Source organism: Pelobates fuscus, chromosome 12 (assembly GCF_036172605.1).
Source record: "Pelobates fuscus isolate aPelFus1 chromosome 12, aPelFus1.pri, whole genome shotgun sequence".
NCBI lineage: Eukaryota > Metazoa > Chordata > Amphibia > Anura > Pelobatidae > Pelobates > Pelobates fuscus.
In genome coordinates this window covers 61,098,085-61,224,062 of record NC_086328.1, presented here as the reverse complement: position 1 = coordinate 61,224,062, position 125,978 = coordinate 61,098,085, and the positions used below count along the sequence as shown (strand labels likewise).

General features: G+C 41.3%; 1 protein-coding gene across 1 annotated transcript; it reads right to left on the bottom strand.

Moving 5' to 3' along the window:
* Nucleotides 1-6,582: 6,582 nt before the first annotated feature.
* On the bottom strand, nt 6,583-122,155 carry ACTN3 (actinin alpha 3). Its single transcript, XM_063437425.1, has 21 exons — nt 121,790-122,155; nt 55,913-56,027; nt 47,708-47,827; nt 44,595-44,681; nt 42,563-42,650; nt 42,237-42,315; nt 41,599-41,680; nt 33,154-33,239; nt 32,864-32,956; nt 32,263-32,493; nt 32,010-32,157; nt 28,631-28,781; nt 28,057-28,165; nt 16,719-16,859; nt 16,316-16,498; nt 15,100-15,234; nt 14,831-15,010; nt 8,998-9,144; nt 8,825-8,890; nt 8,179-8,337; nt 6,583-7,694 (listed from the first exon to the last, which is right to left on the bottom strand). The coding sequence occupies exons 1-21, from the start codon at nt 121,919-121,921 to the stop codon at nt 7,536-7,538; spliced, it is 2,691 nt and encodes an 896-aa protein (XP_063293495.1). The 5' UTR covers nt 121,922-122,155; the 3' UTR covers nt 6,583-7,535.
* Between the last annotated feature and the right edge of the window lie 3,823 nt (nt 122,156-125,978).

Below are 125,978 nucleotides of genomic sequence, written 5' to 3'. Positions count from 1 at the left end.
ATCAGCGGTTAATTGCTTTCCCGGGTGGCCGTCGTTCGGCTACCGACCACGCGACGGTCGGCCATCTTGGATCCTTTGTTAGCCCAGCGGTGTTTGGTCGTCGACTGCCTGGAACTAAAATCGGCTACTCAACGGCGCAAACACCGCTGGACTTCCAGGCCGTTCGGGAGCACCGGTCGTTCGGTATTTTATTTTCAATTATGTATTCGGTACTTTTAAGATGAATGTATAATAAAGTGTGTTTCGTGCGGCGTTCGGTTATTTATGCTGGTATCTGAGCGGTTCTTTCACAAAGTGTGCGCTCAGACCCCAGCTATCTACCGAACGGTCATTCGGTATAATCATACGAATAATGTTAAAGTTGTAGATTTTTGTGTAAAAAGTCGGTTCTGCTGTACGGGGGGATAATCCACTTAACAGGATATTCTAGTGGGAGTATCCGTCTCGTACAGCAGTGCATGGCGGGAGAAATGTCCTGCATATTCAGTTCCCCATGTAGTCCTCTACTGTAAACCCCTGTAAAGTGATTAAGGAAACCCCTTGCATGGGGAACCACATAAATACTGGAGCTGTGAATAAAATCGTCAGTTGACTCCCACAACTGTGTTTCGTCCGGTTACTGGGGGATTTGGGATATTGCCTTAATTTCCAGCGCTTCACTTGGATTACTTTCTGTACCAGCGGAGATATTGGGATTTAACTGGTGGCAAGCGAATTGGTGGCAAGCGACGGGATCCAACCTTACAGCCGAAAAGCGGTGTTCGGGTAATTGAAACTGCCGAACAGGAAAGTGAATGGCAATTCGTATACAACAAAGAACCGAACACAGAGGTGAATGGAGACAGATTACACTGCATTGAAACGGCAGACGTTGAAGGAACTATTGGAAGCCAGGGGTAAGATAGCCAGCAATAAGTCAAAAGCTGTGCTTATTGCCGAACTGATGGAGGGAGACAGAGCTCGCAGCGTTACACTCCCATCAGCCATGGAAGAGACCCCCTTCCAAAAAGAAATGAGAACCAGGATGGAATTCCTACCCCAGCCAGTACCACTGGAAATACTGACGGTACTGATGGCGGATGTGCAGGAGCATGTGATGGCACACAGACCGCAAGATTCACCCTCCAGAGCAGAATCTACTGCTGCTTCAATCATCAGCCAGGTAAAGTCCAAGATACAACTTCATGCTTTTAAAATGTTTATCGAAGACAAAGATGAGATTGATGGGTATCTACAAGACTTTGAGAGGCTATGTGACCTGCATGATCTGGAGCAGGCAGTGTGGGTACCTTTACTGGCAGGCAAACTGTCAGGTCGGGCAGCAAAAGCATATCAGGCCGTGCCCAGAGAGGACAGCAAAAATTATTTCAGTGAAAACAGGCTATACTAGAGAGATATGCCATTACCCCGGAGGCATACCGGCGTAAGTTTCGAGGGTTGCGCAAACTGGAGAAAGACTCCCACGCAGAGTGGACACACAAACTTGATCAAGCCTCCCAGGGGTGGATACAAGCTAGCCAAGCCACCACCATGGAGGAGTTACGTCAATTGCTATTGTTAGAGCAATTTTACAATGGCCTGTCACCAGAGGCACAAGAATGGGTGAGAGACAGAAAACCCCTCACCCTAACAGAAGCTGCACGACTGGCGGACCAGTACTATGACGCCAGAAGACATTATGGTAACCTCAATCGAGGGTATCCTCGACCTGCCACCCAACCTCCTACCGCTACCACTACCGCACCCACAGCAGCCCCATTCCGGCCAGCCACTGGGGGGCAAACTCCACCCTACCAATACAATAGACAATCTAACATCCAGTGCCATGCCTGCAAGCAATGGGGCCACGTGGCGAGAGAGTGTACATAGAACCGGAGCCGTCAAGCATGGAGCCAAGTACGACCGAACCCAGCACCACGAGCAGCCGCACACCACTACCAAGCAGAGCCAGCAACCCAGGAGATATTGTTTAATCACACAGAAGAGCCCCTGGGAACACTACATGATGTGATGTCTGTGCAAGCCACAGACAATAGGCAACACCATCGCCAGATGGTAACCTTGGAGGGGAAAGAAGTCCAAGGGCTCCGAGATTCGGCGGCCACTCTGACTCTGGTAGCACCTCATTTGGTTCCGGGCTCGGCGCACACCGGCGGATCCGTGGCAGTACGAGTAGCAGGGGGAGCGGTATACCGATTACCGACCACAAAAGTACACTTGAATTGGGGTGTGGGGGAAGGGATATTGGAGATGGGCCTGATGCAAAAACTGCCAGCAGATGTCGTATTGGGAAACGACCTGGGCAGAATGACTTCCGCTTTTGTACTTCAAGCTCTACTCCAAGAGGCACACCCGGTAACCACAAGGCAACAGGCTCGCACCACGGCTTCATCCACACACTCTGAGGCTCAGGTAAGAGACAATGTAACTCCTATGACTCGTGTTCCCTGGGATACCCCGACTGAATTTGAGGCAGAGGTTAAGGTAGTCCCTACGTTGAAAGTGTATAGAGATAGGATGACCTCAGATCAGGCAGGATTAGAGGGGGAGCGGTATGCTTGGGAAAAAGGGTATTGCTGAAAGGGTGGTGGGGTGATCTGTAAATGTGACTACTAGACAGCTAGTAGTACCCCAGAAATATCGAACTCCTTAGGATCGCTCATGACATTCCGTTGTCTGGGCATCTGGGTATGACCCGAACTAGATACCGACTGACCCATGCATTCTTCTGGCCAGGTATATCCAAAGATGTGAGGCAGTACTGCCAGACGTGCGACATCTATCAGAGAGTAGGCAAGAGGGGTGACCGACACAAGGTCAAATTATGCCCGCTGCCCATCATAGAAGAACCGTTTAGTAGGGTGGCCGCAGACATAGAAGGACCCTTAGCCAAACCCAGTCCCTCCAGCAAGAGATATATCTTGACCGTGGTAGATTACGCCACCAGGTACCCCGAGGCAGTAACCCTCTCTAATATCCATGCCGAGACAGTGGCCGAAGCATTAATGAAAGTCTTCTCCCGGGTAGGGTTCCTACAGGAGATCATATCAGATAGGGGTACGCAATTCACGTCCGAAGTAACTCACCAACTATGGAAAATATGTGGCATTAAGCCTATTGTGAATTCTCCGTACCACCCTCAGTCTAATGGGTTATGTGAAAGGTTCAATGGAACTTTAAAGCAGATGCTCTGTACATTTGGAGAGGCCCATAAGGACTGGGAGCGATTCTTACCCCATTTGCTGTTTGCCTACAGAGAGGTACCCCAAGAGTCTACCGGGTTTACCCCCTTTGAATTACTGTTTGGGAGAAGGGTGCGAGGACCCCTAGATTTAATTAGAGAGCATTGGGAAGGGGAAAGCAGTGCAGTACACCCATTACCCATTGTGCCATATGTGCTGGAGTTCAGAGACCGTCTGGAGGCACTAACCCAGACCGTACGGGTAAACCTCCAGGCGGCTCAACAACGCCAGTGCCGATGGTATGATAGGGGAGACAAGGAACACAGCTTTCAAGTGGGACAGAAAGTTTTGATTTTAAAACCTCTTCGCAATGACAAGCTGCAGGCCATCTGGAAAGGCCCATACCAGGTGGTGGAACAGAGATGTGACACCACCTATGTAATTGGCCGCTGCTCAGGGGCAGGGAAGAGATGCATGGTCCACGTGAATATGCTCAAACCCTACCATGAGAGGATAGAGGACGTGGCAGCTATATGCGCATCAGCCTCTGAGGATCAGGAGAATCTTCCGCTACCTGATTTATTAGAGTGAGAAGATCAGGCAGAGCCCTCCACGGGTGTTCAGCTGGGGGAGTGGCTAAGCCCCCAGGAGCGTGCCCAGGTACAGGAGTTAATCACGGCTAAGGGAGCCACTTTCTCCAATTTACCTGGGTACACCCCGCTAGCCACTCACCGGGTAGAGACCCCAGGACAGCTACCTATGCGGCAGACCCCATATCGTATCCCTGAAGCAGGGTTATTGAACATTCTGATAGCCCCTGGGCATCGCCACTAGTGCTGGTACCCAAGAAGGATAGCACAACACGATTCTGTGTTGACTACCAGAGGCTAAATGACAAAACAGTGTCTGATGCCTACCCGATGCCCCGGATAGACGAGCTGCTAGATAAGATGGCACGAGGCCAGTACCTCACTACGACAGACTTATGCAAAGGGTACTGGTAGATTCCTTTACCCGAAGATGAAATCCCCAAGTCGGCGTTTGTCACCCCGTTTGGCCTGTACCAGTTTCGAGTCATGCCATTCGGGATGAAAAACGCTCCGGCTACCATCAAAGGATGGTAGATCGGCTACTGGACGGGTTCCAGGAGTATGCATGTGGACGATATCGCCATATACAGCCAGACGTGGTCCGACCAACTGCGACATATTGGAGCGGTCATTGACCGTATTGGAGAGGCAGGGTTGACGCTAAAACCCAGCAAGTGTCATATAGGGATGGCAGAGGTGCAGTACCTTAGGCACAGAGTAGGGAGTGGGCAGCAAAAACTGGAACCAGCCAAAATAGAGGCGGTAGCTAAGTGGCCAACCCCCCCGGACAAAAACCCAAATGTTAGCCTTCCTGGGTACCGCAGGGTACTACCGGAAGTTCGTACCCAATTACAGTGCCCTGGCCAAACCCCTGACTGACTTGACCCGCAAAAATCTTCCTCGACAGGTCATCTGGGCCCCAGAGTGTGATCAGGCATTTCAGCAACTCAGGACTGCTTTAACCAATGCACCTGTACTTGCTGCTCCTGATCCAAATAAACGATTTCTTGTCCACACAGACACTTCAATGTTTGGATTGGGAGCAGTGCTGGGCCAAGTTGGAGCAGATGGCGGAGAACATCCCGTAGCTTACTTAAGTCGAAAGTTATTGCCCCGTGAAGTAAGCTACGCCGCCATTGAGATAGAATGCCTGGCCGTGGTGTGGGCCCTCAAAAAGCTACAGCCTTATTTATGTGGACAACCTTTCTCCTTACTCAGAGATCACAACCCGTTGGTGTGGCTGAACCGTGTGGCTGGGGACAATGCTAGTCTGCTGCGCTGGAGTTTGGCGCTGCAGCCTTTTGACTTTACTATTCATTACCGCCCAGAGAAGCAAAATGGTAACGCCGACGGGTTATCCAGACAAACTGAACTTGAAAAGTGATCTATGAGTACTCCACCGGACATCCCCAAGCCGATCCGTTGGGATCAGACTGTGTATGCCGGCTTGATTCTGGGGGAGCATTGTGGCAAACCTAGCCACTTTAGGTTGTACTGTTTAAAGTCTGAAGGTTGTCTTAGAAATGCTGCCTTAATTCTGTTTATGTATGTATTCGTATATATATATCTGTAATAGAGAGCATTCGTATGCTAGCGGCCGAAAGCCGCTAGCATTCATATGGTAGTTTCACGAAAGTGACTTTACACACTGTTCGTGAAACGAATAAAGTACCGAATGGGAGCCCACACACAGAGGGTCGTGTGGCTCCCATTAACCGATTGCAACATTGTAGCAATCGGCGGTTAATTGCTTTCCCGGGTGGCCGTCGTTCGGCTACCGACCACGCAGCGGTTGGCCATCTTGGATCCTTTGTTAGCCCAGCGGTGTTTGGTCATCGACTGCCTGGAACTAAAATCGGCTACTCGACGGCGCGAACACCACTAGACTTCCAGGCCGTTTGGGAGCACCGGTCTTTCGGTATTTTATTTTCAATTATTCGGTACTTTTAAGATGAATGTATAATAAAGTGTGTTTTGTGCGCGTTCGGTTATTTATGCTGGGATCTGAGCGGTACTTTCACAAAGTGTGCATTCAGACCCCAGCTATCTACCGAACGGTCATTCGGTATAATCATACGAATAATGTTAAAGTTATAGATTTTTGTGTAAAAAGCCGGTTCTGCTATACGGAGGGATAATCCACTTAACAGGATATTCTAGTGGGAGTATCCCTCTCGTACAGCAGTGCATGGTGGGAGAAATGCCCTGTATATTCAGTTCCCCATGGGGAACCACATAAATACTGGAGCTGTTAATAAAATCGTCAGTTGACTCCCAGAACTGTGTTTCGTCCGGTTACTGGGGGATTTGGGATATTTCCTTCATTTCCAGCGCTTCACTTGGATTACTTTCTGTACCAGCGGAGATATTGGGATTTAACATTGCAGCTCCACTACAGTAGGTAAACCCAAATGTATTAATTACTCATGGGTCTTTGTTGTTTACCTTGCCCTACCTGTGATAAGTTATTTCTGTGCAGCTGTTAGAACAGGTAATATGTGAAACTAATCCATCTAAAATATAAACTTAATAAAGATATATTCATATAATGTATTTGTTTTATTTTGATTTTAAATTTAAAATCACACCTACCTCATAACTTTATACACATGTATTTTTGCAGCTCACTTTGAGATGATATTCTCACAGATTAATATAACTATTACATTAACTAGTATTAACTAATTCACATAATTTCATAATTACACTTATCTTAATATAAACTTTCCTAAGAGTAGCTCAGAGAATAAAATTCAGTTCACAAGCTTGTACATAACAAAGCAGCATCTGAGCCATAATATGACATCTAGTGGCATTAAGAGAAATATTTTATTGTCAATTAGTTGATGTTAACAAAGCAGATGGTTCAATGACAATGTCACTTGATTGCAATCCCATTTTCCACTTGTGCCTTTGTATGAAGGAGAATACGTTAAAAAGATTATTATATTTTACTGGTGTGGGTAATGTGAAATGATAAACCAGTCTTTATTTAAATATGGCAATATCCACAAAATGTATATATACACTTGAATGAATGTAATTCAGACATGGAGCCTCTGATGCATACTTTACATGAAATGTTTCTGTGAGAATCAAATAGATTTATTGATCCAGAATTAATTTCTTACAACCACTTGTAAACTGTAATACAGCTATCTTGGCAGAGCACAGGGAAATCAAGGACTGAAGTTGCTTAGTTCCAGAGAAAAGACAATAATGTCAAATGGCTATTTTGTCATTAAACATTGATAGCACCTGGAATCAAGGGAGGCCAATGCCACAAATCTAATGTGAATGCCTCTTTATGTGTCATTAGAATAATGCTGAATGAGCAACATTTCATTACTTTAAAAAAATCAAGCAATTCACAATGCATTCATAATGTGTTAATAATAAAAAGGCATTACACATGAGTTTTTCTATGTTTCAGAATTCCAATATGACCTTGTCCTAACCTCCAGAAACATTCCATCTTATTGACTTTAATTCAGAGTCATCACCACCAAATCACTTCCACGAGATGTCTTTCCCTGATTTATCATTTGTTTGAGAATAGTGCCTCCATAACAGCCCACTGAGATGAATAAACAAAGTGTATATATACATTTGACACATAATTCTACATTTCGAAAAAAAAAATGTTTTTCCTTTGAAGGGATACAATTTCTAGGTACAGGGAAAGGTAGCTGCGAACTAGGCAATAGTAGAGCTTGGGGATAGTAATGAGTTACAGGTAAAGATGCTTTTTTTTTAATTTTAATTACAGGTCGCTCTCCCCATAGAGAGCACTAGAGAATGAAATGTAATCCAAGGCACCCGACACTGCATCTGCACCCATATATTTTGTCATGCGACTGATGCAATATTCAGCCTGTTCAGGAGGCAGTTCTCTGCGGAGTTCATCAATTGTGATGTAGCCCTAAAAACAGAAAAGTGAAAATAGATCAATATTGTTGTCAAAACTTTCAAAATGTACTTGGACATATATTACACACCTGTACAGATATTACAGATTTTTTATTGTGGTGTTCTACATTAATTAACATGCATTTTAGCTTTATGAACTAACCCACCATATTATAAATTATAGCACCAAATGCAGTGTGAGCATTTCTGAACCAGTCCGCTGCCATTATTTCATCCAGGTCAGGTTCAAAGTAGAAGAAATACTTGTCTCTTTAGAGTTAATCCTGGACTAAATTATATTTCTATTTTAATATATTGTTTTAGATTTAATTGAGAAACATTTACAAATCTAGTTACTGGTTCATACATAATTCTAGAGAGATGTATTTGTACTATAGTATTATATATTAATATTTAACATGAATTTGGGATGTTGCTAAGGACATTGAAATTTTCATATTTTCAGAAATGTTCTAATTTACTGTAGAGTCTCTGACCTTGTCTGAAGCCAGTATTTTAAATGAAGCCATGACCTGCTCAGCTGTGTCAGTTTCTGCTGTCTCTCGGGTCATAAAGTCAATAAAGGCCTGGAAGGTCACAACACCTGTATTGTTGGCATCAACCAAAGTCATAATCCTGGCAAATTCCACTTCACCCTAAAGAAATAGAGAAAGAGTTTGTAAATTAAATAGTGTGTGTGTGTGTATGTATATATATGTGTATGTGTGTGTGTGTGTGTATATATATATATATATATACATATATATATTATTTGAATATGTATAGATTCAAATGATATTAAAGAACCACATAAACACAGCTAAAGTGAAGATATAAAGTATAAGATAATTAGAGTCAAAAGAGGAATATAAAGTAAAACATAGGAGTGCAAGCAAAACATTCATGAAAAGGCTGTAATAAATATGAATGGGCAGAATTAACCCAATTTATACTGTATTTTCAGTTAAATCTGTTCCTAAATTCAAATAAAATGTTTACCCACCATTTATCTATTTTGTTCTTAAATGACATGCACTAAGTGTTTTTAGAATCTTACTTAATGACATCATTTTATAACACTCTATATAAGGATTTGTAATAGTTTTTTATTTTACATTATTATGTGAACATACGGTGTCTTACCAGATCATATCCCATGGAGATAAGGCAAGCTCTGAAGTCATCTGGGTCCATCATGCCATTCCTCTTCTGTAAGTTGTTATAATAAAATGATACAAACATTTTAATATGTTATCTGATTGTTTCTATAAATGGTGACAGTTGTGTTTTTTGTTTTTTTTCAGGACTTTTCTCACCCTATCAAAGTGGTTAAACGATGCACGGAACTCATTCATCTGTTCTTGGCTGATGCCCTTGGCATCACGAGTCAAAATCTGGTTCTCCACTTCATTGATGGTTCTAGCAATAGTAGTGAGGAGTTGCTCCCATCCTACACGAACATGCTGAGGGACAAAATAAGTGGTTCTTGAAGGACGTGCAAGTAATGATGATCATGCAAACAATGATATGGATGGAATATTTTAACATTCCATATGGTTACAAACTAACATAATCAATAACACGTTAAATTACATCTCATCTACTGAATGATTACTGCACACATGTTGCAAGCAAAGTTATGTGAATAAAACACCACCAGTCCGGGGTTATACAGGTGCATTTAATACTATCTGTCCCATCCACTCCTTCAATGCTGCCTGACATTTTTACTAAAGAATGGGTATCAACATAAGTTACTATACGCTTATTGCAATAATTTGAAACCTTAACATATATATGTAAATATTTAAACAGTGTTTCTGTATAATTTCAAACCTCAATCAAGTTGCTTGTCTAAATATTACTTTATCAATTCATGGGAGATGTGTACAGATCACATTTTTGAATATATAATAAGGATCTATTCTACAGGCTCTTAATACTCAGGGCTCCTTTCCAGTGTTGTAAATCATGTTTAACCACCAGCTGTTACTCACTAAAGTAACTTTTGCTAACCTTAGTGAGTAACATCTGTGTCCCAATTGCAAAATTTCACCATAGCAAAAGAGAATTACAGGCATTCTTTTTAATCCCCCCTATAGAGTGTAATGGGAACCTTTAAAGGTCACACTCCAGACATTTCAGATTGTGTGTCTGAAGGCTGCAGTTTATTTTTTTATTTTTAATTCTTTATTTTATCGGTGCATAGGTCAAACAAGCAGGTTTGCACTGCCTCAACAGCTGGTGCAAACTGATCCGTAGACATAGTATTACAGTTATGTGGCATCGAAAACATTGCACATTTTTTTGTTAATGAGATAAATTGAGCTAAACTAAGTGTTGGTATTGCTTTGTGAACTAGGCAATAGTAGACAAGCTAGGGATTAACAATCTGCTTAAAGTACCACAAAAGGAGGCCCTAGATATATAAGGTAGGTGTTTAACAATAAACATTGTGTTGACATCGGAGGCTTGCCAGTGTGGTATAATAAAAGTAAAAGAAACAACAGGGTCAAACTTAACCTGGTCAACATTAAGAATGACAAACAAATATGTACGGGGATGTATGACATAGCTCACGTTGACGTGGGAGGCGGGGCTATGAGGTGGCGAGGCTTATGATCATCGTGGTGGTACACGAGGAACGCCGTCAATTTAGGTAATGGAAGAAATTCTCGGAGAGAAAAAAACAATCAGCCCAGACACCGTAAGAATCTTGGAGAGGATCAAGCTAGCGGTCCTTGGATCGGTTCCTGGGTATCGTAAGCTACTGTGGAGAAAGAACTGAAGTCTAATCCTGTGAACACTTACACTTACTAAAAATGCGAGGGGGATACGTGGAGGAGCTGGGAAGGAAAAAGACTGGTTGGAAAGGTAATTTTGCAAACAGGAAAAGATAAGTACAACCTATTACTGCAATAAGTCTATGATATCTGTATTTAGCCTCTGGCACTGGCTTTAACAAAGTAGAGGGCTCAGTAAAGAAAAAGAGAAAAAAAAAAAGGAAAAGGAAAATTAAGGAGCATCGGCAGACCAGCAATAACCAATACTAATTATAAATAAAAGGAGGCAAACTCCATAAGAATACTGGTAATTTTTTTTCTGGAATACTAGTAATCATTTTTTGTTTTGTTGCTAATGAGCAAGGAGTATTAACAGCTCCGCAGACAGCTGAATAGCTTGCATATCCTACTCTCTTAAACACGCAGGACTCAGTATTAACTCCTAGGGGGGTGCTAAGGAATATAAGCTCTCTATAGACCTACAAGATTTACATACATTTATATAAATTTCCTAACTAAACGGAGGCCATCCATTAAAGATCAGTGTATTAAGGCAACTAATTAATGCTTCGTTAAGCAATAACAGGAAAAAAAGGAAAGAAACAGACAGATTTGCAGTAACTATATACAAATAAATATAAATATCTAGTGCTGTGCTGCTTAAAAAGAAAAGATGGCCTCAAAAAAAGTACAGGAGGACAAGAGGAAAAGAGACAAAAAAGAACTACAACCAGAGAAAAGAGTATCTGGCTTTTTTTTCTCCTTTCCAAAATAAATCTCAAATGTATTCAGAAAATGGTGATGTAGTAACTCCCCAAAAACTTAATCCCCCCTCGGGAAGCCCAGGGATATAACACTCTAACAGAAGAGATATTGACCAACTACTTGGAAACAATTTCTAGAAATATAAAAGAAGATATTACGATCAGTACTTTGCAATTAAAACAAGAAATTAAAACCCCCCAAAAAATCGCTTCTTACCCTGGAACAGGGTCTTGGATTCATATTCTAGTGAATAAAGCTCTCCTGCAGAGAGTATAGCTGTTTAGATGGCACACCTAAACACTAGTCGAGACTGAGTGAACGGTGTGAAGGAACTGGTTTATTATGGCCAAGTTGCCTGCTATTATACACAGCCCCCAGAATGGGGTCTCCATCCAATGCAAGACAAGGTCCTCCCATAAATCTCTGTACTTGGGATAATTGCGTTAAAGACTTGTAAGCTAATTATCTCCCAGGAACAGGGAGGCAAACATAAAAATACCCCAAAACATCATAAAAACATCAAATAACTGAATACATACATTAATACATTCCCAATAGATCCATGCAGGGTAGGGGAAATGCCACCATGTTAAAGTTCTGACCGGCCGCACACGAGGTCTATTGTCCAAAACCGTTCCAGGGCGTTTAGTGCTTTGTCCGGTCAAGTTTCGGAAGCTCCTGCATCCAAAATATAAGGTGCTCTGGCTGGCTTTTAGATAACGTTTGTGCCCCTTAATCTCAGGCAGTCTCAGCCTCCATTTAAATGAAGGGAAAGTGCCGAACCAGGGGCACACAGGTGAAAGTTGCTAATGGTGGTTGGGGAGCTTTAACTCCCGAACAGGCTCTTTAAATACGGCCCATAGTCCTCTAGGAGCTCGTGGCATAGGCACGTTTGCCACAATACACAAAATAATTTTTTCTCAATAACATGAACCTGAACAACCTGAACTTGCTTCTTCCATCTGTGGACAACACAAATTAGGAATGCATTACAAATTTTGTGGCATAACATTAACGCTGGGATGGAGAGTCATGCAGTTTATTGTACACCAAATAGATAGGTCAATCAACAAATAGGCCTCAAGGAGAGATCTGAAAGTCAGTTCAAAAGTGCTTTCATACAAACCACAGCCTCCACACATGTGTGCCTCTATGACCACAAGTCTCACATGATTTAGGTACCATCCCAAAATAACGTTGTATCCATTTTCTTTAATAACTGTTTAAACTGATAATCTGTGACAATTTTCAAAGATTTCCCTCTAGGAATCATCTCCAAGAATTGCTCTGACCAGGTCTGAAAAGACAACTTTCCATCCCTATTTGGATTTTGTAGCAGAACATATACTCTTCACCTGGCTATTATATTTAATAGCCAGACTTCACTTGGCTATTATATTTATAAGTACAAACAAAGTGAGTTAAAGATGATTCCCGATTTACATTACAGCAGCTTCCCCAGTACTCCATATATACCATAATTAAGGTTCTCTGATTCTCCAGTTTGCATGCCTAATTTCTCTTCATTGAAGTTGTATTTTCATTGAAGTTGTATTTTATCACCGGTCATTGACAGAGATTGAGTGTCTGGTTCATAGTTTAGTAGACGGAGCCCAAGATGCAGAGTAGTGCGGAAAGCAATGGACCAGGTGCACAGTACAAAGGGGATCAGACAAAGAGAGTAGTTGGGGAAGCCAGAGATCAGGACAGGCGGCACAGGTTTAGAAGCGATGATACAGGCAAGGGTCAAAATCAGGATCAGAATCAGGATGCACAGGACATGCTCTGAATGTCTTTACACAATCAGGAGCACAGTACAACTGAGCGAAGAGTAAAGGGTGTGTGTGACTTAAATTAGGGAAGTGGGTGGTCTTGTTATTTGAGGTTCCACCCTGGTCTCCACCTCCTGTACCTTTAACCCCTTAAGGACACATGACATGTGTGACATGTCATGATTCCCTTTTATTCCAGAAGTTTGGTCCTTAAGGGGTTAAAAGACTCTGTGTCGGTTCTTCATACTGTGTGATCGCACATGGTAGCAGCAGCGTTCTCATGAACATACTTCTGTTCTTGCTGTGTTTGGGAGCCGGCGTTCGTATGAACGGAGTTCTGTTTGCAGTATAGGTGAGTAGCACTCGCAAGAACAAAGGTGGCGTTCGTACGCATGGAGTTCTGCCTTCTGTTTCGGGTAATTGGCGTTCGTGCGAACAGAGGTGCTGCTCGCATGAATGTGAGCGGTCGCGTGGGTGATTGAACCGACCGCACTGCCTGGGGGATCAAGCTCCAACACGGCATCCTTGTGGAGTGAGAGAGACGCGGTGTGGGAGGGTGAGGTGGTTGAATGTGGGAGCGAGGTCCTGATATTGAGAAAATCACCTTACAAAAGCATTTTTTCTATTCATTGCTTATTAAAATTAGGATTGCCTACTACTTGTGTCATCAAGAAGTTGTGAATCGTCAGTCCATCTCTGTAGGCAAATCTGCACTAATGACCGTAAGTATATGCAGTACATGGTTCTCTAAATCTTTTTACTCAAAGTTGAGTAGTGCAGATATCAAAGGTGTACAAAATGCATTTTTAAATTTCTACCCAACATACAGATAACCTTTGTGAATTCCATGTCATTGCCTGTGCAAACTGGGCTGACTTGTAGTAAAGTATTAACCCTGATGCAACCAAACCACAGTAAAGTTGTTCTGCAAATGATTTCTGCACGAGCATTATACCTTCATAGGAAAGCATTGAATCAAATCGAGTTGAGGTGTGGTGATCGAATAGCACCAGAAGATGAGCAATCCCAGTGAAAATATAAAATTATATTAAAATCTCCACCCACTAACAGAAAGCAGCGTAGGCCTGTTTAAAACAATGAATCAAATCTAACTGGGTCCATAGGCATTCAAGATTCGAACACATGTACTGTTCAGTACATCATCTAGTAAAGGGAACCTCCCCTCCTTTATCATTATATTTTTATACATATCTTCCTTCTCCTTTTACCTTGCACCCTCACACCTCCTCTGCAAAAAAAAAAAGCAAAAGAGTAGAAAGAAAAAATGGAAATAAGCAGAAAAAGAAAAAAAACTTAGACACACCAATAGATCACAGAAGATAGCACTTGGCGCGAAACACAATCACAGAAACACTAACGAACTACACCTTGGCTATCCACATATAATTTGTGGATGCTAAAATATAAGATTGTGTGCTCATTCCGAGAGAGATGTTGATAACTAAGTGCAGGGAAGAAAACAAGATCTAAAACCACAAGAAGTGGAAGAGTCCCCTCTGCTGTAGCATAGATAGGGTTAACTTTGTCCTGGTTAAAGTTACTATGTTAATTGATTTTTCTTTTAACTTTTTTAAATTTTTCACAAAGATAATCTCTATGTGGTGATTGCAAGCCGTTGTGAAAGACATTGCTAGTGGTAGGCTGGTAAATAGTGACAGGGATGAAAAATTCATGGCAATATGAATATAGATGCCAATATCTACAGCTTATGGCAGGTAATTACCAGCAAATTTGGAAACAAGCCCCCAGTTATTATTAATTTCTGGAAGTATGATTAACAATAATCCATTAGTTAATAAGAAGGATACCTCCATGCTGTAGCTGGTGTGCTTGTTGTCAAAAATCAAAGATTCTTGAATGAGTTGGTGGTCTCCTTCCAGTTTATCAATGTTGGATTTGTAGGAAATAATGTTCTGCTCATACTGTTTGAGATGGTTCATTTGATCTTCCAGTGAACTGCTAATGTCTACAGAAATACGGCCAATTTCCTGAAAAAATGAAATATTGTTTATTAAACATGATTTGGTAAACACTAATCTTTTTAATACATATTTCACTAAATTAGTTTCAGAAATACCTCCATCTTTGTCTGGATCCAGGGTCCAATAACATTGGCTTGTGCAGCAAACTGGCGGCGCAGGCGCTCATTAGCCTGCTGGCGAGCAAGTTCCTCTTGCAATGTTTGGTCTCTGTGGGGAACCAGTTGCTTCACCTGATGGAGTAGATAATGCAAAACTGTTTCATAATGCAAGGGACAACAAGTTCCCAGAGAATGTTAGCATCCAATAAGAATTCTTAATATATCACTGTGTCTATCAAGTATCAAGTATATCCTATTTCAACAGCTATTACTATAGCTAGTTTTTCCATCTATTTCACACTGCTTCTTAATACAAACTATTGGAAATTTGCATGTGTACTCTTATTTTTATTATTATTATTATTATTATTATTATTAATATAATAATTCATGAAAAAGCAGTGTAATAACACAGAGGGGCTAGTATAGGACATCACGTGTCTGTAAGCAAAAAATCATCTTTGTACAAGAAGCATATAAAATAAAATAGAAATAACCACTAATGTTAGACAATATTTTTTGCATATGAAACAAGGGAATCATATGAAAATGATATGGTTTTATGTTAAATCATTCTACTTTAAACTTAGATAATATAGAAGTAGATATTCAAATATGAAAACATTAATCACAATCCTAGGACACTCATAAAAGATAAAGGTTTATGCCTAGTTTGAATTGCTTACATCTCTTAGTGTACAATATTGTTTTGTTGCAATAATTGTCCGTCAATTTAAATTAGTGTTACCTTCTTTTAAATAAACCAAAATTAAGTTAAATAAAGAAAACCTTAGCTGTTAGACATTTTCTAGTATGCATAAAAAAACACTTATCTGAAGAATAATTTGTCAGCTAATCAAAAGGAGTGTGAATGAGTTGCAGGAAATAATGTGACCAAAGAACCATTCTGTGCATGCTGCTATAATTCAGTGCATGCTGCTATAATTCCTTATGATCTCCGTCTGTTATCTAGAAAGGGACCACATTAATAGGGGTTCCTATGTCTAATACAAACATGATGTTTTTATTTTTCGTAAAGATTTGGGCATCACAGTAGTATCATTCTAGTAGTGAACATGCATCTTGAACTTCTACAGCCATGGTAACTTTCCTTCTGTGTTTCAGATACAATATGAGGGTGATACTAGTAACTTGTAATTAATGTTAGTTCACAAAACCCATGTGTACCTATTGATGATTTGAATTTACTTACAGTCTCCCACTTATTAGCAATATCAAGGTGGGTGAGATTGGTGTATGGATTGATACCGGAAAGTTTAATTCCATAAGTCTGGGCAATTTTCTGGATCTCAGCCTGGATTCCCAAAATGGACATCTTCTCTTTGTCAGCTTCTGGAAGAGTGGCTTTAAATTGCTCATGTGCTGTAATGAGACTCTGTAAAACAAGTGAGATAGCAAGATGACTAAATGGGCAGCAGAGTCAATATTTAGTATATAATAAGTGACCAAGATAAAGTAATGAATTTGCTGACAAAAAACACTTTCTTTTGTCTTCTGTATGAGTGAATCCCATTATAAAACTTTAGTAAGATGTCCTACCAAAATACAGAGTAATAATCTGTTTTTTCCGTTTTTCTGTGTTTGTGTCTGTGTACCTGGATCTCCTCAATGCTATGTACAATGAACATATCCTGCAGATCCTCAGTGGCCCCATCCATCCAGTTATTGAAAGGAGCTGCTCTCTTCGCAAACTCAAGATACAACTGGTCAATGGTCTCCAGGAGCTTTTCTACGCGCTGAAAGAGCACAAAATAACATACAATGACTCTTATTATATTGTTACAAATTATTTAGCATTGTAAATACTGCTCTTATTTTTACTTTTAATAATTGCAAATATAGATTTGACAACGAAAGAGATTTTTTGCATGGTTTTTTTTAATTTGTACAACAGTCAGTGTTTAATAACACACTATTTTATTCATATTTTATTGAGAAAATGTATAACAAACATAGTATAAAATACATAATAAAAATATATAAGAACAAATATAACACTAATTTATGACAACACGAGTAGAACAGACCAAGACAACCCATAATTTATGTCAGATACAATTGGGCAGACTAGATGGGCCGAATGGTTCTTATCTGCCGTCACATTCTATGTTTCTATGTCGAATTATTCTGCTGATATATATAGAATCTAAATCTCATAAGAACATATTATCACTGGAATGTTGAATGTGAAGGAACTTATTAAAGTAAAGTATTGATCTTATTTATGAGTCTAGTGTATATAGCCAGAGTTCTGAAGTTGCTACTAAGGTTAATGCCATTTTCCATACCCAACTGAAATAATAGTTGATTCTTAAAGGGATACTCCAGGCACCCAGACTACTTCTACCCATTGGAGTGGTCTGGGTGCCAACTCCCACTACCCTTAACCCTGCAAGTGTAATTATTGCAGTTTTCATAAACTGCAATATTTACCTTGCAGGGTTAAGTCCTCCTTTAGTGGCTCTCTATCAGACAGCCAGCAGTGGGACTTCCGTGTTCATAGAACACGAAAAGTGTTTTAAGCAATGCTGGATGTCCTTACGCTATGTGAGGACCTCCAGCATCGGCGAAATCCCCATAGGAAAGCATTAAATAATGCTTTTCTATGTGGAGGTCTAATGCGCGTGCGCGGCTGAGTAGACGGAGAGTAGGCGGAGCCTGACCAGCACCGAGGGACATCGGCGTTGCACTCCAGTAAGTCAATGAAGGGGTTTTAACCCCTTCAGCAACTTGGGATGGGTGGTGGGAGGGAAAGGGACACTACAGGTTCTTGCAGTGCCAGGAAAACTAATATGTTTTCCTGGCACTGGAGAATCCCTTTAAACTGATCTTTTTTATTATCTTTTGTTTGTAGTTAAGCTGTTTTGGTCGTGGTAGCTTGAGCCTGTATTTTCCCTGCCCTATTTCCATTGGCAAATAATTTGTGTTTAACTCGATTGAGGAGATATGTAGTTTTCATCCATTCTAGGTCTCTCAAACTAGACTGTAAACAAGTTATTTCTTGTTTGTTCGCTGGGGAAGGATTTAGTCTGTTAGTGTGTGTTATGTCTTTCAACCGGTTTAGGATATTTGCATATTCCAGAATTCTTAGTTTTTTTTTTTGTAGCTGGCATGTTTAATGGAAAGACCCTTTACGACTGCTTTTTATGCCTGCCATTGGCACTCCCTGATTGTGTCACCAGTCTTGTTGGTTGAAAAGTATGATTTTATGTCTTCTCTAATTTGGGCTACAATTACAGAGTCTGTTAAGAGCAAACCATTGAGTCTCCAAGACCCCTTCCCTTTGTTGGGGAAGTCTTCTTGTATAGTCAGTGTGATGGGTACATGGTCAGACCACGAGATATCTCCTATGTGCATATTTTTGGATTTAATGCATTAAAGTGTTGTGAACTCAAAAACAGTCTATTCTCGAGTACGAGCAATGCACTGGTGACTAGAACATAAAATCCCGCTATGTAGGGTTGGTGACCTGCCGATGTCGCGAACATAACATTTTCCGTTCGCTAATAGCGAACACGAATTTCCGCAAATGTTCGCGAATGGGGGAACCGGCGAACCGCCATAGACTTCAATAGGCAGGTGAATTTTAAAACCCACAGGGACTCTTTCTGGCCACAATAGTGATGGAAAAGTTGTTTCAAGGGGACTAACACCTGGACTGCGGCATGCCGGAGGGGGATCCATGGCAAAACTCCCATGGAAAATTACATAGTTGATGCAGAGTCTGGTTTTAATCCATAAAGGGCATAAATCACCTAACATTCCTAAATTGTTTGGAATAACGTGCTTTAAAACATCAGGTATGATCTTGTATCGATCAGGTAGTGTAAGGGTTACGCCCGCTTCACAGTGACAGACCAAACTCCCCGTTTAACGCACCGCAAACAACCGCAAACAATCCATTTGCACAACCGCAAACTCCCCATTTGCACAAGGTTGGATACCAAGCTATCCATGTCCCGTTCCTTGTCCTCACTGATGTCATTGAAGGTATCTTGCTCCACCCAGCCACGTACAACACCAAGGGTCCCCGAAAGGTGACAACAAGCCCCCTGGGACGCCTGCTGTGTTTGGTCATCCACCTCCTCAATGCCACCTTCCTCCTCGGACTCCTCTTCTTCAGACTCCTCTCTCTGCATTGCCTCTCTCTGCGTTATTATAAGGTGTGTTAAGTAGTACTATTCTTATCAGTTTAATCCCTGTTATGTCCCCTATCAGGGGACGTGTATATGGCATCAATTTTAGGAACCGGGAGATGGAAAAAGATGCTTGGTCGGTCCTCCTACTTCAAATTTGGGGCACTGCGCGTGCAACCAGATAGGAGTGGTGTGTTAAGTAGTACTATTTTTATCAGTTTAATCCCTGTTACGTCCCCCTCATCAGGCCTTTTTTAGTCGAATGTATCGCCCACTGTCAGTCCCTTTGGGATCTATCCCTCATTCATCTTAATAAAGGTGAGGTAATCTAGACTTTTTTGACCTAGGCGACTTCTCTTCTCAGTGACAATACCTCCTGCTGCACTGAAGGTCCTTTCTGACAGGACACTTGAAGCGGGGCAGGCCAGAAGTTCTATTGCAAATTGGGATAGCTCAGGCCACAAGTCAAGCCTGCACACCCAGTACTCAAGGGATTCATCGCTCCTCAGAGTGTCGATATCTGCAGATAAGGCGAGGTAGTCTGCTACCTGTCGGTCAAGTCGTTCTCTGAGGGTGGACCCCGAATGGGCTGTGGCGATGCGTAGGACTTAAAAAGCTCTGCATGTCCTCCATCAACAACACGTCTGTAAAGCGTCCTGTCTTTGCCGGCGTGGTCGTGGGAGGAGGAGGATTACTTTCACCTCTTCCCCTGTTAGATTCCCGTTGTGCTGTGACATCACCCTTATATGCTATGTAAAGCATACTTTTTAATTTATGTTGGAACTGCTGCATCCTTTCCGACTTGCGGTAATTCAGTAACATTTCAGGCACTTTCTGCTTATACCGGGGGTCTAGTAGCGTGGACACCCAGTACAGGTCGTTCTCCTTCAGCCTTTTTATACGAGGGTCCCTCAACAGGCACGACAGCATGAAAGATCCCATTTGCACAAGGTTGGATGCCGAGCTACTCATGTCCCGTTCCTCATCCTCAGTGATCTCACTGAAGGTATGTTCTTCCCCCCAGCCACGTACAACACCACGGGTACCAGATAGGTGACAACGAGCACCCTGGGATACCTGTTGTGGTTGGTCTTCCTCCTCCTCCTCAAAGCCACATTCCTCCTCTGACTCCTCTTCCTCACAATCCTTTTCCAGCGTTACCGCAGGTCCAGATGGTGACCACAACTCTTCCTCTTCCTCTTCACGCTCATCTACAGCCTGATCCAGCACTCTTCGCAGGGCACGCTCCAGGAAGAAAACAAATGGTATGATGTCGCTGATGGTGCCTTCGGTGCGACTGACTAGGTTTGTCACCTCCTCAAAAGGACGCATGAGCCTACAGGCATTGTGCATGATCGTCCAGTAACGTGGCAAAAAAATTCCCAGCTCCGCAGAGGCTGCCCTAGCACCCCGGTCATACAAATAGTCGTTAACGGCTTTTTCTTGTTGGAGCAGGCGGTCGAACATTAGGAGTGTTGAATTCCAACCTGTCGGGCTGTCGCAAATCAAGCACCTCACTGGCATGTTGTTTCGCCGCTGGATATCTGAAAAGTGCGCCATGGCCGTGTAGGAACGCCTGAAATGGCCACACACCTTCCTGGCCTGCTTCAGGACGTCCTGTAAGCCTGGGTACTTATGCACAAAGCATTGCACGATCAAATTACACACATGTGCCATGCACGGCACATGTGTCAACTTGCCCAAATTCAATGCCGCCAACAAATTTCTTCCGTTGTCACAAACCACTTTGCCGATCTCCAGTTGGTGCGGAGTCAGACACTGATCCACCTATGCGTTCAGGGCGGACAGGAGTGCTGGTCCGGTGTGACTCTCACCTTTCAGGCAAGTCAACCCCAGGACGGCGTGACACTGCCGTATCCAGGATGTGGAATAGTACCTGGGGAGCTGGGGGGGTTCCGTTGATATGGAGCAAGACGCAGAAGCAGAAGAGGACTCAGCCGAGGAGGTTATGGAAGAAGATGGAGTAGGAGGAGTAGAGGAGGTGGCAGCAGGCCTGCCTGCAAGTCGTGGCGGTGTCACCAACTCCTCTGCAGAGCCACGCATTCCATGCTTGGCAGCCGTCAGCAGGTTTACCCAATGCGCAGTGTAGGTGATATACCTGCCCTGACCATGCTTTGCAGACCAGGTATCAGTGGTCAGATGGACCCTTGCCCCAACACTGTGTGCCAGACATGCCATTACTTCCTTTTGCACAATCGAGTACAGGTTGGGGATTGCCTTTTGTGCAAAGAAATTTCGGCTGGGTACCTTCCACTGCGGTGTCCCAATAGCTAAAATTTGTTGGAACACCTCAGACTCCACCAGCTCGTATGGTAAAAGCTGGCGGGCTAAGAGTTCAGACAAGCCAGCTGTCAGATGCCAGGCAAGGGGGTGACTTTGTGACATGGGCTTCTTATGCTCAAACATGTCCTTGACAGACACCTGACTGTGGACAGATGAGCAGGAACTGCTCAAGGCAAGAGACGGAGTGGCGGATGGTTGAGAGGGGGCAAGGAGGACAGCAGTGGTTGACGTGGCTGAAGATGCTGGACCAGGAGGAGGATGGCGGCTTTGAGTTTGTGTGCTGCTTGTACTCATGTGTTGATCCCATAGGCGTTTGTGATGTGCGATCATGTGCCTTCGCAAAGCAGTTGTACCTAGGTGGGTGTTGGACTTCCCACGACTCAGTTTCTTTTGGCACAGGTTGCAAATGGCATCGCTGTTGTCAGAGGCAGACACACAAAAAATGCCACACTGCTGAGCTCTGCAATGACGGCATTCTGGTGGTGGCAACAGCATGCGTTGATTGGCGTGCTGTCTGGCTGACCCCGGGTGCCGATGCATGCTGTCTGACTGTGCCACTAGCTGCGCATCACTCATTTCTTCCAACTGATGTGTAAATAACTCCTCTGACAGATCAAGTAAAGCGGCTGTGGTGCTAGTGTTGGTGGTGGCGGCAGGCGGGCGAGTGGTAACTTGAGAGGTGCCCGAAGCTAAGCTGGAGGAGGATGGTGCGTCAAGGTTCCGAGCGGAAGCTCTAGAGGATTGGGTGTCCTGTGTTAGCCAGTCAACTATGTCCTCAGAACTTTTCGAGTTCAGGGTACGTGACCTCTGAACACTTGGCATTATTCTAGGGCCAAATGGAATCACAGCACCACGACCACGACGGCCCCTGCGGGGTGGCCTGCCTCTGCCTGTCATTTTTTTTCCGATTAGTGGTACTATGCGTGCAAGCTACTGTGACAACAGATATGAGTGGCACTGTGCACTGGCAGAAGTTGGCAGAGTAGACGCTGTAGGCCTGACACACACGCTTGCAGACAACTAACTGCTATTCAATCTATTACAGTCAACATTGTATTTTTTTTTAAATGTACACTACTGTTACACCAGATATGAGTTGCACTGGTGTGACACTGTGCCCTGGCAGGCCCTGAAACGCACACGTGTGAAGGAAACTGGCTGCTATTATTTCCCAGTCAAATTTCTAGTTTTTGTTTTAATATACACTACTGTTACACCAGATATGAGTTGCACTGGTGTGACACTGTGCCCTGACAGGCCCTGAAACGCACACGTGTGAAGGAAACTGACTGCTATTATTTCACAGTCAAATTTCTAGTTTTTTTTTAAATGTACACTACTGTTACACCAGATATGAGTTGCACTGGTGTGACACTGTGCCCTGGCAGGCCCTGAAACGCACACGTGTGAAGGAAACTGACTGCTATTATTTCACTGTCAAATTTCTAGTTTTTTTTTAAATGTACACTACTGTTACACCAGATATGAGTTGCACTGGAGTGACACTGTGCCCTGGCAAGCCCTGAAACGCACACGCGTGAAGGAAACTGACTGCTATTATTTCACAGTCAAAAAAGTGTTTTTTTTTTTAAATGTACACTACTGTTACACCAGATATGACTTGCACTGGCAGGCCCTGAAACGCACACGTGTGAAGTAAACTGACTGCTATTATTTCACAGTCAAGCGGAAGCTGTAGAAGATTGGGTGTCCTGTGTTAGCCAGTCAACTATGTCCTCAGAACTTTTCGAGTTCAGGGTACGTGTCTTCTGAACACTGGACATTATTCTAGGGCCAAAGGGAATCACAGCACCACGACCACGACGGCCCCTGCGGGGTGGCCTGCCTCTGCCTGTCATTTTTTTTTCGATTAGTGGTACTATGCGTGCAAGTTACTGTGACAACAGATATGAGTGGCACTGTGCACTGGCAGAAGTTGGCAGAGTAGACGCTGTAGGCCTGACACACACGCTTGAAGTCACGCTATTACAGTCAAAAGTGTATTTTTTTTTTAAATGTACACTACTGTTACACCAGATATGAGTTGCACTGGTGTGACACTGTGCCCTGGCAGGCCCTGAAACGCACACGTGTGAATTGTATTTTTGTTTTTAATGTACACTACTGTTACACCAGATATGAGTTGCACTGGTGTGACACTGTGTCCTGGCAGGCCCTGAAACGCACACGTGTGAAGGAAACAGACTGCTATTATTTCACAGTCAAATTTCTAGTTTTTGTTTTAGTGTACACTACTGTTACACCAGATATGAGTTGCACTGGTGTGACACTGTGCCCTGGCAGGCCCTGAAACGCACACGTGTGAAGGAAACTAACTGCTATTATATTACGTCAAAATTTTTTTTTTTTTTTAAATGCAAGCTATTGTGACACCAGATATGAGTGGTGGCACTGGGCAAGTGGGCACAGTATACGCTGTGAGCCTGACACACACGCTGGCAGGCAGGCAACTGTAATTAGATTACACAGAAAAAAAAATAAAGCAGACTGATGTTCTAGCCCTAAAAAGGGCTTTTTGGGGTGCTGTCCTTACAGCAGAGATCAGATGAGTCCTTCAGGACTGTAGTGAACACTGAATACACTGGCCTAGCTATCGATTGTCCCTCCTCTCACTAAGAATGCAGCTTCCAAATGAATCTAAAATGGATGCTGTCCAGGAGGTGGGAGGGTCTGGCAGGGAGGGTCTGCTGCTGATTGGCTGGAATGTGTCTGCTGACTGTGAGGTAGAGGGTCAAAGTTTACTCAATGATGACGAATAGGGGGCGGACCGAACATTGCATATGTTCGCCTGCCGTGGCGAAAGCGAACAAGCTATGTTTGCCAGGAACTATTCGCCGGCTAACTATTCGGGACATCTCTACCTGCCACATGTCAACAAAGTCATATTGTAGTAGGGTGCACCTCAGTTTTCGTGTTGCACTGTGTCTTTTGGTGAGGGATTTTTGTGAGATTTCTGTGGAGGATGTTGTGTCCTCCTGGTAGTGGGCCACTGTACCTAGACGTTCTTCTGTAACCTTTACATCAACATATAAGTACTTATCACTCTTAGTACTGTAGATAAACAAGATTATCAAAAACATAAACCAACAAAGATCAACTCAATCAATAAAGCATATAACCAGTTAGCAGTAACCTTTATGTGTGGGAGCAATGAAGCTGCTAACCTTTGGCCAAGTGGCCTGTGATAGAGATTTTGTGCACTTTCAATATAGTCCCTTAGCTGTTGCTGTCGTTTTCCAATTATGAAGAAGCCGGTTGGGAGATTGTGACTAAAGTCTGGCGGTCCCCGATTCTATGCTGCGGTTCCGTCCGGATGTTCCACTCTGCGAGAAGTTGTCTCCATGTTCTGGGGTGAATATGAGCTTTTATGTGCCGTTCCTCCTAACGATGAGTTTGTCTGGGAATCCTCATTTGTAGAGCAACCCTTCTTTCCTGAGAGCATTCCTGATATGCCCAAAAGCCTTACGTTTGGCCAGAGTTGCAGAGGATAAGTCTGCATATAGTTGGATGCCTTTGAACTTATCTGGCAGCAATGGAGTGGACCTCTTCATGGGTTCTTGCAAGGGCATACTTGCCAGCTTTTTGCCCTGTGGCTATGGCCCTTGTAAGGAACTTTGGGTTAAAGACTCTGATTGTGCATTTGGGACTATAATGGTTCATTTACCGAACAGCCGCACGAACTGGAGACCACCCTGGAGCTTGTTAAGCTTAATTGATACCTTGTTGCAATTTCCACTGCAATGGTCTAAGTGTTCGTCTGGGTGGCCGTAATTCCTATCAACAACCATGAGGTGGCGGCCATCTTTTTCGCATGGACGAAAACCGCGAATAGACTTAAGGGGGACTTAAGGGGTCCGAGAATGCCCTGGAACTATTTTCGGCATGAAAACCTTGCGGTTCCCGGTCGGTCCTCCAGCGGCACTTAGCCACGATTCTATGGAACTATTTTCGGCTATAGGACCATGTCTGCGGTCGGTAAAACCTATGACTTCCACAAAATTTGAACCCCTGAACTGATATGGGTGATTTTTGGATATGTTGGTCACCCAGATCAGGGCTATCAGGGTGCCAGGTGATCCGTTACAGTATGTCTGTGTCAGCATATATGTCACTGTGTGTGTGTATAAGTGTCTGTCAGAATATGTGTGTGTAAATGAGAAACTTAAAACTTATCAAGCTTGATAAAGACATGGTTTTCAGGTCGACACGTTGCATTAAACTGCCTTGAAAAAATATCACAGTGAGTGCCTGAGTTTTTTTTTTTCAATGTATACAGATTATATGGGGTTTGCTGATCCATGCTCAGTGCACTCTGTGTTAAATCATGTGATTGAGTGCAACCCTCCTTTTCCTCCTAATATATATGTGTGTGTGTGTGTGTGTGTGTCCGTATGTCTGTTGGTGCATGTGTCAGTTTGTCTGTCAGTGTATGTTTGTGTAAGTATGTAAAAGGTGTGATTGCTTGCCAGTGAGGGGGAGGGGGTGGGGATGGGGGAGATAGGCAGGACTTTTCCTGTGACCGCTCCAGTCTCTCAGTCCACCTGAAGCATATGCCTAATCAGCCTGGTATAAAGTTGATTGACTCTGACTCTGGTGCCTGTGTTGGTGTTTGTGATCCAGTGTTCTCAAGTCAGCTCCTGACCTTGGCTTTTTCTTATTGTGTGTCTTGACCTCTGGCATCCTCTGACTTTGGCTTACCCTCGTTTATCCTGACTTCTGGCACCCTCTGACTTTTGGCTTACACTCAACGATTCTCCTGCTTGTGTCCTTGCCTGTACTGCTACTTGGAGCAATATCCTGCACAGCCCCTGTGTACAGACTCAGAGGCCAGGTGAATTCTTACCTGACCTCCTTGGCCTGTGTTTATTTGCAAGGGTGAGCATATATCTCTGCATACCGGACTCCACATCAGATAAGATCCAGACAGAACCAGCCAGTCCTTAGGCCCCCAAGACACAAGGGTAACAGTGCATCTGCCAGGGCATTTGGGGGTGACATTTTTTAAACACCCTTTGCCCCCGGAAAGTGCTGCCCAAGGCAAATGCCTTGTTAGCCTTGCAAAGCAAGTTAGCCTTGGGAGCAAATACCATCTTACCATCTTTGATCTTAACTTGAGTCTTGAGGATATTAAAACAGTGGATAATCTTTATTTTATTTAATAAAAGAAAGACACAAATCCTTATCAGAAATATATGTTAAGTCCTTCTCCCATTTCTTCACTGCAGGAGGAATAACTGAACAAAATTTTGTTCTCATTATAGAAGATACTGCTTTTACAATTTTGCCACTGAACATTTTTCTCATTATCTTTCCTTTTCGTTATCCAAAACTATATTTAATAACATTGGTATTTATACAGCGCCAACTTATTCCGCAGCGCTTTACGGTAAATATTCTTTCAAGAAGCTTATGGCACACACATATTTGAATATCTCTCTGTTAGGGATATCCCATTTCTGTACTAAATTATTCTACAATATTACATTAGAATTATCATATGTCTCTTATAGAATGAACATCTTGTTTACTCCAATATTAGAGGTTAATATCAGGCATAATTAGTTTTAATATTTTGATATTTAAGCCATGAAAAATATGGTACCTTCACCATCTTCAGCAGGGGTCCTCAAACTGTGGCCCTCCAGATGTTGCTGAACTACAACTCCAATGATTCTTTAAATTACATAGATCGCAAGAGAATCATGGGAGTTGTAGTTCAGCAACATCTGGGGGGCCGGAGTTTGAGGACCCCTGATCTACAGGGACACTCGACTACCCAAAAAAAAGAATACAAATCACTGTTTAGTAGATATATCACCAATGTAAACATGCATGCATCTGATTTAACAGTTTTTTTTTCCATTACAATAAGCTTGTAAAAGTTGCAATTCTCTTGTCTGAAGCCTTTACAAGCTTTTTCCGTCTAAGTCATCTCAGACTTTATGTGGCTGTCCAATTACAGTCTTCCCAATGGGCACAATGAAGTCTTTGAAAGGCAGTTGTTCTGAGCATTTGCCTGCCTCTTGAGTTTAGCTCCAATGAGCTAAACTACAGGAAGTAACATGACCAGTAGTCTGACTGACAGCCAAGGGTGGGTGTACCAAGGTTAATTTGAAAAAAGTGCCAATTTCTAAATTTATAGGGATATACACTAAAGTGAAGTTCAAATAGCCAAACTTAAAGTCAGAGAATTTTCCATTTTGGCTTCCCTGGCCTAAAATTTTAAATTAACGTTGAATCCTCACTCTAGTGAATAACCCCATTGATTTTATTTTTCACACTTTGCAAATGCAGATTACTTAAATATGGGAGATAAGTAAACATACTATAAAAATTCATGGGAACTGATGTATCTCCTTTAGATATCTAAATCTGTCCTTCTTTTAGTACTGTACTGAATTATTTTCTTTTCAGACTATTAGCATCTATCTTTTACAATTTCTTTGTCTTCAATTATTTTTATTTTTTTTACCTCAAGGGCATCCCTCCTCTTCTGTGTAAGGGTACCAAGAGTGTCCCACTGGTCACAGATAGCCTGGCAACGGCTGTTAACAGCGGCAGCATCATGATAGTCTAGCTCACTGTAAACATAATAAATTAAGACAACCTGTTACATGGAGATTAATGATTTAAAGGAAGTGGTTGATATATGGAAAATCATCACATAAACAGGGATATTTCATGAATATTAAAGAGGATTCATAGCACTTCTCCTATGCAAGATCAATGATTTGTGAACAAATTATTCAGTGGCAACACCCAAATAACTGCATAAGTCGAGTGCTTGCAATAAATAAAAAGGTCTTTTTATATGGTTGCTATGAAATCCCAATAAAATAAGTGCTTCACCCACACATTATTTGGGTGTTGTAACTGGATAATTGCATTCACTTTTTTGGTTGGGATTATGGGGGGAGTATCCATGCACGTGTGGTAGCTGCTCTTTCAGAAAATATCTATTTAAAGCACCAGTTCACATTTGTTTGAAACAAGATCAATGATTTATTTCTGATAATCTTTTTCTTGAGAATTATGCTCAGACTCACTTTAACTCCTGAGCAATAGCAGCGATCTGCTCCACGCGATCTTGGTGAGCTGCCAGATCACTCTCAAAAGCCTCATGCTTACGCACCAAAGCACGGATCTCCATGAGGGATGCTGATTCATAGTCTCGCTGAGATAGTAGTTCTTCCTTTCCTGTATAACACAATACAGTTACGTAGACTGAAAAGAGACTTGTGTCCATCAAGTTAAGACTCTATGACCTCTATTTTCAAACCCCAGTTTGAAGCACTTTGCAATTTTGCAACTAACTAGGAAAAAAATGACTTCTCAACACCAGAATGCCTGTCACATCTCTTCTTGGATCAAGAAGTTGTTACCCCACATATTAAAAAGTCTATCCCTGAATATTTTGCTAAACTAACAGATTCACATTTGTTAACCTTCATAACTAAAAACTTTCATTAATTTATTAAAGGGGCACTCAAAACAATTTTAGCTTAATTAAGTAGTTTTGGTGTATAGACTGTGCCCCTGCAGTCTCACTGCTCAATTCTCTGAAATGAACAAGTTTGTTTACTTTGTTTATACTGTTCTTGACACACTACATATATCTTGCACAGTCTTCCTAAATACTTCCTGTACATTTTGTTTCATTTAGAATTTCTAACCTCCTGCTATATTAATAGCCTTGTAGACTAGGGGTCGGCAACCTGGGGCACGTGGGGTACATTTGAGCGGCACGCTAGACTGCTGACCACTCTTCACAAAGGGAAATTTGCGCACCAGCGGAACTTCCAAAATTACCAGATTGCAAGTGCGACATGGAGTATCGCGTATTAGCCTGCTCTCACCTCGGCTCCAGTGAGCTCCGCCACTGTCTGCCATGCCTCCAGCCCTCCCACTCTGTCAACAGCATGCTCTGCCTGGAGGATTTATTAACAGGTCACAACTTGCTCCAAGCAAATCTGTGTGGGGCTACTTGTTTGTGAGCCATTCAGCAGCAGTAGTCCCTGCATAGGAGTCACTTCTGCTGCTGACTGTCTCACAAAATTGCCTTGACCCTTGTGTCTGTCACTAATACTACCCTTGTGTCTGCTACTACCACTTCACTTAAGTCTGCATGTCAGTCCCTGACCCTAAATACTGTCAGATAAATTGGTTTAATTTACCTGGTGCCAGTGCCACATTATTTTTGTTACATACAAATGCTCACCAGGGCATTTGTCCCCAAGAGCTTGCAATCTAACTATAGTTAACTTTACTGTGATATGAAGAACTGTCTATATCAGATAGTTTTATTTATATATGTATATAAATAAAACTATCAGATAGTCGGATATAAGCAAAGGCCGTCTTATCTCCTGAACTGTTTCTTTGCCTCTGACAGTCCCATAACCCCTAACTGCATAGGTTCAGGTTCAGACTGCACAGAAGGGCCAGGGACAACAGGATTGGAGAAGCGAGCTTCCAGTGACATGTTCCTAAGTCGGTTATGGATATGCATCACATAAGTGATGTATTAATTTAACCTCCCTGGTAGTTCTTTGGCTGCAATTTCATCAATGATAGCTTCAGATAATCCCCCTGCAAATGCGTTATTAATCCGTTATTAGTCCAGTCTACCCAGAAACCAGAGTGCGGAATTCTATGGCATAATCTGAGACAGAACAGCGTTGTTTTCCCTTCCCAATGGTTTAAACGTTAATTTGATTCCGCAAGGAATTCCTGGTAATTATAGGCAATAGTCCTATTACTCTCCCATGATGGATTGGCCCAAGCTAAGGCTTTACCTTTCAGTTGGTTCATTAAGTACCCAATTTTAGCTCTATCCATGGTGAAGGACCCAGATGAGGCTTCAAAATGGTACTCAATTTGATTAAGGAATCCCCAACATTCTTGAGTATAAACCTTCAAAATGCGGGGTCAGGGACACAGAATGAGACAATGATGAGGAAAGCCAGAAGTCAAGGATACCAGAAACAAGGGAAGTCAAAATGAAGCCAAAGTCAAATACCAGAAAAACGCAATCAGGAACACACTCTCGGATAACCAGCTAGTGGAAACCACGACAGGGCATTGACAAAGGTAATTTGGGTTTAAATAACCCTCCTTAGGCTGTAATTGGCTGTCTCTGACCTCTGACCCCAAGACGTACGTGCGTGTCTATGACGTGACGTCGCATGCACGTTGGCACAATCTTGATAAAAATCCGAACTGCAGCAGCCGGCATTCCTAAGAACGTCGCACCCGCTGGGGACCGGAATGGAGGTAGACCAGGCAGCTGCCAGCTGGGACCAAAGTAGGTCAGAAATATCTCTGTCGGTGTGGCTGCTTCGTTTCTGTGCAGCCACGCCGGCAGAGGAGCCGGGAGCCGTGACACTCTGTGAGGCATTCATATGCTCCGTAAACAAGCATGAGCCCTGTGATAAACTTAAATTCTGTAAATTACTATGCGGGTTCATGGTTAGAAGGCAGTGAAAGGCTCTCAGTCAGTCACTGTCCTAATCTCTGGTATGCACTGGTATGGTGTGAGGTGGAAGCATAGTTCTGTCTCCCCCACATCATCATTGGAGGCCAGGCCCCTGGGGACAAAGATTGTCTGCTAAATGGTGAGTAAACTATTAAGAAGTGATGTAGATCCTGGCACCTATGGACTCCAGACAACATAACCAATTAAATAAGTTGAAGTGGTTATGGTGCCAACAGTGTTCCTTTAATTATTGTGTACATATGAATATAGTTAAAATGGGAAAATTATTTTTGTACCTTTTCTTGAAGCCTGTTTTGTAATTGTGTCCAGGGCCAGATTAAAAGCCCAGTGGGCCTGGTGCTGACAATTATGATGGGGCCTAATTACAGAATCTTATCGACCAAAAACACTAAAACAGTCATACCTTTCAAGCGTCATGTATCTGACGTAGATGGTTTTGGAGGGAAACTGCAACACCATCACTCATCAATGCATAAAGGGAGGTCTGAGATCCTATTGGTGTCTCTTAATGGACAACATAATTTGCTAAATGATATCAGCCTGCATCTCCTGTTCATCACATATGAGCAGAACAGGAAGCAAATGGGAGGTGTCAAAATGATATGATCTTTAAATAAGTAAATACATAATATTTGCTTCTACTTTAATAGTTCCATGGTATTAATAATACTGGAGTATACATAAAACTATTCTGAAAAACAAATATATTTCTCAGTGTAAAATTTCATGCTGAAAAGCCAAATACTGTTTATCTACAATTGCAATATGTTTTTCCCTCTACTGAGGTACAGTTGGATGTGCGGATTCACTTATAAGTTATGCTTTGGCAATTTTTACTATATAATACATGGTTTACCACCCAAGGTATTATGTCTTTCTTAGAGCTTTGACATTTCTAAGTGAGTGATACCTCACCTAGCCTTACTTACCTCTAGTCCAAGACTCATGCAGGGAAGCTTTTTGCTTAAACTTTTCAGCCAGATGTTCTAGACGTTCCAGTCTCCTAATTTCTAGTAAAAGCCACTCCTCGTAACCCTTTTCTACTTGCTCCAGTCCTTTCCATGCGTTTGCAATGTCCTGTGACAAAAATGGACAATGTCAGACGATATATGGGCTGTGTCAAAAAAGTGTGTGAATCTTGCTTGGTTACAAGCAACAGACCTGCAGCTTTGTTATACTCACGGACACCATCTTGCCCTCTGAGGGCATGAATGCAGGCCGGTTGCTAAGTCTTAGCTTGGTCTGCAGAGTGTTGAAATTAATTTCCAGCTGGCACTTCTCCTGCACACGGGGTGGCTTGTGAACTCTCCTATAGTCCCTAAAGTCCTCCAGCTTCTTCTGCATTGCACTCATGGATTTCTCTGGGGACCTGTTCTCCAGCCAGGGGATGGTACGGCGGATCCATTCCAAGAGCTGAAAATTAGGATTGATTATTAATTTGAGATCTAATACATTATTAAGTGAACAGTGGGTGAGAAGTTATTGTACAGTAAACCATCCACTAGTTAAAGCTACAGATAAATATGTAACGTATATTGGTGAAAATGCACAGCTGATGGCATGCATAGAAATATGACATAATGAATAGGTTAAAACTTGTGCCATTAGAAAAGGAACCTGTAACACTGTGTTTAATGTAATGTAATACAAACCTTAATTCCAAACAAAGTTATTTTAAATTAGTTACTAAGTAACAAAAGAACATGACTATAGAAAACAGCTCACTCATAAAAGCATGTTAAAATAAATGGATGGAAATAAGAACCTATTTAAACATACTAACCTCGCTTGCTAACTTCTCATATTCTTCCATCAGCTTCTCATTTTCTTGGTTAACAGCTAGAACCTTACAGATTCTGTTTGCAGCAGTTTCAGCCTGTGTAAGAACAAGTTTACTTTAGTAACATTTTGCATTTTATGTTCCTTTCTTTCACCTTGCATAAATACATATGCAACAAATAAACAGTTTTGTTATGGTCACTTTGTTAACTTGATCAAAAGGCCTGCTTAGTTAAACTAATTTTTTAACAATATTTTGTAAATGTAACGTATGCACATAAATCACTTTCTCACCTGCTCAGCACCAGCAAATGCATGGTAGAAGCAGGATACGTATGTCATGATGGCCTTCTCATCTGGTTTGGGTGTATTCACAATATCTAACCGGAAGAAGACATATTTAATATATTACACTAATTATTAATACACTACATGTTACAAATGCCACTATATATATAAACAAATGTACCTTGCACTCAGGCTTCAGTTATGTGACCGGGTGCATCACCGAGGCTCCAATATCCAAAAAGTAGTGATGGTAGGCTGCACTCACGGATTCTTTAAAACGTAACTTTTATTTTTAGTGTTAAGAGCAGATCAACGTTTCAGTCCCTCTTGTGGACTTTCATCAGGACCATCAGGACCCTAATGAAAGTCCACAAGAGGGACTGAAACATTGATCTGCTCTTAATACTAAAAATAAAAGTTACGTTTTAAAGAATCGGTGAGTGCAGCCTACCCTCACTACCTTATATATATATATATATATATATATATATATATATATATATATATATATATATATATATATATATATTTTGTATTGACCCCGAACATATTTGTATAATGCTATAATATCCCCTATGAGGCCCCATTTTTCTAAAGTAACATATTTAAATTTGTTAAACTTTCTTCATAACAAAAATCCTCCTTTTCATTTATTAAGGGTATATGCTAGGCACCAAAATTTTTTAGCTTAATGAATAATTTTGCTCAGGGCAAATCCTGGGTGGGTGCACGGGGTGCCAGGAGGATGACCTGTCGTAGGGAGCCCAGCAAAGTTGTCAGCTGGCCACTTAAGGGCGCCCCCGGAGCGCCACTTATTTAGTAAGGCAAAGTAGGTACCTGCTTATCATAGAGGGCAGGTGCCTACTCTGCAACAATATACTGGTGTTATGTCCGATTTAGTCACCCATAAGATTCTGTGCCGCACCCTTATTTGGTGATGCTGGGAGCCGAAATATGAAATAATTCTGGACCCACATGACTAAACAGCGTGAGGGAGGAGAGAGGAGCAGGAAGAGCATCAAAGACACTGGACCCCAGGGAAAGGACCCAGAGGACTCCTAAAGGTAGGAGTAGCAAGCAATAAAATTAATTTGTGAATGTTTGTAAGACTGTGTAAGTGTGTGTATGTCTGTCAGTGTGTTACTGTCAGTAAGTGTGTGTCTGTCAGTGTGGCTGTCAGTGTATGTGTCTGTCAATAAGTGTTTCTGTTATTGAGTGTGTGTCTGTCAGTGTGTGTGTCTCTGATAGTGGGTCTGTCAGTAGGTGTGACTCTCAGTAAGTGTGACTTTCTGTGTGTCTGAAAGTGTGTGTGTGTATGTGTCTTTCAATTAGTGTGTCTGTCATTGGGTGTGTGTCTGTCAGTGTGTGTTTTTTCAGTGAATGTGTCTGTCAGTAAGTGTGTGTGACTGTCAGTGTGTGTGTCTCTGTCAATGTGTGTGTCTCTGACAGTGTTTGTGTCTGTCAGTGTGTGTCCTGTCAGTAGGTGTGACTGTCTGTGTCTGTCAGTAAGTGTTTGTGAGTATGTGTCTGTCAATAAGTGTCTGTCATTGAGTGTGTCTGTCAGTGTGTGTGTTTTTCAGCTAGTGTCTGTCAGTGTGTGTGTGTCATTGAGTGAGTGACAGTGTGTCTGTCAGCAGGGCCAGCCTTTGGGGTGTGCAAACTGTGCGATCACACATTGCGCCATAACAACAGAGACGCCCTGCGGCCAACACAGCTTGCAAGTTGGGGACACCAGCATATTAAATGTAAACTATTCCCTGGTGGTCCACTGGTGTGAACCAACAGTAGGTGTAGTCAGATCATATCCTCTCCCTCGTAGTTCCGGCGCTCAGTTAGTGAGTCAGAGCACAGGCTCAAGGATTCTCTGACTGTGCTCTGACTCAACATTGATCGGGTATTATGATCTAAAACAGGACATGCGATTCTTTTAACCACGGGACTGCTGGGGGAACTGATATAGGATACCACTGGACCACCAAGGTCATTTGAGGGGGTATTTGTGACCAAGCACTAGAATGAGGGGGTGCTTCAGGGAAGATTTTCACAACTTGGAACAAGGTATGAGTCAAAAGAGTGAGTGGCTACTTTAGAATGCAGTCTTGAAAAGCTCCCAGCCCTAGAAACCCCCTCAGTATGTGGCTGACAAAGGAACTGCTGAGTGTAGGTGGTGTTATACCAGCAATACTCTGCTGAGTGTAATTACCTACCTACCCTGTCACCACACCTGAACATCAATTTAATTAACCCACCCATCAACCTGCTGCTCTACATAATTCATTTTCTGCACTTTCAGAGTGTAATGGTGTTATGGAGACAGGCACTGAGGGTAGTGGTGTTGTGGAGAGAGGCACTGAGGGTAGTGGTGTTGTGGAGAGAGGTACAGGCACTGAGGCTAGTGGTGTTGTGGAGAGAGGCACAGGCACTGAGGCTACTGGTGTTGTGGAGACAGGCTCAGGCACTGAGGCTAGTGGTGTTGTGGAAACAGGCTCAGGCACTGAGGCTAGTGGTGTTGTGGATACAGGCTCAGGCACTGAGGCTAGTGGTGTTGTGGAGACAGGCTCAGGTACTGAGGGTAGTGGTGTTGTGGAGACAGGCTTGGAGACTATGGTGAGGCCTAATAGAAAGCAGTTGTTGTTGGGGGATTCCATCATAAGAGGTGTGGAGATGGACAATAGTGGTCTTGTGAAGTGTCTTCCCGGAGCTACTGCTCACAGAGACAGGAGACGTAATACGAGACGATTTGTAATATTGTTAAGCGAAGGAAAACAGGAAGGGGAACTGGATGTACTTGTCCATCTAGGGACAAATTACTTGGCTTGCAATGAGGTTTCAGAGGTTAAGGAAGTTTTTAGTGTTTTTGCCGATGATATACGGCAGGTTGCTTCCACACTGTCATTCTCTAAAGTTCTGCCTGTGCAACACTCAAAACGACAGGCAGATGCGTATTAGGGACTTTAACTTGTGGCTTGGTGAATGGTGTCGGGAGCAAGGATTTGGCTTTATTTCTCATGGTAGCTCTGTTTGGAATGGAAATAAACTGTACAAAAAAGATGGTTTGCATCTTTCTCAAAAGGGAACAAATGTTCTCAGTGAGCAGTTCAGAAGTTTTGCTAGGATGTATTTAAACTAGGAGGGGGGGGGGGGCAAACGGGTAATAAAACATCAATTGTCCCCCAAAACAAGGGCAGAAGGTGCCTGTAGTAAGTGTGTTAAAAAATGATAAGCTTAGAGTCATGCCTACAAATGCTCGCAGTTTAGGGAATAATATCCATGAATTTGTGGCAATAATGGCAACTGATAGTGTAGATTTAGCAATACCAGGGTACTCTTTGCACTACTGAAGGCAACAGAAAATTGCATTAGGCTTGTCAGTAAAAGCAAAACATTTAAGAAACCACTGTGGTACTCCGCAGATGTGGCCAAAATAGTAAAAAACAAAAAGTTAGCATTTAGTAATTATAAAAAAACCCAGAGTGAGGAAGACAGAATGATCTATAAGATTAGGCAGAAAGAGGCTAAGCAAATCACACACAGAAGAGAAAATAGCACAGTCAGTAAAAAAAAGGGGGACAAAACATTTTTTAGATACATAAATGAGAAAAGAAAAGTAAAACAAGGATTAGTTAGATTAAAAACAAAAGAAGGAAGGTATGTAGAAGAGGATAAAGGTCTAGCTGACTGCCTCAATTAATATTTTTGTTCGGTATTTACAGATGAAAGTGAAGGAAAGGGGCCTCAGTTAAGAAAAAGGATAAATGAGTCATTTACTACACGTGAGTTTACAGAGGAAGAGGTTCTATTTCAACTGTCAAAAGTAAAGACAAATAAGTCATAGGGAGGAGTCAGGCAACTATAGGCCAGAAAGCCTTACTTCAGTAGTGGGGAAAGTGATGGAAACCATGCTAAAGGATAGGATTGTTGTACATCTAGAAACACGTGGATTTCAAGATCAGAGACAACATGGGTTTACTTCAGGGAGATCATGACAAATTAATCTTATTGATTTTTTTTGATTGGGTAACTAAAATTATAGATCAGGGTGGTGCAGTAGACATTGTAAACTGCAATCTTTAAGTTTGGATTCCAATATTGTTGAATGGGTAAGGCAGTGGCTGTGTGACAGGCAACAAAGGGTTGTAGTCAATGGAGTATATTTGAAGCTTGGGCTTGTCACCAGTGGGGTACCTCAAGGAGCTGTACTTGGACCCATTCTCTTTAATATTTTTATTAGTGATATTGCAGAAGGTCTTGATGGTAAGGTATGTCTTTTTGCTGATGATACTAAGATATGTAACAGGGTTGATGTTCCAGGAGGGATAAGCCAAATGGCAAATGATATAGGTAAACTAGAAAAATGGTCAGAGTTGTGGCAACTGACATTTAATGTGAATAAGTGCAAGATAATGCATCTTGGACGTAAAAACCCAAGGGCAGAGTACAGAATATTTGATAGAGTCCTAACCTCAACATCTGAGGAAAAGGATTTAGGGGTGATTATTTCTGATGACTTAAAGGTAGGCAGACAACCAAGCATTCTGCTAGCAGGAAATGCTAGCAGAATGCTTGGTTGTATAGGGAGAGGTATTAGCAGTAGAAAGAGGGAAGTGCTCATGCCATTATACAGAACACTGGTGAGACCTCACTTGGAGTATTGTACGCAGTACTGGAGACCGTATCTTCAGAAGGATATTGATACCTTAGAGAGAGTTCAGGGAAGGGCTACTAAACTAGTTCATGGATTGCAGGATAAAACGTACCAGGAAAGGTTAAAGGATCTCAACATGTATAGCTTGGAGGAAAGACGAGACAGGGGAGATATGATAGAAACATTTAAATACATAAAGGGAATCAACACAGTAAAGGAGGAGACAATATTTAAAAGAAGAAAAACTACCACAACAAGAGGACATAGTCTTAAATTAGAGGGACAAAGGTTTAAAACTAATATTAGGAAGTATTACTTTACTGAGAGGGTAGTGGATGCATGCAATAGCCTTCCAGCTGAAGTGGTAGAGGTTAACACAGTAAAGGAGTTTTAGTTTGGAGAACCACCTTTTTTTTTGCTTTTGGTTTGTCTTTTATATTATTCAAAAGAAATGGAATTCTGTAACTGGAGTGCAGTCCCTTTTATTTGATATTGATGTGTTCAGTTTGCGATTATGGTTATGTTCATATGTATATGGGATTGCATGTCTAGGCATCTATGCGTGTGTGTATGCCAGTGAGTGTTTTTAAATCAGTGAGAGTGTGTCTGTCCTTGAGAGTGTCTGTCAGTGTGTGTGCCTGTCAGTAAGTGTGTAAGTGGGTGTCTGTCAGCAATTGTGTCTGTCAGTGAGTGTTTCAAATCAGTGAGTGTGTGTGTCTCTCAATGAAAGTGTGTGGCTGTCAGTGAGTATGTGTCTATATGGAGAGTTACAGTTGTTGCAAAGGGGAGGAGTTAGTAAAAAATGTCCATGCCCACCTGGGGGCGCCCAAAATTTCTTTGCACCAAGGCGCCTGTGACCCTAGGATCGACCCTGGTTTGACTGTATCGATCGTGCCTATAAATCTTCTTGATAAAAGTCTCTTACTTAGACTGAAACGTTGATTGTATTATGCACTAACTGAATAAATAGCAAATACCTTAATTTCAACATAAATCCTTGAGTGTGCCTTTTCTCGGTAGATGGATGTGTGGCTTAACAAAACGCAACAGTTTTGTTTTTGTCCCCATTTTTCATGAGCTGACCTTAAAGATCTAAGACTTTTTCTTTGTGCAGAAAAGGCCTTTTTCTCTCAAATATTGTTCACAAATCTGTCTAAATCTGTGTTAGTGAGCAATTCTCCTTTGCCAAGATAATCCATCCACCTCACAGCATGATTATTGCACAGGTGTGCATTAGGCTGGCCACAATAAAAGGCCACTCTTAAATTATTATTATTATTATTATTATTATCGCCATTTATATAGCGCCAACAGATTCCGTAGCGCTTTACAATATTTTGAGAGGGGGGGGATGTAACAATAAATAAGACAATTACAAGAAAAGGAATAATAGGTTGAAGAGGACCCTGCTCAAATGAGCTTACAGTCTATAGGAAGTGGGGTATTAGAAACATTAGGATAGGAAATATCAAGTAGGAGTGAAGCAGAGCTGGAGGAGAGAGCAAAGCACTATCCCATAGGAGAGCAAGCGACAGGTATGTAAGGGAGAGATTACTCTGGGAGGCCATACGCTTTCCTGAAGAGATGGGTTTTAAGGCCCTTCTTAAATGATTGAAGACTAGGGGAGAGTCTGATGGCAGTAGGCAAGTTATTCCATAGGAGAGGAGCCGCCCGTGAGAGGTCCTGCAAGCGTGAGTTGGCCGTACGGGTGCGAGCAGCGGTCAGGAGGTGGTCGCGGGCAGAGCGGAGGGTACGAGGAGGGGCATACCTCTGGATCAGTGAAGAGATATAAGAGGGGCTGGAATTGTTCAGTGCCTTAAATGTATGGGTTAGCACTTTGAATTGACTCCTATAGGATACAGGGAGCCAATGTAAGGACTGGCAGAGGGGCGAGGTGTGAGAGGACCGACTGGATAGGAAAATCAGTCTAGCTGCAGCATTCATTACAGACTGTAGCGGGGCAGTACGGCTTTTGGGGAGACCAATCAGGAGAGGGTTACAGTAATCCATGCGGGAAATTACTAGAGCATGGACAAGCTCCTTGGTAGCATCTTGCGTAAGAAAGGGGCGGGTGCGGGCTATGTTTTTGAGTTGGAACCTACAGGACTTGGCAACAAACTGGATGTGAGACTCAAAGGTGAGACCAGAGTCAAGTATGACGCCAAGACAGCGCGCTTGTAGGGATGGACTTATGTGGATATCACTGACTTGAAGGGAGAGTGAGAGAGGAGGATCAGTATTAGGAGGAGGAAAGACAAGGAGTTCAGTTTTAGAGAGGTTAAGTTTGAGAAAGCGTGACGACATCCAGTCAGAGATGTCTCATCAACTTAAATGTGCAGTTTTACCACACAGCAAAATGCCACAGATGCTGCAAGTTTTGAGGGAGTCTGCAATTGGCCTGCTGACTGCAGGAATGTCCACCAGAGCTGTTGCCCAATTGAATGTTAATTTCTCTACCATAAGCCATTTCCAAAGGCGTTTCAGAGAATTTGGCAGCACATCCAAGCAGCCTCACAACCGCAGACCATGTGTAATCACACCAGGCCAGGACCTCCACATCCAGCATCTTCACCTCCAAGATCGTCTGAGACCAGCCACCTTGACAGCTGCTGCAACAATCGGTTTGCAAAACGAGTGGCCCATGGTGGCGATGGGGTTATAGTATAGGCAGGTGTATGTTATGGACAACGAAGACAGGTGCATTTTATTGATGGCATTTTGAATGCACATAGATACCGTGATGAGATCCTGAGGTCCATTGTTGTGTCATTCATCCACCACCATCACCTCATGTTGCAGCATAATAATGCACGGCCCAATGTTGAAAGGATTTGTACACAATTCCTGGAAGCTGAACACATCCTAGTTCCTGCATGGCCAGCATACTTACCGGACATGTCACTCATTGAGCATGTTTGGGATGCTCTGCATCGCCGTATACGACAGCGTGTCCCAGGACCTGCCAAAATCCAGCAACTTCACACAGCCATTGAAGAGGAGTGGACCAACATTCCACAGGCCACAATCAACAACCTGATCAACCTCTATGTGAAGGAGATGTGTTGCACTGCGTGAGGCAAATAGTGGTCACACCAGATACTGACTGGTTTTCGCATCCCCCGGATCTCCCAATAGAGTGGCCTTTTTTTGTGGCCAGCCTAAGGCACACCTGTGCAATATTCATGCTGTCTAATCAGCATCTTGATATGCCATACCTATGAGGTGGATGGATTATCTCGGCAAAGGAGAAGTGCTAACTAATACAGATTTAGACAGATTTGTGAACAATAGTTGCGAGAAATAGGCCTTTTGTGTACATAGAAAAGTCTTAGATCTTTGAGTTCAGCTCATGAAAAATGGGGGCAAAAACAAAAGTGTTGCGTTTGTAATTTTGTTCAGTGTGTGTATGTATATTACATAGTTACATAGCTGTGTATGTGTGTGTATGTATGTATGTATGTATATATGTGTGTGTATATACACTGAACTATATATTACTTAAAAAGGAGTGCTTGGCTTTTGAATTGTATATTTTATATATATATATATATATATATATATATATATATATACTGCTTCAAAGGCTTAAGAAATTATTTTAAAAAATGCTGTAAATGTATATTATCAAATTTTTATATTTGTTATTCGTTATTCTTGAATGGCAATCTACATACTTGAATTTTTGCTTTGTCCTATTTTGAGGTGTCATTTATGCAATTCCTGCTTAAAAATATATGCAATTAAACAATTCATCCTATTTCAATCTACATCTCCTTATTTTAACCTTTTGATGCTGTAAATTTTACCTTCTGCGTCCAACATTTTGGGAATATCCAGATATTTTTCTGCCACATCAAAAGCAGTGTTGAGATTACCGATGGGGTCATCCTAACAAATATTACAGTTTATTATAAATTTGCTGCTAATAAATAGAAAAACATAAGTACAAAATAATATAGTTGTGAACACATTAGCAATATGGGCCACTCTAAGCATCAGAGTGGCCATGTTTCCTAGAGCGCCTAGAGCTTTACTAAGTTTAATAGAAAATAATTTAGAAACAGTTTGACATAAACCCAGGCTCTTCTAATCAACGCCACCTCATCTCCTCCATTGAAGTCTACATATTAACATTAATGATCCATTGCTTCTGCACCGCATATTTTTAATTTCCATTGATTATTATAATTTGCAAGTATATTTGAACATTCTAAAATCCCACTTCGCAATAATTCAAAATTTAAAAAAAACTGATTTAAAAGCATATTTTACATTACAATCTACAATAAAAGATGTCCATAAAAGCATAAAATAAAAAAGAAAGGATAGAAAAAAGAATAGAAATAGAAATTAAACAAATATGTACCAGAGTCAGAATAAGATAATTAACACAAATAGACAGATGAAGGATGGAAAATGACAGCTTGTCAAATGGAGGAGGTACCTTTCTGAGTTTGGAGTAGTCAATAAGGTCAGGTCTGTGTCTATGAATGAGAGCACACAGTGCAAGGCCATCCTTCCAACTTCATATATCAGGAGAATATGTGATTTGAGAAAAGAGTAAAGGAAATAATGAAGACCCATCCAGACATAACACATAATATCTATGTGTATCACAGAAGTAATATTTATCTGACAGATATAGTGTGTAGAGAGATTGGGTAACTTTAAAATAGTAAATGTAGATTGCTATGACAATATTGATTCAAACATCTTCACTAAACATTTTCCAGAAAGGTAGCAATTTTACTTTTACACATCTGACATTACCTGATGTGGAAATTCTGCACATTGACATTTCTGTAGGGGGCGGTTTTCCTTTGACACCAGAGCAGCAAACCTTCCTTTGCAGACGTTTCTAAGTACATATAAAAAAAAAACTATGAGGTTCATCATGTGCCACCTATTTTCCAGTTGAAGGAACACTTCAATGTTAACAATGATATCTGGTTTTAAGATTTGGAGTGCAGAATTAACTTTTTTTTCATCCACACAACCATCCGCACAACCATTTTAAAACTGCCTTCACTGACTTGACTGTCAGTTCCTGTCTCTTACTATCCTGGCAGAATTACTTACTATCCGTGCTGCCATTATCACACATGTGCAAATCAAATAAAAAGTTCACCGGATGGAATGCTTCCCATAGGGAATCCTTGCACTAAAGCTTCCCTATGGAAACTCTCACTTCCGCTAGAACAATCGTTCAAAGAATTGGTTAATCACTTCTGGTTGTCAGTTTCACTGTTAGGGGGTACCACCAAATTTATTCATAAACATACTAGTTTATCTTGAGATTAGCACTTTTATGAATTGAGACAAGAGGGGCTTGAAGATAACCTCAAGAGCACCTCAAGCCACTAGCGGGACTTCCGGGTTGTTAGGCAACTTTGACATCGTCAGGTGAGGAGCAGAGGTGGAGCCTGAACCAGTCATAAAATCTCAACTGAAGCGATCTTAATACTTCACCTTTATCGATGTGAATCACAAATGCAACCGCGATTAACCTTGATGACTTGAAATACTAAAATAAGGTTATATGCCAGTCTAACTTGTACCATAATCGCATTTTCAACTGCAAATGTACGCATTTTACAGAAAAAACAGAAAAAACATTGGCCATGAAAGGGACAGAATGGATCCATAGATTAAAAACTATAGCGCGTGTGGGTTTAAATGTAGATCTGGATATATTAGTTTTTATGGATTAAGCCCATGTGTGATTTTACATCATTTTAAATGGTATACATCTTCTATGCGATTTGCACAATTTCTTCACAATATATATATTTTTTAACAATTTGTATTTTTTTTTATAATACATTTTCTAAACTGTATGTTTTTCTTGTGTGTTGGCCTAACTCTTTTATCCATATCTTTTTTTTTTATCCATTCATCTATTTATTTATGTATTTACTTATTTATTTTTCATTATAGATCTTGAATTATATCATAGTATATATTGTTTGTCTTATTTGCTTCCAATACAGGATTATATGTAGCTATTCCTATTAAATACTTGTTTTTAGATTACAAGATTGTAAAAAAGCAGAAGTATTTATTAACAGCTGTTTTACTACTATTCTTCAATTGAGTATATTGACACTTCTATTAGTATTCGAGGTTGTATATGGTCACTGTTCATCTCTGTTGTTCACCTTTTCATCTTCTCTACAACACTTATTAAAATATGCATTTATGATATATACATTTTTATGTGCATTATAGTATATTTTGAAGTTTTTATATATTTACAATGTTATTGAATTGATTTGATCCCCATCAATAATTACTTACATTCAAACAGAACACTACATTTATTATTTAATTATTAATATATCATCTATTAGATTATTTTTAGAGTATTATTCATATTTGTTCCTTCATACACTGAATCAATGTTTGTGGGGTTATACATTTTCTCATATATGTAACGAATCGCTATTGCATTTTGTTCCACATGATTTCATAGTATCTGTCTGGAACTTGTGTCAACATGCACATACTATTAATACTATCAAAAGTATTATACTTTTGATTTTAAATCAGAATTCTAAAACAATATTATGATATGGTAGCTTTTATGTTTTTTACAGAAAATATGTAATATATAACAATTGGTTTTACTCACTACTCTTCCTTGTAAATTTGCACCGCCTGTTTTTATTTTATTATTTGTTTTATAGATTTTTGGGAGTGATCCTTTTTGTTAGTGGCTTGCCTGCACTTATTCCCTGCACTTTTTTCCACTTACCTGATTTTACTAAATAACAAATTCAAGCAACATGAAATTGGCACTTACCTTCAACAGAAATGTCCTGTATTGCAAAACGAAGAATGATAGTCCAGATCATACCCAAAGTCATCTTCAAATTTCCATCAACAATTTCTATGGAAGAAATTAGGGGAACATTGTGAATTTGTTTGCAAGACACAGTGCTGTTTGTATTATGTAAAAAGTATATCACTGAGGAACTCCAGAGACATATTAACCCCTTAAGGACCAAACTTCTGAAATAAAAGGGAATCATGACATGTCCCACATGTCATGTGTCCTTAAGGGGTTAAGGTTACGTGGATTTTATAAATGTCAACAGAGCCCAGAAATTGTATTAATAAAAATTGTAATTATAGTAGCAAAAAGTTACATTTTTGCTGTTTGTAGCTTAAAAACGTATCCCTTGTGCCATATTTGCCCAGTGCGTTGTGCAAACTCCATTCTTATAATGAAAAAAGACACATACAATTAAAGTGGTGATTTATACCAGATGTCAGATGTTATTTTTTTCTGCTGGCCCCCCTGAGCGGTGGGTGGGGGCCCTAAATACTAATTGCGGGGGACCTAATGTCCTCCCCCTTGGCCCCCACCCTTGAGCGGTGGATGGGGGCCCTAAACACTAATTGGGGAGGGACCTAATGTACTCCCCCCTGGCCCCCACCCCTGAGCGTTGGTTGGTTTGAAATCCACCAATCAGAGTGCTCTGTGTCATTTTACACAGCGTGGGAAAGTTCTTTGGAATTTTCCCACGCTGTGTAATTTGACTCATAACTCTCTGATTGGTTACTTAATCCACCAATCAGAGAGTTATGAGTCAAATTACACAGCGTGGGAAAATTCCAAAGAACTTGGTGGATTTCAAACCAACCAATCATAGTGCTGTGACAGGTAAATGTAGAGACTTACCTGTCAGTCTCTTTATTTATGTGTCAGAGCACTCTGATTGGATGGCTTAAAACCACCAATCAGAGAGCTCTGATCCTAATTGCAGGGCAGGGCAAGGCTTTATAAGCTTTCCCCCACCCTGCAGAGCTCAGTCTGCGCGGAGCCCTCGTCGGGTGAAGATGGATTATTATTTTTTTGCGCTTGTTTTTTTTAAGTGCGTCGGTTATTATGGCTTTTTATTTGCCCTTTTTTGGGGCTGAAAAAAGAAGATTTTAGAAGAAAGAAAACATCAAATGGAAAGTTTTTTTTTTTTTCAGGTACTTAGTTAAATGGTCCCCTCTCATTATCTTTAGGGTGAGGGGGGTAGGTAGGGGTTCATTTTTGCAGGGAGGGAGGCGACTAGGGGTTTGGAGACCCCTAGTCACCCGGGGGAGGGGGGATTAATATTTTTATTTAGGGCCCCCACCCGCTGCTCACGGGTGGGGTCCAGGGGGGAGGACATTAGGTCCACCCCCTAATTAGTATTTAGGGCCCCCACCCACCGCGCAAGGTCCCCCCCCTAATTAATATTTTAGGGCCCCCACCCAACGCTCAGGGGTGGGGGCCAGGGTGTAGGACATTAGGTCCTCGCCCCTCATTCTAATTTAGGGCTCCCACCCACCGCTCAGGGGTGAAGGCCAGGGGGGAGGACATTAGGTCCCCCCCTAATTAGTATTTAGGGCCCCCACCCACCGCTCAGGGGTGGGGGCCAGGGGGTATATATACCCAGACATATACTGTGTCTGAGGCGCAAAACCAAACAGTGTTATAATGTGCACTTTAGCTCAGCAGTTATTTAACCCATAATATAAGGTCTGCCTCTTTGGCATTAATGTTGCACGTTATTGCTTAGGTAGTAGCATGTTTAGTACACAAATCCCTGTAAGCAATTTCTCTAATATAATGTATAATTCCTCATTTTAGCAACTCATAGTAAAATATTGGTATATTTTATTATGAATTAATAAAATTAGAATATGGTATGTGAGCTTGTTTGATTAACTTTTTTAAATTAATTAACAAAATCATGAGCTTCATTTATTTATTAGTTAATTCATGTATTAAAGTAGAGATTGCAGCCATATAAGTCCGGTGATGCAGATGTAAAATAACAGATGAAATTCGTATCGTGTAATACATTTTTTATTAGACTAAAATAATTTTGGAATTACAATTTTTGGAGAGAAGCTCTCTTTGTCAAGGCTAAAGCTTAATTTGCTCAGAAATGCTTTAGACTCGAGAAAGAGAGGTTCTCCCAAAAGCTTTTACTTCTGAAATTCTGCTAGTCCAATAAAATAAGGTATTACAAGATACACATTTCATCTGTTAATTGATGTATGATATTATGAACTTCATTGCAGGAACTCCTTTCATTAGTTAAGCTTATGAGTGGTATATGTGTTTTAAAGTCTCCTCTATCTATGTGAATGTTTGTGGACTCTGTCCTTTGCCCCATTTCCGCTGTATATTTTTGGCTGCGAAGTTGATTCACTTGCTTGCTAACACACATGCCCCATTTTGAGCTTACTTTGTTACATGTAACGTCACCCCATCTTGTATTTTACAGCTTGGTTTCTGTTCTTTTTATGACGGTGACTGGCATCCTAACAGACAGAGCAAATTATTGGGTATGTCATTTAATGTATAATTATTTCACCTGTGTTATTTGATCTTAATAATTTGTGCTATTGAAGTGTGGATTTGTTTTTGCATATGTATATATACGCAATTATGTGTGTGATTCATGACTTGAGAAAGGTCACAGTCAGTGACCAAAACATCGCAGGTGTGACATTTTAGAAAGTCTGTCAAGATTACCAACACTGATTGCCTTGACCTTTATCTCAACATATGATTATTGCATATGCAGGCAACCAAGCAGTTCAGATTTTGTCAGGACAGACATAATTTGGGGATTTTGCTCCATGGTGTCCTGCATTTGGAGACATCAGGGACCTGTTTTTGGGCAGCACAGCATGAGCACATCATTAAACATGCTCACAATGTGCAGTGGGTACACACACCATGCAGAGAGTGCTTCAGCAGCACTCTGTGCATGGTCCGGCATGGAGACCGTCATACTGGTGTGCTTAGAGCATGGCCTATTCTTTTTTGGGCAGGATCAACCCTTTTCCAGAGAGACCCTGCCACTCCCTCCTGATCTGATACCTCCGAAAGTTGGGGGTATGTTTATCCATAAGTTCCCCACTCACCCTCAGCACCAATAGACACAAGTTTCACTCCTTTGCTGGCAATAAAGTCCAGAGCTTTGTTCACATTTGCAATCTTGTGGAAACGCATCTTTCCTTTGTCTGGTTTAGGCAATCTCTCCCCTGTAAAAAATAAAGTCATGGCATTAAGTTTACTGCAATAAAATATTCAAATATGCAATACCAATATTAAAGAAACAAATAAAAGTTATATTCAAATATACATACACTGTACATTCAATATGCATATCACAATTAAATAATGATCCACAAATGAGGTGTTTTGAAGGTTAAGATGTTTAACCCCTTAAGGACACATGATATCTGTGACATGTCATGATTCCCTTTTAGTCCAAAAGTTTGGTCCTTAAAGGACCACTCTAGTGCCAGGAAAACATACTCGTTTTCCTGGCACTAGAGTGCCTCGAGGGTGCCTCCACCCTCAGGGTCCCCCTCCCGCCCGGCTCTGGAAAGGGGAAAAGGGGTAAAACGTACCTTTTTCCAGCGCTGGGCGGGGAGCTCTCCTCCTCCTCTCCGCCTCCTCTCCGCCCCGTCAGCTGAATGCGCACGCGCGGCAAGAGCTGCGCGCGCATTCAGCCAGTCGCATAGGAAAGCATTATCAGTGCTTTCCTATGGACGCTTGCTTGCTCTCACTGTGATTTTCACATTGAGAATCACACAAGCGCCTCTAGCGGCTGTCAGTGAGACAGCCACTAGAGGATTAGGGGGAAGGCTTAACCAATTTATAAACATAGCAGTTTCTCTGAAACTGCTATGTTTATAAAAAAAAATGGGTTAACCCTAGCTGGACCTGGCACCCAGACCACTTCATTAAGTTGAAGTGGTCTGGGTGCCTAGAGTGGTCCTTTAAAACATATGAGTGTACAATAACATAAGTGCTGGTAATATGAATATGATATGTTCACAAAGGTCAGTGATTACTCTGAAATATTAAAAGAATTACTATGTAGTTTACGAATAAATAGTTTTGAGAACATTTTGGTGACTGATTAGCAATACATAATGCAACTACTAGTGCAACATAGTGCAACTACTAGTTATTTAGCCTTCTGTCTGGTAGGATACAAGTTTGAGTCATATCAGAATTTAATAATCCATTATGCTGTTTATTACAATTGATGAATATGATACACTTTTGATCCAAATTAATTAAGACTGTATTTCTGTGATTAAATTGTGTGTTGTGTGATGAAGATAAATCGAGTAAGGAGCTGGAGCTTGCAGGCTCACCGGAGCGGCTGCGATTTCCCAAAGCTCCGTGCAGTCATCATCTAATATGGCTTATATCAGCCGCATCAAGCCTCTACAGACAGCGGCACTTGTGGAATTACAGTGCCTTGCAAAAGTATTCACCCCCTTGACCCCATTTTGAAACATTACAGCCTTAAGTTCAATGTTTTATTAATCTGAATTTCATGTGATGGATCAGAAGTGAAATAAAAAAATATATACATAAAACTATTTTTTAGAAATAGAAAACAGAAAATTGGCCTGTGAGTATATATTCACCCCCATTTGTTATGAAGCCCATAAAAAGCTCTGGTGCAACCAATTACCTTCAGAAGTCACATAATTAGTGAAATGATGTCCCCCTGTGTGCAATCTAAGTATCACATGATCTGTCATTACATATACACACCTTTTTTGAAAGGCCCCAGAGGCTGCAACACCTAAGCAAGAGGCACCACTAACCAAACACACTCCATAGAGTTGGGCATTATGGCAGAGTGGCCAGAAGAAAGCCATTACTTTCAGCAAAAAACAAAAGGGCACAATTTGAGTTTGCGAAAAGGCATGTGGGTGACTCCCAAAATGTATGGAGGAAGGTGGTCTGGTCTGATGAGACTAAAATTTAACTTTTCAGCCATCAAAGAAATCGCTATGTCTGGCACAAACCCAACACATCACATCACCCAAAGAACACCATCCCCACAGTGAAACATGGTGGTGGCAGCATCATGCTGTGGGGATGTTTTTCAGCAGCTGGGACTGGGAAACTGGTCAGAGTTGAAGGAAAGATGTATGGTGCTAAATACAGGGATATTCTTGAGCAAAACCTGTACCACTCTGTGTGTGATTTGAGGCTAGGACGGAGGTTCACCTTCCAGCAGGACAATGACCCCAAACACTGCTAAAGCAACACTTGAGTGGTTTAAGGGGAAAAACATGTAAATGTGTTGGAATGGCCTAGTCAAAGCCCAGACCTCAATCCAATAGATAATCTGTGGTCAGACTTAAAGATTGCTGTTCACAAGCGCAAACCTGCGCTCACTTGACTCACCTCCCATAAAATCATATGTTCATATTATATTGTTTTTATGGTTTTATATCTTTCCTCAGTTTTTGCTACATTTGTTGAGTTCAGCTCTCGCTGGTGAGAAGAACTCTCCCTACCCGGTGTCCATAAGACATGTGTAAGGCCTCCTCGGGCCCTCAGATTTTGTTCTGGTGGCTTGTCCTTTACTCCCCATCATCCCATGGTTTAGGGTCACTACCCGCTTCGGTACATCCCTCTAAGATAAAGCTAACAATTGTATCCCACATTGCACCTCTTGACGTGTAAAATCAGTTATATGTGTGGGCCCAATAAGACGTTACCTTTAGTCTTAAGTGTGATATAATTCTGCGTGCTGGATCTACTAATAATCCTGACATTACAACAGGGCCATAGATCTTGCAGAATTGTGTCAGAGAATGTCAGGACTAAACGTACCAGAGAATAGTCAGAATACTTGCCGAAGTCAGGGACACAGAAGGAGACACAACAATAAGGGAAAGCCAAAAGTCAAAGATACCAGAATACAGGGAATTTAAAACGAAGTTAGTAACCAGAAATAAACGCTCAGGAACACACTCTTGGATAACCTACTAAGGGAATCCAAAACAGGGCAATGAGAAGAAGTAAAAATTTGTTTAAATAAGCCTCCTACGGATCTGATTGGCCGTAACCGGCCTTTGACCCCAGAACGTGTGTGTGCGTCTTTTGCGTGACGTCACATGCATGTTTAAGGATCACTATAGTGTCAGGAAAACAAAACGGTTTTCCTGACACTATAGTTCCCTGAGGGTGCCCCCATATTCAAAAATGCCTCCTGTGGCACTGAAGGTGTTAAAACCCCTTCAGCAGCTTAACTTATTCCAGCACTGGGCTCCCTCGCGCTGATGACCTTTCCTTAACCCGCTGACGTCAGCTACCCCGTCAGACATCAACGGAGCCGAAAGCACATGTGCGGCAAGTGCCGCGCGCGCATTCAAAGGGTCCATAGGAAAGCATTTCTCAATGCTTTCCTATGGACGCTCTGTGCGATGGAGGCAAAATGTGCCTCCAGCGTTGCAGATGCGCCTCTAGTGGCTGTCCGCAAGAAAACCACTAGATGCTGGATTAACCCCAAATGTAAACATAGCAGTTTCTCTGAAACTGCTATGTTTGCATCTGAAGGGTTAAAACCTGAGGGACCTGGAATTTGATTCTTTGACCTACCTGAAAAGCATTTGCGCACAAGTCTACTTATTTTTATTGAAGACCACTGGGTGGCCGTCATTCGTATAACCAAACACACATGCTCTAGTAAATGGGGCCCATTTTGTCTCCCTAATGCAGGCAGCGGTATTTGGTTGTCGAGTTCGTGGAACTGTATTTCTGATGCTTGGCTTCGCAAACCCTGGGCTCCGTTCCCAGACAAGCCAGGGGAGCGCTTTTCATGGAAAAGATACTCCAGAACAGGGAAAACATTAGCTTCCTACGAGCCAGGGGGAGCCTTCGTTTATATTCATATAGGAACTCCTGAAAGTTGACTGGCCACTACCTCTTTTCCTATAGAACTATTTTGGGCAACAGCCACATGGGCGGTCAAGCACTATTAGATCTGAGCACTATTCGGACAACTTGGCCTGGGAGATAATTAGTTTAAGCAAAAGCAAACTCACTTGTCTCCCAGACACAGAGACGCCTGGGTGGGATTACCTTTATTTTTGCTGGAGTATATAAACAGGCAACTTGACCATAATAAACCAGTTGATTTACCCTTCATCAAGTCTTGGCTGATGCTTGGGGATACAAAAGCTATATCACACTTTCACTCTGCAGGACTAGGGAGACTCTTCAGCTGATAATCAGCCAGAATATTGTATAATGCTTTCCTACGGCTTTTCTAATGCGAGTAAGGCCTGCATTGCCGTGCATGCGCATTAGGTCTCCCCCGCCAGCTGACATTGGCTCTGGAAAAATGTAGCTGACAGTAGGCGACAGACTGGGGCACAATAGGGAGCTGTAGTGCCAGGAAAACAACTTTGTTTCCTAGCACTATAGTTTCCCTGTAAATATACACTGGAATAAATTGATCCATTCAGGAGGATTTACCTGAGGAGTCTTATTCATTGAATAAGACTCCACAGGTAAATCCCATTGTACAGCGCTACGGAATTTTGCTGGCGCTATATAAATAATAAAATAACAAATAAAATAATAATGGATCAATTCGTTTGGGCACAGATTAATGTAATTTGATTTGTTCAACCCACCTGAAACACATATAGAAATCATAATTTTATAAATAAACAATGCTACACCCCTGAACTGTCAGTCAGAAAGCAGGAAGGTCTTTCTTCCTCCTACTTTAGCTCTGTAAAGAAAAATTCAACTGCCTTCGAAAGTCTTCTAAATTATATGTAATACAGTTTATTGAGAAGTCTGTGATTGGATAACCATTCACACACACAGCTGATCTGCAAGACTTCTCAATGAGAAGCCACTGATTGGTCATTCCTCAGCAAAGATCCATTTTGCCGCCCTTTTATAAAAACATATACAATCTCACAGAGGTTGATTCACTAAACTCTGAATTGCAGTAAGTTGAAAATCAAATTGCAAAGTTTAAGCAAAAACAGTGACTGTAGCCGAACTGGAGAATTCTTCTAGATGAGCTCTTTTAGCCTAAATGTTGCCATATGGTTTCCAATTAGTTCTGCCTAATACACACATACTGCTTAATGCATACATCCATAAGCACACAGTGCCTAATACGTACATCCATAAACACACACTGCCTAATACCTACATTCATACACACATACTGCCTAATACATGCATCCATACACAAATACTGCCTAATACCTACATCCATAAACACACACTGCCTAATACATACATTGCACATTGCTGTGATAAATTATGTATTCAATGCATTTGGTGAATTTCATTTATAATAAGACTAGTATAGACGAGCACCCACACTGACAGACACACTCACTGACAGACACTTACAAATACTGGCAGACACACTCACTGACAGACACACACAGTCACTTACAGACACACACAAACATACACTCACTTATAGACAGACACTCAATTACAGATGCACACAAACACATACTCACTGTCAGACACATACTCAGTCACTGACAGATACAAACACTCAGACTCTCACTCACTGACAGACATACACTCATTCACTGACACACACACACACACACACAGACACTCATTGACACTCACACACTCACTGACACACACACTCACACAATTTTATTTTTTGAGGCCTATCCAGCCTCCCTACCTTCCTGGGGTTGCGTGTGTGACAACTTCAGAATTACGTCATATTCAGGCTCCTGGCATTACAAAGCATGAGGGAGGAGCGGGAAGCTGCCATAACAGCCTCCCTCGACACCCACACTGCTGCCGTCTGCCTCCTGTCACCTCCTGGGCCTCCTGTGACAGGGCTCCTCTAGGCACCCCCACCTTCGGGCGCCTGGACGATCGCCTGAAATATCCTGGTGGATGCCCCCCACAAATGCCTAGTTCGCCTAATGCTTGCGCCGGCCCTGGTGCAATGTCCTATGTCCCTTAACCCTACAGTGGTAATTATTGCAGTTTCTGAGAAACTGCAAAAATCACCTCTGAGGGGTAACTCTTCCTTGGTCCGTTATCTGATGCTGGATGAGGGAGGGTCCGAGGGAGGGGGGCATGCAGGAGCCTATAGGGCCAGGAAACTAGATTTGTTTTCCTGTCACTATAGAATTCCTTTAACAATTCTGGGGTATATCTACTAAATGTTCTTTTTTATTTTTTTAAATAGAGTGTTCTTTTACATTTGTATTTGCTCAAATTAAACTATTGACATTGGTGTGGTGATACATAGTTAACCCATTTGTCTTGTGGTCTGTTAGCCATATTATAGTATATTTTTAAATAACTGTACAATTACAAATGTTTCTAATATAACTCTTTAAAAGCAGTGCAGTGATAAACTGTTAAGGCCCTGGGAAGATAGCGCAGCTAAGCGGACAAGGGCACATGCATGAGTATGGATATGGATGCTTGTGATTGGTTGTATGTGTGTATGGGATTGGTTATGGGTTTCAGGAGTGGTGTGTGGGATCATCTTGAGATCTATCATTTCATGCCTTGCATATTTATTTTTACAATTGCTAGTTTTCAGCATTGTATTTTAATGCAGCTGTTGCACCCTTTTTGCTTCCATTTGACACACCACCCCTCAGCCTATTTAAGTCCTAGTCTTCCTTTGGTGCAGGGCTCAAGTCCTGTAGGAACGCGTGGGAACGGTGTTCCTGCACTTTTTCCCACAGCAAGAACGCCGTTCCCGTTAGTAGTCAGGGCTGACTTTGGGGGTGTGCGAGCTGTGTAGTCTCACAGGGCGCCACGGCAGCAGGGGGCGCCAGGCTGCCGACCCAGCTCCTACACACAGGAGCCGGTCTGCATTTGCCCCTGCTGTATGGTGGACGCTGGGGCTGGCCATACAGCATTACATTGGTGGTGCAGGGTAGTGCCTGCACGGGAAGGAGAGTAACTCAAGTGATAGTTCTCCTTCTAGTGCAGGCCAGCGGCGCAGTGGCAGAGCTTCTAAAGCTCGGAGCCACTGCGCCAATCAGAGGATAGTGTGAGGGGCTTATGACATAATGGCAGTGGGGGGCAGAGCTAAAGCCGTAACCTTCCGCCTGAATACTGCAGCATACTGAGGCAAATAATGGGATAAGACATTGTAATTCCCCTAAGTGTGATTATCCTTTTGCTTATCTTTTCTGAAATGCTGATGTATTCTTGCATAGTTATCTAAATAATGCAAATTTAAACCATTATAATTTGTATTCATTTATTGATCTCTACAGAGATAATAGGTAGTAAGGTATGAAACAATCTAAAGATTATTCTATATCCCTTGTTTACATATTTAGACAGGGTCTGACATGTTAGCATAGTAAGAGAAATACAATTTGATCATAAACAGTGAGTTTGACAAAAACAAGCATAAAAATCGCCAAGCAGCTATACTACACCGCCCATAGCATGCTGCAATTGCAGCCTGCAAGCAGTCCTTGTAACATACTGTGTGCTCAGAGTTCACCGTTTACCCTCCCTCTACAAGGCTAGAATGCAGTCCACAGTAGACCTGCAGTGCCTACACTCCTCCCCTAGTGCCCAGGTAGGTGTGTGTGTGTGTGTCTGTCTGTAACTGTGTGTATCTGTGTGTCTGCCTGTAACTGTGTGTGAGACTGTCTTCCTGTAACTGTGTGTGTGACTGTTTGCCTGTAACTGTGTCTGTGACTGCCTGCCTGTAACTGTGTGTGTGACTGCTTGCTTGTAGCAGTGTGTATGTGACTGACTGCATTTTAACGGTGTGTGTGTGACTTTCTGCCTGTAACTGTGTGTAATTGTATGGCTTTGACTGTCTGTGATATGCTAATAAGCACGTTACAACTGTTTATTTATTTGTTTATTGGATGTGAATTTTGGAGATGTTTTTGTAAACCGTCACTTTACAATAAATGTTACACTGGATGTTCTGAGAAATATATATATACATACGAGCATATAATTATTTAAAAAAACATTTTAGGTGGGGTTTGGGGGGGAATCTTGGGTGAGTTCCCACACTTTTTTTCCCAGGACTTGACCCCTGCTTTGGTGCACTGCCAGTTTGTGGTCCTTGTTTGATTTAAGTGTGTGTTGCTGAACCAGTTTTTGGGACAATCCTGCAGATCAGCAATGTTTTTAGTTGCAGGGTTAAAATGACAGTGGCATTGCACCCAGACCTCTTCATTGAGATGAACTGTCTGGGTGCCTAAAGTGTGTCTTTAATTGTATGTGAGCATTTTACACATATATAGGCACTTTAAATTTTTACACATTGCACATAATATATATTTTTTCTTTTATAGTTTACTTACCAGAGATAACCTCAAGCAAAAGCATCAATTTTAATCCATTTCTGAAGTCTTCTTCAATATTTTCAATCTGTGTGCCAGCTTTTCTAAGATGGGAGTTACACCAGGCTGTGAATGTCTAAAGAGAAAACATAATGAAAAAGAGATAAGACCCTTTTATTAAGAGGGTACACACTGCCCAGTGTCTACAGTGACATGGATTTCATGTTTTTTTTTAAGTTAATGGGACACATTGGTCACCATAACAACTTCATTTAAATGTAGTTGTTATGGTGCCAGGAGGCCTCTGGGCGCACTCTTACCTTAAACTGCATTTTAGTACCACAGGTGGTATCTCAGTTTAGGGAAGAACAGAGTGCCGCTGTGCAGGGGCTTTTGAATCTCAGTTTCGGGAAGCGCAGAGTGCGCCATGCAGGGGCTCTACTGATTGGCTTAGAGTGGTCAGCTGAAACTTTCAGGCAATCAGCGACTCCCCATTTATAAAACTGGCTTGAAAAGGGTATGTTTCTTTCAAGACAGTTTTATAAATGGGGAGTCACTGATTTACTGAGGGTGTCAGCTGACTACATGGAGGCGCTAAAAGTTCCCCATAGAGATGCATTGATTCAATGCATCTCTATGAGCAGATGCTGATTGGTGCAGCGCTGCATTTTACTGGGCCTGTGGAGTAGCCTTCCAATGCCTATCTGATCTCAGCAAAGGAGGTGATGCAGGGACAGAGCCAGCTTTGAGGAGACCCACTGGGCGTTTGAAAAAGGTAAGTAAATCAACGTTTAACGGAGATGAGGAGGGCGGCCACCTAAAATGTGTTTTCATACGTATAGTGTCAGGAATACAAACTATACTGTTCCTTTAAGACAAGCTGAAAGGAGCTATGAGACTATTAGGAGACATTACAAATAGCAATTTTTTCAGTAAGAATATATAGTCCAACTGTTTAATACTGAATCTAAAACTATAAATGTGTAGTTAAAATCATTAATAAACACTTGTCAATTTTACAACTGGACCTAGTTTATGATCACATTTTAGCACAAAGTGTTAATTACATTGCTAGAAAAATTAAAACTGTAGGAACACAATTTTGTAGTATACCTTATCACATGTAAGGAAGGTTGCTTGCAATATGTAGGACGAACCTCTCATATTATTAAAGGGGAACTAACACTTCCCAGGATTTTTTAAATATTATGTTTACATTTCCTCTATACCTCACACACATAATTTGGATGGTGTAAAAAATACCATTAAAGGGTTACTCCAAGCACCATTTTCATTTCAGTGATTTGAAGTGGTCATGTTGCCTGTGGTCTGTATGTGCAGTGGTTAGCTATGAAAATGTTTTGCTGCCGGAGACGTAACTCCAACTCCAGCAGCGTTGTTGGGTGTCATTAAAAAAAAAAATTCATGCAAGCTAATGTCAATGGCAGCATGGTGACTCCCCCCTCTGGGTTCCCCTTCACCCGTGTCTCCTAATTCCCTCATTTAGCCCGTCCTTCCTGACATTCCTCCTCTTCGAGCGAGGGGGAGTGACTTCTGCAGAGGATTGGGCTTCCAGCATGTCTCGACCTCAATGCTTTATTTATTTGTTTCCTGCAACTCTGTTATTTCCCTGCCAGTCAAACTCTGTCATTTGCCCCAAGCAGTCAGCCTAGAGAAAGCATACAGGTCAGAGCAAAAATTAAACCATATTTCCCACTCTCCAGCTCATTTACAATGTGCGCCCTGGTAGTGCTTAACTGAACTGGATTGTGCTAAATATTTATTATAAATGTAAATGCAAATTGAGCAATGTATGGAAAAGAAAGTTAACACAATTCATAGGTGTGACGAACAACCTTGCACCCCTGACTGGTGCTTCTGACAATCGCTGCTTCCTAGCTGTCGCCGAGTACCATAAGCACCACACCGGATACCATAAGCACCGTAGCCCCTTAGCCGCCGCAGCTTGGCTAGGGTCTCGCCGTCCCTTCTCACCCAAGACCAAACTTCTGGATCCAGCTCCCAGTGAGAAGACCTCTCCTCCAAGAGAGTATATCAGGTATAGCAGTGTGGCTCTTACAAGAGCTAGTGATTATAGCAATCCAAAGAACAATCCAAGAGCACGGATTATAGCTGGTATAGCTTTCCCCTACAAGCACGAAGCAAGACTCTGTGTTGAGGGTAAACTGGAACTGGTTTATTGGTAGCCACAACTGGCCTTATATGCAGGTCCCCATGCAAGGGGTTTACTTTAACATATTCCAGGGGCATTCCCCACTGGACCTGAGAGTAGACCATGATAAAGTACATACTGTATTTATGTTGGCTCTTAGGTCCAGGACACTCCCACACAAAACAGGATAATCCCCCCCTGTGCCTGAGAGATAATTGAGTCAAGTACTGTATTAAACTCAATTATCCCCAGGCACAGAAAACATACAGTTTTATAAAACCTTAAAAACACCTTTTAACACACAAAACCCTCACAAACGTTACATCCTTTGATAGCCCCGATCTGGGTGACCAGCATATCCAAAAATCACCCAGATCGGTTCAGGAAGTCATAATTTGACCGATGGCACGCATGATCCCATGCCCCAAACAGTTCCAGACAATCAGGGCTTGCGGTCGGTCTAGTTCGGTAGTTTAAAAAACAAACAAACTACTGAGCATAGTCAATGTTCTTACCCTGGAGCTTGTTCACCTTATTCGTGGGAACGTTTCCACCGAACAGTGTCCTTCTAAGTTGTGTAGAACCCGAATGCAGGCGATCCTGAAAGTCCAGCGGTGTTCGGGAGTTTCAGTGTCCGAACAGTTCCATAAACTCGCTGTCTGCGTTCGCTGGAACAAGATGGCCGCCACATGGTGGCCATTCATGCGAACAGCGGCCACCCAGACGAACACTTAGAACACTGTGGTGGAAAGTGTTACAAACTGTCATTTAGGTTTAACAAGCTCCCGGGTGGTTTTTGCGGCTGTTCGGGAACCAAACCATATAATCCCAATTGCAGGAACAGAGCCTTTTAAAAGTATTTTAGCCAGGTCTATGGGGTCATAGTCCTGAGGCAGGAGGCTGGCAAGCAGGCCCCTCAAAGAACACATGGCAGAGGCATTTCTGCCACAATAGGTAATTTCATTCAATGATGTAATATCCAAGATACAAAAGAAGGTATTTTCTGGATCTCTTCTCATAAAGCTCATACTTACACAGTACATAGTAATGCAGGCTGATAATAGGTGGTGCATTGAGGGGATGATAACAGAAAAACAAGATAGAAAACCAAAATATAGTGTATAATTGTGTGACACTTAATATTGGTAAACAATTCTAATTGCCAACTCACGCTTGTTCAATCAAGATAGGCACACCTTACATTTTGACCAATGTGGAACATGGACAAAAGAGAAAAAGCTAATGGATTTTTTACAAACAGTGGTTTGTAAAATAATCAAAAACATTTATTCACTTACATGTAGGTTTAAAGAGCAGCAAACTTAATAAAACAAGTCACCATGAGCAGCCCTCCAAAGAACATTAGTGACTTGTATTATTGCACTTGCTTATGTTTTGGTCTTCTATCTTGTTTTGTAGTATCATCTCCCATTGTGTATATATTTATGTTTGGGGACAAGAGGAAAAATCTCTTGGTATATCCCTTTATACTATGGAAAGTTATTTTAAATATTTTTTCACATTTATATAGCCCATTTGTACAGCACTGTACTTAGCGCTAGGCTGACAAGGCATTTGCCTCTGGCGGCACTTTCAGGGAGATGTCAAAAAAAGTTATAGCAGATGACTTGCCAGCCTCTTGACCTGTGGGCCCAGGAGGCTGGAATCTGCACATGATGGAGGCGGGCGGCGAGGGAGCACCCTCCTCTGAGCTCTTCCTGTGTCTGACACTGAGTGAGTGTGCATCTGTCAGTGAGTGTGTATGCATTTCTGTCAGTGTGTGTGTTTGTCAGTGAGTGTGTATGCATTTCTGTCAGTGTGCATGTGTGTCTGTCGGTGTGTATGTGTGTCTGTTGGTGAATGTGCTTGTCTGTCGGTGAATGATTGAGAGTGTGTGTGTAACTGTGAGTGAGGGCAACTGTGAATGAGTGTGTATTTCTGTGAATGTGTATGTTTCAGTGAAAGTATGTATTGCTTAAGCAGTGTGTGTGACAATGACTGTGTATCTGTCAGTGAGTGTATTTCAGTGCATGCATCAGTGAGGGGGTGTGTCTGTCAGGAAGAGAAATTTGGAAAAGGGGGCGGTGCCCGGGTTTTGTCATGCCTAGCGCAGCACAAAACCAGAATACACTACTGCATTTGTACTTTGAATTTTGATTGTCACATTGTACATATATATATCAAGTCCATCAAGTTTGGTCATTCACAGCCCTTGGTCCTTCACAGCAACTGCGGTACCTACCAAAAACATCATTCCTGGAACTAAATATGAGAAACATACAAGGATTACAATTACCCACGTATATACGGTAGCTCCCCACTGGGGACTTAGGGGTTCCCCCCTTTGGCTAATAGAGTCTCTTAATGCCTTCCCATAATTTACAAAGGTTTCACCCATGTGACAAACTCCCCTTTTCCAGTGAGTTTGCCACGAGCTCCTGGAGGAGCCTGCTTGACTGCCTCCTGCCCACAGACTATGGACCCTGTGAAATATAATGTAAAAGTCTCGGTTTGTGCAATTGGGATTATATGGTTCAGGTACCAAACAACCGCACGAACTGGAGACTACCCTGGAGCTTGTTAACACCTTGGAATGGTTCTCACTCCATTGTTTGTCTGGGTGGCTGCAATTCCTATGGACAACCATGAGGTGGCGGCCATGTTGTTTGCATGAACGCAGGCAGCAGTGTTTGGGCATTAATCTCATGGAACTAAAATTGGACACAGAAACTCCGGAACACCGCTGGACTTCCATCATCGCCTGCATTCGGTTCTACACAAGTTAGAAGGGCACTGTTCGGTGGAATTGTTCTTCTGAACAAGGGGAACAAGTTCCAGGGTAAAACCATTGACTATGTTCAGGAGTTTGTTCGTTTTTAAACTACTGAACTAGACCGACTGCTAGCCCTGATTCTATGGAACTGTTTTGGACATGGGGCCATACTTGCGGTCTGTCAAAATAAGACTTCCAGGAAATTCCTGAACCCCTGAACTAATCTGGTGGATTTTGAATATGCTGGTCACCCAGATCAGGGCTACCAGGGGATGTAACTTTGTGGGGTTCTATGTATTTTTAGGGTACTTTTGGGGTGTTTTGAAAAAGTATGTTTTTTCTGTGCTTGGAGATAATTGGATTAGATTAGTACAGTTCCTGATCCAATTATCTCCCAGGTACAGAGGAGGGATTAACTGATTTTGTATGGGAGTGTCCTGGACCTGAGAGCCAATGCACTTGTGTATTTGTTCCTACTGTGGTTTACTCTCAGGTCCAGGGGGGAGGGCCCCTTGCATGCGGACATGCATATAAGGCCAGTTGTGGCTTGCACTCCAAAACTGTTATTGGAGGGAAGGAAGATTCAACCCCTGTGTCTGCTGTTCCAGCTTGCAGGGGATTCAACAGTGGAAGTCCTTGTAAGGACTAGAGCTCCCAGGACTGAGTGTCGTCCAGTGCGTGGGGTTGTATAGAGCGAATTCCCCATTCGGTTCAAGGAGAGAGATGTTCCAGGGCCCCAGTCAAGCCAGCTAGGAAGCGGTTCTTGGTGGAGGTACCCAGCCAGGGAGTAACGTCACAACCCCCTTTTTTTAATAAGCCGCTCAATACGACCTTAGAGGTGTCTGAGCCCTCATGTCACAGCATACCTAGCGGTGTTTGTATACACCCATATACCAGGCAAACTCCAAATTGCAACGAGCAAGGGGTCTACCCACCAGGCCTTGACTAGGCAAGGGGACTAACACGTATGTCCTCTATCCTACAGAACAACTACATATACCATGGCGGACTCCCTGCAATAAACCCAGGATTTTCAGGCAACGATAAATGCTGCAAGGACAGCTTCCATGGAAAAGGCATTGTAAAATGCTTTTACAAGTTCCGTCTGACATATCCACTCAAGCTATGGGGCCAACACCGCAAGATGCTATCGGCTCTGAGGTTCCCTTCCAAAACATCAACAAGCTGGCCTCAAACTCCCCAATGGGACAAGACAGGGATGCCCCCTCTCCCCCCTGTTATATGTGTTGGCACTGGAGCCCCTAGCGATTAAAATCAGAGAGAACACTACCATTCACAGCGTGCGGGTGGGTGGAAAAGAATATAAAGCAAATCTTTTTGCGGACGGCATTCTGCTCACACTTGCACAACCCCAAGTGTCACTGCCAAACCTCTTGACCGAAATACGCTTGTATGGGGACCAGTCATATTATAAGCTGAATGTTGCAAAGACGCAGGCAATGGGAGTAGGAGTGACAGGTCACACAATAGCCCAACTGCCCATTCCCCCTGGATTGGAGGGATGACTACCTTACCTTCCTGGGCCTGTGGATAACTAAGACCATAGCCGGTCTCCATGAACACAATTCCGAAAGACTAATGAGAGACATAGCTGACACTTTACAAATACCTGTCCTGGGTCAAAATGATAGTGATGCCCAAACTCCAATACCTATTACGCACCTTACAGATCCATATACCCAGAATATTCCTACAAAAACTCCAACAAACCCTGAACAGATTCATATGGGCGAATCGCAAAATACGAGTAGCAACGAAAATACTGAGCAGACCGGTGACAGAAGGGGGACTAGGACTACCTGATGTGGGCACATATTACAAAGCGACCCTTTTGGCCACGGGGGTGCTGGCTCATAAAGGGGAGGACAGACCGCAATAGGTAGACACCATCTATTCCGGATACCTCACAAATTACGCCCTAAAAGAATAGGAATGCCTGACACCACGTCTCTATTGTTGAGAACGTGGGACGCAGCCAAACCCCAACTGGGCTACACTAAATCAAGGGACCATGATTTAGTGTAGCCCAGTTGGGGTTTGGCTGCGTCCCACGACCCCAATACAGAGCATACACATTGCCAACACCACATTCGACTATAGGCCATGGGAAAGAGGAGGCTGCACACTGATCAAACACCTATACCATAACGACACCCTAATGCAATTTCCGGACTTCCAGAGCCGGTATAGTCTGCCACCTCACTCAATATTCTCGTATCTACAACTCAAATCACTCCTAGAGAATGACACAGGAGCAGTTACACCCAGGAAAGCAAGTAACATAGAACGAATATGCGTAGCCAGAACAATACCAAAAAAAATTATCTCAAGCCTATACAGATTACTGATTGACCCAATCGACAAGGAACCGGAGAGGTGTCAGGAGGCATGGCAAGTAGATATAGGTAAGACATTGCAAACAGAACAATGGCAAAATGCATTCATAGCACACAAGGGCAGATCCAGATGTGCTTCCCACTTGGAGCTGATGTGCAAAATACAGTACAGGTAGTACATGGTACCAGCTAGGCTAGCGACTATCTATCCGCAAACATCTACGAGCTGTTGGAGATGTGGGGAGGGGAAGGGCACGGTGTACCACATATGGTGGACATGCCCCCGCATCACCACTTACTGGGTGGGAGTAGGCAACATCATCTCAAATACTATACACCATACAGTGAAGCTTGAACCCGAGTGCGGACTCCTTTTCATGACCCTAGAGCAATTCACCAAAACCCAAGCATTCTTTTTTATAATAATCTTTATATGCAATCTAAAATTGTTTTCACATAATATACCAAGTATATCTATTTTTTATCAAGATATATCAAGCCTAAGTCCAGCCTTACAAACGATATACATAACACACATACTAACATACATACTTTCAGAGTGAGAGATTGATAAGACCAGACAACATAACAAGACAGGTAAGCATATGGATATATATATATATATATATATATATATATATATATTCTTTCATAAGTATAAAACGAATAGGTACACAGACCAATAACCAACTCATTATCATTTAGACATTATTAAGTCATCACTCTTCTATAATATCGGTAAGTCATGTCTAAGATGGACGTATTACCAAACATATAACAATATGTACCTAGTCATTTCTACAACAAAATATATACATCTTATATATTATATAAATATTATAAAATATTATTGTGCAGAATACCAACATGGACAATAGGAAACAGAAAAGGGGAAATGCTTAAATACTAAAATGCATCAATGAGCTATTTCATAATCCTCATAAATTTGGACACTAAAGTGTGATCCGATCTCCCATATTTCCCATACATTAATTGATAATTCTCTGTAAACAAATTATCATAAGACCATTAACATTCAACAAATTTTTATCCATATATTAATATAAATTTGTCTAACCACATTTTGTAAATGCCTTTCTTATACAATGAACTTGCAGTATTGTCTGTAAGGCTATTTTCCATAGAAAGTTGGAATTTAATTTGATTAATAAGATGTTTTTTTGAAAGGGGGTGGATGTTTTCCACTTTCTAGCAATTATAATTTTGGCAGCCACAAAACAGTGGGATGCTATACATTTAATTTTTGCTGTATTAAAATTCCAATTATGATGTAATAGCGCTGAGGCCGGGTTTTCTTCTAGTTTGCGGTTGGAAAGTTTAATGAGAATTTCAAAGGCCCATGACCACAATAATTTTACAATCGGACACTTCCACCAAATATGTATATATGACCCAACAGATGAGCCGCATCTCCAACAAGTGTCCTGTAGATGTGGGAACATCTTGGACAATCTTGAAGGGCTATAGTACCATTTATATACTAATTTAAAATGACATTCAACCAGATTAAGACTGTGTACGTATTTTGTCAGATGAAACATTGAGGTACACCATTCCCTTTCCGATATTACTATATCCAGTTCTTTTTCCCAGAACTGTATAATTTTAATAGGTGTATAGCATAATTCATTTAATAGAGAATTCGCTATTGATGTAACTTTATTTACCGATCTATAACAAAATATAGTTTCTAAATGTTTAGCAATTGGAGATATAATATTACTAATAGAAGATTGCACATAATTTTTAATCCGTAAATAGGTAAAAAATTCTCTGGATGGTAATTGAAAAGTGTCTACAATCTGTTGAAATGAAATCAATCTATTGTCTACCATAATATCTGATATGTTGTATATACCATGATTAATCCAACTATTTAACGAGAGGTCAACTACATTCTGTTCAATTACAGCCAGAGAACAAGTCTTTGGTATCTTATTTACATAACCCAACAATGTTTTAATTTCTTGCCATATATCTAATAATTGACTAAGTATATTAGATTAAATATGAGCAAGGAATTGAGATTTACCCTGTACTTCTTTCCAAATAAGTTATTGCAGTTTATTAGGCAAAACAGCCTGTGATTCTAGTATATACCAGGGTTCATCAACAAGTTGTGGGTCTTGTAGATAGTAAATATGTCTTATGATGTTTGCATAGTATATAGAGGTAATATTAGGAAAATTTAGTCCCCCCTTCGTCAATTTTTTAGACAATATTTTAAGGCCAAGTCTCGGTTTTTTATTTTTCCATATGAACTTAGAAAAAGACGATTGAATCATATTTAACCAAATCTTTGGTATTTTAAGGGGTACCATAGAGAAAAAATAGGACCACTGCGGTGATATATATGAGTTGATAATGTTAATTCTACCTATCCAGGTTGTCTCCAAATTTTTCCATTTTTGTAGTTTATAATTCATATCTTTCATCAGTCTCAGAATATTTTTCTCCATTATATCGTCTATGCATGCCGGTATAACAATCCCAAGATATACTATTTCCTTGTTGGTCCAAATAAAATTATATGTATCAGATAGCCTCTTAACCACAGTATTTTGTATATTAATATGCATGGCCACAGATTTCAAAATATTCAGCTTGAAATTGGAGACCAAGCTATAGGTTTCAATTTCTCGAATGAGAAAGGGCAAGGATATCTCAGGGGAGGTAAGTGAGATCAAAGCATCATCCGCATAAAGTGATATTTTGATTATGGTATGTCTAGTAGGAAATCCCTTTGTATTTGAGTTATTCCTTATGCTAATAGCAAGAGGCTCTAGCGTAAGAATATATAGGATTGGGGATAATGGACACCCCTGTCTGGTGCCATTTCCAAGAGAAAACCATCCAGCTGAAATATTAGGGCCCACTGTTCTAGCAGAAGGTTTGGAATACAATGCCATAATTGCGTTGCAAATCTTACCCTGAAAACCAAAAGCTCGTAACACCCCCCCCCCCCCCCGAGATATCTCCACCCGACCCTGTCAAAAGCTTTCTCGGCGTCTAAAGACAGGGTCGGGAGGGGAATATCATGTCTATGAGCCATATCCAGTATATCTATCAGTCTTCTAGTATTATTAGAAGATATGCGACCAGGGACGAACCCAATTTGATCTGGGTGTATCAATTTATCAAGTAGAGAAGGGAGATAGCCCTATATAAATCACTGATAAATAAGGTAGGGAACAGATAAGGGGATAACCCTAATAATGAATGAATAGAGAGAGAAAAACAAAAGAAATCTGTCCCAATGTAATACTGAAAGGGATCAATTAAATACTTTATTGATAAACTAAAACACTCACACAAACAAATGGTAAGTCACTAAGCTCTAATGTCTCAAGAAACAATAACTGAGGCAGAAGGTGTAGCTGATACAATGTACTATGTAAGGAATATTTACAAACGGGAGGGGAGTGCACAAAACATACAAAAAATATAGAAAAAAGCGGGCATTAACTTAGCTTAACTTCCTTACTCCCCCCAGTTTGGGTTTAATGCCCGCTTTTTTCTATATTTTTTGTATGGTTTGTGCACTCCCCTCCCGTTCGTAAATATTCCTCACATAGTACATTGTATCAGCTACACCTTCTGCCTCAGTTATTGTTTCTTGAGACATTAGAGCTTAGTGACTTACCATTTGTTTGTGTGAGTTTTTTAGTTTATCAATAAAGTATTTAATTGATCCCTTTCAGTATTACATTGGGACAGATTTCTTTCGTTTTTCTCTCTCTATTTATCAATTTATCAATAACGATTTTTAATCTAGCAGCAATGACTGCAGAATAGATCTTCATATCCACATTTATTAAAGCTATGGGTCTATAATTTTTTGGATCACTAGGGTCCTTGTTAATTTTTAAGATAGGAATTATATTAGACTGGAGAAGTTCTTTGGGGAATGAATTATTTTCCATAATCTCGTTAAACATGACCTTTAGAGGGGTTACCAATACAGATTTCATATATTTATAAAATGCATTTGTAAAGCCGTCAGGGCCGGGGGTTTATTCCAAGGTAATTTTTCAATTTGTTGTTGTACTTCTTCACAGGTAAATGGCATATTCAAAGACACTAAATCTTGTGAGGAAATTTTTGGAATCTGAATATTTTCTAAGTATTTTTGAAAACCCAAGCATTCTTAATGTTCCACATATTGATAGCAGTGAACCTACACATTGCAAAGGCGTGGAAACAGACCGAAACCCCAGGTATAGAGACAGTGATCAGACAAGTCACTACGAATCTAGAATATGAGACAAGAATACACACAGGGCATAAGCTACAGGATCATAAAATTGTAGGCAAACAAGGGTGGGAAATATTCCTAGAAGGAAGAGGAGGGGAACAGGGAAGTAGCGAAGCACTGTAAGTCACATAAGTAGGCTACCAAACTAACACAGGGTGAGAGAGGTGCAACTGGACCAAGTTCGAAAGCTCACGACAATAGCCCCAATGGGAGAGGGACAGAGGAGTGGACACCCACACTGTACATAGTTGTGTCGTTTGACACCCATCGCTACCACGGGAAGACAATCACAAGCCACTCAGACATGGCTACAAAAGTTCAAACAACACGAAATAAGAAATATAGCAGGAACGAGCAAGGCCGAACAACAGGGGAGGCCTGTTAGAAAGCACTCTCTGTGGTTTAGCGTGAAACTTGTTAAACACCCCCCCTCCTTTCTTTTCATTCTGTAACCCCACCCCATATCCCCCTCGAATTTAGTACTAACCCAATCAGGAGAAAGAAGACTTCCATAAAAGAGTCACAGGTAGACCGAGTGGGTACGAACATGGTCGCAACTGTACGAAAGGTGGTGTACGTAATATGCCCTCTCCAGATGCAGAACATATTGGCAAATTGACATGTATCATAATGCAATGTAATAATCAAAGTTATGATGTAATAAATGCAACCCCCAACCCTCCCTCTCTACCTTCTGTACCCCATGGTTGATCAAGAAAATAAAAATTGTCAAATTGAAAAAACAAACCCCCCCCCCAAAAAAAACAAGCTGGCCTCACCATATCACATGCTTGGACGAAAGGGATGGCACTTGTTAAACGTAGCAAGCATACGGCTAGGCAAGAACTACCCCCACCGGTGGTTTCCTCGGAGGAGGATGAAGCCTACCCTCAGAATCTTTTTTTTTTTAATTCTTTATTTTTGAGTGCAGAGTTAAGTACAGGGGTAAACAGTGACTTGTTCAGTATTACATATCACATTAAACATTTGGCGCAGGTAGTCAAGAGGTTCTGCACTTTTTTTTTTTAACAAGATAGGAACACGAGTAAAACAGGTTATGGCATAGTAGCGATGTACAAGGTTTATACAGTCGAGTGTCATACTAGGCTGGTTTATCGAGGCTCTAGGCGATTTAGCAATGCTAAGTTGCGAGGAGGCGTTTAGCAAAAAACATACATGCTTAGGCTAAAGAATTGACATTAACACTTAAATGGTTGGTGAGATGCCTTAACAATATATGGGAAGTTGAGTAGGTAAATGGTATACATGCTTAAACAGAAAGATTTAAAACTAAGATGATGTAAAACTCAACTTTTGTGCATCAGGGAAATCAAGAGTGAACAGAGAAATGCATAGTAAATTAAAATAAACTGACAGGCTATACATGCTGCCTAAAACACTTTAGATTTGAGATAATATTGCAGGGTTATTCAAAGTACAAGTAATGGGTTATAGGCTAGGCGTCACATGTAAACTGAGTGTAACTTGTAGCTAGATGAACAATAAGCATATTATGCATTACAACAAGATGTGGTACCATTGTATCCCTACCCTCTGTGTGCAGTTGCCCAGTTTAGGATTTCTTTTTCGATGGCACAGAGAAATGTGGTTGCAATAAATGCTATTCCTAAACATATGGTGAGTAAGTTATAGCAAGGGGCTATGAGATGGTAGTCTGAGCCAAGCATCAAGTTGCAGGGCATAGTCCTTGAGACCCGCCCGGTAAGCTCATCCTCAGCCAATGCCTATGCTCAGAGGTCGTGGGGGCAGTTCTGGAGTGTTGCAATAATGGTGTGAAGAGAGGCTCCCCTTCTGTTCCAGGCTGTGGTGAGAGCCCGCAACGTTGTTTCACGGTGTTGGGCACTCACAGTGGGGTCCTTCCCAGCATGGGTATAGCCGCGGTGTTGGAGCCTCGGTCTCCATGGGCGACGCCGTGGGAGTGCGTCTCTTGGTGCTTTCGATATGGGTGGTCTTTTGTAGATTGGTGCTTGCTTCTGATGTTTCGCTGTGCCCGGGGGGCCCTACTCCCTTCCTGTTCTTTCCCTCTTTGCACAGTTCTCTAGCTTTGAGTTTTCTCAGCCGGTGAGCCTCTAATCAGGCCCAGAAGTGGTCGAATGACGCATCAATTCGTAGCTGGAGGTCATTGATAGTCGGCAGGTAAGCGGGTGCCTGCTGCTAGATCTCATGCCCCGTGAGCCTGCTCGCCATTTTGAGAGTTTGTGTAGCGTTAAGCAAGCTAGTTAAGGAGGTGCACATGACGGGTACCCCCGGATGCAGCATCGACCCGTGATCAAGAGGGTTGCCAGCAGCAGGTCATATGAGTGGGTGAACCGGGATTAGTCCCCCAAATTCAGGACCAGACGTGGGAGCTCTTGCTGAGCACGTACTATCCGCATGCCAGTCAAGCTCCGCCCCCCTACCCTCAGAATCTTGCATTATCAATGCATGGCAGATGGACGCCTCCAATTCAGATGATGAAGGTAGTTGGCAAGACATTCCCTACTCGGAAGCAACATATGTTAAGGAATCTTTCGTGGCGGATGCCCACAAAGATACACAGGGATCGCTCACAATGGAAGGCGAAGGGCTGCTCAAGGTTGCCCTTTCTTTGACCCATTGACCATCCGCCATCCATGGTCCTCGGAATGGAACCTGCCGACCCATCTTGCCAAGTTTGTCCACTTCTGGATGCACAGGCAATTAGACCGGGTGGTACGTGCACATCTTAAAGGACCACTATAGGCACCCAGACCACTTCAGCTTAATGAAGTGGTCTGGGTGCCAGGTCCAGCTAGGTCTAACCCTTTATTTTATAAACATAGCAGCCGCTGACGGAAGAAGAGGGAGGAGAGGAGGAGGAGAGCTCCCCACTCGGCGCTGGAGAAAGAGGTAAGTTGAACCCCTTTCTCACCCCAGAGCCTGGCGGGAGGGGGTCCCTGAGGGTAGGGGGCACCCTCAGGGCACTATAGTGCCAGGAAAACGAGTATGGTTTTCCTGGCACTATAATCGAATGCCCACGACCCATGCTACCAGATAAAATTGCATTTACCCTAGGTTCGACCAGACGGTGGTCGTTTTCATGTACCAGGCGGGACGTGACCCCCGGAAAGGGATCGAGAAGGATCTCAAAGCCTCTCAGGACAAGTTACTGGATCTACTTGGCCCCATTGCCAAGATCCTGTATTTCAGACCTGGCACTGTCACAGGGCACACAACTAGACCCCAATGCCATCAGGGAAAGGGCCCAACGATGTATCTGCATGCTGGGAAATGCCAACACAGCGTTATGCACTGAAGGACGCAGGACTGCACTGTTAAGAACCAACTCGAAAATTATAAATATGGCCCATAAAGACCTGGTCTCTCCAGCCAACGGCCTGCTATTTGGGGACTCATTTATAGCAGAGCTCATGAAACATGTTTCATATAAAAAAAATATATATATATATAAAAAAAAAAGAGAGCACAATCACTGAATAAAAGACAGTATAGAAAACAATATATAAATGATAAAGAAGCAGCTAAAAACACACTGGAAACTTTCCAACAATTTCTACACATACAATATATTTTTAGTCATGTTAGCGCTATATCGGAGAAGCCCACAATTATATGCTGGGCACCTTAGAGGTAATCTTAAGGAAGAAAAAAATAATAACCACTTATTGCATAAAAATATTGGTTAGTTGTATGCCAAACCTAAATAATCTCCACAATTATTTGGTCAAAATGTATTCCTCCTCAAACAAATATATGATATTGTCCTAGAGTCTTTATTGGAGGGGTTAATCTCGTCACATCAGTAAAATCCACGGTCTTGGTATACAGTGTATACTGCTACGGATGGGACCTTAAAAAGATATACAGAAGATCCTCATAATGCAACACTGTTTTAATTGTTAAAAAAGTAAAAAAAAACTCTCCCCCAAAGGAAACCCTTACATGGACAAATGGTGGTACTTGTTGCCAAGACACCACAAACAAGCATGAGTATAAACAAATGGATGAGATGTTACCGCCTGTCCTTATGATATCCTGGGTCAGACTTCAATCTCCCTGCCCTGCAGCTGACAGTTGCTTTTGGAGAGACGCCAAGTATCCAGACCGGTATCAGCAATCCCTACATGTTCACCCTTTGCAAACAGAATCCGTTAGCACTTCAATACGTTTCGCCCCAATAACCCGGGCTTTTTCAAGACCATTCTTCCTTAAGATTACCTCTAGGGTGCCCAGGATATAAATGAGGGCTTCTCCGATATAGCATTAACACGATTAAAAAAAGTTTCATTGTTTACCACTCTCACCAAGGCCCAGTCATTTATGAAACAGGTGTTTAGCTCATCTCCAGGACGTGGTATTTTTGGCAGAGGGGCCAAGCCACCAGCCAAATTTTTTAATACAGGCTCCAAACCTATCCCACCATCTTCTGCCTTTTACCCTATATCCACCTACCGTACCTAATTTCTCTACACGGGCATGAACAGAACCAGAGGCTACCGAAGCAGAGGTTGAGGACGTCTTAACACAGGTGAACCCACCGTTCCAATCAAATGTCTCTACACTAAAAGCAGGCAGGTTATCCCTTCATTTACAGAACTGGGAAGAGCTATCATCAGACGCATGGATCGTGCAAACCATTCAAGGGTGCGTCATCGAGTTCCACACCCTACCACATCAGATGCAGGCACCACCATTGTTACAGACCTCTACAGAACAAGGGGCCCTTATCGACGAAGAAATCCGAACTCTGTTTACCAAGGACGCAGTTCAATATGCACAAGACGAGGATGGTTTCTTCAGAAACATTTTCTGGTGCAAAAGAAAACAGGAAACTTCCGTCCGGTCATCAACCTATGACAACTCAACTCATTTGTAGTATACCACCATTACAAGATCCACCTACTTCGAGATCTGCTCCTCAAAGGACCTCAGGGATGCCTACCTCTAAGTACCAGTAGCACAGTCAAGATACCTAAGATTCAGTTGGGACAACCGGGCATGCCAGTTCACCTGCCTACCTTTTGGACTCAGCTCGGCTCCATGGTGCTTCACGAAGCTGCTGTAACCAGTTATGACTCACCTATGGTCACTAGGGATATGATGCATAATCTATTTGGATGATTTACTACTCTATTATGACACTGTTTCAAGACTACGATCTCAAACAAACTTGTGGTAGACTTCCTGGAATTCTTGGGTTTCATGGTAAATCAGGACAAATCAGTGCTGGAACCGCTGCAAATCGCCCAATTTCTGGGGTTCGAAATCAACTCCTCCCCATGCATGCTTCAGCTAACCCTCAAAGAGATAGCCACTATGCGCAAAGAAATTCTGAAGATACTGAATATGGATCACATCCAATGTCGTCTTTTTCCTCGGGTCGTGGGACTACTCTCCATTTCCATACTGGCTATTTACCCAGATCCTCTTTGCTACCGAGCCATGCAATGGCTGAAGGTACACTATCTGCGATCCGGAATCTCATACGACCAGACAATCCCTCTCACGAACGATATATGCACGGAGCTCCGTTGGTGGCTTCTCCACAGGCAAGTCGATCCCGGGCACTAACAGATGCAACAAAAGACATTTATAGTTTCTGTCTCTCCCGCAATATCAGGTTACAGGCAGAATACCTACCGGGAATATCCAACCTCACAGTGACCTGGTATTCGCGACGTTGGAGGGACATCAGCGACTGGCACCTCCACGAGTTGATATTCCAAAGTTTGTACAAATGCAGTCCTTTCATCATCGACCTATTTGCCTCACCGACCAATCGTCAACTGCTCAGGTTCTTCAGCTGGCTAGCAGATCCAGACTGAGAAGCAGTGGACGCGTTCCTTCAGACCTGGCTGAACCTGAGGGCTTATGCCTTTTCCCAGTTCTCCATATTGGCGGGAGTATAAACAAGGTATGCAACCAAAAGATATCTATTGTTACGACACTCACCGCCAGGTAGATGAAGCCACCGTTTAGTGAATAATCCCCTTCTCCAGAAATGCAGATTTAATCCAACCGATCGTCAAAACTCCCGAACAGAGCATACGAGCGCGGCAACTCCCGATTAGCAAATCAGTCGAACTCCTTCCACAGCTAGAAATAACGTAAGCGCTGTCCCAATAATAATTCCCCCACAAACGAGACCAAGCTCCGTCTTGAGGGTCAAACAGGAATATGTTTAATGGGGGCTACCTGCCCGGTAATTATGCAGGTCTCCACAAGGTGGACACTCCCCTAGGGGACCTTGTGGAAGACTGTAAATTATATTCGACAGTAGCCAATCGAAGTGGCTTCAACATAAGCCCTTCCCATCTTACCCATAAATCCTTCTTCTCTATCTCAGAGATAATTGGGAAGAAACCTAATTATCTCCCAGGATAGAGACAATCGCCATTTTAAAATACAATAAGAAAAATACAGTAAAATACATAAATGCAGAAATACCGAATGAATATGGTTCGTGTAAAGTATCCCCAGATAGCTTGGATCTGAGTGCATATTTCTACCGAATAGCGCTCAGATCCGATGAACCTAGTTCAATCGCCATGGAGTCAAAGTCTTTCACCAGTCCTTCAGTATAGGAATGACTCCATGGGACGGCTATCTGGGTAAAGTCCATACGAATGTTAGAAACTCCCGAACTGACCGGTGTTCGTACGCCTCGACGAAATAGAAGGCGGGCGGCAACTTCCAGCGGTGTTCAGTAGATAAAGTGTCCGTTTTTAGTTCCATAGGATTTGCACCGAACACCGCTGATCCTCCTCGTGTCCCAAAATGCCCGCCGCCTCGTGGTCGGCATATGAACGACGACCACCCGTACGAATGGAATGGAGAGGTGTCTGCGGGTTAACCACAATGTTCTAATTGGGGCCAAGAGGTTAACCAGCAGCACACTCCTCTCCTGGGTGGCCGTCTGTTCGGTAGTTTCAATCGGTATTCCAGATTCACACGAACCGGGGCATACGGACAGGAAATCCAGCGAAAATAAAGGCAAACAGACGAGCCAGCAATACAAGTCTATACAGATGGATCTGTCACATCTATGCTCCTCCAGACAATGCTATGGCAGAGCCACGCGTGGTTCCCGGTCCTTCTGGAACTACCCTACGACCATCCTCTCCTCCTACCCTCATTTCCCCTCCTACTATCCAGCCCTCAGGGAGAACCACACCCTCTGGTACTACAAGGACGACTAGATCTGGTGGTTTAGATGGTTTGAGGGGAACTTGGGCTACAGACAAATCACTAAGGACCTGCTATGGAACTCGTGGGCACCCGGAACCAGATGGAAGCTACCTTACGGCCTGGAACAAATAGTCTAGTTGGTGTTTGGAGAGGGACTGATCCCTTTATGGCTCCTATCACCATGATTACAGAGAAATAGGAGAGCAGTTCTGTCCCTATATAGTATCGGAGAAAATCTCAGAAATTGGTAAATAAATAAAATTGATCCTTTATTGGTTAAGTACTAAACACACGCACTGAAAATAACACAATCAGTGGTCATCGCTGCCACTGAGGCAGCGATGACCACTGATTGTGTTATTTTCAGTGCGTGTGTTTAGTACTTAACCAATAAAGGATCAATTTTATTTATTTACCAATTTCTGAGATTTTCTCCGATACTATATAGGGACAGAACTGCTCTCCTATTTCTCTGTACTCATTTACTTAGGGTTATCCCCTCATCTGTCCCTCAGATTTGTTTCACACTTTTATAGGGCCCACCCCTCTAATCACTATCACCATGATTCTCAACTTCCTATCTCAGACATTATGCGTTCGGCGGACTTGTCTCGGGAAGAAACCTTATAGTAATTTCTCTAGAATGTAGTTAATGACAATTCTGGAGGGTTTGATATGATATATATGATGTTGTTATATCCTGAATAACTCTTTAATTTGATTTTCATATTATTCAATTTATACACAATTATAATATAATGTATGTATGTACAAGAGTGAGATGTGGAATCACGGTCACTACCAATACCTTTCGCTTATTTCTCCTTCTTTTCAGTATGAATACTTCCATCGACTACAAGTGGAATGTATTTCCCTCAACAATTCGTTACAGTTCGGAGTTATCAGGATGCTCAAGTTTCTACAGTTTTCCATTTCCAGTTAAAAGGAACTACCTACGTTCACACCAAAGAAAGAGGGAGAATCCTCTTAGATTCTCTTAGATATCCTACCTTATATCTGTGATGACTGTTGTTTTCTGATTGGTTAAAGTTTTTTGATTGACTTGTTGCTTCTAGAGTTTTAAGTAAAAAAAAGTAAATGCAAAATATGAGCCTCTTGTTATTACTAAAATTAAGATTATTAGTACATTACGTTAGCATAATCTACAATTTTGCACAAAATGGGGGGGGGGGGGGGGGGGGGGGAGGGGGGATTATTACTCCACAATAACAGTCAGGTTTCTCCTTGGATCAAAAAGCTAAGCTAACTTTTGAGCCAAATTGCATTAATTCGGAATGTGATTTAAACAATCAATTCAGACAATAATATATAACTATTCTTTTTCTATTTCGTTCCTTTTTTCCATTGAAAAATGTTGTATTGATAATTTCAGTGATTCCACTGTATAATATGCTTTCAATAACTACTAGCTCAGCAACAGTGGTTAAGTTATTGTGCCTGATTCTGATTTTGAACAATGTATATGTCTTACATATCGGTTGGCACTGAGTTATATTTCAGTTTGCACTAAAAGTTAATTTGTTTTATTTTATAGAATTTGTTTTGATTATATTTGGTATACATCATATTAACCATCCCATGTGATTATGTACAACAGATAGACAGAAAGGGGAAACAAAAATACACCTAACTATCAAAGAGGAAGATATATATTGACATAAAGAGTATAAGTCTGCTAAATAACACTGTAAAACTGGTGGGATATAGGGTTATGTCTGCTAATTAACACTTTAAAAAATGTTCATGTGATTATGTATCTGTTTTTTTTTTTTGTTTGTTTTTTTCATCAGTTTTGCTTATTGTCTATTTAGGACTTTTTTGTTTCCTTTACCATTTTCCCATTATGCACAATCACTAAACTTGTAGTATCTATTTAATGGTAGCTAAAATCTTTATGCTGTAGAATTGTTAATGAATTAGCACCTTCACCTGCAAAATGTGTCAAGCATGATTGTAATTTTGTTGCTGTTGGTTTGTTGCTCTGGCACTATGACCACTATACTTGTCTAATATTTTTTATTTTTCTTTGCAATTGTTTAACTTTTAACCTGGCTTGAAATAAATTGGATATTTTAATTTAGCAGCACCTTTAATCATTTCTCTTTCGGGACCACCTGCTATTTTCCTTTTATTTTGCAAGATTTCTCAAGACTAACCTGACATTGTCTTACTCTCTAGTCAAGCTAGTCACCATAAAACCCCCAAGCATCAGCCTTAAAACAGAAGAAGGAACACTATAGTCACCTAAATTACTTTAGCTAAATAAAGCAGTTTTAGTGTACAGATCATTCCCCTGCAATTTCACTGCTCAATTCACTGTCTTTTAGGAGTAAAATCACATTGTTTCTGTTTATGCAGCCCTAGCCACACCTCCCCTGGCTATGATTGACAGAGCCTGCATGAAAAAAAAACTGGTTTCACTTTCAAACAGATGTAATGTACCTTAAATAATTGTATCTCAATCTCTAAATTGAACTTTAATCACATACAGGAGGCTCTTGCAGGGTCTAGCAAGCTATTAACATAGCAGGGGATAAGAAAATCTTAATTAAACAGAACTTGCAATAAAGAAAGCCTAAATAGGGCTCTCTTTACAGGAAGTGTTTACGGAAGGCTGTGCAAGTCACATGCAGGGAGGTGTGACTAGGGTTCATAAACAAAGGGATTTAACTCCTAAATGGCAGAGGATTGAGCAGTGAAGCTGCAGGGGCATGTTCTATACACGTTCAGCTAAACCATTAAGCTAAAGTTTTTCAGGTGACTATAGTGTCCCTTTAAAGAGAATGTCCTACCAAGATCAGGCTCTCCGTTAAAGGAGGTTTTATGATTACTGCTCTATTACACTTTCTTGCATCCTATATTAAAAAAAGTAGATTAACCTAAAACTGTAAGTTAGCGGTGCGAATATGTTTAATGAATCAGGAACAGATGAGTGTAATATGTCCTTGCTAAGGACCACTATTGAGATATAGCTGAGTTGACTATCTTGCTTGGTTCGGCTGTTATGCGACATGTGTTGTAACCTCAAAGGAAATATTTGCAGCCCTGTCGAAACTTTGATTTTGTTTCTTTATTAAGAGCATTACACCCAACATTGCTGGTATACATTTTCTGTGGTGTCTGGCCGACAGTAGAAGTCTGTTAGCTTCCTAGAAATCTATTTATAGGGTAATGGTATCTCGGAGAGTCCCAAGATGGGTTTATGGTACATAAAAAGTACATCATCTTGGAATGAAGGGACTTGGCTACTCCATACTTAATGTCAGGACAGGTGGAAGATCCTATTACAGACTGTAGTGTGCGTGTAGCCTCTTATGGAGGATTTTATGGCAGTAACGCTCTAATTGTGCCACTTGGCAAGAAAGGACCATATCCACTTTAGCAAATGAAAGAGACCTTTGTCTATTTTAGATGTTGATCTACTATAGTATACTTCAGTTTAGCATTTTAATTAGAATATTGATTCTCATAACTACTGATTTATTTTCACATTCTTGGGTTTCACTGAATGTTCATCTAATAAACAGATTATTCCATGTTCATCTAAAAAGTATTAAATTCATAATGGCTGTGACATATGGAGCTCCCAAACAGGCCCGTCGCTACCGGGAAGGCAAACCAAGCAATTGCCGGTGCATAATATAAGGGTGCAGCCACCTGAGCGCTCTATAGAGAGCCTCAGGAGGCTGCAGCACTCCTCTCTCATCACCTCCCCTTCTCTGTAGCGTGGCCGAGCTCCTCTTCCTCCTGGCTGTCATTTTCCTTATGATCAAAACATAATAATAGTAGTAATAGTCCCAAATAAAAGGACACAGCTTTATTAGATTGCACACACAAGATACAAAGTCAAAATCAGGCACATCAAAATCACTCTTTGGAACCAGGACCTTGCTGGGGTTCTTGGAGGAGATAATAGTGCAGCAACAATTTGGACAAAACGTTAAAAAACACACTGGTACATAATAAAATAATATAAAACTGATATAAAGCAAACACTATAGATGTCTCAAGCCCTATGCGTTTTATCCAATGCGTTCCAGATACAGCTTCCATGTTCACTGTTCTATCATTAGACACTTTGGCCACTATCATTGAATGCAGACTGAAATATATGTATATATTGGATTTTGGAAAGTTACATTGTCAAATATAGGGCCTGCCCATTTTAGTTTTTACACATTGAAATTTGACAAATTGGTTATGTTGTCTTGAGACCGTTTGGCAGCCCTGGAATGAAAATACCCCCCATCATGGCTTACCATTTGCAAAAGTAGGCAACCCAGGGTATTCAAATTGGGGTATGTCCAGGCTTTTGTAGTAGCCACTTAGTCACAAACCCTGTGTAACGATACCTTACCTTTTCCCCCCGGACCCGTGCAGCACGGCGTCCTCTATGCTTCTGGGAGGCGGCACAGTCTTTTGGAACCCGGCAGCTCCAGACCGCCTCTTCTTATGCGCATGCGCGCCAACGTCAGCATAATTATCCCGTGGTAATTCAAACGTTGCCACGCTCCCAGACCTTTTGGGGGCGTAGATTTAAAGCAAAAGGCATCACACTATAAAAGGCGCCTTTTTGATTTGTTCAGCGCCCTATTGTGGTTCTTGATAGTTCCCTTTAGTGCTCTTGAGATCCTTTATTGTATTTACTGGTATTTGACTTTGGCTTTTCCCTCTGACTATTCTGCTCTCTGGTTTACTGATTTTGGCTTGGTTATTCTCGTATGCCTGCTTTCCGTACTCCCCTGACTCTTGGCTATTCGTTTGACTACTCCTTGGCGTTTGAGTCCAGCCATTCTAAGGTCCGGTATACATCACTTTCTAATTTACACTCTGCATGTAGGGGTCTCTGTCGTGACATTACAATAGGGTCATGGTCCCTGCAGGTGTTAATTTTCATGAGCTGGTTCCTGACAACCGATTTGAGGAACTGGACCATCACTGTCGTGACACCCTGGCCAAATTTAGTGCTCATATATTTTATTTTTTACTACTTTAAAACACTCATATTTCTGTTCAGCAAAGTCTCACGATTACAACTGTAGCCCCCCATTTACAGGTTTTATGGAAATTGAAAGTTACAGGGTCAAATATAGGGCTGCAAATTAAATTCTCTGGACTTGTTGCTTGGGTTGTCAGATAGATCCATCAAATTATAATTAAAGGAACACTATAGAGTCAGGAACAGAAACGTGTATTCCTGACAATATAATACTAAACTAATGATTTAGTCCTCCTGACACCTCTTTGCCCCCCTTCTAGCTATAAAAGCTCACCTTTATTCCAGCGTCGTGCAGGTTCGCAGGCGATGCCTCCTCTTCCAAATTTGCCTATATGGCTGCCATAATCAGAATTGATGATCTCAGCCAATCATACTGTTTTCCCATAGGTTAAGCATTGGATAGGCTAAGATTGTCGATTCTAATGATCTCAGTGAAGGAGGTTTGCCGGGGGATGGGGTGGAGTGGGGTGGGGTGGTCTGCACTCTCCGTCTTCTAAGACCTAACTTTTATTTTTTCATGTGAAAATGTTCAATACAGATGCATAAAAGAGTCAATTTCAGGTATAAGCAATCCTTGTGATTTTGCACTTACTATAACCTCCATGGTTTATTTTCTTAAAGACACACTACACCAATTTGTTTGTCTTTTTAATTTCTGTATAATTCACATTTTTTTCAGAGTGAACTGTGGTGTTCCTGGCATGGACGGATAGCAGTTCTTAAAATGAACATTTTACCTAGACTCTTATATCCGTTCCAGACACTCCTGCTGGCCATACCCGCGCCCTTCTTCTCCACATTAAAAACATTTGGAGGGGGGAAAGATCTAGGCTCCGACATGACTTACTTTGCCTACCAAGACACCGGGGGGGACTGGCACTACCTGATTTTAAACAGTACCATCAAGCCACTGTCCTTCAACGCATCCTGGAGTGGCATACAAACACAACACAAAAGCAGTGGGTAGCCCTGACCAGCGAAAGACAGGGGGCTCACTTACAATCTGTCATATAGGCGGGAGGAGCTAGGAGTAGCAACGGCAGGGATGAGGAAGGACTGGTAGCACAGACGCTAACCAGCTGGAGACTGATGAGGGAACAACCGCAAATCTTGCCCATTCCCAGCTCATTGATATCTATCACCGACAACCGAGCGATAGCGGAGGATTCTCATCAGCAGCATGGCTTTTCGCGGAAGGACGTGCAGATGTCTCCATGCCCACAATTCTACGGGATGGCACCTTGCGGACCCTAGACTCTCTGCTGGGAGATGCACCTCGGACCCCCCTGATAGTGTTACGCTACATGCAGGTGAAGCACTATTATGATACCATATATGTAATAAACACCACTTGCACAGGGACCTCACTTGGTTCGAGGCGAGATGTGAAAGGGGCTCCTCCATGGAGAAAATGATATCCACTCTCTACCACTACCTTTTAGTAGGACACCTGACGGAGAATAACACCTTCCGAAGGCAGTGGTAGACGTTACTGGATACCACCTTCACATCCCAACAATGGGAAGACGTGCTATTCTGGCAGCATAAGCTCCATTAGCTCACACTACCAAGAAACAAATTATAAATTAATCACGCTATGGTATAGGACTCCGACGTTGCTACACAGGAGTTTCCCGACAACATCCCCGACATGTTGGAGATGTCAAGAGGAGAGGGGCACGACGTTACATATATGGTGGGAGTGCAGCTCTATTGTCCCATACTGGGAAATGATTAGGCAGAAAATAACCGAAATCCTAGGAGAGATGACCAACTGGACAGCGGCCCTGATCTCAGAGATGTCGATTGCAATGTATAAAAAATTGATTCTACATCACTTGCTCAACGCAGCAAAAGCTCTGATCCCGTTATACTGCAAAAAAACAGAGATACCCCGAGTGGAGGAATGGATCCGCAGGGTGGAGGACATCCAGGGGGCGGAGGCAATACTGGCTTCCTTGCTCGGTAGGGGGAGCAAACACGCAGAGATGTGGCAACCTTGGTTTGCATTTGTGTCCCATAGACGGTAAGCGGACAGCAGAGGGGGGACACAGGGGGATGCCTGGTCCACAGAGCGTGACCAGATCTGTCTGTCTTGCCTTAATCCATCTATCCCCAACCTACACCCTAGGGCCATACTGACATACCAAAATCTACACGGAACTAGAGTCATGGTGCTTCTTTTCTTTTCCTCTCTACCAATCTTCCTATGAATATTGCTTCCTAACTCTACATATACGCATACATTTAGATAATAAAGATTCACATCATAGTACTAAGCCTACAACCTGACCGGGTCCTATCAGTGTGAACACAGAAGGAAAGCACAACAGCTACTCTATTTATATCTACAACAAACCCCACCACTGATTACTGGGCATACGCAAACCCTTGAAGAGCAGAACACCCGGTTAGCTGGGACAGACTGACCCATATGCTATACTGTAAATCCCTACACTCGGGACCACCTCTGTAAGCGGTCAACGGCCATACCTTGGCCACATGGGGTCCACTGGTAAGCGGGTGCACCCGATCTGGTCAACACCCTATTATTGCATAACACCTAACTAGCTACATGCACCAGTGTGCTCTCGGTGAAGGGCTACACCCGAGGGGTTGGGCACTCACTGGAGAAACCTTGCGCTGCACACGTTGACGCCAAGAAGATGTGGGAAACACGGTACTAAACCACATTATGATTGTTGATATACTCTTGTTCGCATTGCATGGAAGTCGGAGGCTCAAAATTGCTCTAAAAAGCTCTAATCCACCTAGCATGGATTTGAATCTAATGCCTTATATGCGAACAGGACCTGCAAGTCCCTATCATTGTTATTGATTGCATTGACTTTTCTTGTTCTTCATCTACTAAAAACAATAAAACAGATTTACAAAAAAAAAAAAGAAAAAGGCATTGAAAGTCATGTGTTAGGCTTTGCAGATGACTCAAAACTAGGTAAGGTGAGCAAAATATTAGTGTGCTGCAGAGAGATTTAGATAGATTAGGGGACTGGGCATTCAAAAGGCAGATTAAATTTAGTGTAGGTAATGCAAAGTTATGCACTTTGTGGTGAACACTGCACAAGTAACTTACACACGAAATGGTACTGAATAGGGAAATCAACACATGAAAGAATTTGGAAATTGTTATGGACAACAAAATAGGCAACAATGTCCAATGTTGTTATGTATAAAAAGGGGCAAAAATATGATTTTATAAATCAACCTCACTTTGAATTTGCCATTACATTTTTTGTACCTGTTCTAAAGAAGGACATTATGCCTTCCCTACAATATTAACATGAGGAATGGCAGATTTTAGTTACGAAGCATTGCTAACAATTAAAATCTGTTTAGTTTAGAAAAAGGCACTTCACATGGGATATTATAACTTTATACAACATTATAGAAATATATTCAGTGCCAGTACAAACCATTTATGGATATTTATTCATAAATAGAACAACATATGGGACAGAAGGTCACCCAGAGAAACTGCAATGTTAAGACTGCCTCCAGTGGTTGTCTTCAAGACAGCCAGTAGAGGTACTTCCTCAATTCACAAGGAGTTTTAAAATCCCACAGATTCAATGCTTTCCTACTGAGAATGCACATTTGGTTTCCAGATCTCCATGACTTCGGAGACTGATCCAGTGCCTTGGAACATCGGCACTGGAATCAAGTAAGTGAAAAAAGGGTTTTAACCGTTCATTTGCCAGCAGGGGGTGCAGAGGAAGAGGGAAACTATATTTTAGGAATACAGTCCTATGTGGGATAACAGCTTCTTTAACCAAAGGAGAGATCTGACTTCCATTCTAGAGATTCAGATGCTGTCTGCTCGAATGGCACGTCCTTATATGCTGAAGATCACTTCTGATTCGGAAGTGTCCACGTCACGTAGGCAACCTCATTCTCATACTTTTTGGAATTGCAATGAAGATTTGTACCAATCAGAACATAGTAACCCTATATATGTCATGTTTAATCATTATAGAGGTTTTTACTTTGGTGCCCAATTAGTGTGTTCCTTCAGTCTGCTTGTATTTTGTGTAGTGTTCCTTTAAAGTGACACTCCAGGCACCCAGACCACTTCTGCCCATTGGAGTGGTTGGGGTGCCAACTCCCACTACCCTTAACCCTGCAAGTGTGATTATTGCAGTTTTCATAAACTGCAATATTTACCTTGAAAGGTTAAGTCCTCCTCTAGAGGCTGTGTGGCATTGCCGCACCTGCACATTAGGTCTCCCCCACCGCCGGCCGCGTATCCTCAATAGGTCTCCCCCGCCGGATGACGTTGGCGGGGGAGGAGCGTGGGCGGAACCCTGACCCAGCACCGAGGGACATCGGAGCTGGATACAGGTAAGTCACTGAAGGGGTTTTAACCCCTTCAGCAACATGAGATGGGGGTGGGAGGGAGAGGGGACCTGCAGTACGGTTTGTTTTCCTGGCACTGGAGAGTCCCTTTAAGGAAGGAGGTGAGAAAAAACAACAACAAAGTTATTAAAGGCCGTGGAGCTTAACTAAAGATCCATCCTTTGCCAACTTTTCCCAATCTGCAAGTTATATTTAAGAAAAAGTAATCCCTGTGTTTCCTATTGTATAACTTTAAAAATTAGCTTAGTTTTAAAAATAAATAAAAACATGGGTAGCAGAGGGGGTAACATGTGACTTTTATTCCTGTTGTTATGTGCGCTATGCATACCTTCCAAGGGTCCCTACATAAAAGGGACAGTCTATTTTAGTCTCAAATCCCTCTATTCCTCTTTTATATCCTATTTTCTCTCTTTTGTAACAGGAACTCTATATTGTTGGTGTGTTAGAGTGTATAACATAGTCCCATACTCCATGTTTACTAAAACTGCAGAACATGCTTTTAAAAGTGTATAATTAGGATGCATTGTACTTGTTCTAAATCACATTTTTAGTTCCATAAATTGTTACTAGTAAGTCAACGAAGATTTCTCAGAAATTACCAGCCCATGACCACAACCCCATTCACATATCTAAAATTAAAGTGTCAATCTTTGTCCATGTTGGCAGGTATGTCTCTGTAAAGTGGTAAATCCTGCCCCAAAATTAGACAGGGCAGACCCCAAGAGGAACAGGGCTGCCACTCAATGAGTAAAATATGTTCAATTTAGTGGTAGAGCTACCACTAAATACCACCACTGGGATCAGACCAAAGATGGATAGTAAAGAATTCAGCGAATATCTCTTCAGACCTTAAGACTGGGCTACCACTCTGGTTATCCTAGAACCTAGAAATGTCAGTGATAATGTCACTATAGATGTGGTTTAAAGTAGAAGTTTGTCCATGCCAGGAAAAAGGAATGTAGCAGAGCTTACTTTGAGCACTTGTTACATTCAATATGCCAGCGTTGGGCTACTAAATTTGGATCCAACTGATAGAGAGGACCTTTGGGTATCATATGATACTCAGATCTGGCTGGTGCGATCAGGAACGTTTCATGCTTTCAATATACTGTTAAAGCCATGGAATGCATGAAGTGCTATAAAGTCATAAAGGAGATTATGTTTAGAGCAATAAGTTAAATGTTTTCCTAGTAGTACTGTTATCAGAAGAATTGTAATGTGATTATGTCACATTTTGTAATGTAATTACCCCATTGATGCATACATGATTTGTCAGCAAAAAGGGTATGTAAATATAATTAATGAATAATAAGTAAATGCACATCCCAGTAATTATTCTAGAGCCAAATAAGAGTCCTCCCTCTTGGGGAGAATTGGGAGTGAGTATTAAAGGACCACTCTAGGCACCCAGACGACTTCAGCTTAATGAAGTGGTCTGGGTGCCAGGTACCTCTAGGATTAACCCTTTTTTTATAAACATAGCAGTTTCAGAGAAACTGCTATGTTTATAATGAGGGTTAATTCAGCCTCCAAATCCTCTAGTGGCTGTCTCATTGACAGCCGCTAGAGGCGCTTGCGTGCTTCTCACTGTGAAAATCACAGTGAGAGCACGCAAGCGTCCATAGGAAAGCATTGTAAATGCTTTCCTATGCGACCGGCTGAATGCGAGCGCGGCTCCTGCCGCGCATGCGCATTCAGCCGATGACGTCGCGATCAAGATGGAGAGGAGGAGGAAAGCTCCCCGCCCGGCGCTGGAAAAAGAGGTAAGTTTAACCCCTTCCTCTCTCCAGAGCCCGGCGGGAGGGGGTCCCTGAGGGTGGGGGCACCCTCAGGGTACTCTAGTGCCAGGAAAACGAGTATGTTTTCCTGGCACTAGAGTGGTCCTTTAATAAATACAAGACTAGTCATCAAGGCATTTGCAAAAAGCAGAAGTTGCAGCTACTGTACCACAAGTATTCCTTCTCAGAGTGGCTGTGCAACAGTTTTCCCATGGATTATTTTTCAAGTGATGTTTTTTTATATAACTATGTATAGCTATATTTAATCATACTTGCTTTGTACACCAAGATATAATTAGACAATAACATTTTATATTTTCACTCCAGCATCCACATACAAATTTACATCTGTATGCATACCTATAAAATAATACATGATATAGTGGCATATACTGAAACAAAATTGTGACCTAGGTTTGATTATGAAATCTTAGGAATGGTAAGCAATTATGGCTGTGATTTTATGATTTTTAATAATCTATTTTAATAATTTTTAATATATAAGGTATTTTTTTTATATGTTATCAAAAAATATTAAATAATTTAAGAAGTGTAACCAAAAAAAATTAAAGAGAATCAAAACTCAATATTTGAAGCAATTTACGGCTACAAGATCAAGATGGTACAGCAGGGATGTGGAAATGATATTGCCCCGACGCCCATGACATGCCCAGACAAACAGCAGGACTGTAAAATACAGACAGGCCCTTGTGTAGATACATTTCAGATCATTGTTTGTTAACAGCAGCTACACAACTCTGTGGATACTTCTTGAATCACACAATTAGTAATATAATGGAAAAATAAACTCAGTGTTTAGGTGGTAATCCGCACCAAGAACACAAAGGTGGGAGTGAAGCGCTTAATCATATAGTAAACAACTTACTTCTTTAGTATATACAGGGGCAGTGGACAATTATGAAAGAAAAAAGAAGAAAAATAATAGTCTGTATATATCTAATAGAGTATGCAGAAGCTGGTTCAGAGCCTATATGTAAAAATACTCTTAAATTTGAGTGAAAAATTACTCACTTTCTGCATGCTGCCCTGGTATAAACTAAAGGGTTAAGTTGTTTAATATATTAGTTAGTGCATTTTTGTGTTTTTGGTGGTGGGGGGTGTATATATATATATATATATATATATATATATATATATATATACACACACACACACACACATGTAGTGGGTATATGTATGTGATTTGATAGGTGAATGTGGCTAGTTTGGGGTAGAATTAAATGATGAATGTGACTAGGTGGGTGGTTGGATGATAGGTTGAACAGAGCTGGGAGAAGGTGGATGTGGGGAAGTCTGTTTGTGGTTTTGTATGTTAGTGGGAATATTGCTTGTGGGGAATGTGTGTGTGCTGGTGGTTATTTGCTGTGTTGCATTTGTAAAGTTAGAAAAACAAAGAATCCTCATGCACATAGGAGTTGTCCACACAACTCAGGGGTTTCTGCCCTTAAAATATATGGCTCAAAAAGAAAGCAATATGTGGAACAGTAACTTGTAAAACGTAACGTTTATCATATATTTAATAACTGTGAGCGCAAACTTAGTGTGGATTATTAGTCTTGATCTGGTCACCTACTGAAATAATGCAGGTTAATTCCTAATTTCAGTGAGTTAGTTAAGCCTTTATGTAAATGAAAGTAGCTGTAGTAATGACCAAATTCTCTTTTACAGAAATACTATGATACTCTATAGAAAATATCTAACCCATACATCACATGGACACCTCTGTCAATTCTAATATTGACCACAATAAAAATAAATAAAAAGTATGGAAAAAAAAAAGAAGGAAAAATAAAGGGAAAAAAGTATAGAAATCCCCCTAATTTGCTAACTAGACTAAAGGAATGTAAATGCACTCAGTATAAATGTAAACAAACTATAGTCCTGACGTCACATTATGGCTGTTCCCTCATCATCCTTAACTGCAAAGAGAAGAAAGACTGTATATCTTTTTATTTGCCAACCATAGTACTAGATCATTGGTGTACTAAAAAGTGAAAATGTATAAACATCAAACAGGGGAAATGGCTACTAAGTCATAATGAATTAAAAGAGAAAACAAAATTTAGTGTGCTGAGGATTTTCTTTTTCTTCCTCCTTTTTTCTCTACCTTTTGGTTTTATTTTTTTAATTCCTGGTTCCTTGACTGTCATGATAATGTAAGAATCCTGTTTTTACAAAGCACTATATAATCTGTAAGCTTACACACTAAAAGGGGAAGTAATCTTTGAATAAAAAACTGTCTGGTCTGATCTGATTGCTTTCTCTGAGCAGCTCAAAATAAAAGTGCCAATTTGATGCGGTTCCTCCACCCCCACCCCACCCCTACCTTACTATCTTTTGACACCTTTCACTCTTTTTCCTACTTCTATCTTTCTCTTGTTATGTGCAGCATATGTCTCCCAGAGGGTGTAGGGAGAGGTATACCCGTAAACTGTTTAAAGACCAGGTTTAAACAAATGAACGCAAGTCACTGCCTTCCCTCAGAGGGCCCTGACAGCTACCGGCAACACGTAGAGCATGCAATGATGCCCGCAATGGGAGTCCCACTGGGCCCTTACAAGACCTGAGGGTGAGAAACACGCTGCAGATTCTCTGACTCTAGGACAGAGAGAAACCCATTGCACAACACAATAATAGATCAGAGAGCTTCCGGCAGTTGGAGGGCAGACACCAACAATGTTTATGTACATGTACAATAGCCAAGTTTTATATGTTACCAAATTTTTCTTGTTTTTTTCTCTTATGAAACACAAATATAAAGTTGACAACATGTAACTCGCAATATCAGAGAGTATTGAGGTAACTAGTGCATCAGTTTAGGGGGCGATGGTGGAGATTTTTAGGCTACCATCCACCGCATGACTATGCGATAGATAAGTTACTACACTCTTTATACAATGCGTATGTCAATCTTTGCTTGAAGTGACGAACTGTATTCGATCTATGCATGTTATCTCTGTCAACATAAATAAAGAATTAAAAAATAAATAAATAAAAGTGTCAATTTGGTTTCCAACTGAACATATCTCCGGGTAACTGTATATCCGTAACAGTAAGATACAAGGATAGCAACCCTATCAAGGCAAATAAAGAAACAACCAACAGATAGGCATGCTACTGGATCTTAGAGTGGCTGTGCTTAATGCTAAAGAGAAATTAGGAAATATCAGGACTATGCTAATAAATATACTTAGATCATAAAGAGAACAAAAACATAAAAAAAGTATTACAAACAATAACAATATTATTTTGCTAATTAATGCATAAAAAACCTAAGCATGCAGTTAGTTGCAAAGTACAAGATGAGTATACCTGACATAGGGCTAGACCTATTTAAAAGCATTTGAAGGACTGCAAATATAACTGAGTGGACACTGGAGAAACCCCATCTTTTATTGGAAGTTTTATGGCACTTTCTACTCCTATAGATACCACAGGGTACGATCAGACACTGATTCCCTGATAGGATGAGTGGTGGTGATGCTAGCATGCATTATCAGTCTGGAACCAGTTTATGTTCTTCGATGAGATTTTGTAGTCAGGCTCACTCATTAGAATTCTCTTTCTGTAGGTAGGCAAGGCATAGTCCAGCAACTATATATGAAGGAATGATTTTTTTTCCTGGTAATGAGGTGTGCTTGCATTAGGTTTTGGTATTACTTCTCCATTGTCTAAACATTATCAATCAAGTTTAAGGGAATTTTCAAGAAAATCTAGCATGCGGGTTTGGAATAAAATGCAAAAGGGTTAAGACAATTAGAGAGTATACGGTGTAATGACTTTCTTAAAGAAAAATGTGTACATTTCAGTGTTGTATCCATCAGATTTCTGTCTACTCTGCTTTAAAATTAGTTTGCATATTAAGTCTCTGGATTTAACAATAACCTAATCTAATCCTTCTACAATAAAATACAGCTTCCTGACCCTCTTGTATTCCTGTCAGTAGCCTATTTAGGTTTGGTCCATCTTTACAAATACCCAAGTGATCTCAACTCCCTTATTTCTCTTATATCCCCCTCCTTACCCCCCACCGATATGGAGAAGGAATCCAGATCTAATTTAGACTTTGCCTTTAAAGGACCCACAGTCCAGAATAGAAGCTGTTATATGATGCTGAATTCCTCATCCTACTCGCCTTACACATGCAAACCATTATAGCACAGCAGTGTCTTTACATGACAAATTCATAACACCGTTTTACTAAAATATTATTATTGGCATTTGTAAGTCATAAAATGCCAATAATAATATTTATGTCAAACACAAAAAAAATTCAGATATTCTGAACCATAATACATTTTTACATATTTTTTTTATATATATTTTTAAATTTAGTATATAGAAGCAGGCATATGTAAAAGAACACAGTAGTAAATAAGATAGGAAAAAAAGACTTAACAGCAGATACAAACTACAGAAAATATCACACAATGATGTGGTGCATGTATCAATTGCAAACCGTAAAATATGACTATACAACTAGCAAGATTTGTTTATATTTTAAATGAAATATGAAAAAAGAGGAGAGAGTAGACTTACAAAGAGAAAAGAATGAAAATGCAAAAGAAGAGAACAGAGAAAAAAAGTAAATATAAAAGAGAGCAATACTTAAGAAAGCATGCAAATAATAAGTGGTCCTAACCAAAATATGGTATGAACTACTGCAAACATAGTGCATTATAGCAGAGCTTGACAAATTTGCTTTGAATCTAGGAGTCAGCAAAAAAAAGTTGGGAGCCAGGTTCTTCAATGTCAAAATACAATTTTTAAAGGGACACTATAGTCACCAGAACCACTACATCTTATTGTAGTTGTTCTCGGGTCTATAACCTGTCCCTCCAAACTTTTCAATGTAAATCCTGCCTTTTCATAGAAGGATTTACATTGTTGCCTAGTAACACTTCTAGTGAAAGTCATTCAGATGGCCTCTAGTGTGTGTCCTGGGTCAGTGCTGCACAGTATGCAGCACCTGTCTTTAGCGTCTCCACGCTCTGCGTGGAGGCGCTGAATGTTCCCAACAGAGATGCATTCATTCAATTAATCTTTATGAGGAGATTTTGCCACACATGCGCAATAGCCTCACAATGCTTTCCTATGGGAAATCATTGGATTGGTTGAGATCATTAAGATTGATGATGAGTCATGGAAACAGGGCCAGCTGCGGCAAGACTAGCACATCATGGGGGGGAAAAAATGAGAAAAAACCCTTACACGTGTGATTGAAGGGGGTCCAGTCACCTAAACACACACTCATTCACTGACACACATACTCACACTCACTCACTGACACACACACACACTCACTTACTGACACACTCACTGAAACACACACACTCACATTCACTGTCACTGCAATAACAACACACATTAAGGTTACCACCAAGCCTCCCTACCTGGAGATGGAGTAATTCGGCTTTCCCTGAGGTCCAGTGGGGCTTCAGTCATCTCCCTGCTCTGCTCTATAGAGCACTGTTTAGTGATGCCGGGGCCGGAATGACATCATATTCCGTCTCCCAGCATCACTGGAGGATACGCGAGGGAGCAGAGCAGGGAGGGAGGTTACAGCTCCCTTGCACGCCTGCCCGTCTGTCTCAATCCTCCAGGAGCCTCCCACCAGTGCGAACACCCCACGCTCTCTATCAGATGGCTGGCCGACCGACCGCAAATGCTCTCCCTTTAGCCGGGCGGCCGATCGTATGCCAATGCTCTTTATGAGCCAGCCAGCCGGCCGGCCGCCTCCACTCATAGGTGGCTGACCACCTCGGGCTGAATGGGTCAACAAAACCAAGGTGCAAGGACTAAAATCCTTGTCACCATGGCGACCTGGCGCCTGGGATTTGTCGAGCCCTGCTATAGTTATTAAAGTAGACTATGAAATATGGCAAATTGGAATGAATATGACAAACTCCCTTCTGTCTGTGAGAATCTCCTGCTTGACAGTGTAAGTTGTCTGTGTGAGTTTAAAGACTTGTGAGTCTGTCACAGACTTTAAGAGCTTTTCAAAGTCTCTTTCAGTATGTGCAATATACCGGAGACAATTAGAAAAAAAGTCCAGGAAACAGATGTCAAAGGTAGCTTTCATTCACTTATGCAAATTGTTCTTATCATTTTTTTGTAAATAAATAAGATGTTGTCCATCGCTATTTTGAGGATTTTTAAGGGTCCATTCACCTGAATTAGAAAATGCTACCTAGAGATTTACAGAAAAATAAAAGCTATGCATCTCTTTATAGGCATCTCATCAATTCCTTTATTTTCTTGGTAAGGGCAGCCAAAGGATGGAGTCATAGTACACAAGGAATTTTTTTTTTATTTCCACAATTGCATGTGGTGTTTGAAAACTCCTCTTTTTCCTGCATGGTTAAAAGAAGGTCGATTAAGCACTGTAAACTTGTGTATTAAAACACACACACACACATATATATATATACTGTATTTTTCAGTATATATGTTGCATTGGAATATAAAATGCACCCATTTATTTTAACTACAAATTTAAAAGAAAAAACAAAACAAGACATAAACTTTAGCTTATGTATATATAGGATGTAGTGTGTATATATGGATAAAACTCACCGTATTTCCAGCCTTGCCAGATCTGCTGGCTCCATCCTTGTTCTGCCTCCTTGGCTGGCATAATCAGAATGAATGATTATAAAGATAGGGTGTGTATAGGGGATGCAATGTGCCTGTGTTTGGGGATGCATTGTGTATGTGAATCTATGGTATGGGATAGAGGCTGTATTGTACATGAAGTGAGAGAGGAACAGTTTTTTTATTTTTATTATTATGTTTAATCCCCATTCCCTGCTTCTTACCTTGGGCCAGGGAGGGGAGACATGACCCCTGCTGGACCAGTGATGAGTTACTCTAGACTGCACCTCCACTGGGTGAAGACTCTTTTTGCAAGTCCCAGGACCTTGTGGTATTGGAGTGTTGCAGTGATAAACTGGTAGAAGTGCCGTGTAAAGCATATCTTTGACCACCAGGCCTGCCCACAGTTGTATACCGAGTGATACTCTCTCTTTTATATATATATATATATATATATATATATATAAAAAACATAGAATGTGGTTAAACACCAAAAATAAATAAAATATAACCTTTAATGAATTAGAATAAAAACTATCCAACACGTGGATATATAAAAGTTTAGAGAAGTGGCGACCAGGAAAAAAACACTTCTCTATACTTTTGACTACTCACGTACAAATATCCTTTATGCATGTTTCTCCCGCTTTATATTTTGGGAGGAACATGCTGGTACTCCGTCCTTTAGGATCCTATTATTTAGGTTTTCAAAGAGAATATTTACTCTGAGTCCCAGGTTTCTTCTTATTATAGGACACGTCATTTTATTTTCTTTGATCTACAGAGTACTCATTGTTATATGTATATATCCACGTGTTGGATAGTTTTTATTCGAATTCATTAAAGGCTATATTTTATTTATTTTGGTGTATCACCACATTCTATGTTTCTTATTAGCAATTTCTAGGGCTCAAACCCCTTATAGGGTAGTGAATCACCTCCTCCATTAGGTATTTACAGTGGTAGATAACTTCTGCACCACTTTTATATATATTTATTCAAATAATTGTGTCCTAAATATACTACAAAATATGGTATGTGTATAACAGCCATCAATTCACATGGTTTGATCGCATGACACACAGGCCTCAGGATCACCAGGCAGGGCAATTATTGAGCAGCACTTAAATAAACAAACTTGAGTAAAATAAAAAAAAAAGCTTGCCATCCTGGTGCACATATGCTCCAAATGGAACACTGCATTTATGAGCAGAAGTGCCAACAGTTGATCTTAAAGGGAAACTATAGTGCCAAGAAAACAAAGCAGTTTTCCTGGCACTGTAGCTTCCTATATGTATAGCTTCTGTCACTAACCTGGGTCCACTGGCGACGTTCCTCGGCAGTGGCTTGGGTCTGCCTCTGCTCCTCTCACACCAACGTCACCTGGCGGTGGAGATGTCAGCCGGCGGTGGCAATCTCCGCGCTCGCATTAGGATTTCCCCATAGGAAAGCATCATTCAGTGCTTTCCTATGGGGTTTCTTGTGACATTGGAAGTCCTCATGCATAGCATGAGGACTTATTGCATCAATTAGGGAACTAAAAGTTGCCTAACAATCCGGAAGTCCCTCTAGTGGCTGTCTGGTAGACAACCACTAGAGGAGGAGTTAACCCATAAAGGCAATAATTGCAGCTTAGAAAAAAACTGCAATAATTAAATTTCCAGGGTTAGGGGTGCTGGGACACTCCACCCAGACCACTTCAACGTGCTGAAATGGTCTGGGTGCCTATAGTGTCCCTTTAAGGTGTAAGTGACACACTCATCTGTCTATTCTATGATCCTCCCAATCATGGACCTATTGATCTAGATAGGTCTGATATTACACAAGTAGTCAAACCACTTACAAACCGTTTGACAACTTTCCTGGGGTTTATCAGTCTGTCGGACACCACCTCTTCTGCACTGACCTAAGTCCAACAGTCACAAAGGAATTGACCACTTAAACTGGGAGGATGACAGGCCACTTCTGGTAGAAGAGTCACTAAATCTGGCTGTAATGGTTATGGTGCTTGAAGTGTCCTCTGTCATGCTGTGAACTGCATTAGAAGTATAGAGAGAGCATATTTAAAGGTTTACTCCAACCTGAGAAACCCTTTCTACCCGTGTGTCCCCCCACCCTCCCCCCCCAAAACCAAAGTAAAAATTTAAAACTTAAACTAAGCCAAGTTCTCCCTACAGTCCAAAGCTCCTCCCCTGATATTACCCAGAGGATGGACATCAAGGAGTGCAGGCAGAGTGGAGAAAATAGGCAGCGGAGGAAGGGATGTCGCAACTGTCTGTTTGTCGCCAGCATGCTGTGCAAGCGGACGATAGAATGGCAAGAATAATATGACTCTTGTTTCGGGCTGGCAAAAGATGCCCCGATAACAGTGCCAGATGTGGAGTTACACCTACACATTCCATGCCCCCTGACTACTTCAAATTACTGAAGTACTGCTTAATGCAATTATTTGAATAAGCACTCATGCTACTTTTTCCTTCTATTTAACCAACACTGGGTGACAGTGGCAGGATATTGGGTGTTTGTGGGGACTAATGGCAAATCAGGTGTCACGTGAGGATACTGTGTAATATGGTAAGTCAGCATCATAGGGGTATACACAGGTGGCGAAGTAAGCAGTCCGAGTTTAAGCTACTTCTCCCTCTCAATAAAACTAAATTCTTAGAGTGTGCTCACTGCTGCCCAGGCAACCGTTTGACAGCTTTTGTTGCATTGCGTCTCATTTGAAGGAATTTCCATCACTCAGATATGGGGACTCATGCTCATGCATTGTTTACAGTTTCATTTAGTCTCAATATCCTAGCAGAAACACAGTATGACTTTTTTTTTTTTTTTTAACAAAAAGTAGAATATGTAAATAATTTGGTATTATCTCTCTAGTTTAAAACTAATAAACCATTATTGGATTCTGAGTTTTTAATTCACATATCAATATATATATATATATATATATATATATATATATATATATATATATATATATATATATATGTATACATTCACATGAGCACACTTTAACAGTCCTCTCTGTAGGTCCAACAAGTAGGCAGGCAGGGCCACTTTCCAGGACATTATGCGTGCTGCCAGGGATGGAAGTTATGTCTTGCATACCCATCCCAATTACATACTTCATAATGTTGGGAGGTATGAAGTTCATCTATTCATTGTTCTAGCAAAAATGCTAGAGATTAAATTGCTTGATTCATTTTAATTAAGAGATCTCTAACAATATGGTCCACCTCCTGTTAATCACCTGTCAACCGATTCTTGATATCGACTTCTATGCCAATGATAAAGAGGTATGTATATATATATATATATATATATATATATATATATATATATATATATAAGGACTTAGTGACAGAAGAGAGCATGATAACCCTCCTATAGGTAATTCTCCTGTTCTGTGTCACAGATCTTTTCCTTAAAAAAGTGTCTCTCATGTTTGCTGGTGCTTTGTTCTGACACTGATGTGCTTGCAATGAAGCAGCACATTGAAAGAGGATTTCCCTGTTTAGGGCAATGTCTTTATATAACTTTTCTTTGAATACCTTATGGAATTCACCAGAACCTTATGTATGAAAAAACACACCAACCAGCAATTTCAGTTGATAAAGTCCTAGCTATATTTGTAGAAGGGGAGAAAATCTGGATCTTGGCATTTTGACAGCAATAACCATGTAATGTTTATTTCAGATAACCTCTGATGAATAAAAGACAGATTTGACCCTGAAATGAATCAAACCTGTGCCTCTGGTGTTTGAGCAGGCTCCACAAGGTTATATATATATAGAGAGAGAGACGGAAGAGAACTCGTTTGAGTTACAGATTCTGTGTCATGGGTACATCTGTCTTAAGTCTTCACACATTAGCTTTATGACCATTTGCACCTCTTCCAACAAACCTAACAGTGCAAAATCAGCAGCTTTGCCTTACATGTTTGCAATCATCAAAGGGTCAGCAACCCCCTAGGAATAGAATGTACGTACAGCAGCAGATAGCCTACTATGACAAAATTAACGAATGAAGGAAATGCTTAGTCTAATTTAGAAAAAATCTGGCATGGGAAAGAAAGAAAGAAAGAAAGAAAGAGAAAAAGAAAGAAAGAAAAATTCTTGTGTCCTGTTCTGTGAACTGAACTTTAATTCTACACATAAGACTGATGTAGCAGAGCAGGAGATAAGAAATTCTATATCACAATAAGAGAAGCTGAAAAATGAAGGGTCTACAGTAGGCTACAGTAGGCATTAACCAAAGTGATGCAACTGCTACGTGGTAGAAAATGGACTGCAAGGACATGATCATTATTTTATAAATTAATTAAAATAACATTTTGGGGCTTAAAATGTCCCTTTAAATTTTCCTTTTTTTTTTTCGCAGACTTCGATGAGTCTCCCTGCTGCAGCTCCCATCTGCCTCATGTGAGGTCATCATTACTGATGACTTAGAAGCAATGGAACACACGGCAAACGAGTGGCAATGACTGCTCTGCTATCAGTGCTACTTTTCGAATAGCACTGACACAAATGCTTTAAGAACTCACTTGAATTGAACTATAGTTTGAACACAGTGAGACAGATGACTTATACAAGTGCAGATATCTCTTGAAATAGGCACATTTATAACATGCAGGGATATACGCCTAAAGTGCCTTTACAAACTGAAGTACTTTAGTGGACTGGAGTGTCTCTTTAAACAATGTCACTATAGTGATATATTTAATTTATGCAAGAAAAATCAGGAATAGCAATGTACCTCACTGAATTCCTGCATCAAAAATGCAATATAAACAACATCAAGTACACCTATTTACCAGTACCAGTTTTATTTTCCCTGTTTTTTTGTTACAGACCTCAATGAAAAAGCCATCCTGATTGTCTGTTTGCCGTTCTGACCACTCAGGTGTATTTTGTGGAAATCTGTGCATTTTGGCTAGCCTCTTCAATTATCCTGTCTTCTGAACTCCAGACCCAACTTGTCTATTTGAAGATTCCCTGTCTGCTGCTGTATCGCCAATTTGTCTGGCACATAAAAATACACAATAAACAATAAAGTAGAAAAGAGTGGCTAACATAAAATGCTACTAACTCAGATAGAGGACTCAAAGTAGGAAGTCAATAATAAATATATACATTTAAGGTCAATAAAAATGAAAGGAAAACTAGTAAAACAAATCAAACAGAGAATTTGCAATCAGTGTCAGGATCGTATCCTGACAACTATGTTTTATCTTCAATTATTTATGTTCCTTTAAAAGAAGTTACAGCTCTCCACCACTAGTGGCCTCCCTAACCACTAGTCACCTCAGTCCTCACCTGCCTAGGACTTATTACTTCAGCTACAAAAGGCTACACCCAACTAACCTCATGGCCTTTACATTGAAGTTGGTGATTTACCTGAATCACTTCATATACAGGCTCCTGTGAACCTGCTTCAGACTGACATTTACAACTGCTACATACCAACCTGTTCCAGACTTACCTTCAAACCTGCTCCTAACAATAACCTGCTCCACCCTTACGTATACTTCAAACCAGCCTTCCACTGTTACAACCCTACCTGGAAATTACAGACATTCTTTATTATTTGCAAGTAACCTGTTCTGAGGCGAATATCCTGTTTTGTGGCATAATTCTCAATTCTGTTTTCCCTCAAGTTTCATAATATGTCTAAAATCAATAATAAATAGTGATGTCCCAAACGGTTCTCCAGCGAACATAGCTTGTTCGCGTTCGCCTCGGACAGCGAACATATGCGATGTTCGGTCCGCCCCCTATTCGTCATCATTGAGTAAACTTTGACCCTGTACCTCACAGTCAGCAGACACATTCCAGCCAATCAGCAGCAGACCCTCCCTCCCACCTCCTAGACAGCATACAATTTTGATTAATTCTGAAGCTGCATTCTTTTTTTTTTGTGTTTATTATACATTATCCCCCCATAGCCAGTAACCTGTGTTTATTATACGTTATCCCTCCCATAGCCAGTAACATGTGCTTATTATACATTATCCCCCCATAGCCAGTAACCTGTGTTTATTATACATTATCCTCCCCATAGCCAGTAACCTGTGTTTATTATACATTATCCTCCATAGCCAGTAACCTGTGTTTATTATACATTATCCTCCCATAGCAGTAACCTCTGTTTATCATACATTATCCTCTCATAGCCAGTAACCTGTGTTTATTATACATTATCCCCCCCTTAGCCAGTAACCTGTGCTTATAATACATTATCTCCAGCATAGCCAGTAACCTGTGTTTATTATACATTATCCCCCCACAACCAGTAACCTGTGTTTATTATACATTATCCCCCCATAGCCAGTAACCTGTGTTTATTATACATTACCCCCCCATAGCCAGAAACCTGTGTTTATTATACATTATCCCCCCATAGCCAGTAACCTGTGTTTATTATACATCATCCTCCCATAGCCAGTAACCTGTGCTTATTATACATTATCACCCCCATAGCCAGTAACCTGTGTTTATTATACATTATCCCCCCCCCCCCCCCATAGCCAGTAACCTGTGTTTCTTATACATTATCTGGTGTAACAGTAGTGTACATTTAAAAAAAAAAAAAAAAAAGGGGGCTTGTTGTCACCTTTCGGGGACCCTTGGTGTTGTACGTGGCTGGGTGGAGGAAGAGACCTTCAATGACATCAGTGTGGACAAGGAACGGGACATGGCTAGCTTGGTATCCAACCTTGTGCAAATGGGGAGTTTGCGGTTGTGCAAATGGACTGTTTGCGGTGCATTAAACGGGGAGTTTGGTCTGTCACTGTGAAGCGGGCGTAACCCTTACACTACCTGATCGATACAACATCATACCTGATGTTTTAAAGCATGTTATTCCAAACAATTTAGGAATGTTAGGTGATTTATGCCCTTTATGGATTAAAACTAGACTCTGCATCAACTATGTAATTTTCCATGGGAGTTTTGCCATGGATCCCCCTCCGGCATGCCACAGTCCAGGTGTTAGTCCCCTTGAAACAACTTTTCCATCACTATTGTGGCCAGAAAGAGTCCCTGTGGGTTTTAAAATTTGCCTGCCTATTGAAGTCTATGGCGGTTCGCCCGTTCGCAAACATTTGCGGACGTTCGCGTTCGCCGTTTGCGAACAGAAAATTTTATGTTCGCGACAACACTACTAATAAAGTACCTGAAGTCAACCCTGGCATAATTCTCCTATCTGACCTGCTCAAGATCATGACAATCAATCTGAACAATTAATAGGAATGAAACCGGTAAGCAAAGGAAATGGTTCCTGGAACCGTCCAGAACACCTAACCAATGCCTAGTCTAGAGGCTAGACTCAGGAGTTAGGGAGAAGGGCCAATAGGAATCCACAGCCAGACACACGGTTAATATGGTGTAATATGCAGGCAAGATGACTACCACATAGCCTCTAGTTAAAGGGATAAGTGATGACAATATTATGTCCAGCCCAGATGCTGGATGTGGCCCAAAACAAAGCTGAGGCTAAGATGCAAGCAGCATGTGTCTCCTCTAAAAAGGGGTCTGTCGTATCCTACAGCCTTTTAAAGAGTGATGGTGGTGTTGTATTTAGAATCCATTTGTGCTCACCGCCTGGAATATAACAGCCATTGTAGCTCACTGCTTGAACCATGGATTAACCAGAGCCGAGACAACAATCAGGGCCATCTGTGCTTTGTTATAGTAGGAAGGTACGGTTTGCCTTCATCTTGATTGGCTACAACCTCTCACCTTTTTCAGAATGTTTTACATAAAAGATCAAGTTAGAGAACCGAGTTAGAGAAATGTATGAACATAAATAAGCAATTGACAGTACTGACTGACATAAAGCAATCTGCATTAGAAGGAAAGGACACCCACGTAGGCATTTTGTAAGTAAGCATATCGCTATCTATCTGTACTTTCTCTTTGCAGTCAGGTTGCATATTAAAAGCTGCTCACTCAGCAATGTAAGGCAGAGCTGGGTGTATGCAGTGGCGTAGTTGGGAGCACTTAGCGCTCTACTCCTGATGGTCAATTCACATAGCATAGCCAAGCTCTGCCAGCACTTCCGACTGACCCACCAGCTCTGGAACATTTTGCAGGCTGTGTGGAGGGGTGGGGATATGAATCACATTTTTTTTTTCACAACATAGCTGGCATTGCAGTGCCTTAGTGATGAGGCCAGGCCGCCTCAGGATGCAACGGCCCAAGGGGCACAATGAACAAGTGGCCAATGGGAGCGGTTAGCGCTCCTCTACTGTGGGTCAATTCATGTAGTGTGTCTGAGCTCCGCTAGTACCACTGTCAGGCCCAACTGCTCATGGTGCTTCAGAGCATGCCGCAGGCTGTGTGGAAGGGGCGGAGATATGAATCACGTGTAGTACTCAGGCCGGACTGCAGGATTATTTTTGGTGTGTACTGAGACAGGCAGCAAACTCAGGGACTGGCCTAGGCGGCAAGTGCTCTAGCTATGCCACTGGGTGTATGCACTAATAAAGAAGTCTTCCTGGCATAAGAGGGCATGGCTAAGGGGGCTTGTGTGAAGCAGTAGTACTTTTTTGGTGAAAATAATACAGATGCCAAAAATGTTTTAAAATGCAACATATTACTGAAGTCAAAACCTGTTGAATGCCTTACAATTTTATTGGGGGCTAGGTGTCTTTTTAAAACATGGTAATGCCTTGTGGAAATGTACCAAATGTTGGGTCATGACTGTGTACCAGATGTATGACAGAAATCAATGGCATTCCTATTTAAAATGGCTCTGTAACTTTAAACTTACCTTTCTCTTATTGTTTTCTATACCTGTTTCAGAATCTGATATTTTCTTCATTGTTGATCTACTTCTCTTTATTGCATAGGACAAGTAGGGACTTTGTCTTGTGTATTTTCTTACGCTTGACCATCTTGAAGCATATGGCATAAAGCAAGCTCTACTTTCTTAAATTTACAAAAGTAATGACCGTATCAGTGTAAATTATAGTTGTGGTATTTCACTACCAAAGAGCCTGCCTAAACAGAATATAATTTTGGACTGAACCCCAAAAATAGGAAAATGCAGACCAACAGGATAGAGTTTAGATAGTCACTCTCTGCCTTAAAAAACTGACTAGTCAGAAAAGGTTGTAATAAAAGGGAGAATAAGATTAAAAGTGTTCAGTGCAATAAAATGCACAGTGCTAATAAGTGTGAAATAAATGCCTGATGTGTGTTTCGGTGTAGAGTTGTTACAAGCACCTTCGTCAGGGACAAATATTCACTGCAGAACATCAAAACAACTGTAGCCTCCTACCCATGAATCACAGGTCTACTTCCACCCGAGATTGCAGGAATGGGCGGCACTCAAAGAGATAACAAATTGAGGCAAAGGTTGCCTGGATTCAAGGCGCATTCCCGAATGAACTCTCTTTAGACAGGCTCTTCGGTAGTAAGATAGCCATTTAGTTAAATGTTGACATTATCTTTCTACTGAGACTGGGTAGCTGTGATTTGTTACTTTGTATCTCTGTTTTGATACTTTAATAGAATAACCAGCAATATCTTTATCTTGATTGTATTCATCTCACCCTGAGATTGATATTATTCACAGTGTTAATTACTAGTACCTATTATATTTACATATAGTAGGAAGTGTTGGCTCTACTATAATAAAGCCTTTTTACTAACCTACCATTATAGGACATTTGGTATATGTGGTGTCTAGACGGAAATGGTATCTGTTAGTAGTGTATCTATAAATTTTGTGTGCATTCACTTTAAGATTTTTGTTTGTGGCTTATTTATTTTATTTTTTGCAGCTATTCATGATCCTCATTTTGAAAGTCTTTTTCCTTTTACTCATCAGGTAGCACCTGCCAGTTGTATTTGGGAAGTGTGTATTTTTTTTCCTGTGGTGGTTAGATAAGGGTTATGCCCTTTATATATAAAGACCAAATTTAGTTTTTCTTTCTGTTCCTTAGTATATATGGCCCAGTGAATACATGCATGCATTTTTCATGCATGTATTAATTGCGGGTATATCTTAAAAGACACATGCGCTCATGTGTGTGCTGGCTCATGAACATGCACATTTGTTCTGAGGCCTGTCTAGGCTTTCTGAAGATGCTGATCTTCTGAAAAGATCTGTTTGTGAGGAAGCAATTGCACTCAAGTGGAGCGTGCCTGCTACTTCCGTTAGCTCAAGGGAGGAAGCAGACCTGTTCCATACATTTGTTTTTTTAAAGATGCTTATTTCTCATTTATTAGTTGTGGTAAAATACAATATTTCTCACCCATAAATCACTAGAGCAAGCTGAAGTGTTGATGAGTGTGGAGTTGTCCATTATTGTTCAAATCCCTGCCATTTATATTAATAACAAAGTATTTAACCAAGAAAGGTACATTCAGATTACTCTGGTTTTCAAGTACATTCCAGAGATGTTACCTTAGACCAGTGGTTCTCAACCTTCCTAATGCCGCGACCCTTTAATGCAGTTCCTCATGTTGTGGGGACCCCAACCATAAAACTATTTTCGTTGCTACTTCATAACTGTAATTTTGCTACTGTTATGAATCGTAATGTAAATATCTGATATGCAGGATGTATTTTCATTGTTTTGAACATAAAGTATAAAAGCAATATGTATGTATACTATACTATACCACCATTTTACTGTGGAAAATTGGGGGTACTGCTCTCTTTCCCTTTTTCTCTTTCCCTTTTTTCTCTGCTCTCCTTCCTTTTTTTTTTTTTTTGCTCTCCTTCCCATTTTCTTTGCTCTCCTTCCCATTTTCTTTGCTTTCCTTACCATTTTATCTGCTACTCTTCCCCCTTATTTTTGCTCTCCTTCCCCTTTTCTCTGCTATCCTTCCATTTTCTTTGCTATCCTTCCCTTTTCTTTGCTCTGCCTCCCCTTTTTTCTGCTTCTTTTCCCCTTTTAATTGCTCTCCTTCCCTTTTCTTCCTCTTTTTTTTGCTCTCCTTCCCATTTTCTTTGCTCTCCTTCCCATTTTCTTTGCTTTCCTTCCCATTTTATCTGCTACTCATCCCCTTTTCTTTGCTCTCCTTCCTCTTTTCTTTGCTATCCTTCCTTTTTTTGCTCTCCTTCTGCTCTCCTTCCCCTTTTCTCTGCTATCCTTCCCTTTTCTTTGCTCTCCTTCCCTTTTCTTTGCTCTGCTTCCCGTTTTCTCTGCTTCTTTTCCCCTTTTTATTGCTCTCCTTCCCTTTTCTTTCCTATCCTTCCTTTTTTTTGCTCTCCTTCTACTCTCCTTCCCATTTTCTCTGCTATCCTTCCCTTTTCTTTTCTCTCCTTCCCTTTTCTTTGCTCTCCTTCCCATTTTCTTTGCTTTCCTTCCCATTTTATCTGCTACTCTTCCCCTTTTTTTGCTCTCCTTACCCTTTTTTTGCTCTCCTTCCCCTTTTCTCTGCTATCCTTCCCTTTTCTTTGCTCTCCTTCCTTTTTTCTTTTCTTTGCTATCCTTTTTTTGCTCTCCTTCCCTTTTCTTTGCTCTTCTTCCCATTTTCTTTGCTCTCCTGCTGCTCTCCTTCCTCTTATCTGCTGCTCTAATATCCCTTTTCTTTGCTCAACCTTCCCATTTCCTCTGCTCTTCTCCCCTTATCTCTGTTCTGCTTACCTTTTTCTCTCTTGTGCTCTGCTCGCTTTCCTGCAGCAGCAGCTAGTCTTCTTTCTTCCTCTTCTCTTCTTCTTTTTGGTACCGCGGGCGGGGGAATGCAGGGGTTTACGTTGCGTCATGACGTAATCGGCATTGTGGAATGCGGATTGGTGGATTGCCAGGTCAGAAGGCGGAGCGGAGAGGACTCACTCCAGCATCATCATGAAACATGATGAAACGAACAGTAATATACTGTGGATGCGATCGGGCGGCGAGAAAGGGGCTAAAAAATTACAAATTTTGACCGGGAAAGGCTGCTGACATATTTTTAATCACAGCAGCCTGCAGCTCTCTAATGATACGATTTAGGCGGCCACGAGGCCCCTTTTAGAGCGAGGACTCAGGCGGCCGCCTAAATCGCCTAATTAGAGAGCCGCCTCTGTCCAGCCCTGTTAGGCGACCCCTGTGAAAGGGTCATTCGACCCCCAAAAGGGTCGTGACCCCTAGGTTGAGAACCACTGCCTTAGACCAACATCCAGGGGTTGTTACTATTACCCAATTTAATGGTACTCGTTTTATCTACCTAAGAAGGATGAAGGGCTGAGTCAACCCTGCCAGGATTTGAACCTGCAAAGGTTAAACAGATTAAAAAATTAGCCCACTGAGCTATCTCACCAGCATTTAGGAGTTAATCACTTCTATATCATAATAATCTATTACAAAGCAAGTGATTGTACAATAATTGTGATCCAAAAACATTTTTCTAGCAATGATTGCTTTTAAACAAAAATTACTTTTAAAATTAAAAATACATTTATTGAAAGAACATTATTCCATGCCTCAAAGTTCAGCAGAACTTAAAGTAGAATAACATTTTGCAATCATTTCAAAACTCTTGTATTCATTTAAGTAATGATTTACACAAAGGCAGACTTCATAGTAAGTTTCATATACAAAATCAGAAAGCAAAATAAGTTATTTAGTTTTTATTTTGGTTTATTTGAAATCTGTATGCAAGGACTTTGAATACTTGACGAAAAGCCATCAAGATACACCCCTCAAAGCCAAATTTAACATGTTTCACTCTTCAAAAGCACTTACGTATACGTAGGAGAAGAGATCTGTTATAAGTGATTTGACATTCCTTTATCTGGATTGTAATCTAACTCAAATAAAAGTTTAGCATTAACTTTTCCGCCCTAATTTTAGAAAAAAACGTATTTGTTGTTCTTAGATAGAACGTTGGCTTATGGAACTCTATTGGCACCCAGACCACTTCATCCCAATGAAGTTGAAGTCGGCTGGATGCCATGTCCCTCTTGTTTTAACTCTGCACGTGAAAACATTGCAGTTCTGCAAGTTTTAAATGCCTCTACTGATTGTCAGTTAGATAGCCACTTGAGAAACTTCCAATGAAACACCCAAGTAAAACTCAGATATTTCGACTAGCTTTGGCTGAGATCATTCATCTCAATGATCTCAGCCAAGGAAGCAGAGCTTCTACATGGAGACTGTCGAGGCATAGGAGGAAGGAGGATGGAAAACAGTAGTTATGAAGAAAGGCTAGAAAAACTGCATTTGATTTCTTTAGAAAAACAGGTATCTCAGATGGGATATGAAAGCACTATACAAATATTGTACATACAGGATCAATACAAACTATACTAACCTGTTCATGAGCAGGAATATACAACAGACAAGAAGTCACCCACTGAGATTGAAAGAAATGTGTTTTCGCAAAGGAAATAATTATTTCCTGTAAGAATACTAAAGATGTTCTAAAGAAGGCCTGTATGCTTTTTGCAAAACAGAATTTTGAAGGATATAATTAAAATGTATGCAAACAAACAAGGCCACCGCTGTCATAAGGAGAATCACTGTCCCAAGTTGCACAAATAGTAGGTGACAGGCGGAATGGGTTTGCACAAAGCTCCCACCAGTCATTCTGTGCAGGGTCAGACTATCCCACCAGCAAATATCTCGCCATTACCTGAGGCTGGCTATTGAGTTGGGTTTGCTAAAAGCTGTTGTGGGGTAAAGGTTTTTACAGAAAGGAGAGTTGTGAGGAGTGGCATACCACAGTCTCTACTCTCACTGCACAGAGGTGAAGGCAGCCGGGCTACTGCAGTTATGCCATATACTAGTGTCCCACACTCTGTGCATTGGAGAGACTTTGTGACTGTCCAGATTTTAGACCTGTATGAACCCAGTGCTGACATTAGGCAGCACATGGTAAAGGAAATATGTAATATGAATGAGCAGTGTGTGTGAGAGAATGTATAGTTTGTGTGTGTATGAGTCAGATTGTATGTCAGTGCATCTGGGTGTATGAGTCAGTGTGTGTATAGGTCATTGTAGCTGTCATTGTAGCTGTGTGAGGGGGCAGACAAGTATGTGTCTATGTATCTGGTTCTCTGTGTATGGGTCAGGATATCAGTGTTGGTGAGCATGGGTCAGTCTGTGTGTTTGTGTGACTGTGTGTGTGTCAGTATGTGTGCCCTTAAATCATCATATAAACCCCTTATGGACAGAGGCAATTTTACACGTTCTGATTAAAACAATATAAAAACAAAACTTGGAATTTGACTATATGCAACGTTCACTAGGGAACCCTAACACGCAGACAGGACAGAGTTGAGAGAATTGCAATACCGATCCTTAGAATGGTCGGGTTATGCAAAAAGGGATAGTCAAAGCACGAGTCGAGGTTAAGGGAAATAGAAAGACGGAATAACAAGAGACAAAGCCAAATATCAGTAACCAGGAAATCCAAATAACAAGTGCAACGCTCAATGGTAAACCAAAGACCACAGGGTGTGTCTGGTTGGCTAACCTCCAATTAGTGTTAAGTTTTCTTCCCTCCCTTGTGGTCTCTGAGGTCATCACTGTGTGCCGGGTTACATGACCGGGTGCAGCACACATATAAGGAAGCTTACAAACTGCCAGTCTGGAGACAGGGACCAGATGACGCCACTCGCTGTGATGAGGTAAACAAGGTCGCCGCAAGCAGCATGGGGGCAGTGGACCTGACATTATATGTAGATGGGACGGACCGTCTAGTATGCCGACTGCGTACCTCCACCAAGCTTGCTTCCTAGCAGCCACAGGGGAACACCTGTAATGCTTCTGCCCCAGTCACCGCAGCTTGATTGGGGTCTTTCTGGAGCTTTTCTACCCTGGATCAGTATGCAGTAATATAGCAGTCTCACCCACGCAATAGCCAAGACTTAGTGAATGGTGAAGCAGAACTGATTGTATTGAACACAACACAGGTATATATAAGAGTAATCACAACAGGGTGTCAAACAAAACAATACAAGTCACTCCTGGGAGTCTTGGTGTCTATGACTTAATTAGGTTAATATTCCTTAATTGAATTACCTGCCTGACACCAAGGCCCATTGCACAATAGCTATTGTATAATAAACAAATTATCTTTCCCTCTGTTTTACATATATATATATATATATATATATATATATATATATATATATATATGTACACACACTTATCTCCCATAATACAAGAAAACACATAGAACACATACTATACAGCAGATGAAAAGGGTCTCTGGAACAATGGGACAATGACCTTCTGGGAAAACAACTAAGAAAGGAAGGGAAGGAGAATAACAAACACATACTTTACACATCCCATACCTATAATGGGCACAGGGTGACTAAAACATAGGAGCAATCTGGGGACTTGCAAAAAGTGTCCATATGCAACCCCCAGTGATGGTCACTACCGTCACAATGTCTGTTCAACAAGAATTCGTTTTTTTTTCATATTAAGTGTATACATACACTGAACAAAATTATAAACGCAACACTTTTGTTTTTGCCCCCATTTTTCATGAGTTGAACTCAAAGATCTAAAACTTTTTCTATGTTCACAAAACAAAAGGCCTATTTCTCTCAAATATTGTTCACAAATCTGTATTAGTGAGCACTTCTTTGCCGAGATAATCCATCCACTTCACAGGTGTGGCATATCAGGATGCTGATTAGACAGCATGATTATTGCACAGGTGTGCCTTAGGCTGGCCACAATAAAAGGCCACTCTAAAATCTCCAATCATCAAAGGAGAAGTACTCACTAACACAGATTGGTGAACAATATTTGAGAGAAATAGGCTTTTTGTGTACATAGAAAAAGTCTTAGATCTTTGAGTTCAGCTCATGAAACATGGGGTCAAAAACAAAAGTGTTGCGTTTATAATTTTGTTCAGTGTATAAATATATAAAATTGATTAATTTCATTGTAAGCGTATTTTGATAATATATATAATTATATTGTATTATATCTGTATGTGTGTGTGTGTATATATATATATATATATATATATATACACACACTTAGATCATATATGATTGTTTCATTAATAAGTTGTTTTAGATTTTTCTAAACTTTATATGTCCAGCATTAGAGGGACTGCCTGACATCCCAGGCAGTCCCCTGAAGGCACTGCTAAAGCCGGCAATTCCGATAATCTGATGGCAACATCATCGCTATAACATGGCCCGGGAGGGCCGGACTTACATCAGGTGGACTGCCCAGGATGTCAGGGAAGTCCCCCCAGAGCGATTGCCAGCGTGGGAACACCAGCGATAAGGTAAGTAAAAAGGACGGCGAGGACGTGCAATGCCTCCCAGTGGCGTTTAGGACCACCTCCTTAAGGGTGGCATAGTACACCCGTTATCCTTAAGGGGTTAATACACATATTGATATACATTTGTGATATTTTATATATATATATATATATATATATATATATATATATAACTGTCTACTGGACTAATATGGCTAATCCAATCTATATATATATATATATAAATATTTGTGTTAGGTGCTCATGATAGTACAGAGTAAAATACCATAATTAAATGTAGGATAGTAAAAAGAGCAAGTCGGTTGTGGTGTGCCGGAACTGATGATGAGGTAGGCCTGAGAAAGAAGAGGGCCTATCAAGTAATAGAAGGAATATAAATGTTAAAATGTGGTGTGGTGGGAGGGTCATTCAACGCTGACCTCGAACGGTAAGGAGCAAGGTAAGGGGTGTGTGTCTTAAGTAGGTTAGGAGTGGATACCAAGCACCTCCCACAAATACAGACCAAATTGCCTTAATACTTGTGTTAGGTGCTCATGATAGTACAGAGTAAAATACCATAATTAAATGTAGGATAGTAAAAAGAGCAAGTCGGTTGTGGTGTGCCGGAACCGACGATGAGGTAGGCCTGAGAAAGAAGAGGGCAAAATTAAGTAATCAAATTTATTACAGACAACCAATACAGATACATATATCAACCAGACATGTTTTTGAAAGCATCCCTTAATTCTTGTACTGGGTTCGTTATGTATCGTGAGTAAGCGGATGACTTCCAGCGCCCCAGTGTTTTTATAACATGAACTGGAATGTTGACACTGGAGGCTGTGGATGCTGCTTCTATGCAGAAGGAGTGCCCTGAGTAGTTAGCTGCGTTGAAGCCCAGTTGAGTGAGTGAAGACCTGACATAGGTCATAAAGGTTGTAGTGGTGAGTACTGAACTTTGTAATAGTAGTAATGGTTGTGATGGTAGTAAATTATGATGCAGTATGTATGCATCAAGAACCCTGACGGGGCACCACCTATTGTGGTGGGATAGTATGGTATTTTAACTGGCATATGCTGACTGGTTTTGGAGTGAGGTAGAGTCAGGATGTAATGATCCATGTGTTTTGTTAAGTGGGAATAGAGGAGAATAGGAGTAGATTGTGTTGCGTTGGTTGTAGTGAACTCTCTAAGTCTTAGGAATGCATAGAAAGCTATGTATATTGCTGCTTTGATGACAGAATTTGTGCTGGTGTCAAAAGGTTTTAAATCAAGCAGGTTAGACAATGCTTTGAAGATATGGTTGTCTATGGGTAGCGTATGTGATGTACGTGTGGGTTCAGATTTCTGAATGCCTCTGAGTATATTCTTAATCTGGTGAGAAGCCATGAAACTTGTGTTGTTTGGTTGTAAGATTAGCATATGGTGTTGAATGCCTGTGAGATTGTGAGATAAAGTTTGATGGTGTTATATGACATTTTGAGTTTAAGGTGGCCAAAAAAAACAAAACCCAAAAAAGATGTCATAACAAATGGTTGCATGATGTTATGTTCCAAACGGAATCTTTTGAATAGTGTAAAAGCCCTGTCGTATGTTTTGTGTGTATTTTTTGACAGTGCCAATTGGGATAGTGTCCTGCTATGATGCATGATGGTGTCTAGTCCAGTATTAGTTGTTGGAATGTTGGAGAAGTGGTGGCTGTGAGCGCAGCTGACGGGAGTGCTTAATGAAATGCCTGAAATTTAAAACGAGACAAACTGTCAGCAGTTGTGTTACATATACCTGGAACCTGGAAACAATACAGGAAAAAATTATGACAAGCCGCCAACCAAGTGAGTTTCCTCAGAAATCTCATGATCGTAAGGGATTTGGAACGACCATTGTTGATGATGTGACAGGTTGTCTGAGTTGTCTGAGTAGCAACGAACTGGCATGTTTGCCCATAAATGACCCCATGCTACGGCAGCCGCCACGATGGGATAGATCTCAAAGAGAGCTGAGGTAGTGGAAAAACCTTCCAAATCCTGAACTGCTGTAAGCCAGCTGCCCCAAAGCCATTCGTTCCCAAAAAGTGCTGCAAAACCTGTGGTAGATGCCGCATCTGACCAAATGGTAGGTGATGAGTCTGTCAATGGAGGGAGGAACATACCTTTACCATTCCAAGTGGTTAAAAATTTCTTTCACATGCGTAAGTCAGCCATAGCTTGAGTATCTAAGGACAACCTGTGTGTGTCGTGTAGGAAGCGTGGAAAACGATACAAGAGTCGTGATATGAAGGAGCGGCCTCGAGGTATGATACGCATGGCAAAATTTAGTGAACCCAGCAGGGACTGTAGCTCTTTGCGGTTGCAAGTACCGAGCTGAAGGTAGTGGTTGATGTAGGTAAGAATGTTCTCTATCTTGTCGTGTGGTAGGCTTGCTTGCATTGTGGTTGAGTCTAATTGAATACCCAGGAAAGTGATAATCGTGTCTGGCCCCTCCGTTTTCTTAGGGGAGATTGGTACACCTAGTTGCTCGAATAGCTTGGTGGTAGCTTTGAGGCTACTAGGAGGGGAAGTATTCTCCTCGACCAGTAAGAAATCATCCAGGTAATGTAATACCGTAGGGCATTTGGCTATGTTCAATAGTAACCAGCACAATGCTTCGGCAAATGTGTCGAAAATAGCTGGGCTACTTTTGGACCCAAAAGTTAAACGGGAGAAAAAAATAGTAGTTCCCGGACCGCTTGATGCCATGCAGGTGCCACAGTGTGGGGTGGATTGGCAGCAATTTAATGGCATTAGTAATATCGGTCTTACTAAGCCATGCTCCGACCCCTGCTTGTATGATAGCTGTAATGGCGTGATCTATGGTGGTATATTGCAGGGAGAATTCTTCGGAGGGTATGAGGGAATTAAGACTGGGGTTGGCCGATGAGTGTGGTGCAGACAAGTCAATGATGAGTCTTTGTTTAAGGGAAGATTTCCCTGTGACAATACCAATGGGGTTAGTGCGCCATTCTTTGAATGGAGGAGCTTTGAAAGGCCCCAATACTAAACCCTCAGCAACTTCTTGGGCTATGAGAGTGTCAACAGCTATGGGATTGTGTTGTGCGGATTGTAGATTAGGGCATTCCAGAATCCCGGACGGTATGTGTAGAATACCCATGTGGAAGCCTTCTGTTAAACCAGAGATAAGAAAGTCCACCAAGTGTTTAGACTGGTGATGTGACATAAATTCAGCAAATACCTGAATATTTATGGACGTTAGGTAAGGCTTAGAGTACATTTTATTTGGACACATGGTTTTTGCATGTGCCCTAAAACATTTTAAACAGATATGCAATAATCTGCAACCGCTATAATTACAAGACCCAACATTGAAATTATTACATATCTGGGACTTGCCCAGAAACTTGATTGGGCATCCCAGTTTGTCTCTTGTCAATTTCTCTGGAACACCAGAGGAACTAGCTCCTTGCGTGGAGGCATGTTCGTCCGCCGTGTTGGGACAGAAATTTGTCGTATGGGCCGTAGAGGAGCCGTATGCACAAAGCCGGTATTCTTAGACCTGCAAAGTGTCTGCAAAATATGACTGTATCAATCCTTCCCCAGTTAGATCTTGTTCCATAGTGGGAGAAGGCTCCAGACACTTTTGCAGAAAAAGACCTATAGTAGTCATAAAAGGCTGAACCACCATATTTGTTGCCCAGGTCTACCAGCTTGTGCATATAAAGATCAAACTCCTCTCGTCTATTGGGATAGACCGCACAGATGACATCCCGGTAAATACCAAAGGCCAGTACAAACTCGGGGATAGTCAGTTTCCTATTTAGGCAGGCTCTGACAACAACAGACACATCATCATAAGCATCAGTTTTATTTTCTACAATATCCTGGGAGGCAATCAGCAGGGAAGCCAGGTTGACGTCTTTACCTTCCAGGATATCTCTTTTTATGTGCTCAGGGATCATATGAGCAGGGCTAACTTCCTGGTCATCCAGGGTGATGGCTGGAGCAACTAAAAGCAGCGGGTGGCCCTGCTAGAGTAAGGGCCGTGGTGACCAACTCAAGTTTCTCCAGCCTGGAGTTGACCTTGCTCAGGGACGCCATGAGTGAAGACAACATGGAATGTATGTCTCCTGTGTTGGACTGGCTAGGTCCTTCCCCGGCATCCATGTTGTTAGTTGAGGTACGTAGCAGTTTGAAAAGTTCTGCTTTCCTTGCTGTAGCGGGGTAGGGTATTTGCCGTCTCCTTAATTCTGTAGTTATTTGAGGGATCATCCAGGATCTGATTGATGCTGGACTAGTTACCTCTCCTCCTTGTGTAGGAGTGATAGCTCTAGCCGGAGTGCTAGGCAGGGAGAAATCCTCTACCCCTTCCTGAGACATACTAAAAACAAAACAATGAATTAGTGTGTGAAAAACCACCAAAATCCTACTGGCAGGCTAGCTAAGCCGGATGGCGAAACATTACACTTGTTTGGTGACAGGTGAGGCCCTACTAGTTGCCAGGTGGCTTGAGAGGCTCTATCTATGCGTTGGCGCGAAGGGATTTGAGGCCACCAGTTGTAGTGACTTGGTGACTGTAACACAGAAAAACAGGGAAAGGGAGTGGCAGGTGAGGCCCTCTCTATGCAACATGCGAGGCGACTAGCTCACGTGTGGCCTGATGGGTGTTTGCCTCTGAAACGTTGAGGTGGAGTGTTGGCCTCGCGGGACCACTAACTGATGGCAACTGCCAAAAAGTGGTAAATACCTATTGGGAGGCCTATGACCCTATTGCCAGTACTCTAACCTAGGGGGGAGAAATGAAATGTATGGCAGAATACCATATGAGCAGGTGTACGTACCTGGTAGTATGAATATCTCACAAGGAAATCGTGTGGTGAAATATATATGAAACCTGGACAGCCTGAAACGGTTAAAAAGAGAGTAGTATAGTGAGTGTGGACTGTGTGGGAATGGTATAGACTGTGTAGCCCATACCAGCTGTATTTTTTAAGGGCTTGATTGTGGGGTTTTATTTAGTAAATGAAGTGTAGTGATATACCATGAGAATTTAAATGTGTTACCAAGGCAAAGTGATGCCGTGTTTTTTTAATACAAAATTATATCTAAAACAGGGGGGGGAGGGGGGAATGTATGATGGGTGTCAAGTAGAAAAAGAGGATGGGGTGAGGGAGACCGTGGCCTATATTTAAAAAGCGTTATGTTGATATATAATTAAATAACAACAAAAGGGCAGGGATGAAAACAATGCTTTAAAGTGATGTAAAGTTACCGTATATACTCGAGTATAAGCCGACCCGAATATAAGCCGAGGCCCCTAATTTTACCCCAAAAAACTGGGAAAACTTATTGACTCGAGTATAAGACTAGGGTGAGAAATGCAGCAGCTACTGGTAAATTTCTAAATAAAATTAGATCCTAAAAAAAATATATTAATTGAATATTTATTTACAGTGTGTGTATAATGAATGCAGTGTGAGTGTATGAATGCAGTGTGAGTGTATGAATGCAGTGTGAATGTATGAGTGCAGCATGTGTATGAGTGCAGCATGTGTGTATGAGTGCAGCGTGTGTGTATGAGTGCAGCGTGTGTGTATGAGTGCAGCGTGTGTATATGAATGCAGCGTGAGTGTATGAGTGGTGTGTGTGTATGAGTGCAGTGTGTGTGTGTGTGTTGCAGAGCCTTGGTGGGGGGTGGGCAATTTTTTTTTTTTTATTATTTTTTTTTTTTTATTAATTTAATTTAATTATTATTTTTGTATTATTATTTAATTATTAATTTTTTTATTATTACTTATGATTTTTTTTTTGTCCCCCCTCCCTGCTTGATATATGGCAGGGAGGGGGGCTCTCCTTCCCTGGTGGTCCAGCATTGGCAGTTCAGTGGGGGGAAGGGGGGGCTGGCAGAGCTGTAACTTACCTGTCCTGCAGCTCCTGTCAGCTCTCTCCTCCTCCGCGCCGTCCGTGCAGCTCCCTCTGTCAGCTCACACTGTAAGTCTCGCGAGAGCCGCGGCTCTCGCGAGATTTACACTGGGAGCTGACCGAGGTGCTGAACGGACGGCGCGGAGGAGGAGAGAGCTGACAGGAGCTGCAGGAGAGGTAAGTAAGCTCTCTGCCAGCCCCCACAGCCCCTGTCTGTATTATGGCAATGCAAATTGCCATAATACAGACTATTGACTCGAGTATAAGCCGAGTTGGGGTTTTTTAGCACAAAAAATGTGCTAAAAAAACTCGGCTTATACTCGAGTATATACGGTATATATAATATTACTGTAATGTAAAAGATGTATGATTGGTTGGATCAGTACGTGTGATTCAACCTGAGAATTCATTACTTGGAAAAGGAAACTGTATCCTTATGTATGTGTCGTAGTTTAAAAACACAGAAATGAGGCCTGTAATGTAGGCTGAACCAGCTTGACTGAAATGGATAAGTATGGAAAACCCCTGAAAGCGTGGGAGTAAAAATGATCCATGCAGATATGTGAGCTGGTTTTGTATGGAAATTAATACAATACTGATACCTTTAAACAGTAATAGAATTAATCTATATCTATTTAATCAAAGCAAATCGTTAACTGAATGGTATATACATGAAATGATGAATGTAATCCACGAAAGGATTTATGCGTAATACATAGAAAGAAAACCGAAACCCATTGTGAAGGGAAACAGAAGCTAGAATGAATAGCTTATACGCATTAATTTTTATGCGAACAAGCAAGCGTGTTTAAGCATATCATGAATATGTGCCGAACGGCGGAACAACCGAAAGGATAACTTGTTTCATTGTAACACGGAACAGTTATATGCGAAATGACAACTTTATCTAATATACTGATAACCTGAATACCGTACGAAATGAAAACCGCGAACGGCTTGTTCAAATTGCGACATTACAGGGAAAAACTGTAAAGCGAGGACCCGTGCTGTACCGTACGCCGTGGGAACCGATCCTGGCGTGACAGGTAGGTCTAACTTACGGTTTAGGAGTCCCTGGGACGCGATCTACGACGATGACCGGGGTCAGAAGAAGCTGGACGGACGGAAAGGCCTGAAACAGGATTCCTGGACACAGCTTGCCGCGGAAAAACTTGTGGATACTGAAAACCAAGATGGCGTCTGAGAGAACCCGGAAGTGGATTCTCATTCAATGCTGACCTCGAACGGTAAGGAGCAAGGTAAGGGGTGTGCCTTAAGTAGGCTAGGAGTGGATACCAAGCACCTCCCACAAATACAGGCCAAATTGCCTTAATACATATATATATGTATATATATACATTGTGATCCTGTATTGCAAACATCACGGTCCTCTAGGGTATAAACATGCACAGTCTTTTAAGGTAACATAAATCCAGGCACTTTATTGTTGAAATTCACCCAGGAGACAGCAGCAAATAAAAGAAACAATAATGTAACAGAAATCCCTGCAAACAAAATCCTAGCTCGTCTGAGCGCTTACTAACATTAAATTCCCTATCTCTGATATCATCAGTAAAAGTGCCGTTTGTGTGTGAAAAATACAAATAACGTCACTTTCACTGACAATAGGGTTAAATATAAGTTAAACTAAAGTTATAAAGTTATAGGGTTAAATATAGTGCTAGAAAATTAAATTTTCTGGACTTTCGTTCTGGGTTGTCAGGCAGGTGCCCCAAATTGCAATCAATAAAATTACTTAATTATTTAAAAATATTACATAAATATGCACGTAGAAGTTAAATATATATACAAATTTATATATTTAAATTCTACATGTATATGTATAAAATTATTTATGTAATTATGTATATTTTGTATTTTTTACATTTATTTATATATATATATATATATATAAATATATATATATATATATATATATATATATATATATATATCATTTCATTAGAAGTGTTTTTTGATATAAATATATGTATATTAATATCAAAATACAGTTTGAATAAAATTACATGTTCTCTGGCACATGGTTGCCCGCTGCATTGGTACTCTATATCCTGTGTACGGGTCGGTCTCCGCTCTGCGCGTCCATTCCCTCCGTCTCTCCTGATTGTCTTCTAACCAGGTGTTAGGCGATCCCTCTGATGTCTGTCCCGTGTGCAATATATGCCAGGATTGCATGTGGGGGGCAGATGCGCGTGTAAGCAGTTATCCTACTGGGAATGTTGTAGGGGTCACGGGCTGTCCATTGTAGAGGGCCTCGAGTGTAGCCCTTATCTATCCTGTGAATGTGTGGTTCCTGTGGTTGCCCTGTTCGTCTGTGTGCCCTGAGGTCAGATCCTCTCCGGAGGAGATGCTTTACTTATCTCTGATATGCTTTCCTCTTCTCCCCCTGGGTCTACCCTGCATCTCCCTTCCCCCCGCCCGTCTTACCGGTGTTAATCCCTCGCACTACCAGTCAGTCCCTGTGATACAGGTGGTATGTGGAAGCTAGTGGGAGTGGTGCAACCGTCTCTGAGGGGCTGCACTTGGCTTAACAATCAGTTTGCTTTGAAATGAGGTTAATTGAAACAAGAAAAGAAAATATAATAACGAGAGTAAGTCATATGAAAAGGGACGTTATTTGGGTTTCAAGTCCAGTGTGGGCTTGCGTTGCATAGCGCTGTATCCAGACCCCGAAATTAGATGTATGGTTAATGTTCTTTACTCCAACAGTTCTATGGGGGATTCTGCGGTTGCTGCTTTCCCCATTTCTTCTCCATTCCGGCGCTGCTCTCCTGGTCCTCTTCCCTGCCAGTAGCGTTCAGGGTCTGACTACTCCTCTGCTCCGGAGATACCTGCTGCGGGAGCTGTAGGTCCCGTAGGAATCTTGCAGGGTCTTCCTCTGTGGACAGCGTCAGGACTGTGTGCTTGTGTGGTACGAACAATGTGCCCGCTGCCCCCCAGCGATATCTAATGCCTAGTCTCGTAGTTGGCGGGTAATTGGCATGAACTTCCGCTGCTCCATCAAGGTCGTGAACGGAAGATCATTGAAGACTCTAATGTGGTAGTTATTCATGCTAGTGGTGGGTGTTTTTCTTGATTGGGCCATAAGCACAGCCTTAACTGAGACGTCTCGGGTGACGGCTATAATGTCTCTGCGTGCATCCGCCGGGGTGGTCGGGGCCTTCCTGATCCTGAATGCCACCATTATCGATCCTGTGTCTCCAGCTTTTTTCATCCCCATGATCATTGCCGCTCTATTTGTGTATTCCAGCAAGGCCTCCGGACCTATGTCTTCAGGGGCTCCACGGATGCGTACGTTTCTTTTTCGGTGGCGTGTTTCCATTGTTGTGACCGTCCAGGTGAGTCTTTGTAGTTGGTGGGACATCGCTTCCATCTGCTTTCTGGTGTTCATGAGTAAGGCGTCTCTGTCCCTTAACATTACTGCAAATTTTTGATTCCTGTGGGAAAAGCAAGTCTTATGGCTTGACTGGTGTGCAGATTTTTGTTTAACATTGTATTAACTGTTTTTGCTTTGTATATATATATATATATATATACATATATATATATATATATATATATATATATGTATATATAAATATCAAAATATATAAAAGGTGCACTCACAGGTCTTCATAAGTGGTTTACTTTATTCTTTAGTGCAAATTACACATGCAAAAAAAGTTTTCAGTGATCAACGTTTCGACCCTTATAGGGTCTTTTCCAAGATCGAAACGTTGATCACTGAAAACTTTTTTTGCATATGTAATTTGCACTAAGGAATAAAGTAAACCACTTATGAAGACCTGTGAGTGCACCTTTTATATATTTTGATATTTATATTTGACGCTGAGGTTTGCACCCAGAACACTGTATTGGTCATTAAAGGGTGAGTGCCAAGTTCACTTTCTTTTATATGTGTATATATATATATATATACATACACATTTCTATAAACACAAATGTATACCAATATGTGTAATATATTAAAATTATATATACAAATATATTGTATGCATATACCGTTTTTTATGTTTAGAATATATACCCAAATGTGTGATATATATATATATATATTTAAGAAGCACTGCAACTTTAAAAGTCAATATTTATTTTTAATGTCTGGGGTATTCCTTTAAATGCCCCCAACATAAAAACAAAGTTTTTTTGTACTGGCCCTGTAAACAGGCTGCTGATCAAAAGAGAAATCTGATTGCCATTTTGAAGTCAATAATAATTGTTTCCTTCCTTTTTGAGACATAAGTAAAATATAGCTTTAAATGGGTTTTTGGGGGGAACCACAGCATAAAAGGATAGGTTTTGAAGGTTGAACTTGATAGACTTGAGTATTCTTTTTAATTAGATTACTATGTAACTAGGTAAATTAATTCCAAAGTTAAAACAACCTCTTTCTTCACACATGCTTTGCCCATTCTGATGTCATCAAGCTAACTTCTAGTAGCTTGATGATCATTGTCCACTCAAATGCTTCCCATAGAGAAGTACTGATAATAAGACAAATGCACCGCTACCATACATTCCTCAAATAAAAAAGGATTAATAGAGAAGCATTGCTGCACTTCAAGAAATTAGTGTTTAAATTTGCAGTCAACCTATAATGTGATGAAGGTGCCTACAGTGTCCCTTACATTCAGTAATAATAATTCTACACATTAAGTACCATTAAAATGTAGGTGTACAGATGAATTAACTGGGAGTATATCCATTGAGTTAAACAACAAAATACAATTGTCCCTAGTATTAAACAGGCAATCTAAGTAACATAACCACTACAGTTCTGTTTCCATGTGGTTTAACAAAAACAGAGCTTTGCCCAGCACCCTTAGCCTGATCCTTATCTAGCCATCTGGAAAATATGGTCTTTACACTATGCTATTATTCATATCAATTACGTTCAATCTGAACAAACATGATACGTTTAGAACACTAGTTGCAGGTAAACCAAGCAAGCTCATTTTCTGGCTGCTATTGGTGTAAGAGCATTGTGAGTGATGTGGCAAAGTAACCTTTGCATTTTCAGGTAGGTGCTTGGGATTTTTATGTCAAATTACTTCTAAATTATTTACCCAAAATAAGTGGGTTGATTGGTGTCTGTAATCTATTTACCTTGGCCAGACCCTAAAATCTTTCAATTATGTAATGAATCTATATTTAATACCAAATGAGAACATTTACAGTTTAACCAGTAAGTACAGTAAAGTAAATTATATAGTTCAAAATAGCTAATTTAAAAGAACTCTCCATGTGACAGCTTGAATAAATGGTCTAAATTTGTAATTCAGCTTTCAATAGCTTCATTGCTAGTATACAGACTTTCTGATGGGCCTTAATCAGAATGGTAATGTCATAAATATGATGCTCACATATAAAAATTCTATATTAAAAACCTGCACAAAGGTCCTTTCTTTATTCACTGACTACACTGTGAGTTGCAATTATTTGGATATGTTCTTCTACTCAGCAATGTTAACCTAAACCTAAAGTGTCAAAGTCAACTCACCAAAACTTTCTGTATAGTGAATAATAAAAAAGGGCTGTATCATACTAATAATAATTCATGTTTTGAACATCTCTCTTGAAACATGGCAAACATCTTTACATTTTAAAGGTGGACCCATTATTTTGCAATTTTGCAGTGAATAGACACCATTTACAATACAATGATCAGGACTCAATCCACTCATGTTGCTTTTATTCAAAGCAATAGGGTCCTGACACTTCTGAAATAACCTTATTAATGTGCTGCAGGATTAAACTGGAAACAAAACCGACTTTATGGGGCATTTTCTGAAAGCAGATACTATTATTCCAAGAACTATGTTGGGGCGCCAACAAGTAGGACTCCATCTGCAACCTTTATTCCTTACCTTCCATCCCCATGATTCTTAACCACCATACTCCCAGTTGGTTGGGGTTTATGGAAAATGTAGTTCAACCACAATTTTAGAACTAGTTTGTTTGGCTTTTCAGATCTAGGGATTACCAACAATGAAAGGTGTCTATAAATAGTATATCTTTTTAAATAATAATGTTTAAGTAAAGTGAAACTCTCTTACATTTAGAATTTAAATATAGTTAAATATTGATAATGCAGTAAACAATAGATAGATGATAGACAGATAGATAACTTAAGTGCAAACATAATCACAAAAATTATGAAGTAAATAAATAATTTAGTTAAAGGATGGATGACTTCTGATAAAAACAAAGTACATAATTTGACTAGAGACACTCTAGTACATTTATCCTTTGTATTTAGTACATTAATCCTTTAATAGCAACATATAAGTTATATGTATTATAATATGATACTAAAGACTGCTACCGTTTACATAAAAGTGCAAAGCATTAAACCGAAATAGCATAGACTTTTGTTTTTTACATTATTGAGAAGTTGGTATCAGACTCTATGGACCTAGCCAACTACAGGAAATGCAGCTGTCCAAATCGGCCTCTTAAAGAATGCAGTTGGGTGGTATGTCATCCTATATTTAATATGAAGGATCTTCCGTACTTTGTGGCAGAGGCAGATTAAATGTCTAGGTTGATGTCACCAGAGACCTGGCAATCAACCTTGCCTCTATATGTGTGTGCTGATGTCACAGCCCAGTGAGCCCACCATAAAGTCTTCATCTCAGCTATGCCACCTGATCCCTCTCTTCATACATTCCTAATAATGATGACACCTTCTGCCTAAAATGTCACTAACCTATAAGGAATCATCCCATCCAGAGTTATTACAAGGGACCAGCTGCTCCCAAAAACACAGATGCCGAATTTTTCTTCCCCACCCCCCGTCGCCCTCCCTTGCAAGGATCACCTTGCAGAACACTCTAGCTGAAAAGAAGAGGATGGTCTAAGTATGAAAAACAATCCATCATTCTTGCTGAACACAGCCCTTCCAAAAAAAAGCTTCTGCGGGACATCTTAAGCCAAACTGAGGACAGGGAGAGCTAGACTGGGGGTCCTGGCGGCACCTGTTCACTTGCCAGCTGACTTGACTGATTAAAATACGGAATTGCCACACAGTCAGTCAAGCAATATCTGACGACGTGCAAATAAAATTAGTCTTTTTTTTTTTGAGGTAGAAACAGAAGTTCAAATGAACAAACATAAAATTTATACCCGACTAAAAATGATGTCTGCATTATCATCTGAATTCCAACACATTTTCAACTAGCTCTCAACAGATCACATACACATACAATCTAAAATGTGGTGTCCCTTTAACTTTACCTTCCTCTGTTGCTTCTCCCAAGCAGGATCCAGGAGTAGGTCTCTATCCCAGTCTTCTTCTTGAAGCATATATTCGTCTTCTGTCATGTTATAAGAGTTGGTATATTGCACATGTGGATCTATGGTCGTCATCTTCGCTCTATTCCCTTCACGCAGATAACGTCTTTTTTTTCTTTCTTCAAATCTATTGAACTTTGCGGGTTTGGGCTTTTCTAACTTTTTAATGCCGCTGCAGCCCCTGGCCAGCAGGTGGTAAAAACGTATTCAAACGTAGCAACTGTGTTACTTTGTGTTGGGGAGATCTAACTCTTAAAGCTTCTTGCTTCCTCTTTCCAGCCTGCTGCTCCTGGTCAAAAAAGTTACACGTGACCTATACCCCATAAGTACTATCAGCTGGGTACCATGTGGTTAGAGGGTCACCCATAAATGGTAAGTGGGTGGTCTTCCATTGCCCCTCCTCGACAACCTGTTCTATGGACTTAGAATAGTTGTAAGTTTGTTAAGTATTAATTTATTTATGCTTGCTACATTTTTTTTTTTTATCTCATCACACATATAAATTCACACACTGTTAAGGATTGTTTTGTTTGCATTACTTTATAAACGTCTTTAGAGCCATCTTTTCTACTGTAAGTGGCATATGTCATGATGTCACATATTCCAAAATAGACTTCTCTCCACTGTCTTCCTTGTCCCGCCTTCCCTGTCACTTAAATTGCAAGCACCTTCAATGTCCAAGAATAGCACTTGCAGTAAAACAAATATCCTCTACAAATAGTCTGTTTTGAAGATTGTATTTTTCACAGCTCAGTGACTATAAATAGGGATTAAAACTCCCCCATTCAATACATACGGCAGGATGCACATTTGGAAAGAGAATGCTTTTGCTTTTAGGCAAGAGAATGATAATTCAAAATACTATTTTGAGGTGCCATCAATCAAAAGGTAAAATAACTCTTTCTTACAGCCTGTGGTGTAATGTCCCTGTGTCCCTTAGTCCTGCAATGTAAAACATTGCAGTTTTTGAGACAGCCACTAGAGGCACTTCCAGGAGTTTACTTGACTCTGATTCCCTTAAACGACGCTGGGCGTCAGTAAAATACCCATAGAAAAGCAATGATTAAATGCTCCTATGGTAAAATTTCTCCTATGGTGAAAGCTTAATGAGATCACAGCGCTGGCTGCACATGCGCATTATGTCCCGACATTGCATGACGTGTAAAGTCTGACCTCAGCGCTGGAATTGGGTGAATAAATAAAGGGTTTTAACCCTTTGTGTGCCATGGGGGTGGGGAACATATGGGAGGGTGGGACCAGGGGCACTATAATGTTAGGAAGACAGATTTAAAATCCCTTCAAGCTGCAGTTTTTCTATAGTGTGACTATAGTGTCCCTTTAAGCTAGTTTGAGCAGGGTACTTATCAACCTATTGTTCTGTAAAATTTTTTAAAAGTTTGCGTCATTTGTTGTTAAAGTCCCCTTAGTAAAAGGGCTGCACAAACAAAAACTAAAATGATTTAAATGGTAAAGGGTTGACCAGTAAGATAACAGGAGCATGATCTATACACCACAACTGCTTCAACATCAAAACTGCTTTTAAGCGAAAGTTGTTTTGATGCTTAAAGTGTTTATTTTCTAACTCCTTAAGGATAGAGGTTATTGTCCACGTTCTGAACCAAAACAAAACCTAGAATTTAACCCCTTAACTCCGCAGGACGTACTATTACGCCCTGCAGGAGCCGGCTCTAAACGCCGGCGGGCTTAATAGTACGCCCTCGCTATAATGGCCGCCCACGTGGCCGGCGCTAATCGCCCGCTGCAGATCGCGGTCGGGGGGGATGCCCGGCCCCCCAGGCAACCCCCCCGTGGCCGGTGACCGCGATCTGCAGTCTCTGATCGCAGTGACAGGCTGTCACTGCGATCAGTATTCAGCGTGTGTCAGCCGATTTCAAATCGGCTGACACGTGGCCAGCGGCTCTCCCCTTCTGCAGATCGCGGTTGGGGGACTTACCTGGCCCCCCAGGCAGTCCCCCTGGGGTCAGTGACCGCGATCGGCACTGTTTGAGATCGCAGTGTCAGGCTGTCACTGCGATCTTAGAGCACTCTGATCGCAGTGACAGCCTGTCACTGCGATCAGTGTTACATGTGTCAGCCAATTGGCTAATACATGTAACAGGCGCAATAATCCCCCTGCAGAAGGGGGGAGTGCTTGTACCACCCAGGCACTCCCCCCTGTGGTCAATTACCCAATCTGCAGGAGGTGATCACAGTGAATTAGTAAAAAAAAAAAATCAGTAACAAATAAATCATATATATGATCTAAGTGTATATATATATATATATATATATATATATATGAATGAATGAAAAGAGATGCACTCACAGGTCTTGATAGATAAAAAAATCGGTATTTTTATTCTCCAAACAGGATACACATTGTCCGATCGACGTTTCGACCCCTTAGGGTCTTCCTCAGGATCAATGTACCCCCACAAATAAGACAAATATATACAAAACATAAATAATGTACTCACCAATCGTGATACAGTTCCCCCACCTCCATCGTGTGTACCCGGAAGTGTCCTCGCGATCATGTGACCTGACGTGAAACGTGCGTACTGACGTATTAATTTGTTGCTAAGCAACCAGTGTAACAGTGAGTGAAACAGCGAGAACATTACTTGTAGGGTATGAAAATAAAAATCTGCATGTGTGTATATTATATATGTGATAAAGAATCCAAGTGGCAATCCCAAAGCTATGCAAAGCTATGTATAATCATCCATAAAGTGATCAGTGCATATAGTATATACATGTGAACGAAAAAGTGAGTTAATGAAAATTACCCAGTGAATAAGTAAAACAGTGAAACTACTGATCTCCTCTACATATGTGAAATAGTCATGTGAGTGTATTATACATTATAAACAGTGGAAATATATATATTATTTTCCAAACATACACCTACAATATTTCTAAAAAAATATATCTACTGGAAGACAAGAATGGTTCCGGCATGAGCAAGGACAAAAAAAGGCATATCTATATAGCAAAAAATTTTTTTAGGACTTTAAACATAGGCAAATAGCCAAAATCCGTTCCACTTAAGTCAAAGGCACAGGTAATCAACCGATCACTCCTACCGTCAACAACTCTTAACCCTTATGGTTCTGCACTATATTCTCGTTGAGTCCCTTAGGGGCCACAGTGTCCAATCGGTGTATCCATTGGGCTTCCCGTTGTAACAGCATCCTCGATCGGTCACCCCCTCTCGACATTGGGGGGATGTGGTCTATGGCCACAAATCTTAGAGTTGGTAGTCTGTGTTCCATACTTAAGAAATGTCGAGAGGGGGTGACCGATCGAGGATGCTGTTACAACGGGAAGCCCAATGGATACACCGATTGGACACTGTGGCCCCTAAGGGACTCAACGAGAATATAGTGCTATCTATGTTCTTGTAAATTTGTAAATTTGTATATTTGTATTTTCATTGGTTTTCTTGTACACTTAGTACCGTATATACTCGAGTATAAGACGAGTTTTTCAGCACATTTTTTGTGCTGAAAAACACTTACTCGTCTTATACTCGAGTCAGTTGTCTGTATTATGGCAATTTTCATTGCCATAATACAGACAAGGACCGGGGGCTGTCAGGAAGCTGTAACTTACCTTCACCGCAGCTCCTGTCAGCTCCCTTCTCTCTCCTCCGTCCGTGCAGCTCCCAGGTCAGCTCCCTCTGCAACTCTCGCGAGAGCCGCGGGGTCAGAGCGTTGCCACGGGTTACCGTGGCAACGCTCCGCACGGCCGCGAGAGTTGCAGAGGAAGCTGACCTGGGAGCTGCACGGACGGAGGAGAGAGAAGGGAGCTGACAGGAGCTGCGGTGAAGGTAAGTTACAGCTTCCTGACAGCCCCCCTCCTACAGCCCATCCACTGGACCACCAGGGAGTGAGAGCCCCCCTCCCTGGCCAGCTAACAAGCAGGGAGGGGGGACGAAAAAACAAATAAAAAAAATAATATAAAAAAAAAAAAATTATAAAAAAAAATAACATTAAAAAAGTATATATCACAATAATAATAAAATAATAATAATTAATAAAATGCCCACCCCCACCAATGCTCTGCACTCACACACACACACACTGCACTCACACACACTGCATTCATACACACTCATACACACACTGCA

Excerpts from the sequence above, each read along its gene's own strand:
- ACTN3 (XM_063437425.1), bottom strand. The coding sequence starts at position 121,921 with ATGACGACCATAGATCCACATGTGCAATATACCAACTCTTATAACATG. Across the intron at positions 28,166-28,630 it reads GCTATTGCTCAGGAGTTAAA|TGAGCTAGACTATCATGATG; the intron begins GTGAGTCTGAGC and ends TTATGTTTACAG. Across the intron at positions 16,499-16,718 it reads ATAGCATTGAGGAGATCCAG|AGTCTCATTACAGCACATGA; the intron begins GTACACAGACAC and ends CTTGTTTTACAG.